Genomic DNA, 121,343 nt, shown 5'->3' with positions numbered 1-121,343 from the left:
TGCCTGTGGTCCCAGCTATTTGGTAGCCTGAGGTGGGAGCATCACTTGCATCCGGGAGGTGGAGGTTGCAGGGGGCTGAGATTGGGCTACTGCACTCCAGCCTGGGTGACAGAGTGAGATCTTGTCTAAAAAAGAAAAAAAAGAAAAAGAAAGATGATGGGACAATAAATATTAGCTATCGAGCCGTCAGCATTACTGAGACTCTAAAGAGGAAGGAAGCCCTTTTAGCTGTAGAGGTCTTGGGCATTACATTGAAAGAGATGGGGTTGGAGTGAGGTCTTGAAGACTGGGTGGTAGTTTATTATATGAAGATGGGGTTGGGAGGGTAGTACCCAGCCCATGGGACAGGGAGTACCAGCAGGAGAGGACAGAGAGTTTTATATAGGATTATTGGCATATAAACTTCAGTGTTTTATGGCCAGATTATATATGCCTTTGAATTCCTGGCTAAACATTTGGATGGGATATTGTAAGTAATAGAGAACTACTGTGGATGTTTTCAGTATAAGGGGGAGGGAATGATGGCCAGGCTTTTGAATTTAAGTTGTAAGGATCAGGCTCAGAAATCCACTCCCCTCTTCTAATTTATTGATGACTAATATGGAAGAATCATTGAGAAAATATAAAGTGAAAAAAAGCCACCTACAGGGCAGTTTCCTTGCATTTGTGTTAGATGTGCACGTCTAAGATTTTACACACAGATTATCTCTGGAAGAATGCAGGAGCCACTGGTGGCCATGGCTGCCTCCCAGTAGAGAAACTGGGTGCCATTTACTCCAAATCACTGGTTACAGTGATTCCATGTCAAAATTAGCTAGATGAGGAAGTAGTATTTAATTTCATTTTGGTTTGGTTTAGTTTTTAATCACAAGAGAGGATGGGTGTTGTACAAGAGTACAGGACGTGACGTCAGAGGGTCCTTATGACCCAGCCTCTGCTGCCTTTCTATGGCTATGTGTGACTATGTGACCTTAGGAGAGACGCCATCCTCCAAGACTCAACTCCCTCATCTGTAAAACAAGGACAAGAAAACATCCCTTATAGGGGTTTGATGAGAACCTACATGAAGATGATATAAAGCACCATGTGGATCAGGCGCAGTGTCTCACGCCTGTAATCCCAACACTGTGGGAGGCTGAGGTGGGCAGATCACTTGAGGTCAAGAGTTCGAGACCAGCCTGGCCAACATGGTGAAACCATGTCTCTACTAAAAATACAAAAATTAGCCGGGTGTAGTGATGGGTGCCTGTAATCCCAGCTACTGAGGCAGGAGAATTGGTTGAACCTGGGAGGTGGAGGTTGCAGTGAGCCGAGATCATGCCATTGCACTCTAGTCTGGGCAACAAGAATGAAACTCCATTTAAAAAAAAAAAAAAGCACCATGTAAGTGAAACTTTGAAAACAATTTTTTATTTTTATTTTTAAAGAGATAGCGTCTCACTCTGTTGCCCAGGCTGTTCTCAAACTCCTGGGCTCAAGTGATCCTCCTCCTCAGTCTCTCAAAGTGCTGGGATTATAGGTGCAAGTCACTGTGCCCTGCAGAAACTTTTAAAAAATGATTACGTCAAAAATATTTCATGTTCTGAAAATGCCTTGAACTCTGTAGATTCAGTTCCAATTTTTAAACGGGGACATGTAGCGCCGGTGAGGTTAACAGGCAGACCTGGCAGATGCAGCCACTGCTCAGCAGAGTTCCTCGGCAGGCCAGGCGTGGATGGAAACTACAAATTTCCATCACAAGGCATCAGATTTCCCCTCTCTAAGAACAAGTAACTAAGCAATGTTTACAAATTATGCACAGGATGAAGCTTTCTGAGAGGCTGGGGTGTGCTGGTTTTATCCAGCCATGGGGAACAGAAGAATGACCTGCCTCTTTCCCCAGCCCAACCCTTTGCCCAGCATCAGGCCCCTGACACAGTCATATTTCAGAGGAAGGTGTGGTGAGCTCTTGAGTTTCCAGTGTGAGGTTTGGAGAGGGATTTGTGGAGTGTCACCTCTGGAAAGCAAGCCATAATACAGAGCACTAACTTAATTGTTGTTCCTAGGAGGTTCTGTGTAGATCTTACCGTAGACAGCATTAACAGAAGCAGTTGATTCTCAGAGTACTGCTCTGGAAATGGTGTAAAAGAATGGATCATTCCTCATTTGCCATTCATAGACAAGTCTCTATTAGGCAAAAGGAAAAGTCTGTGCAATTGTATTAACTGTAATCTGGAAAGTAGCCACACCCTCCTTCCAGAACTTCCTTCTTCACACACAAAGCTTTTTCCTTTTGAAAATGAAATTTGTATTCTATTTATAGGAAGAAATGTGTGCTTCTTTCTCAAACTATTGTCTAAGATTACATCAGTTTCACATTACATCCAAGCTGACCATTTTCTTCTGCAACATAAATTTACATGGACCCAGTGAATTTTGCCAGTGCATCATGTCCTAGAACAAGGGCAAAGTTAATAAATTGCCTTCATTTATCTGAGAGCAAGGCCAGATTGAAGGCATACACAAAGGAAAGTTAATATGCGAAGGAAGAAGAGAGAAATAAAGAAGCCAGGCGCAGTGACTCACGCCTGTAATCCAAGCACTTTGGGAGGCTGAGGTGGGTTGATCATTTGAGGTCAGGAGTTCAAGACCAACCTGGCCAACATGGTGAAACCCCCTCTCTACTAAAAATACAACAATTAGGGCCCGGCGCGGTGGCTGACGCCTGTAATCTCAGCACTTTGGGAGGCCGAGGCAGGTGGATCACGAGATCAGGAGATGGAGAATATCCTGGCCAACATGGCGAAACTCCATCTCTACTAAAAATACAAAAAATTATCTGGGCGCGGTGTTGGGCGCCTGTAGTCCCAGCTACTTGGGAGGCTGAGGCAGGAGAATGGCGTGAACCCGGGAGGCAGAGCTTACAGTGACCCAAGATCGCGCCACTGCACTCCAGCCTGGGAGACAGAGCGAGACTCTGTCTCAAAAAAAAAAAAAAAATTTAGGCGGGCGTGGTGGTATGCACCTGTAATCTCAGCTACTTGGGAGGCTGAGGCAGGAGAATTGCTTGAACCTGGGAGGTGGAGGTTGCAGTGAGCTGAGATCGTGCCACCGCACTCCAGCCTGGATGACAGAGTGAGACTCTGTCTCAAAACAAAAAACGAAAAACTAACAAAAAAAAAAAAAAGAGAGAAACCAGCGTGCTTTTAGTACAATGTTAGAAAATTATTTAACATAGCCATTTCGACATCTTAAATATTTTGCAGGTAGAGACGGTCCCTGACAATGGTCCACCTTTAAGATGGCGTGAAAGTGCTATATGTTCGGTATAAAGCTGTATGATACTCTTTTGACATGCTGGGCCAGTCGCTGTCAGCCACACCATTAACTGTGTTGCTCAGCTGCGGGTAATGTAAGAACATTGATTGTGTTTAAGGTAGGCTAGGCTAAGCTACGACATTAGGCAGGTTAGGTATATTAAGTGCATTTTTGATTTATGATATTTTCAACTTAACCATGAGTGTATTGGGATGTAACCCCATCATAAGGTGAGGAGCATCTGTATTTCAGTATTTAATACAACAACCTTGTGAGATAAGTGTTATTCTTATCACTATTTTAAACCAAGGAAACCTCAAACAAAATGGTTAAATAACTTGGTTAAGGTCATGTACTAAAACCTATTCTCCATAAGGACACTTCTTTCCCAGACACCCTTTCAAATGGGGCCTTTTTTTCTCTCCCCTACTCATCTTGGATCACTGGCCTGGAGGCAAAGGAGGTATCCTCATTTCTCCCAACTGCTGCTTCAAGAGCACCATTCCTCTCTCCTTAAAAGCTTTCAGTTTTGAAGCTGTCATCTGAATATTTACTATATATTCTGGGGTCACTGCTCTGAATTCCTTGAAGAGTTCCATTCCCTGTCACATCAGATTCTTGGTGACTTCACAAACAGTCTTTCCAAATGCCCTGCCTGCCAGTGTCTTGACCACCTCACCTCCAACACTGTTGTCATTCTTCCCTGGACCTGTGCCAGAGGCCAGCTCATTGCTCACCAAATCTGTTTCCTCTCCTTTCTGGACAGACTACATATGCACTTCTGCTTTGTAGGAATGGCTTCATGACTGAGTTCTGGACAAAGGGATTTGCAATCCTCTGCTTGCTCTCTCATTATTTGCTAGCCAGATGGAGAGGATGCAATGGAGTGTTCCAAGGCCCTGGAACAGCGCTGTCCAATAGAAATGGAAGGCAAGCCACATTATGTGATTTTAAATTTTCAAGTAGCTATATTTCAAAATGCAAAAAAGAAACAGGTGTGGCTGGGCATGGTGGCTCACGCCAGTAATCCCAGCACTTTGGGAGGCAGAGGCGGGCAGATAACTTGAGGTCAGGAGTTCGAGATCAGCCCAACCAACATGGCAAAACCCCATCTCTACTAAAAATACAAAAATTAGCCAGGTGTGGTGGTGCACGCCTGTAATCCCAGCTACTCAGAAAGCAGAGACGTGAGAAAAGCTTGAACCTGGGAGGCGGAGGCTGCAGTGAGCTGAGATCACACCACTGCACTCCAGGGTGGGCAACAGAATGAGATTCTGTCTTAAAAAAAAAAAAAAAGTAAAATTAATTTTAATAGTACATTTTATTTCATCCAGTATATTAAAAGTATCATTTCAATGTGTTATCAATATAAAAATTATGTGAGGTATTTTATATCTTGTTTTCATATTAAGTCTTTGAAATCTAGTGTGTAATTTACACTTACAGCACCTATCAATTCAAATGTTAAGTTTACATCAAAAATACTTGATCTGGGCTGGTTATGGTGGCTCACACCTGTAATCCCAGCTCTTTGGCAGGCCAAGGAGGATTGCTTAAGGCCAACAGTTCAGGACCAGCCTGAGCAGCCTAGTGAGACCCCATCTCCACAAAAATAAATTTAAAAAATTAGCTGGGGATGGTGATGTGAGCCTGTACTCTTAACTACTCGGGAGGCTGATGTGGGAGGATCACGTGAGCCCAGGAGTTGGAGGCTGCAGTGAGCTGTAATTGTGCCACTGTACTCCAGCCCAGGTCACAGAGTGAGACCCCATCTCTTTAAAAAAATCACAACAAAAAGTTGACCTGTATTTAATTTTTTTTTATAGTAAAGTGAAAGCAAGTTTATTAAGAAAGTAAAGAAATGAAAGAGTAGCTACTCCATAGGCAGAACGGCCAATCTATATTTAACTTTATAAAGTAGTCGCACATGTCCAAATTGTTCCAAACATACTTTAAAAATTTTAAATTAAAATTATTTTTTTTTTTTTTTTTGGAGATGGAGTCTCGCTGTGTCGCCCAGGCTGGAGTGCAATGGCGTGATCTCAGCTCACTGCAACCTCTGCCTCCCAGGTTCAAGCGATTCTCCTGCCTCAGCCTCCTGAGTAGCTGGGATTACAGGTCCATGCCACCATGCCTGGCTAATTTTTTTGTATTTTTAGTAGAGACGATGTTTCACCATGTTGGCCAGGCTGGTCTCAAACTCCTGACCTCGTGACCCACCCGCCTCAGCCTCCCAAGGTGCTGGGATTACAGGTGTGAGCCACCGTGCCTGGCCAAAATTTAAATTTTTTAAATGAAAAATTCAGTTTCTTAGTTGCACAAGTCACATTTCCAATGTTTAGTAACCACATGTAGCTGGTGGCTACCGTATTAAACAATGCAGTCCAAGCCTCCATGGAAAGAGCCCAGAACCCTGAATGACGGTAGGGAGCAGACCCCCACCCCACCAATGAGCATTGGGTTGTGATTTGAATAAGAAATAAACCTTTATGTGCTGAGCCACTAAGAATGAGGGATTGTTTGTTACAACAATTAGCTTGTACCAGTAAACAACCTTGACTACCACCCTCCATGGTCAGATATTGTTATTACCAATAGCTCTGCCTCCTCTATAACCTCTATTCAATCCTCCTTCTCTCCTCACCTGCCATATTTTCAGCTCCTTTCTTCTAATACTGCAATTGTAGTAATGTGTTGGCCCCACTCTCCTCCTTGCCCATCCACCCTCATCATCCGCTTTCTACTCCCTTCATACATCCTCAATTCCTTGGCCCTGCCTCCTTTGACTGTGTCTCCTAGCAAAACCACAGCTGCGGTGGAGATTTTCTACCTGTACTCAGCTGAATGTGGATACCCAGAACCACGCTACTTGCCTCACTTTAACAAGCAAACATGTTGAATTCCTTTTATATAGGAATTCATGGCTAATTCAAATCAAATTAGCAAGGAAAAGATTCAAAGCACCTTAGTCAAGAAAGGTTAACTGGATGGAAAAGAAATCACCATCTGGCCTTTCTTTAGTACTGCTGGAAATCCTCCTCCATTTCCATTCTAGAATGCTGTTTCCCAGTTTCTCTTCTCTTTAACCCTTCCCTCCTCCTCCCTCTCCCGCTTCTCCTTATCAGCTTCTACCTGAGCTGCCTGTTTCCAACAAGATATCAGCAATCAAAAGAGCCACTCAAGGCTGGGCGCGGTGGCTCACATCTGTAATCCCAGCACTTTGGGAGGCCGAGGCGGGCGGATCACTTGAGGTCAGAAGTTCAAGGCCAGCTTGGCCAACATGGTGAAACCCTGTCTCTACTAAAAATACAAAAATTAGCAGGGCATTTTGGCACATGACTGTAATCCCAGCTACTCTGGAGGCTGAGGCAGGACAATCACTTGAACCCGGGAGGCAGAGGTAGAAGTGAGCCGAGATTGCACCACTGCACTCCAGCCTGGGTGACAGAGCAAGACTCTGTCTCAAAAAAAAAAAAAAAAAAAAAAAAAAAAGACACTCCATGTGCTCCTGCAACCACCCAAGCAACCTCTGCACTGTAGCCCGTCCCCTCTCACCCCTCACACATGCCAGCAATTGTGCCTCTTTTTTCTGAATCATTTTTATTTTGTTTTAGAGTTTTAAAATATGTATTTACTGTAAATTCAGTGTGGAACCCCAATCTAAAATATGTTGTTTGGTGAACTTTTGCATATGTAAATCCCTGTGTTACTGCCACCCAGATCAAGATGTAGAGCATTTCCAGTACCCCTGAAGGCTTCCCCATGTCCCATTCAAGCAAGTACCTAGACTGTCTATGCAGGGCTACATGTTGGATGGAGTCCAACACCAGTATCCTTGCCCTAACACACAGGCCAGTTGTAGACTGCTGTGTTTGTGTGTGAGTGTGTGTGTGTGTAATTTCTTCAACCTCTAGTTCACCAGACTCATTTTCTTTTTTTTTGAGACAGTCTCACTCTGTTGTCCAGGCTGGAGTATAGTGGCACAATCTCAGGTCACTGAAACCTCCACCTCCCAGGTTCAAGCGATTCTCCTGCCTCCGCCTCCTGAGCAGCTGGGACTATAGGCATGTGCCACCACACCCAGCTAATTTTTGTATTTTTATTTTTTTATTTTATTTTTATTTTTTTTGAGACGGAGTCTCGCTCTGTCGCCCAGGCTGGAGTGCAGTGGCCAGATCTCAGCTCACTGCAAGCTCCGCCTCCCGGGTTCACGCCATTCTCCTGCCTCAGCCTCCCGAGTAGCTGGGACCACAGGCGCCGCCACCTCGCCCGGCTAATTTTTTGTGTTTTTAGTAGAGACGGGGTTTCGCCGTGTTAGCCAGGATGGTCTCGATCTCCTGACCTTGTGATCCGCCCGTCTCGGCCTCCCAAAGTGCTGGGATTACAGGCTTGAGCCACCGCGCCCGGCCAATTTTTGTATTTTTAGTAGCGATGGGGTTTCACCATATTGGCCAGGCTGGTCTTGAACTCCTGACCACGTGATCCACCTGCCTCGGCCTCCCAAAGTGCTGGGATTACAGGCGTGAGCAATCACACCCGGCTCTTTTTTTTTTTTTTTTTTTTTTTAGATGGAGTCTCACTCTGTCTCCCAGGCTGGAGTGCAGTGGCACGATCTTGGCTCACTGCAGCCTCTGCCTCCTGGATTCAAGTGATTCTCCTGCCTCAGCCTCCCTAGTAGCTGGGAATACAGGCGCATGCCACCATGCCCGGCTAATTTTTGTATTTTTGGTAGAGACAGGTTTTCACCATGTTGACCAGGCTGATTCCTCCTGACCTCGTGATCTGCCTCGGCCTCCCAAAGTGCTGGGATTACAGGCGTGAGCAATCACACCCGGCTCTTTTTTTTTTTTTTTTTTTTTTTTAGATGGAGTCTCACTCTGTCTCCCAGGCTGGAGTGCAGTGGCACGATCTTGGCTCACTGCAGCCTCTGCCTCCTGGATTCAAGTGATTCTCCTGCCTCAGCCTCCCTAGTAGCTGGGAATACAGGCGCATGCCACCATGCCCGGCTAATTTTTGTATTTTTGGTAGAGACAGGTTTTCACCATGTTGACCAGGCTGGTTCCTCCTGACCTCGTGATCTGCCTTGGCCTCCTAAAGTGCTGGGATTACAGGCATGAGCCACCATGCCTGGTCCACCTGATTCATTTGCTGTTTGAGGCCTGGAAGCTGGTTTTCAACCCTGATCCTTTTTTTAAAAAACCTGATCCTTGATCCAACCTCTGGCCTAACTCCTTTTTCCTTCATCGTTATGGCACATACCCTGCTGGGTTTGCCAGGATCCACCCATAGGACTTGGACACAGAAGAGAAACTGGGGTGAGGGAATTCAAGTTGTAGATGGGCATATTTCAGCTCGGTGAACTGAAGCAAGTACCCTGTCGCTGGGCATGTGCAAGAAGCAGCTGCAGGGCCACCTCTGGGCACGGAGCAAAGGGAACTCTTGCACTGTGAGGGAGTTGAAAACCATCATCTTGACAATTTCTTCCAAATCTAATCTCCCGTGGGACCGAGAACTGACCATAGAAAGTGTTCTAGGGCGTCAGTCAAGGACACGACCCTTTATGCTGATGATCCATTTTGCATTCCAGAAAATAGTGATAGTGTTTCAGATTTAACCATTTTGAGCCTGTTTCTTCAGCTGTAAGAGTCAGGAAAATAGCTGGGCGCGTTGGCTCACACCTGTAATCCCAGCATTTTGGGAGGCCAAGGCGGGCGGATCACGAGGTCAGGAGTTTGAGACCAGCCTGGACAATATGGCAAAACCTTGTCTCTACTAAAAATACAAAAATTAGCTGGGCTTGGTGGTGTGCACCTGTAGTTCTAGCTACTTGGGAGGCTGAGGCATTAGAATCACTTGAACCTGGGAGGCGGAGATTGCAGTGAGCTGAGATCATGCCACTGCACTCCAGGCTGGGTGAAAGAGCAAGACTCTGTCTCAAAAAAAAAAAAAAAAAAAAGAGTCAGGAAAAGAAAAATACTATGCCATAGGGGTTATTGTGAAAATTAAGTGATGTTTGTTTTATAAATTGTAAAGCACTTGCAAATGTAAATAAGCCTGGAAGGAAATACACCAAAGTTAGTGATGAATAGTGGTTATGTCCATGGAGAAGTCATTGATCAAGACAGAGTGGTGCTTTTACCTCGAATGTTTTCAGTGAGCATGTAACACTCTTGCAATAAAAAATAAAGTTTTATCACACCTGCAATCCCAGCACTTTGGAAGACAGGCAGGCAGATCACCTGAGGTCGGGAGTGTGAGACCAGCCTGACCAGCATGGATAAACTTGGTCTGTACTAAAAATACAAAATTAGCCAGGTGTGGTGGCCCATGTCTGTAATCCCATCTACTCAGGAGGCTAAGGCAGGAGAATTGCTTGAACCTGGGAGGCAGAGGCGGTGGTGAGCCAAGATCATGCCATTGCACTCCAGCCTGGGCAACAAGAGCGAAACTCCGTCTCAAAAAAACCCCACAAAAATTAGCTGGACATGGTGGCAGGTGCCTGTAGTCCCAGCTACTCGGGAGGCTGAGGCAGGAGAATTGTTTGAACCCAGGATGCAGAGTTTGCAGTAAGCCAGGATTGTGCCTCTGCACTCCAGCCTGGGTGACAGACCGAGACTCCGTCTCAAAACATAAAATAAAATATAATAAAATAGAGAGAGTTTTTAAAATATCATATATAGGTTGAGTGCGGTGGCTCACGCCTATAATCCCAGCGCTTTGGGAGCCTGAGGCGGGTGGATCACTTGAGGTCAGGAGTTCAAGACTAGCCTGGCCAACATGGTGAAACCCTGTCTCTACTAAAAACACAAAAATTAGCCAGGCATGGTGGCATGTGCCTGTAGTCCCAGCTACTCGGGAGGCTGAGGCATTAGAATCGCACGAATCTGGAAGGCGGAAATTGCAGTGAGTTGAGATGGCGCCACTGCACTCCAGCCTGGTGAAAGAGCAAGACTCTGCCTCAAAAAAAAAAAAAAAAAAAATTACATATAGTATATACCAATCCTATAACTACATATTAATCTGTAGAGATAGTTCCATGAAGATATATATTCTTTCAGGCTCTTTGCTCCTTTGGAATCATATCATTAAATATCATTTTGTAATTTTTTTAAATTGTAAACATCATTCCATGCTATTAAACATTCTTTAATAACATTCCTATAAGGAAGTACAGAGATTTACTTAACTGGTTCCTTATTGTGGCTGTCTGGGTTGTTTCCAGGTTTTCCATATTATAAACAATACTGTGGTGCATATTCTTGTGTCTATTGTCTGATTATTTCCTTACGATGGCTTCTTAGAAGTGGAATTGCTGGGTTAAAGGGAAAGGACATTTTCCAGGCTTCCGATTCTTGTTACCAAAGTGCCCTCCTGAAACACGGTACCAGTTGTGTTCCTGCCAACAGTCTATTTTTGAAAAAATTTAAGTCCAGCACATTGAAACAATGGAAATTCAAGATAAACTGTAGCAGCTGGTTTCTGGGATGATTTCTGTGTCAGATGAGCTGGGAAGCCCTGGGTTGAGGGGGAGCCTCATGAGCTGGCTTGGACCCTGTAGGGAAGTCTTGATCCCTCCATGTTTAGCTCCCTAGTGAGAAGCCCATTAGGTCAGATACACCTCCACTGGGGCAAAGTTCACTTAGGCACCTTTTGGCATAAGCAGGAAAGGAGCCCCTACCTTCAGCTCACCCAGCTCCACTTTCTCTGAGCCAGGTCAATGAAGCAAGCTGATAGCCTGGCCAGCCCAGCCAGCTTGAGAGCCTGTGGTTAGCTTAAGCCACTTTACTGCAGGCCTCACCGCCCTTCTCTCCAAATTATCTGAAAACTGGCTTGAGATCAAGTCCTGCATAGGAGCAGAAGCGCAGACAGCAGGGGGTGCTGCCAGCCACTTCTCTAGTCACCTCCCCTGTGCAGAAGTGGGACCCCTTTCCCTGCTTGAGGCTTTTTTTTTTTTTTTTTTTTTTTAAGACAGAGTCTCGGTCTGTGGCCCAGGCTGGAGTGCGGAGGTGCGATCTCAGCTTACTGCAAGCTCCGCCTCCCAGGTTCACACCATTCTCCTGCCTCAGCCTCTGGAGTAGCTGGGACTACAGGCGCCCGCCACCTCGCCCGGCTAGTTTTTTGTATTTTTTAGTAGAGACGGGGTTTCACCATGTTAGCCAGGATGGTCTCAATCTCTTGACCTCGTGATCCATCCGTCTCGGCCTCCCAAAGTACTGGGATTACAGGCTTGAGCCACCACGCCCCGCCCTGCTTGAGGCTTTTAAGAGCCTGGGCCCAGTTTTACCGGCAATATCAGTAAGTTCAGCACCTTCTCCCCCATTTCCCACCCACCGGACCTACAGTAAATGAATAAGAATTCTCATTACGCTTTTAAGTATTCTTTTTGTTGTTGTTGTTGTTGTTATTGCTATTGTTATCAGAAGTCAACTCTGAGGCAGAAAGGAAGGAAGGTCCCCAGAAAATCTTTGACCTCCAATTTCTTCAATAGCTTGTGGTTCCCAGCTTGTACTGTAATGTTTTAACATTTCCAAGCTGGATGGCAGACAAGGTGGTAGGGGTGGAGTAGCGTGTGTGTAGGGGAAGCATTGCTTCTGGACAGTAGAGTGTTAGAAAACACCTCTAGAATAGTGAGAAAGACCACTAGATTCATTATACTAGACGTCTTCAGAACACTGTTATTCATAACAACCCCAGGTTAGAACGATCTCTATACCTAGCAACAGTAGAACAGATAAATAAATTGTGGTGTATTTGTCCAATGGAATACTATACAGCAATGAAAAAACCAAGCTACCATCACACAGAATATGGGTGGCTCTCGCAAACCTAATGTTGGGTGAAAAAGCCTGACATAGAAGAGCACGTGTTGTATGACTCCATTGATACAAAAGTTCAATAATGCCAAGAGTTTAGGGATGCCTATTAAGTGGTAAACTATAAAGAAAAGTAAAGCTGTGATTTCCGTAAAATTCAAGGTAGTGGTTACCCTTGATAGAAGAGAGGATAGAGGCTGTGATTGGGAAGGGGCGTGAGGTGGCTTCTGGGTGCTGGTGATGAGTTATTTCTTGACCCGAGAGGTAGTTACAGAGATGGATTTCCACTTGACAGTAATTCTTTAAGCTGCATCCTTATGTTTTGTGCATTTTTCAGTATGCGTGTAGTTGCGTACTCTTGTGTCTGTATGTGTTTAAAAAGATAAAGGGCCGCCGGGCGCAGTGGCTCACACCTGTAATCCCAGCACTTTGGGAGGCCGAGGTGGGCGGATCACAAGGTCAGGAGATCCAGACCACGGTGAAACCCCATCTCTACTAAAAATACAAAAAATTAGCCGGGCGCGGTGGCGGGCGCCTGTAGTCCCGGCTACTCGGGAGGCTGAGGCAGGAGAATGGCGTGAACCCGGGAGGCGGAGTTTGCAGTGAGCGGAGATCGCGCCGCCGCACTCCAGCCTGGGCGACAGAGCGAGACTCCGTCTCAAAAAAAAAAAAAAAAAAAAAAAAAAAAAGATAAAGGGCCAGCATTTAACCGGGTATGTCACACGTTGACTCAAATATCGCATATCTGCAGTGCACACCTGTGATGCCTATCAAGGACTCCTCTGAGTCTGTGCTTTGTTAGGCCACTCTAGTGGATGACAATCAACAAGACTGTGTGATGGGGCAGAGAAAGAAGGAGATCGACCCAAAACACGAGCCACAAAGCTGTTCACATACTTACCTCATGTAAGCCTCTCAGGGCATTTAAACTCAGGGCGGCAGAGATCACAAAAGAATCATTCCAGTTTAGGCAGAGGATAATCTACTAGAAAGAAGTTCCCATCTGTTAGAGTCAGATAGCCTGAGGTCAAAACTTGTCCATGCCTGAGAAATCTATAAAACCGAGCATAATACCTCTTGCTAGGGCTCTGGAGAGGAATAAATGAGGTAATTTGTAAAGTGCCTGACACATTTTGATGCTCAATAAATGTCAGAAATATCCTCATTTTACTCAAGAAAGCACAGCGCCTGGGTGGTGTTGGAACTTGCCTAAGGTCATCTGTTAGTAAAGGGAGGACTAGACATTCAAACCTGGGTGTTTCTCTCTTAAAGTCCAGGATACCCTTGACTAGCTGTGTTATAGTAGGAGTCTAGACTGTGGGAGGTCTATGCAGCAAGAGTAGTTCACGGGCTGAAGTGGGAAGGCATTTCACAGAGAATGTGACATTTGAGCTGACCTCTGAAGAAGAGGAGAGGCATGGTAGGCAGAAGAGTGACTACAGGCCCAGCCTCAGAGTGTGAAAATTCGTAGCATCATTGGTGAACAGTGGGTGAATGATTAAGTCACTTAATTTATCTCAGTGTTGGGTTCCATATACACGGAAATAAGGTAAGAATACCTGCTCTGCTTATTTTATTTATTTATATTTTGAGACAGAATCTTGCTCTGTCGCCCAGGCTGGAGTGTGGTGGCGCGATCTCCACTCATTGCAGCCTCTGCCTCCCAGTTCAAGTGATTCTCATGCCCCAGCCTCCTAAGTAGCTGGGATTATAGATGCCTGCCACCACGCCCAGATATTTTTTGTATTTTTAGTAGAGATGGGGTTTCACCATATGTTGGCCAGGCTAGTCTTGAACTCCTGACCTCAAGCGATCCACCTGCCTCAGCTTCTGAAAAGTGCTGGGATTACAGGCATAAGCCACTGCACCTGGTCCCTCCTCTTCTTATTTAAAGTGTTATTCCAAGGATTGAAGGAGAGTATATTTGAAAAGGTTCTATGAATTGGCCAGTATTATACAAATTTAAGACTCTGTGTGTGTGTGTGTACGTGTATGTGTGTGTGTTTCAGTACCCAGCGAAAATCTTAAACTTGGCATATGTCTGTGGGTAAAAGTGGAAATCATGATTTTACTTTTTGACCAATAGAGACCATTCCCAAGCCTGGGGCACAGGAGAACAAAGGGAAATTCCTGGAAGTACTGACCTGGAAGAGTCTTAGCACATCCAGTGAAACCTAGAGTGTAGATATAATTTTATAAACTAGATACAATGTTAGGCTAAACTTTGAAAATTAAAGTTGGTTGTGAATAAGGATAGAATTTTTAACACAAACTCTAGATGTCCAGGATTTGTTGGCACCAAATATAAACATGTTAGGGGGTAAGGATGAACTCATCTTCTGGGAAAAGCTCATGAACAAAACTGACTTTTTTTAGCCAAACCATTCATATCCTCCTGGCATCTTAGAATCCTCTGGAAATACAAATAGCCAACACTTTCTGTGGGCTTACTATGTGCCAGACACTTTTATATGATGTTTTAATTGATTTCTTACTATTAAATTAATTATAAAAATATTGTTAATCATCACAACAATCCTGTGAGGTGGGCTACCTTGCTCACTTCCATTTTGCCGATGGAGGGACCTTAGGTAATTTGGCCATGGACCTTTAGCTAGTAAAAGAAGTGAGATTTGAACGCAGGCAGGTCTGATTCTGGAGTTCACATGCTTTCCTTTTCCCTCTACTGCCTTTCAGCCTGGTATATTTGTCAATGACAGTGACCATTTACAAGAAGATGATTTACTTATCTTTTTGAAATTCAGCCTAGAATTGCTATACTCCTTAAAGTCAAACTTTTGTCACCTACTTAGAATTCAGTGCCGTGGACAGAATGTTTGTGAGGGTCACCTGTATCTCTGAGAGGTGTTTCAAATGATTTTTTCCTTGCTCAGAGTTTTCAGAGTTTCGGAAAATATAAAAATGGCTGACCCATGTTCAAGAACATTGAGAAATTGTAGTAAAACCACTGAGGACAGAGTAATGGGCAGGGACTGACATGAAGCAATGGTGATGATGGTGAGGACGGAGAGAAAAGAATGAAGAGGAGAACCTGGAAATGATTCTGAGCTTGAGAGCCGCAACCCTCACCTAACAAAAGAATTAGCAAGCCATAATCAACAGGCACAATGCTGTTTCATGAGGGATGCTAAAGACTAGCATTGCACACAGTGATAGAAATAATAATGTTTAACAAATAACCATTAAGATCTGTCTGAACAGCCCACTAGAACATAGAAATAGGTTACAAAAATTTAGCTGGTTTGTCTAGGGTGATAGCTCCCCTGTAATCTTTATTATTATTATTATTATTATTATTATTTTGAGACAGAGTCTCGCTCAGCCGCCCAGGCTGGGGTGCAGTGGTGTGATCTTGGCTCACTACAACCTCTGTTTCCTGGGTTTAAGTGAGTCTTCTGCCTCAGCCTCCTGAGTAGCTGGGGCTACAGGCACATGCCATCATGCTCAGCTATTTTTTTTTTTTTTTTGTATTTTTAGTAGAGATGAGGTTTCTCCATGTTGGCCAGGCTGGTCTCGAACTCCTGGCCTCAGGTGATCCACCTGCCTCAGCCTTCCAAAGTGCTGGGATTACAGGCGTGAGCCACTGCACCGGCCCTCTCCCCTTTTATCTTAACATCCCTTCCTTAATTGCCTTCTCAGCTTCAACTAGAAATAAGTGAATTGGCAGACTATCCCATAGCAAGGGAGCTGTGTGACTGCCCACTCATGCTAGGGCGAAGGTCAAGGGTGTCCAGGTCCTCTGTCCCCAGGTTACAGCCCCAGATGTCATGGGACATGCTAACCACCACTCCTTTGCAATACTCATGATGGAGACACACCCTACCTCTTGTGGGTTGTATTGCTGGCGGGTTTTGGCATCAGAGACAGGGGATTAACTCAAAGCAAGGTTTTTCCTCAAGCAGAAAAAAAAAATTGGTGGTTGATAGAACCAAGGAAACGAGCTGAGAAAAAGCCAAACAAAGAATAGTGGTTGGATGATTCATGAGGTGGGGTGCTCCTTTCTGGCAAAAAAAAATATTATTATAAGATTGAAATCTGCCTATAGCTGTCTTGTTCTTTAATGAGCATGTTCTGTTTCAGAATTCTAAGTGTAGGTTATGCCTGAGAACAGGAAAGATTTGAAATGAAGGACTCTTTATCATAAGTGGGTCCACTTCCTCTGCTGTTCCTTGCGGTGAGGGCTATGGACATGGCCATTTCAATGCCAGTCTTGCAACTAAGTCATGGTGATTCATTATGTTTTGTTACCTTTGAGGACAGAAGAAGGAAAGTGATTTTAAAATCTTGATTGCCTTGGTTTGCTCCAAAGAGACCTGGGGATTATTTGCAGATTACATTCTTTCCGGGCTCAGTAACTTTTTCCTCATTGTTATTGTGAGCACTTTCATTGTTTCAACCAATAATAGCCCAAGTGCAGCCAGGACTCTTTTCTTGGGACAGGAAGACCCCAGGAAAAGCCGTCAATTAGTAACCATTCACAATATACAATTGATGAGTGTCTGTCATTTCCAGTGCTGCAGAAGAGTGAAAAGTCTGGGCATCCAACTTTGACCAGATGAAAGAGAGGGACATTGCAAACATCGTCCTCCATGGGCTAACTCTGAGAAGTTCTGAGGTTCTGCTTCAAGAATAGTAGTGGGGTTTTTTTTGTTGTTGTTTTGTTTTGTTTTTTGAGACGGAGTTTCACTCTTGTTGCCCAGGCTGGAGTGCAATGCCGCGATCTTGGCTCACCGCAACTTCCGCCTCCCGGGTTCAAGCGATTCTCCTGCATCAGCCTCCCGAGTAGCTTGGATTACAGGCATGCACCACCACACTGGGCTAATTTTGTATTGTAGTAGAGACAGGGTTTCTCCATGGTGGTCAGGCTGGTCTCGAACTCCCGATCTCAGGTGATCTGCCCGCCTCGGCCTCCCAAAGTGCTGGGATTACAAGGGTGAGCCACTGCGCCCGGCAACTGTAGTGGTTTTTCTGTTTGTTCGTTTTTGAGAAAGAGTCTCTCTATGTCACCCAGGCAGGAACACAGTGATGTGATCTCGGCTCACTGCAACCTCCACCTCCCGGATTCAAGCAATTCTCCTGCCTCAGCCTCCTGCTTACAGGCAAGCGCCATGATGCCCGGCTGATTTTTGTATTTTTAGTAGAGACTGGATTTCACCATGTTGGCCAGGACGGTGGCGTAGTTTGTTTTTTTTTTCTAATCATCGTTCAGATGAATTTAAGAAAAACACATGAAGTTAGATTTAAAAAATCCTTCTCTTATGGAGAGGTGAGCAGTGACAGGGTGAGGCTGGGTGGTGGCATAAAATAGCAGGGACAAGATTCCAGTCACACTTGTGTTCCTGTAAAATTGGGTGGGGACCAGTCGGGCCTGAAAGCAATTTAGGGATAAAATTTCCCTTCCTCAGTTAAGAATCTATGCTGATAATCTAATGGTTAAATCTGGGCTTTAGAAATTTCTTGGAATGCAACTGGGATCCTGAAAGTCTTTGTGTCCTTAGGCTGGTTACTTCGCCTCTTAGCACCCCTTCACTTAAAAGTACAACGGAGATAGGCTGGGTGCAGTGGCTCACGCCTGTAATCCCAGCACTTTGGGAGGCTGAGGCGGGCGGATCACCAGGTCAGGAGATCGAGACCATCCTGGCTAACACGGTGAAATCCCGTCTCTACTAAAAATATAAAAAATTAGCCAGGCGTGATGGCGGGCGCCTGTAGTCCCAGCTACTTGGGAGGCTGAGGCAGGAGAATGACATGAACCTGGGAGGTGGAGGTTGCAGTGAGTCGAGATTGCACCACTGCACTCCAGCCTGGGCAACAGAGTGAGACTCCGTCTCAAAAACAAACAAACAAACAAAAAACCCCCCCAAAAAAAACAGTTGGGGATAGAATAGTACAAACACCATGGGGTTGGGGCAGGATCAAATGATTGATTCATGGAGTAAGTACTCAACAGATGTTGACTATTAATTGTCATTAAGACTGTGACATCACAATAGCTCTTCTGTAGCACAAATTAGCCAGAAGTTTCAATTTTTAATTAGCTGTATGATCTTGGGGCTGAATTTTCTCATCTGTAAAATGAGGAAGCTGTCTCAGATAAAGTCTAAATTGACCTGGAAAATCTGGGATTATACTTTTATTTTCTTTTTTTGTTTTTGAGATGGAGTCTTGCCCTGTCACCTAGGCTGGGGTACAGTGGTGTGATCTCGGCTCACTGCAACATCTACCTCCACGGTTCAAGCAATTCTCCTGCCTCAGCCTCTAGAGTAGCTGGGATTACAGGTGCATACCACCATGCCCAGCTAATTTTTGTATTTTTAATACAGATGGGATTTCTGCCATGGGTCTCGAACTCCTGGCCTTATGTGATCCACCCACCTTGGCCTCCCAAAGTGCTGGGATTACAGGCATGAGCCACTGTGCTGGGTATACTCTTTTCATTTTCTTAGTGGAAATACTAAGTAAAATAAGGAGTATCTGTTCTCAACACATGGCAACCCAGCAACATTCAGGCCAAAGAGGTAGCTTGTCACCAGTCTTTCACTGCAGTTAGTCTGTTATCTTATCAGAAGATCACAAGCCGGCCTGGTATGGTGGCTCATGCCTGTAATCCCAGCACTTTGGGAGGCTGAGACAGGAGGATCACCAGAGGTTGGGACTTCGAGATCAGCTTGGCCAACATGGTGAAACCCCATTTCTACTAAAAATACAAATATTTGCCAGGCATGGTGGTGCACACCTGTAATCCCAGCTACTCCAGCGGCTGAGGCATGAGAATCGCTTGAACCTGGGAGGCAGAGTTGCAGTGAGCTGAGATCATGCCACTGCCCTCCAGCCTGGGCAACAGAGCGAGATTGTGTATCAAAAAAAAAAAAAAAGAAGTGCATGTGGGAAGTAGTTGGCTCTTGTGATCCCCCAAAGGAAGGCAGGCAGAAGCAGAGGTAAAGAGGGCTGCTGGGATGCAAAGGGTTCCCCAGGTCCTTGGGCCCACTCCTCTCAGGCCTCTAACCTGAATCCTGGGCATGTCAGCTCATAGCCTCATGACACAGAAAGGGCATCTCACTGCTGCCAGTCATAAAACCTGGAGTGGCCTCTGTCTGGTGGGCTATGGGGTCAAGTCAGTTCCTTGTTGCCAGGTGGCAGAGATCCAGGATCACAACTGAAGGGGTGGCCAGCCCCTCCACACCTGTGGGTATATCTCGTCAGGTGGGAGGAGAAACTGAGAAAAGAAATAAGGCACAGAGACAAAGTATAGAGAAACAACAGTGGGCCCATGAGACTGGCACTCAGCATACCAAGAACCGGCACTGGCACCAGTCTCTGAGTTCCCTCAGTTTTTATTGATTATTATTTTTATTATCTTAGCAAGAGGAATGTGGTAGGAGAGCAGGGTGATAATAGGGAGAGGGTGAGCAAGAAAACATGTGAGCAAAAGAATCTATGTTATAATTAAGTTCAAGGGGAGGTACTATGCCTGGATGTGCACGTAGGCCAGATTTATGTTTCTCTCCACCAAAAAATCTTAGTGGAGTAAAGAATAACAGAGCAGCATTGCTGCCAACATGTCTCACCTCCCGCCATAGGGCAGTTTTTCTCCTATCTCATAATTGAGCAAATGTACAATCGGGTTTTTTTTTTTTTTTTTTTTGAGACGGAGTCTCGCTCTGTCGCCCAGGCTGGAGTGCAGTGGCCGGATCTCAGCTCACTGCAAGCTCTGCCTCCCGGGTTTACGCCATTCTCCTGCCTCAGCCTCCTGAGTAGCTGGGACTACAGGCGCCCGCCACCTCGCCCGGCTAGTTTTTTGTATTTTTAGTAGAGACGGGGTTTCACCATGTTAGCCAGGATGGTCTCGATCTCCTGACCTTGTGATCCGCCCGTCTCGGCCTCCCAAAGTGCTGGGATTACAGGCTTGAGCCACCGCGCCCGGCCTACAATCGGGTTTTATACCCAGACATTCAATTCCCGGGGCAGGCAGGAGACAGTGGCCTTCCTCTATCTCAACTGTAAGAGGCTTTCCTCTTTTACTAATTCACCTCAGCACAGACCCTTCACTGGTGTCGGGCTGGGGGACGGTCAGGTCTTTCTCCTCCCACGAGGCCGTATTTCAGACTATCACATGGGGAGAAACCTTAGACAATACCTGGCTTTCCAAGGCAGAGGTCCCTGCGGCTTTTCGCGGTGCATTGTGCTCCTGGTTTATTGAGACTAGAGAACAGCGATGGCCTTTACCAAGCATACTGCTTGTAAACATTTTAACAAGGCACGTCCTGCACAGCCCTAGATCCCTTAACACTTGAATCCATACAAGACATGTTTCTGTGAGCACAAGGCTGGGGCAAAGTGGCTGGGGCAAAGTTACAAATTAACAGCATTTAAGCAAAGCAATTTTTTAAGGTGCAGGTCAAAGTGGAATTTCTTATGTCTTCCCTTTCTACACAGAAACAGTAACAGTCTAATCTTTTTTTCTTTTCCCTACAACACTGAGATGTATAGAAGTTCCAACAACAACAACAATAATAATAACAGCAACCACTTAAAAATCTACAGCATCCCCTGTGTGCCAGGCACTGTGTAGACATTACGTGTATATAGGCATTTCAGCCTCACACAACCCTAACAGGCAGGTGCTGTTAGCATCATTACCCCTATTTTAGAGATGGGAAAGAGGCCAAAAGAGATCAAGTGACTTGCCCAAAGTCACAGAACTAGAAAGTGATGGAACCAGGATTCAAAGCTAGGCAGCCTGGACCCAGAGCCTGTGCCATTAGCCACTATGTGATTCCACTGTTTGAGGTTCTAAACACTGAAAATATGGTGGTGCCTCTTACCATAGATGTATGTAATCTAAATCCAAATCATGCTCAACTCTGAATTACAGTAAGAAAGTTAAAACACACAAACAAACAAAAAAACACCTTTTCGTTTTTGCTTGCATTTCTCATGGTTTTGGTGCTGGAGCCCTGAGTAACACTTTGTTACTTGGATAACTGGTCCCAGGGTTTGTGAAGGGGTTGGTAGTGAGCAGGCAGCGCGCACATGCAAGTGCCTCTGTACCCCCTGCCACCGCGCAGGGAGTCCCCCGGCCCCATTGGCTCTCACTTTGGGGGCTCTGGCTGCCTTATACTCCTAGCAGCCCACTTCTATAAAGGGAGTGACACGCGTCCCACACTTGCTTTTCTTTTTCCTTCTTTCTTTCCTCCTTTCTTTTTTTCTTTCTTTCTTTCCTTTTTTGTGTTTTGTTTTTGGTTTTTTGAGACAGGGTCTCACTCTGTCTTCCAGGCTGGAGTGCAGTGGCATGATTTCGGCTCACAGCAACTTCTGCCTCCCAGGTTCAAGCGATTCTCCTGCCTTGGCCTCCCGAGTAGCTGGGATTACAGACACGTGGAACTACCACGCCTGGCTAATTTTTTGTATTTTTAGTGAAGCGCAGTTTCTCTGTGTTGGCCAGGCTGGTCTCGAACTCCTGATCTCAAATGATCCACCCGCCTCGGCCTCCCAAAGTGCTGGGATTACAGGCATGAGCCACTGTGCCCGGCCCCTCTTTTAATTCATTAAATGAGTTTGGCGGCGAGTAATCAGAAACTCGACTGTCAGTGTAAATGGAAACCCTAAAGAGGCCTATTATCTTAAGCAGTCTGGTCCACCTTGCCACCTGCCTCTTCATGGGTCCGCTTCTGGAGTTCATACCCTGTGGTCATACCTCAAGTTGGCCGCTACAGGGTCGGGTATCATTGTCCTCTTATAACATAATGTAAACATTTTTTAAAAAGAGAGGAGAGGGCTGGGCGCGGTGGTTCACGCCTCTAATCCCAGCACTTTGGGAGGCCGAGGCAGGCAGATCACCTGAGATCAAGGAGTTCGAGACCAGCCTGGCCAACATGGGGAAATCCCGTCTCTACTAAAAATACAAAAATGAACTGGGCGTGGTGGAGGGCGCCTGTAATCCCAGCTACTAGGGAGGCTGAGGCAGGAGAATCACTTGAACCCGGGAGGCAGAGGTTGCAGTGAGCCGAGATCCCACCACTCCAGCCTGGGCGACAGAACAAGACTCCGTCTCAAAAAAAAAAAAAAAAAAAAAAAAAGAGAGAGAGGACAGAGGGAAGAGAGAGAGAGGAGAGAGACAGAGCGAGAGAGGGAAAGAGAACGAGAGAGATAGGGAAAGAGAAAGAGTGAGAGAAAGAGGAGAGAGAGAGAAAAGAGAGAAAGAGGGGAGAGGGAGAGAGAGAGAAGGGGCAGCAAAGTGGTTTATTTCATATGGTTTGCTCCTGTTTGAGCAAAGAAAACCCATCCAATAAGCAATCCCACAGACATTTGTTTACCTCTCATTGGCCAGGATGAGGTCACATGACTATGCCTAGACCAATCATTGGCAAAGTGGGTGTTGGGCTCAGACCAATCATGACTCACCTCCTGGGCCAAGGGCACATGTCTTCCCTGAGCAATATTTGGCCTCTGTATGGAAGGAAGTAGAGATGGCTGTTGGGTAGGCTGCCTTATGAACCCCTTTCTCCTACCTCTCATGTCCCTGTTCCCAAAAGTCCTAAAAAGTAGAAGGCCTGGGGCAAGAAGAAGGTCATGCTTGGAGAGTAGGGGAGGTGGTTTGCTCATTAGTGAAATTTATAGTTATTCCTTCATAGAATAATTGACCTCTTTTTCCTAACTTCTAAGGCTTCAGAAAATTCTTAAATTCCACGGCCAAGAACACTGTATTAATTTTCTATGGCTGCTGTAATAAATTGCCACAGATGTAGTGGCTTAAAACAATACAGATTTGTCTTCTTACAGTTCTGGATGCCAGAAATCCAGAATCAATTCCCTGGGCTAAAGTCAAGATTTGTCTGGGCTGGTTTCTTCTGTAGCTTCTAGGGGACGTGAACCAAAAAAAAAAAAAAAAAAAAAAAAAAAAAAAGACACTAGGCAACCACCAGTGTATTCAGTGAGGGAATGGTAAAGGGGAGCTTTTACTAGAAAAAAGAGATTTACCTAAGCTGCTTAGAAACACAGAGTTCATGGCCGGGCGTGGTGGCTCACACCTGTAATCCCAGCACTTTGGGAGGCCAAGGCGGGCGGATCACTTGAGGCCAGGAGTTTGAGACCAAGGTGGCCAGCATGGGGAAAACCTGTCTCTACTAAAAATACAAAACATTACCCGGGTGTGGTGGCAGACGCCTGTAATCCCAGCTACTCAGGAGGCTGAGGCAGGAGAATCACTTGAACCCGGGAGGTGGAGGTTGCATTGAGCCAAGATCGTGCCACTGCACTCCAGCCTGGGTAATGGAGCGAGACTCCATCTCAAAAAACAAAGAAAAAAAAAGAGTTCATTAATTCCAGAGGTTCAGAGCCAGAGTTGTCAGTTCATTGGTGGAGATGCTGTTGCTGAGGCAAGTATTCTCAAGAACGTGTTATCGGAAGTCCTCAGGAATGCAGTTCATGGCAGGGCAACACCTGTAATCCCAGCACTTTGGGAGGCCAAGTCGTGTGGATAGCTTGAGGCCAGGAATTCGAGACCAGCCTGGGCAATATGGCAAAACCCCGTCTTTACTAAAAATACAAAAAATTAGCCAGGCATGGTGCTGCAGGCCCGTAGCTCCAGCTACTCAGGAGGCTGTGGCGGGAGAATCACTTGAGCCCTAGAGGTGGAAGTTGCAGTGAGCCAAGATCGTGCCACTGCACTCCAGCCTGGGCAACAGAGGGAGACTCCTGTCTCCTCTCTCCAGTCTCAAAAAAAAACAAAACAAAACAAAACAAAAAAATGCAGCTCTAAAGAATGTCTAGTGATAAACCTCATCAAACCAGGAGATGAGTGAAAGGTGTGAAAGGGTTTTTAGAAAGTCCTTGGAAACAATTCTTATCTCAGACATGAGATCATGTCTTTTTTGGGCCTTCCCAGCTCTATTTTGTCTGGGTCTGACAAAAGTCACTCCATCCTGGTATCTGCAGCTTTCACAGGGAGATCCCTTTCCTTGCCATTTTCAACTTCTAGTGCCTTCCTCTGTTCCTTGGCTTGTGGTCCCTCCTCCATTTTCAGCGAGCATTTGTCTTCCTCTCCTGACTCTGATTCCTCCTGCCTCCCTTTCATGAGGAGGGTTGTGATTACGTTGGACCTGCTCGGATAGTCTAGGACAATCTCCCCATCTCAAGACCCTTAAGCTAGTCACATCTGCAAAGTCCCTTTTGCCATGTAATGTAATATCCACAGGTTCCAGGGAGTAGGACATGAATATCTTTGGGGGCCATTATTCAGCCCACCCACACATCCCAGCACCTTACCCTCCAAATCCCCTTACAGGACAGCTTACAGGGCAGGAGGGAGACAGAGTGCAATCTGAGTGCCAGTGTCTTCTCAGTAACATTCAGGAGCTCGTGATTGTGGTTTTGGAGCCTGTGTGGCTTAGGTTTGTGGTAGGTGCTTGGAAGGACGTTTGTGCGTGAAGGACAGGATCCCATCAGAAGGCCATCTTTCTTGGGAGCCAGTGGGGAACACTTTTAACTCTCTGTGTGTTTTGTGTCTTTGCAGATAAACAAGTGACATTTGCTAGAGTGAATATGAAAGAAGGTAGCAGATCCCAATAACTCAAAGTGACTTTCATCAAATCACATGCTGACATTAGCTTCATAACTTTTTTTTTTTTTTTTTTTTTTTTTTGAGAGGGAGTCTTGCTCTGTCACCCAGGCTGGAGTGCAATGGCGCGATCTCGGCTCATTGCAATCTCGGCCTCTTGGGTTCAAGTGATTCTCCTGCCTCAGCTTCCCGAGTAGCTGAGATTACAGGTGCCCACCACACACCTGGCTAATTTTTGTATTTTTAGCAGAGGCGGGGTTTCACTGTGTTGGTCAGGCTGGTCTAGAACTCCTGACCTCAAAAGATCCACCCACCTCAGCCTCCCAAAGTACTGAGATTACAGGCGTGAGCCACTGTGCCAGCCAGTTTCATAACATTTTTAATGAACCTATTTTGTGAGGCAATGATGCAAGCTCTTGGGTTAACACGTAGAATTTGTGCGCTCAGGTTACAGACCACTCAGCCTTGTTTTATTCTCTGGGCATCCTTTCCTTTTGTTGCAGCTCTGGTGCTCGCCCCCTGACTTTCATGACCTTACTGTCATCTTTTAGATATTGGAAGCCTTGCATCCAGCTTTTGAGCTGCACTTCTTCACCTTTCTGCCTGCTGAGTGTCTCCCATGGGGGATGACTTTTGACTCCTCTATTGGTTTCTCCCATACAGCCTCACCCTCTCTCTGCAAATGGAACCAAAGCTTGGGGGAGACCCTGCTGGGTCCTGGGCAGAGGCACAATTGAGTAACCAGAATATATTTCAGGGGCAAATCAGTGATGCACTGGTAAATATTAACAACTGGCTCTGCAGAAATAAACAAATTCCAATCTGTAGAATTTGCCTATTTTGTGATGCAAATACACCCACTGTGTCTGTTTCAAGCTGTGAATATGGTGTCAATCCGAACGTGGAGTCCGGAAGAGGTGAGCACAATCAGCTCCAGAACACTGGGGCCAAGCAAAGGAGAAGCCACCTCTTCCATGACAGAAAAACTCATCAAACACACTCTCTGGAATCTGTTCCAAAGGAAATCTTCAGCATGGTCACAGTCCCCCCTTTGAGTTGGAACTCCATTTTGCTCCTCAATCTTTCCCACTGTCCTTCCTTCTTTCTTGTGTGAGGTCATGCTGGCTTACTGGCCAGACACTCACCATGAGGGGGATGTGAAAGGGCTGATGGAGGCGATCTACTCCTGTGTGATGTGAGTGTTACACAGAAGGAAAATGGTCAACTCGTTGCAACGGCCAAGGCACATTAGCTGAGCTAATTAGTCTATGGCTATGAAAAAAAAAAGAAAAAGAAAGAGAAAGAAAGAAAGAAAGAAAGAAGAAAAGAAAGAAAGAGGGTGAGAGAAGGTAGGCAGAATATGTTATTTATGTTCTTAGAGTATCCAGATTTCAATTAATGACTTTGACCTTCTTAAATTCCTGTTCCAAAATCAAATGGATGCATTTATTTTTCTTCCTTTCTCCATCTCTACACACAATGGAGTGGGGCACAGTGAATGACAAAATCACCAAAAATGAGCTGTGGATGGGAGAGTCAAGGTAACCAGATAGTCCACAAACTGCATGTCAGAATTAAGTGACTGACAGCTGGCCATGGTGGCGGGCACTTGTAGTCCCAGCTGCTTGGGAGGCTTAGGCAGGAGAATTGCTTGAACCCAGGAGGTGGAGGTTGCATGAGCTGAGATCGTGCCACTGCACTCCAGCCTGGGTGACAGAGCAAGACTTGTTTCCAGAAAAAAAAAAAAAAAAAAAAAAAAAAAGAAGAACTAAGTGACTGAGAATTGATCAAACATGGAACTGTAACAGTAAATGTTGCTGACGAAGACATGAAAAGGTATAATGATGTTGAAAAATCCACATGTCTGGACAAAGATCTGCATCACAGTGTCTGCTGCGCTGTTTTATTGGCCTTGCCCTAAAACACAACCAAGCAGAGGCCAAGCCTGGAGGGCACACCGCTCCCTGGAAGCAAGGTGCAGACAAGGGCATCCGAATGTTTGTTTGGTTGAGCTGCTCTTTCTCCATTGTCTGCTGCCTTACTGGTTATGACATGCGCCAGATTAGCCTTCTCCCACTCATTCCACTGGCATTTGTTAAAACAGCATTCACTGAAATGCAATCTGGATGTGTCTTACAGCCTGACTGTAACTTTCCACTTTCAGGGAGAAGTAATAAGGGGTTCACGAGTCCTAATTTTACAGTTGAAAACAAGGATTCTAAAGCATAAACCTGGGAGAAATTCTTCTAAAGAGTAAAGGAGGAGGGGAAACTGAAGTTTGGTTCCTAAATACCCCTAGGACATTGTGCCTCTTGGTCCTCGCATCGATTAAAAGGTAACAAGAGAATCAAGAAAAAGTATAGATCCAAATTGGCTAATAAGGATATCCAGCCATAGGGTGAAATGTAAAATATCTAACAATCTGGGTGGGGAGTGGGGGGACATATTCAGGTTAGGCTTAGTTTGCCTTGTGCTTTTTTCCCATCATCTACAACAATTCTGGACCAATTCTGGACAACCTCAGACTAGAATTAGGGTGAGTGGAAAGAGGATTCTAAATTGCAAAGTTTAAGGATGCTTGCACTGTCAGGTTTGTGCAGATTTTGCCATTGCGCTTGCACGACCCTGAGGGGGAGTGCCACCTTAAATATTGTGCCCTAGGTGCCTCACTGTCATCCCAGCCCTGCCAGTCCATTTAGGGATTAAAATATATTTTTCAAAAATTGTTTCTTCCATGCGCTTAGCTCACTACCTCTTTCTAAGCCCCTTAGGAGACATTTTAGGGAATAGGAACAGAAGCGGTTCCTACTTTGGGAAACCAGTGACCTCATTGCTAAGTGTTGTCAAATAGACCTGGGTTAACTCAGCACTTACTGTATCGTTGGGCAGGTCAGTTAACTTCTGGAGTTTCCTTTCTTCTTCTATAATGTGCATATAATAATACCTACTTGACAGGATCGTTGTGAACACTGGAAGTAATTGACAAGAAGTGCCAGTGACAGTGCCTGGCACATAGTATGTGCTCACTAAATGGAAGCTTTTCTTGTGTTATTTTTATTGCTGATAGTAGTGGTGATGTTGACAGAACCAACCAGCCAACAATCTTTAGGTGAGAACACGCACGTGGACTTGCAGCAAAAAATATCCAGAAGCTGTATCCGAGGACAGATTTGACAGATTCATGTCAGATTCAGATGCACATAACCCACGTGGGGCCCTGACTGTGTGTGCAGGAGTTTCCCAGCATTTTAACTAATGACCACAGACAATTCTTCATCAATTATCTATTCTCATGTACTACATGATAATTTTTTTACACTAAGTATGTCTCACGCAACATTTGGGACATACTTATACCAGAAAACCATTTTTCATTGCTTATTTGCAATTCAGACTTGACTGGATATCCTGCATTTTATCTGGCAACCCTCGGAGGGGAGTTGTTAGTACAGGGACTCTAAAGTGGTGCCTGCTTTGGGTGTGCCTCTGGAATGCACATTTGTACTGATGGCCCCTGAGGCTCAGCACTCTGCACAACTAGCAGGTGAACCGCTGAAGCTTTCCCTGGTTGTTTTGGCTCCTGGCTTTCTCCTCCCACCCTCTCCAACAGCTTCTCCTGGTGCAGGAATGGACATGACAGCTGGCAGTGCAATGCAGATGGGAGAGGCAGGGTGGGGTGAACTGGTTTAGATTACACAATAGTCAGCTGGCCCCATGTCCCTCAACCAAACTCCCAAGGAAATGCTGACCGCCTTCTGGGGTTGCCACCACCTCAACCAGCCCTCTGTTTCGGGGCTCTTCTGTCTGATATGTGTTTCATAAGAGAACAAAAGGAGAGCCGGCTCTTGCAGAGAGCTTTTGCTTCTGGAACCAGAATTTCTAAAATAAACCTCAGGTTCTTTTATCTCATTGTGACATTCTGGGTTATGTTAACCGATAACCTCAAAGAAAAAAAAATGGTAAAATCATGATTGTCATACAGAAATAAAAATGAACACATGTTAAAGATTTTATTTAACTCCATAATGAGGAAACTGGTAAGATGTTACAATAAGTTCAGATAAGTAAAAAGAAAAAAAAGCACAAATTTATATGGAGTAAAGGAACGTTGAATAAGCAAATGGATACAAAACTGGCTTGAAGGTGTCATGGGCTGAATTGTGTTCCCCAAAATTCATATGTTGAAGTCCTAACGCCCAGTACTTCAGAATGTGTAGGTCATTAGGGTGGGTCCTGATCCAGGATCACTGGTTCCTATAAAAGAAGGTTTGAGTTTGACACATACAGCAGGAAGACCATGAGACGACACGAGAGAACAGCCATCTATAAGCCAAAGAGCAAGGCCTTGGAGGAAATCAACCCAGGCAGCACCTTGATCTCAGACTTCAAGCCCCTAGAATAGTGAAAAAATAAATTTTGGGTGTTTAAGGCACTCAGCGTGTGGCACTTTATTACGGTAGCCCAGACACGCTAATACAGAGGTGAAAGGGTTGTTTGCATGTCTATAGATGAGAATCATTTTCAGTTCCCATTAGTTACCTATAATTTGTGGAGTTGTAGAATAGCTCCCTTAGAATCAGATAACCCACTCCCTGGCAGCCAAGTGCCCTTGTGCCCACCCCTGTCGAGCCCCAAAGGATGGCAAGGTGGGGTGGCAGGAGCTTCCGTCCCCCATATTCCGTACATGCCCCCACTCTCCTAGAGAGCAGGGGCCTGCAAGGCAGCACTCCCGGCCCCTGATGCTCCGCAAAGGGGTGGGTGGGGCACTCCAAGTGGGGCAGCTCTCCCTACACGTGCCCCACCCCCATGAGTCAGTTCAACCCTATCAGGGGCTGAGCAGGGGCATCCCCTCCTTTTTTCATAGTCTCCGTGGATGTCCCCGCCACCAGCCTCTTGCTGCTCTCCTTTAATGCCAAAGGGCCCCTGCCTAGGGCACAGGCCCAACCTGTGTGCTGGGGTCCCCAGCAGCAAACACTGGAAAATCTTTTTTTTTTTTTCCCTTTCTTCTTCCCCACCCCTTAATTTTAACTTTGTGGTCACTAAGTGTCCCTGCGTGCCAGCCGAATGTGCGGACGGCAGTGCTGTTCTGGAGGCCTGGTCCATCTGAGTTTTGAGGGGTAAGGGGACCAGCATGGGTGTCAGCTTCCCTTCCCCACCTGCAGCCAGGGACTGCCTGGTAACCAGCTGTGATCCTGTCCCCTCCCTCCCTGATCCCTCCCCTGCTCACGTCCTTTCTCTATGAACTTAAATGGAAACCATTTCCCTCCATCTCTCCTCCTACTCCCATGTGGAGGGGGAATGTGTGCTGGCCAGGGGGGAGGACTGAGCACCTGTGCCTGGGGCTGGCTCCCCCTGGGGTCCCCGACTCAGCTGGTGACTGTGGAGCTGAGTCCCCTCCCCATAATCCCTGCAAGGCCGGCACCCACCCTCACTACCTGCACCTGCTGGGGTCCCACCCTCTGGAGGCCTCGGAACCTGGCTGCAGACTGGGAAGGCTGGAGAGGCAGAGGGCAGCAGCCACCAGCTCTCTTCCCGCCCCACCTCTTCCCCGGGAGCCAGGCCCTACCTGTGTGGTGGTGGGTGGGCTGACTGTCAAGACTTGTGTCATGTACATTTGTATCATAAAGAAGTGACCACACATACACACACACACAAAATCAGATAACCCAGTCAGTTTAATAATAAGAGTTAATTTATGATTAGAATCAGCAAACTGCTTGTGGTCAAATCTAGCCCTACTGCCTGTTTTTGTAAATAAAGTTTGTTTTCTTTTTTTTGAGGTAGGGTTTCACTCTGTCTCCAGGCTGGAATAGCTGAGACTATAGGCATGTGCCACCATGCCCACGCCCAGCTAATGTTTGTATTTTTGGTAGAGACAGGGTTTCACCATATTGCCCAGGCTGGTCTCTCAAACTCCTAGCCTCAAAGGATATAGCTGCCTCAGCCTCCCAAAGTGTTGGGATTACAGGCGTGAGCCACTGCGCCCAGCCCGCAGAGTTTTATTGGAACATTTACTATGGCTGTTTTCACAAGACAAAGGCAGAGTTAAGAAGTTGCATCTGCAAAGTCTAAAATGTTTACTATCTGGTCTTTTACAGGAAAAGTTGTAGAGCCTTCTCTAGACAATGAATGGTTTTCCATTGAAACACAAATGTTTCCCTACACTTGGAAGGTCATTCAAGGTCATCCAGCCCCGGGGTTCCTAGATTTTCAGATCTTATGGGTCAGTAAAATTTCAAAATAACATTTTGAAGATAGTTAATAGGGTCTCTAGTGTTTACTTCTGTCAAATATAACCACCTCATGAAAAACACATTTTAACTACTCATATTTTAAAGTGAATAGCATATGAAATAGCGTATGAAAGCTTGCTGCATTATCCTTTCTTTCATTTCTCTGAGTTTTGGTAAAAACTCCACCCCTGACCAGACAGTTAATGGTCTAGATTGTGGAACCACTGACCTGGCCCAATCTCAGGCACCAGCTGCTGGCTCTGTCCAGGGAGGCTGCTGGCTTGGGCCCAGAGTCACGGCCGTACTCCCGTACTCAGGCTGATGCCCTCTGGGGAGAAGGGGCGGGTTCTCTGGGGGGTGGTTATTGCCAGTGCCAGCTTGTGCACGTGTCACACCCCCCTCCAATGATGACGGGTCCTGCCTGGCTTTAAATCATATGTTTTTTCCTAATTAAAAAAAAAAAAGCTCAGTACAGAAAACATGGGAAGAAATGGAAAGTACAAAATTCATCTTCACTCAGAGAGATGTAAAGATTTACTGATACACAGGGGAATAAAAACAGTTTGCAATCTAAAAATCCTAAAGAGACAAAACCTAGCATATGTCTCAGAACCAACATGGAGCTTGACACATGACAGACACCAATATTTATTAACATAACAGGCCAGGCATGGTGGCTCAAAGTGCCTGTAATCCCAGCACTTTGGGAGGCTGAGGTGGGAGGATCATGAGGTCAGGAGTTTGAGACCAGCCTGATCAACATGGTGAAACCCCGTCTCTACTAAAAATACAAAACTTCCCTGGGCATGGTGGCAGGTGCCTGTAATCCCAGCTACTCAGGAGGCTGAGGCAGGAGAATCACTTGAACCCAGGAGGTGGAGTCTGCAGCAAGCTGAGATGGTGCCACTGCACTCCAGCCTTGGTGACACAGCGAGACTCCATCTCAAAAAAAAAAAAAGAAAGAAAGAACAAATAAGTCTGAATAACTGCAATGATTTTTCCCAGATGATTCAAGAAAATTCAGTGTCTCTTTTATTTTTATTTTTATTTATTCATTTATTTTTCGAGACAGAGTCTTGCTGTGTTGCCCAAGCTGGAGTGCAGTGGCATGATCTTGGCTCACTGCAACTTCTGCCTCCCAGGTTCAAGTGATTCTCCTGCCTCAGCCTCCTGAGTAGCTGGAATTACAGGTGCCCACCATCACATCTGGCTAATTTGTGTGTGTGTGTGTATGTGTGTGTTTTCAGTAGAGACGAGGTTTCGCCATGTAGGCCAGGCTGGTCTCGAACTCCTGACCTCATGGTCCTCCTGCCTCGGCTTCCCAAAGTGCTATGGTTACAGGTGTAAGCCACCATGCCTGGCCAATCTATTTTTTTAAATAATCTAAATAGCTAATATGGTCAGTCTTCCAGGCAAAAAAAATACTTGTGCTTATCTTTTTTCCTTATGTACCTTGTATCATTTTTTCCCTTTTAAGATTTAGGGCTGGGTGCAGTGGCTCACACCTGTAATCCCAGCACTTTGGGAGGCCCAGGTAGGCAGATCACTTGAGGTCAGAAGTTTGAGACCAGCCTGGCCAACATGGTGAAACCCTGTCTCTACTAAAAATACAAAAATTAGCCAGGCGTGGTGGTGCTCGCCTGTAGTCCCAGCTACTCAGGATCTGAGGCAGGAGAATCGCTTGAACCCAAGAGGCAGAGGTTGCAGTGAGCCGAGATGGCACCATTGCACTCCAGCCTGCGTGACAGAGCAAGTCTCTGTCTCAAAAAAAAAAAAAAAAAAAAAAAAAAAAAAAAAAAGATTTACAATTGCCAAAAAAAACAATTTAAGAAGCAAGGATTATTTGTGTTCATTAGTTTTCATCACATGTTACTGTCAGAACAATTTGCATAAATTGTCTTATTATTAAACTGCCCTAATGATACATGCAGTATAGTGATATTTAAAAATTGATCTAGTAGACTTTAATTAATTAATTTATTTACTTTTGAGACAAGGTCTTGCTCTGTTACCCACGCTGGAGTGTCAGTGGTGTGATCATGGCTCACTGTAGCCTCCCGGGCTTAATCAATCCTCCTGCCTCAGCCTCCCAAGTAGCTGGGACTACAGGCATATGCAGCACGCTTGGCTAATTTTTGTATTGTTTTCAGAGACAGGGTTTTGCCCAGGCTGATCTTGAACTCCTGGGCTCAAGTGATCCTCTTGCCTTGGCCTCCCAAAGTGCTGGGATTACAGGTGTGCACCACCAAACCTGGCCCATCTGGTAGACTTTAATGATTTCAAAAGATATGCCTTGCAATTTCTGAGAAGCAAAAATTGTTGAATCATTTCACATTTATGCCTGATTACCTAAATGAGAAACATGTTAAAATTTATATTCAGGCCGGGTGTGGTGGCTCATGCCTGTAATCCCAGCATTTTGGGAGGCCAAGGCAGGTGGGTCATGGGAGGTCACAAGTTCAAGACCAGCCTGGCCAACATGGTGAAACCCCGTCTCTACTAAAAACACAAAAAACTAGCTGGTGTGGTGGCAGGCTTCTGTAATCTCAGCTACTTGGGAGGCTGAGGCAGGAGAATCACTTGAACCTGGGAGGTGGAAGTTGCAGTGAGCCGAGATTGTACCATTGCACGCCAGCCTGGGCAACAAGAGCAAAGTTCTGTCTCAAAAAAAAAAATTATATTTAAAACAAAAAGTTGAGGCTGGGTGCAGTGTCTCACACCTGTAATCCCAGCACTTTGGGAGGTTGAGGCGGAAGGATCACTTGAAGCCAGGAGTTCAAAAGACCTGTCTGGGCAACATAGTGAGACCCCATATCTAAAAAAATTAAAAATAAAAATTAAAAATTGGGAACAATTTTTAACGCTTTGTGGCTTGCAAAGGTAAAATCAATAACTTCATACTATTTCCTGTAAAAACATCATTCATCTTTTCTGCCTTGCACAGCTGTTCTCAGCCCCTTCCAGCAGTTTATTAACTCCATCTCCTCATTTGAGAAACAAACATTCAAAATAATCCCTGATAAACTGGAAGAAAAAAAATGACTTCTCCCTGGTTCTTCTTTGTATAAATATTTAACTCAGATATGTGTTTATTTCCCCCGATATTTCATTATGTTTAATGAGCTTTTCTATTAAAATATAAGGTCATTTTAACTTTTAAAAAATAAGCAAGCATCATGTCTTTTCTTTTTCTTTTTCTTTTTTTTGAGATGGAGTCCCTCTCTTGTCGCCCAGGCTGTAGTGCAGTGGTGTGATCTTGGCTCACTGCAACCTCCACCTCCCAGGTTCCAGCAATTCTCTGCCTCAGCCTCCCAAGTAGCTGGGATTACAGGTGCCCGCCACCACACCCAGTTAATTTTGTTGTATTTTTAGTAGAGAGGGGGTTTCAGCATGTTGGCCAGGCTGGTCTTGAACTCCTGACCTCATGATCCACCCGCCTCAGCCTCCCAGAGTGCTGGGATTACAGGCATGAGCCACCATGCCTGGTCCAGCATCATGTCTTTTCAAAAATTACATCCTTCCTTTGATGAGGCATCTGGCTGCATCTGATTTAAATCTTTCCTTAACCTCCACAACACCCTGCACCTATCCCTTTGCATTTCTCTACCCTCCAACATTTAACCTCCTGTGTCAGGCCTGCCCCTCACCTGCCTATGTCATGGCGACCCTCCTGCACTCGGACTTGATCCAGATGGGAGCCCACATATGACAGAGAGGCCTGGGAGCAGCCTCGGACTCTAACTTCCCCACTCATTCTACTTAGATTTTTCTTTTATTTTGTACAAAAATTTTCCTTCCCAAGCACTTCCAGGGACCCAGATCTCTTTCTTCTCTTATTTCCTGTAGAACTTTTCATTAAGGCATCTTGGTTCAGGCCTTAGTGGTTTTGTCCCCTGATCATTCCCTCTCAACCCACTGTTACTGGCCACAGTCTTCAACAGATTATGCCCCTACTGTGTGCAAGTCATGCACTACTGGCTTCATATAGATGATTTCTGGTCTTCACAACAATCCTGTGAAGCTGTGGGACTTGAGGTACAAAATCTCTATGAGCTTCCATTTCGTGATTTAAAATGTGAATATTAACACAACAGGAACCTACGTTCTGTATTCCATACCACACTACCTTTCTTACATGGTTGTCTTTTCTCTATGGTGTCCCCAGTGCCACACAGTGTATAATTAGATCTCAAGACACAATTACTTGGTGATTTTTATTTACTATTTTTATAATTATTGACTACTGCTATGGTTTGGGTCTGTGTCTCCACCCAAATCTCATGTAGAATTGTAATCCCCAATGTTGGACGAGGGGCCTGGTAGAAGGTGATTGGATCATGGGGGCAGATTCCCCCCCTTGCTGTTCTCATGATAATGAGTGAGTTCTCACGAGATCCAGTTGTTTAAAAGTGTGTGGCCTTTGTCCCCCCCTTCTCCGTTCTGCGGCCATGTAAGACATGACTGCTTCCCCTTTGCCTTTCGCCATGACTGTAAGTTTCCTGAGGCCTCCCCAGCCATGCTTCCTGTATAGCCTGTGGGACTGTGAGCCAATTAAACCTCTTTTCTTTATAAATTACCCAGTTTCAGGAATTTTTTTTTTTTTTTTTTTGAGACAGTCTTGCCCTGTCACCCAGGCTGGAGTCCAGTGGGTACAATCTTGGCTCACTGCAACCTCCTCCTCCCAAGTTGAAGCAATCCTCCTGTCTCAGCCTTCCTAGTAGCTGGGATTACAGGCACACACCACCACACCTGGCTAATTTTTATATTTTTAGTGGAGACACGGTTTCACCATGTTGGCCAGGCTGGTCTCGAACTCCTGACCTCAGGTGATCTGCCTGCCTTGGACTCCCAAAGTGCTGGGATTGCAAGCATGAGCCACCATGCCTGGCCTCAGGTATTTCTTTACAGCAGTGTGAGAATGGATTAATACAACTACTTATTCAATTATTTTCCTGAGTTAGTTCTAAGACATAAAACAGATTTCCATTTAAACCTTATTGAAAGCAGAGGCAATTCACACTAAGGAACCAATGCAACAAGACATTTTTATTTTTTTATCTCTCCAATTTTTTTGTCCTTTTTAAAACTGAGATATTTATCTTTAATTATTAGTTTGCATTTGTCCCTCTGCCAGCTTTAAGGCATAATCAACAAATAAACACTATGTTGTTTTTAAATGTCTATAAAGCCCAATCCTGAGAACTCTACCATTGGAGTGCTCTGGTTAATTGGATTTCTGTTAATCACCAATCGGTTTTTTGTTAAAAGGGACTTGTTCAAAACTTAACCAAACTTTAATTTACTTTCTTACCTAAAAAAAAAAAAAAAAGAAAATCTCCTGGGCATACTTGTATCCTGCTTTGGTGACACAGAACTCTAAGCATCCTAGGTTAGGATTTGGAGCATTAGGGAGCATGCTGAGGATGGAAGGGGAGTGGGAAAGTGAGCCACAGGTGCACGCCTAGGCCTCAACTGTCAGAGGGCTTCTTCTTAACTTGTTCCAGGTATGGTTAATGCTGTCTTGTAGATGAGTATTACTGTTAGCTGGATTCCCACTAACCAACATTTTTTTGACTGACACTTTTGCAGTTTTCGAATCCCTAACTCAAGGGACAAAACTTTTTAATTGACTTCAGCCAGGTTTTTTTACCACTGGGATAAATTTAGATTTTATTATGCACACACACATCCTTTTAAAAAATATCACCCAGCTTTATATTTGTATCCCAAATATTTTTTCGCAGCTGTAGAATTCTCACCTCGGCTGTGCTTTTGAGAAGTGCTAATTCTACCATACAGTGCTGGCTGGGCAGCCACTTGAAATGAGGGCTACTATTTTTTCAATTCAATTTCTTTTCTTTCTTTCTTTTTTTTTTTTTCTTTTTGAGACAAGAGTCTTGCTCTTGTTGCCCAGGCTGGAGTGCAATGGCACGCAATCTTGGCTCACTACAACCTCCGCTTCCTGGGTTCAAGCAATTCTCCTGCCTCAGGCTCCCGAGTAGCTGGGATTCCAGATGCACACCACCACACCGGGCTAATGTTTGTATTTTTAGTAGAGACGGGGTTTACACCATGTTGGCCAGGCTGGTCTTGAACTCTTGACCTCGTGATCCATCCGCCTCGGCCTCCCAAAGTGCTGGGATTACAGACATGAGCCACTGCACCTGGCCTGTTCAACTCAATTTCTAAGCCCATAGGTCTCCTTCAGGCTTTGAAATAGCCAAGAGACCAAGCTCCCAAGATATGTGTGAGAAACTAAAGTGTGCAAGGACAAGAGAAGCTCTAAGATGAATAGATTGTCTTGTTTCATTTATACTGCAATTGCTAAAATGACATGCTTTGGGGACATTTGAAAAGTTGCCATCAAAATGTATGATTGAAGTTTTGAGCAACCAAAATAAGATCGAATGTAATAACATTCACATGTGCATGGCAGTGCCTGCCAAACTGCTGCACAGTAGACTCACTTGGGGAGCTTCTGAAATTCTAAATGGTCAAGCTGTTCCCATACCTGGGAGTGGGGATCCGAATGTCTGTGGATGGGAGTCAGGCATTCGTTTTTTAAAAGATCCCTAGATGATTCCAAAGTTCAGCAGAGTTTGGGAACCGATGGCATATGGTAGTACGAGTTTACCATATGACTTAAAGGACTCAACTAACTTTACAGAATGCTTTACTTCACAGACCTCATGGATGTTTACATTTAAAATGCTTCAATATGATGATAGTAAATTGTTTCCAAAAAATTGTGAAAGAAACTGTCAGTGAAATTGAAAATTATTCTGTGATCTAAAACATTGCCAAAATATTGTAACCCACTCCTTTTTAGAGGGAGAATGTCAGGAACATTTGTTTCCAGCTTCAAAATCCTTTTTATAAGTATAGAAGCAGGAGAAAGATGAAGGGAAAAAAAGATATAAACAAAGAAAAACTAAAATGATTATTTACTAAGAACTGCAAATGCTCATTTTCTGGGCACACCACAAAGTTCCATTCTCTGTTCCTAGGACTTTGCGTAATACACAGGGACATGATGGTAAAAGGCTGATGCTTTCAGTTTATCAAAATAAACCTGAGTGTTCCTTTTCCCAGCCCTCAGTGAAAACTGAGACTTTACTCATCTTTATGAAAAAAGAAAGAGAAAGAAAATAAAATGTGTCCTAGTAGTGAGCTTGCCTGTCCTTTGAATTGTTTTGTGGTTGCGATGTCACCCTCCTAACTGATTATCCCTCATTCCACAGATTTCCACGTGTTGGGAACATTCGAGGATTATGTCAGCCGAGACTCCTGCCACCTGTCTGGTAAAGAGAGCAATTTACAGTAACAAACACACGCCAGACTTGGATGAATTACCCTCCCCACAACCCGTAGGTCTGTTGGGGTCATTCAGTTCCTCAAACAGTCCCGTTTCTATAATTTCTTCCTGCCATGCTATAGGAACAGCACCTGTTGCAAAGTTTTTGAAGAACTGCTTATCTTTGTCATCAAATTCCACCCCCCGAACCTCAGAGAAATCATCAATTTCACCGATGTCTTTGGCATAAACCACTGAAGGGTCTGGCACAAATGGGGGTTCAATTAGGCCGGCTTCTAGGCGAGGAAAGTTGATCGTTTTAAAGAAATGATGTTTCCTGGGATCATCATACTTTTCTCTGTGAAGAAAGGAGACATCAGCCTGAGACAGAGTTAACAAACCAAAATGGGACACGTTCTAACAATACAAAGTGTGTAGCATTCTTTTCTTACATTTTATTTTAATTGCAAAGACAATATAATAACATAAAGAATAACTGAAAAATAATAGCTTTTGAAATCACCCCAAATTCCCATATAAATAGACAGCACTCTCATTATTTGTAGACAGCTTTCACCTGTAGACGCAATTTTTAAATAGTGAAGCTTTGGACATGACTTTTATTCTTGGTGTTTCAAGGAAATACTAGGAAAGTTCTGTAGAACCACACCTGCTTGCCTGTAGCTTCCAGTCATTGCCTTTTCAGGGTCACACAGAACAAGTTAAGCATATCTCTGTCCCACACAACCACCACTCCCATTTTAAAAGGCGGCACTCGTATCTCTTTATTGGTAATATGATATGATTTCCAGAAGCCCCACTTACCTCCCCAACTGCCACAATAATCTTGGTGTTATTTCTTTAAAGACTTAAAAAAATCCATTAGCAATTTGCAGTAGTAGGAATTAGCATAAATTTAGTATTCAACACTATGATTATTATTATCAAACCCTCCATCTCTATGCTAGAAATTATTCCAGTATCTAAAGAAAAAAGCATGTTCCCAACTGTGTAACCTCTATTATTAATATTAGTTATCTATTGCTGTGTAACAAATTGCTCCAAAATTTTGTGCCTTAAAACAACAAACATTTATTATCTCACGGCTTCTGAGGGTCAAGAATCTGGACATGGCTTAACTGGGTGTCTCTGTCTCACAGTCTCTTCTGAGGTTGCAGTAAAGCTGCTGGCTGAGACTGTGGTCTCATCTGAAGGCTCAGCTGAGGCTGGGGGATTTGCTTCCAAGCTCACTCATGTGGTTATTGCAAGCCTCCATCCCTTATCACATGAGCCTTCACAGGGCTGCTTTAAAACATTGCAGCTGGCTTTCCCAAGGTCAGTGATCACACACAGACACACACACACACACACACACACACACACAGAATGCTCAAAATAGAAGCCACAGTTTTTTTAATAATCTAATCTTAGAAGTGACATCTCATCACTTCTGCCATATTCTATTTCTTATTGAAGGAAGACCACACTTAAGGTAAAGGGATCATACATGGGTATGAATGCCAGGATGTGGGGATCATTGGGAGCCATCTTAGGGGCTGCCTACCATACTCCTCTTAGTTACTCTTAAATCTAGGTTTTTTTTTTTTTTTTTTTTTTTGAGATGGAGTCTCGCTCTGTGGCCCAGGCGGGAGTGCAGTGGCCGGATCTCAGCTCACTGCAAGCTCCGCCTCTCGGGTTTACGCCATTTTCCTGCCTCAGCCTCCGAGTAGCTGGGATTACAGGCGCCCGCCACCTCGCCCAGCTAGTTTTTTGTATTTTTTAGTAGAGATGGGGTTTCACCGGGTTAGCCAGGATGGTCTCGATCTCCTGACCTTGTGATCCACCCGTCTCAGCCTCCCAAAGTGCTGGGATTACAGGCTTGAGCCACTGTGCCTGGCCAAATCTAGGTTTTAACAAAATAAAAAGTGGGCTGTTTTGTGGCATCAGATTCAAAATTTTTTTTTTCCTCTAAAAAATGTGAATAGCCAGATGCGGTGGCTCACGCCTGTAATCCCAGCACTTTGGGAGGCCGAGGTGGGCGGATCACGAGGTCAGGAGATCGAGACCATCCTGGCTAACACCGTGAAACCCTGTCTCTACTAAAAATACAAAAAATTAGCCGGGTGTGGTGGCGGACGCCTGTAGTCCCAGCTACTGGGGAGGCTGAGGCAGAAGAATGGCATGAACCCGGGAGGCAGAGCTTGCAGTGAGCTCATTCCAGCCTGGGTGACAGAGTCAGACTCTGTCTCAAAAAAACAAACAAAAAAAAATGTGGATAGATTTCCTGGTCTGATTGAGAAACATCTTCTACATACAAGTGGCCAACAAATATATCAAAAAATGCTCATTATCACTGATCATCAGATAAAAGTAAATTAAAACCACAATAAGATACCATCTCACACCCGTCAGAATAGCTATTACTAAGAAGTAACAAAACAAACAAACAAACAAAAAAACAGCCAGGCACGGTGGCTCACACCTGTAATCCTAGCACCTTGGGAGACCAAGGTAGGCAGATTGCTTGAGCTCAGGAGTTCAAGACCAGCCTGGGCAACATGGTGAAACCCCATATCTACTAAAATACAAAAAATTAGACAGGTGTGGCGGCGTGTGCCTGTAGTCCTAGCTACTCAGGAGGCTGAGGCAGGAGAATTGCTTGAATCCAGGAGGCGGAGATTGCAGTGAGCTGAGGTCGTGCCACTGCACTCCAGCCTGGGTGACAGAATGAGATTCCGTCTCAAAAACAAACAAAAAACAAACGAAAAAATACCAACCAACCAACAAACCAACCAACCAAACAAAAACATATTGGAGGGGCTGCACAGAAAAGGGAATGCTTACACATTGTTGATGGGAAGGTAAGTTAGTTCAGCCATTCTGGAAAGCAGTTTGGAGATTTCTCAAAGAACTAAAAATAGAACTACCATTTGACCCAGCAATACTATTACTGGTATATACCCAAAGGGAAATAAATTGTTCTACCAAAAAGACATACACTCATATGTTCATCACAGCACCATTCACAATAGCGAAGACATGGAATCAACTAAGGAGTCCATAAATGGTGGATTGAATAAAGAAAATGTGGTATATACACAATATGGAATAATGTGCAGTCATAAAAGGGAACAAAACCATGTTCTTTTCAGCAACATAGAAGCAGCTGGAGACCATTTTCCTAAGTGAACTAACATAGAAACAGAAAACCAAGTACCGCATGTTCTCACTTATAAGTGGGAGCTAAACATTGGGTAAACATGAACGTAAAGATGGGAACAATAGACACGGGGGACTACTAGATGTTTTGGGGGTGGGGCAAGGGTTGAAAAACTATCTATTGAGTATTGTGCTCACTACTTGGGTGGTAGATTCAATTGCATCCAAAACCTCAGCATTACACAATATGTCTTTGTAACAAACCTGCACATATACTCCCTGAATCTAAAATAAAAGATTTTTTTTTAAAGAAATGTCTTCCTTTTAAAAAAAGTCAATTTCTGCCATAAGTTAACCTTAATAGAAATTAATCATATTAATGGTCCATCCTTTACATTTTCCATTCAAGATATCAAAAAGCTTTTTGGGAAAGGATTGAGAGTTTGCCCCATATATTCCCTTCGGAGATTCCCCACTATGTCAGATGATAACGACAACAGACTCTGCCCAGCAAGATGACTAAAGGCAATATCCAATAATGGCACAACTAATAACAAGAATGAGGATAACTGACATTTATTCAGGGCCTACTCTCAGTTAATACAACATTCAGCTCTTCATTATATTATTACATTCAACCAGTACAACAGCCCTGTCTCTAACTCCTGTATTTTTGACTCCTTTATGTGCTTCTGTATTCATGAATAACTGTGCATCTAAGGAAGCCACAGTAAATAGGTGACTTTTTCAAAGGAAAATTTATAATTAAATTTTATTATGAGAAGAGAAACTTAATTGGAGGCATCTGATGATCCAGTGATTCCTTGGGTTCTTGTTCTGTGACCCAGCCCTACCCACTTCCAGAAAGGTCTATCCGGAACTTCGTGGACTTTTCCCACTGTGTATGGAGACCTGGATCAAAGGTGCTACAAGGGGTGTCTTTTCTCCCAAAGTCTCTACCAAGTCTCCACCAACTGAAAGAAAGAAAATGCAGGCTTGCCATCTACCAGAACCGACTGCCCCAGTGTCTGCGTGGTTTACATCTTGTAGGTTAAGAGCCTTGAGGGAGAGTTACTGAGATACATGTAAGCTTCAAAAATAGATATTTAGGCCAGGCACAGTGGCTCACACCTGTAATCCCAGCACTTTGGGAGGCCGAAGTGGGTAGATCTCCTGAGGCCAGGAGTTTGAGACCAGACTGGCCAACATGGTGAAACCCTGTCTCTACTGAAAAATACAAAAATTAGTCAGGCGTGGTGGCACATGCCTATAATCCCAGTTACTTGGGAGGCTGAGGGAGGAGAATTGCTTCAACCTGGGAGGCAAAGGTTGCAGTGAGCCGAGATCGGGCTATTGCAGTCCAGCCTAGGTGACAGAGCAAGACTCTGTCTCAAAAAAAAAAAAGAGAGATTTTTTAAAAGTCAGGTTTATTGAGGTATAATTTACACAGAAACATTCACCTTTTAAAGGTATCAGATTTTTAAATGTGGCAGAAGGATAGAGCTAGAATGCCATCCAAATAGATCAGGAATGAGCCCCAGACCTGCATGTCTCAAAAGAGAATGAAGGCATTGGAATGGGAGTAGGTGCCACAGGGAAGGTACTTGCATCGCTTCCATGACCACTGGCAGACATGAATTGAACACACCGTACCAGGGGCCAAAAGGGCCCTTAAAAACTCAGTCTAAGCAGTAAATGGAGACTGCCCAGGAGCTTGGTAACCTTGGGAGACTTGCCAGACCAGTCTTTACATCAGGATGAACAGTTCTCACATAGCATCTCAAGCCCACCACGCCCAGGGAGCCTTGGTTTGTCCATCAGTGGTGGCTGACTGCAGCCCTTTTGCAACTAATTATAAAAGACAAGGAAACCATGGGTCACTTTGAGGTTTCCTTTATGTTCTTCAATAACCCAACGACAATCCCCTGGAGGGCAGGATTCATGCCTTGTATACCTTTTCCCAAGAAATGTCTGTAGGTGCTGCTGCTACCAGTGAAGACTGGGCTTTCCAATCTCCATTCCTTGTTCTTGTGGCTGGGCCACCACAAAGATGATGTCTTTGATCTCTTGCACTAGCAACTCCCACCACAGGTCTGTCATTAAAAGAGCAGGCTGATTATTTCACTCTTGCATCTTTCCCTGGCAGTTCTGTGCAGGGCTCTTTTGGCCCATCATTGTGCGGTGCACTTTGAACAAATAGGAGAGGCTGTTGCTGGAGGCATTATCTTTTGTAACAGCCAAAGTGGCAGCTGCAGGGAGGACTTCTGCTCATTGGAGTGGAATATATTTCAGAGCATTAACAGAGGCTCTCGTATTATGGAACCCCACACAGAGATTACAATGGATTTTCTTATAATAGTCAATGAAGCAAAGATACCACCTGCCCATACATGAGGCCCACAAGGGAATTTGGTCTGCCAAGAACAGTAGGTATTGGCATGAAATTGTGTGTTGGAGAAGCACTTAAGTCAGAGACTTTCACGATTATTTGCTCTTGTTCTGCTGCACTGGCTCACCAGAATAAAACCTGCAGAAACCTAAGTGGTCTTCACCATTTATTTCTTTGGAAGACCCTGTAGTTGATTCCATCTGGAGCCCCTGGAGATGCTCAGAAAAGCTTTTGGCTTCTCTGCAAAATTAACTCCCAGACCCATAAAGGCAAAGAAGGTAATCCTTTTCAGTGATGTCTAAAGGAGAAGGGTTCTTAATTCATTTCAAATGCTTAAGAAGGCAACAGGGAGGGAGCATTTGAACTCCGCTGTGTAACATGCTGTCGAGGCATTTGCCTTGGCTTGGAGGATGCCCACTACATTAATCCAACGTGATCTCATTTGATTAAATTTTTTAAAAATATAAAGAGTTGAAATAAAAATGTTGGAAGATTCTGCAGTTATAGAGGCCGTAAGAAAAAAAAAATGTTGGAAGATTTTCTGTTTCACTGAACAGCTGTTTTTTATATGCCTTTTCTCTAATGTTGTAAACAGTCTTATTCAAAACAGTCACAACAACAGATGCTTTATTAGAAAGGCTTTGCTTGAGGAAGCAGCTTCAGGCAGTGACCAGTGTTTAGTATGCTTTAAAGTGGTGTTTACAGTGCCTTAAGGTCGCATTTTCATGAAGTTTGATATTTCATTTTGTAAATCCAAAGTCTGCTTATAGAGTATTAAGATTTATTTTATTTTATTTTTATTTTTTAAATTTTTTCCTGAGACAGAGTTTTGCTCTTGTTGCCCAGGCTGGAGAACAGTGGCGTGATCTTGGCTCACTTCAACCTCCGCCTCCCAGGCTCAAGTGATTCCCCTGCCTCAGCCTCCTGAGTAGCTGGGATTACAGGCACCCGCCACCGCACCGGGCTAATTTTTTGTATTTTTAGTAGAGACGGGGTTTCATCATGTTGGCCAAGTTGTTCTTGAACTCCTGACCTCAGGTGATCCACCCACCTCGGCCTCCCAAAGTGCTGGGATTACAGGCGTGAGCCACCGCGCCCGGCCAAGATAGATTTTAAATCAAACGTGGGAATCGAGGCATCCAAGTGGGTGTTTTTCCCTTCGGGGAAGTCATCTAAACAGACTTTCCTCCTGACTCAGCCACTGCTCCCGCACCCTCGGATACTCACTGAAGACCATGAGGGTAGAGATTGTTAGTGATTGTCAGTGGTCACCATATCCTATTTGATTCTCACTCCTGGGCACGCAGAAGACACTAGTCAGCCCCCTCACTCGTAGGCAGGATCCGAGGATGAGTTCTGGTCAACAGAATTGTGTGTGAAGCATGTGGGATCGAGACTATCCCGGCCAACACGGTGAAACCCTGTCTCTACTAAAAATACAAAAATTAGCTGGGTGTGGTGGTGGGTGCCTGTAATCCCAGCTACTCGGGAGTCCAAGGAAGAAGAATTGCTTGAACCTGGGAGGCTGAGATTGCAGTGAGCCAAGATTATGCCATTGCACTCCAGCCTGGGCAGCAGAGTGAGACTCTGTCTCAAAAGATAATAATAATAATTTGTAAGTCTCCAATAACTGAATGTAAGAGGGTAAGAGGGTAGAGAATGTGTTTCCTCCCTGACAATGTGTGAGTGTACACATATAAATCTCTCTGAGAAGGAGAGAAAGAGAGAGGGAGAGAGAGGAAGGGAAGGAGGGATGGGGAGAGAGAGAAAGAGAAGGGGAGACAGAGAGAGAGAGAGAAAGAGAGAGAGAGATTTCATTTAGGGCTTTGTAAATCCAAAGTCTGCAGGGTAGTTTAGCACGCTGGAAACCCAGGGAAGGATCGCAGTTTGACCCCAAAGGTGGTTTGCTGGCAGAATTCCCATTTCTTCTGGGTAAGTCAGTCTTTTCTTATTAAGGCTTTCAACTGATTGAATCAAGCCTATCCACGTTATGGACAGTCATCTACTTTACTCAAAGTCTACTGATTTAAATGTCAATCTCATCTAAAAATCTGCCCAGAAATATCTCAATAATATTTGACCAAATATCTGAGTACTGTGGCCTAACCTAGTTGACACATAAAATTAACCATAATACCCACAATCTCCTCATTTTATATATGAGGATATTGAGATTCAAGGAAAGCAATTCAATTGCTTGAGGTAAAATAACCAGTCTATAGCAGAGCTGGGACTTGAATCTATCGTGAATCTAAAGCTCTTGATTTTCTCCCTACACAACATAGTCACTCACTGCCAAGGGTCTTTTCACAGGCCAACTTTTACTTCTTTTTTTCTTCTATAGAATCTTTTTTTTTAGAGACAGGGTCTTGCTCTGTCATCCATGCTGGAGTACAGTGGCATGATCATAGCTCACTGCAGCCTTGAGCTCCTGGGCTCAAGTGATCCTCCCACCTCAGCCTCTTGAGTAGCTGGGACTACAGGCATGCATTCCTACACCTGGCTAATATTTTTATTATCCGTAGAGGCAGGGTCTCTCTATGTTGCTTAGGCTGGTCTTGAACTCCTGGACTCAAGTGATCCTCCCACCTTGGCCTTCCAAAGTTTTAAGATTACAGGCATGAACCACTGCGCCCGGCCTTCTAAAATAGCTTAATCTTATTATTATATCATAAACCATAAAACTTGGCTTCAATTTTAACAGCTGGCAACATCATTTGTGCTCATGTAAATATTTTTTGAAGGACTGATGATATGCTACGGGAGACATTTGAAAGGAACAGAATTTTCCAGAGCTGTGACTATCAGTACTGGTAGTTTTATGTTTTTATTTTAATTATTATTACCATTATTATTATTTTTATTATTTTGAGACAGAGTCTTGCTCTGTTGCCCAGGCTGGAGTGCAGTGGTGCAATCTCGGCTCACTGCAACCTCCACCTCCTGGGTTCAAGTGATTCTCGTGCCTCAACCTCCCGATTATCTGGGATTACAGGCGGCTGCCACTACTCCTGGCTAATTTTTTGTATTTTTAGTAGACATGGGGTTTCACTCTATGTTGGCCAGGCTGGTCTTAAACTCCTGACCTCAGGTAATCCGCCACCTCAACCTCCCAAAGTGCTGGCGTGAGCCACCATACCTGGCTCATAGGTGTGAGCCATTGTGCCCAGCCTGTTTGAATTATTTTTGAATAGATAATGTATGTAACAGTGTTAAGTACCTTCACACTACGTTGTTGTGCAACCAATCTCCAGAACTCTTCATTTTGTAAAACAGATAATTTATACTCATTAAACAATTCCCATTTCTCTTCCCCTTAACCCCAGGAAACTGCCGTTCTACTTACTTTCTTCTTTTTTGAGATGGAGTCTCACTCTGTCACCCAGGCTGGAGTACAGTGGCTCGATCTCAGCTCACTGCAACCTCTGCCGCCTGGGTTCAAGCGATTCTCCTGCCTCAGCCTCCCGAGTAGTTGGGATTATAGGCACCTGCCACCACGCCTGGCTAATTTTTGTAGTTTTATTAGAGACGGGGTTTCACTGTCTTGGCCAGGCTGGTCTTGAACTCCTGACCTTGTGATCCACCCGCCTTGGCCTCCCAAAGTGCTGGGATTACAGGCATGAGCCACCCTGCCCTGACTTCTACTTTCTGTCTCTATGAATTTGACTACTCTAGGTACCTTATGTAAGTGGAATCATGCAATATTTGTTTTGTTTTATGACTGCATGTGATTTTAATACATTTATTTACTCAACATGGTTCAAGATGCAAAAGAAACTAAGGTGATACAGTGAAAATTCTTATTTGCATCCCCATCCCCAGCCCCCAATTTCCCTTCATCTGACATAACCAATCCTATAAATTCTTTCAAATATTCTATATAACCATTTGAATTATGTATTCTTTTTTCTTTTTTTTAACACAAGCTGTTTTGCACCTCACTTTTCCACCTTAAAATACATCTTGGAGATCGTTCCACAGAAAGTGCTCATAGTGTTTGAAAGTATTAGAAATATTTAACCATATAATATGCAAGTAAAAATAGGAAAATCATAATACTTAATTCCAAGATGTTGCCACAAATCAAAAGTATTCTCCCAATCCCTGTGGACAATACTGGTGTCAGCAATCCTCTCTGTTACCTGCTAGTTTACCTGCTTCCTAAGCGTTGCTCTGGTTTCTTAGCCAAGAAGAGCCTGCAAATATCTTTTGCTTCCTCTGTGAAGTTATCATGCTGGAATTTGACCTCGTCTTGCAGAGTTCTTTGCTTTAGATCCTCTTTACTGACCTTTTCCTTGTAATCTTTGAATGGTGTTCGTCCAGCAACCATTTCATAAATGCTGCATCCCATGGCAAACCAGTCCACAGGATAGGAATAACTTACCTTTTCCATTAGGATTTCAGGAGCCATGTAACCATTGGTTCCAGCCTGTAACATCCCAAACAAAAAACAAGACAACACAGAACAAAGACAATAAGGTGAGTGCAGCAGACACTGCTGACTGCCTACCTAATACATATTCTCCTTTTCTTCCCTTGTTCAGGGAACCCTATTTGTTTGGAGTGGCAATGTGTCTAACCTATTCCTTTTGCTGCTTTCCCAGCAGCTTTGGGTGCAGCCAGGGGAGGCCATGAGATTCATTTTGGCCAATGAGATAGAGTTGGTGGCTAAGGTCATCAAGAAAAGGGAAGCCGTAGCTGCTCTTGATGTGGGAAAATCTGTTACCTCTCTTAGGCTCATCACCTCATCTTTAAGATGAAAAGTTCAAGTGGATGTCTGTAAGATCCCCTAAGCTTTGCCTTTCTTAAAGTTCACAGATAATAGAAAATTAGATGCATATGATTTTTTTAAGGTTGAGCACTTTATTACTAATATTAAATGTTCATATATTGTCTAGTCTATGATGTTTCTTATTCTATGTGCCATGTAATAACATTAACATCACACACACCTCTGCCTGCCTGTCTCTGCACTGAATAATTAACACTGTCATTTTAATTGAGGAAATTCTGCACACACATGAAATTTCATTTTACATGCATGACTATGTATTACAGGCACACTTCTACTGACAATGTATGCCAAATGATCATTAGATTAAATATATATACATATTCACTATATATACATACATACTTATTTCTATATATAATACATATAAATTTATATATGCTTGTATGTATGATAAATTACACATAAAATTTACTATCTAAATCATTTTGCAGTGTAAGTTCAGTAGTGTTAAGTACATTCTCACTGTTGTGCAACCAATCTCCAGAACTACTCATCTTGTAAAACTGATAATTTACACTCATTAAACAACTTGCCATTCCTTCTCCCCTCAACCCCAGGCAACCACCATTTTACTTTCTCTCTCTATGAATTTGACTACTCTAGGTACCTCATATAAGTGGAATCATGCAATATTTGTCTTTTTACGGCTGCATTGATTTTAATTCATGTATTTACTCAACAAATATTTAATGAAATCTGCAACACACCTTGCAATTTTAAGGTATATATTTACTTCAGATTTGTTCTGTTTTGAGATGGAGTCTCGCTGTGTCACCCAGGCTGGAGTGCAGTGTCCTGATCTCAGCTCACTGCAACCTCTACCTCCCAGATGCAAGCCATTCTCCTGCCTCAGCCTCCCAGGTAGCTGGGATTATAGGCGCCCACCACCACACCTGGCTAATTTTTGTATTTTTTGTGGAGATGGGGTTTCACCATGTTGGCCAGGCTGGTCTTGAACCCCTGACCTCAAGTGATCCTCCCACCTCAGCCTCCCAAAGTGCTGGGATTACAGGTGTGAGCCACCATGCCTAGCCGACTCGGACTTTTCGGAAAGCAATATGACAGAGAGCAATGGGAAACAAAAAGTAACAAACTGTTCCTGTCTTTCAACCAGATTATCTAACTTTGGAGTATGTACCTCAAAGAGACTCAGAAGAAAGAAAAAGGAATCTATATTGAGATGTTCATAACTTCATTAATTCAGAATGGTCACAAGCTGGAAACACCCAAAGGTCCATCAATAAGATGATAAACCAGAGTCTATTGTTAATACCAAGAAATTTATATATGTAATGATTGTCACCCACTGATTACAACTATGCATTTCAGTACTTCAGGAAAGGTTGGAAAAGTTGGGTGCAGTGGTGTATGCCTGTAGTCCCAGGTACTCAGAAGGCTGAAATGGGAGGATCCTTCATCCAAGGAGTTCGAGGCTGTGGTGCGATAGACAAACCACAGCACTCCAGCCTGGGTAACTTAGTGAGACCCTGTCTCTATGAAGAAAACATTAGGAAGTGTTGAGCTGTGCATTAGGTGTTTTATTTCTAGTTGCTTAAGTATTTTTTAATGTAAGGCTTTAGAAATATAAAATTTCATGGATAATTTCCACATGGTTCACAACAACGAAAAAACATAAACAATCCAAGTACTAATGAAGAGTGATTGGCCTGAACAAGAAAGTTCTGGAAGTGACTAGGGTCTAACGGGTGTGCATGAGTCAGCATGGCACTGCTGTTTTCAGAGAAGCTGGTGTATAATTTGGGTGACCATATGTTCCGGTTTGCTTGGGACAGTCCCGGTTTACATCTGTTGCCCTGGCATCTTGTCCAGTTTTGCATTTGTCCAGACAAGAGTCCTGTAGGCACCTCTGAGGCCCAGGATACAGTCTTACTCATCTTTGTCTCCAAATCCAGGCGTTTATCACAGGGCCTCACCTAGTGCATGCCATGTTTTTAATTAAATAACCACGAAGACGGTGACTAGATGTTTTCCATTCATTATGCAGAAAACATTTGTTGAGTCATGCCCCGCAATGAGTTGCAGGGATACCGAGACCTGTAAGGCCTGGCCCCCACCCTTGAGGATTTAGAGACTGGTTGAGACAGACAGTCAGAAGGTTGATTCAACAGAGTGTGGAACACGTGCAGGGGGGCCCACGGGGTCGGTGTGTGCTTGTGTACGTATGTGATTGTGTGCGTGTGATTGTGTGTGTATATGAGTGTGTGTGTGTGTGTGAGTGTGGGTGTATGAGTATGTGTGTGTATGTGAGTGGGTGTATGTATATGTGTGTGTGTGTATACATGTGTCGGTGTATGAGTGTGTGTGAGTGTATGTGTATGTGCGAGTGTGTGTGTGAGTGTGGTGTGTATGTGTATATGTGAGTGTGTGAGTATGCATATGTGTGTGTATGTGCATGTGAGTGTACGTGAGCATATGTGTATGAGAGCATGTGTGTATGTGTGCATGTGTATGTGAACGTGTATGTATGTGTGCCTGTGTGTATGTGCATGTGAGTGTGCGTGCGTATGTATGTGTGTATGTAGGTGTGAGCATATGTGTGAATGTACATGTGTGTATGTAAGCATATGTGTATGAGAGCATGTGTGTATGTGTGTGTGCATGTGTGTATGTGAGTGTGTGTATGTATGTGTGTGTGTATTTGAGTGTATGTATATGTGTGTATGTGAGTGTGTGTATATGTGTGTGTTATGTGTGTATGTATGTGAGTGCGTGTGAGTGTGTGTGTGTGTGTTGAGAATACTTCACTGAAGAGCCACAGTTGGCCTGAATATGAGGGAAACACCTAGAAGGCTATCCAGGTAATGAACATGTGCAAGAGATGGAGTCAGAAAAAGTGTAAGGTATTCAGGGAGCTTTAAGGAATTTGGTGTTTCTAGAATACATGATCTGGGGGTTGCCATGGAGGGAGGGGAGATGGGATTGAGAAACTGTATTCTTAGGTAGCAAATCTATTCCCAGCCTCCCTTTCCCTTGCCTCCCTCTATCACAAAATGCCAGATGACTAACGACAACATCTCTCCCAGCCTCCTTTGCACAGAGGATAGTGATCTGAGATAGATTTGAGAGGTGTGCAAGCTGAAGGTGCAAAGGCTTGGAAAAAAGAGAAGTGAGTTTACTGGAAAACAAAAGATGTAAGATTGATTAAATGGATGGATAGAGAGGATGGATAGATAGATGGACATTTGATTAAGCAAATCTAGTAAAATGCTAATGATATACAAGGAATATTATTTGCCATAGAAAGGAATGAAGTACTGGCCGGCAGTGGTGGCTCACGCCTGTAATCCCAGCACTTTGTGAGGCTGAGGCAGGCAGATCACGAGGTCAGGAGTTAGAGACCAGCCTGGTCAACATGGTGAAAACCCGTCTCTACTAAAAATACAAAAAATAGCCGGGGGCGCCTGTAATCCCAGCTGCTTGGGAGGCTGAGAGAGGAGAATCGCTTGAACCTGGGAGGCAAAGGTTGCAGTGAGCCGAGATGGCGCCATTGCACTCCAACCTGAATGACAGAGCAAGACTCTGTCTTGGGGGAGGGGAGGATGGGGAAGAAAGGAATGAAGTACTGATATACATGCTTCAACATGGGTGAACCTTGAAAACATGCTAAATGGAAGAAGCCAGTCACAAATGACATATACTGCATGATTCCATTTATACGAGGTGTCTAATATAGGCAATTCCATAGAGACAGAAAATAGATGAATGGTTGCTTGGGGATGGAAGTGCAGAGTAATGGAAGTGACTGCTAAAGGATATGGGATTTCTTTTGGGGGTGAAGAAAATATTTTAAAATCGATTGTGGTAATGTTTGCACACCTCTGTAAATGTACTAAAAACCGGTACTTTTTGTTTTTCCTTTGAGACATCTGTCGCCATCTGGAGTGCAGTGGTGCAATCTTGGCTCACTGCAGCCTCCACCTCCTGGGTTCAAGCGATTCTCCTGCCTCAGCTCCTGAATAGCTGGGACTACAGGTGTGCACCACCATGCCCGGCTTTTTTTTTTTTTTTTAAGTAGAGACAGGGTTTCACCATGTTGGCCAGGCTGGTCTTAAACTCCTGACCTCAGGTGATCCATCCTCCTTGGCCTCCCAAAGTGCTGGGATTACAGGCGTGAGCCACTGCGCCCAGCCAGTACACTTTAAATGAATGGTTTTTATGGTACTTAAATCGTATCTCAATAAAGCTGTTAAAATGTCAATGATAAACTCTAGGTAATGGGTATTTCAAAGGTGCTTGTGTGAAATTCTTTCAACTTTGCTGTATGCTTGGAAGTTTTTATAATAGAATATGCAGAAGGGAAAAGGAGAGTGAGGGAAGGGGGATGTGATGCCCAGCTGGCTGCTGGTTCATCAGGCACAAGGGACTCTTCTGGAAGGGACACAAGGAGGAAGCACAGGAGAGAGTAGACGAGGGAGATGCAGCTGCCCAGTCCTTCCCATCTCCCGTTTCCATTGCTCAAGGATTATCCGAAGAGCTGTATTGCCTGACATGTCATCCAGTTGATTAGCAGCTGCCCAGGAAATAAGGCTCCATACCCTACAGGATGATATTTCATCCAGTTCTGAAAGTGGAGGGGCAACCCAGCCTAGATGTGCTGCTGACAGAGAGCTGTCCAAGAGGGACAGAAAAGGAGGCAGTAGAGGGAATGTAGAAAGGTGCGTGAGGTTTGTGGTCCAGTACACCAATCTGACGAAATTTCTCAAGGACATACTTTGATGTGGGGCTTTTTTCATCCATGGTGCTGGCTATCATGGCTATCAGCTGGCCACTCAATCCAGAAACCAGTGGCTGTCTGTGCTGGGAAATTATGTCATACTATTTGTGTGTGGTGTGTGTGTGTGTGTGTCAGAGCGAGAGAAAGAGAGTTTCAGTCTGTCACCCAAGTTGGAAGTGCAGTGGTTCAATCGTGGCTCACTGCAGCCTTCACCTCCCAGGCTCAAGCAATCTTCCCACTTCAGCCTCCTGAGTAGCTGGAACCACAGGTGCATGCCACCATGCCTAGTTAATTTTTTTTTTTTTTTTTTTGGTACAGATGGGGTCTCTCTCTGCTTCCCAGGCTGGTTCTGGGGTCCTCCTGCCTTGGCCTCTCAAAGTGCTGGGATTACAGGCATGAGCCACCACATCCAGCCTCGCATAGTATTTCTTTGATCATTTTCTCCCTTCCATTTTGTCTCTTCTCTTTTTTTCAGAAATATTGAACTTATTATCCTTTATGTTTCTTACCTTTTGCTCCTAATGTCCACTTCTATCTCTTATTTCTTTTTGAGGGGCATGGGGGGAGACTTCCTCTATTTTTTTCTCCAATTCTTCTATTTTTAAAAAAGTATTTTATTATGGGAAACTTCAAATATATACAAATCAGAGGTAGAATAATAAACCCAAAGTAGTCTTCACCTGGCTTCAACAGTTACCCACACATGGCCAATATTGTCTCACCTATGTCCCTTCCCACTTCTCCTGACTGTTCTAGTCATGCATCATTTATATTTCACTATGAATCTCTAAAAGATAAGGTCACTTAGAAAACACACCAAAACAAAGCGCTACAATAACATTATCTCATTTAAAAAATAAGAATAATTATTTAATATGATCTGGACATATTTGTATACCAACTGTCCTATAAACTTTTAAAAGTAAAATTTAAACTTAAATCATACAATCATTTAAACAATCATTAAACTTTTGTTTAAATTTGGATCAAATGTGGTTCATACAATGTATTGTGGTTCATACAATGATTGTCTCTTAAATCTCTTTTATAGGCTCCTCCTCTGTCTTTCTTCCCCACCTCGCAAGTTTTTGTTGGAAAAAAGGGGCCAAACTGTAGTTTCCCACAGTCAGATTTTGCTGACTGCATTCCTGTGGTGCCATTTAACATGTTCCTCTCTTCTGTGCATTTCTTGTAAACTGATGGCTAGATATAGAGGCTTAATTCTTCTACTGAACTTTTCATTTTTGCCCATATGATGTTATTGATATGTAATTAACATACAATAATGTGTACAGTTCTTAGATATTCAGCTCAATGAATTTTCATAATTAAATACACCCTCATAAATACCACCCAAACAAGATATAAAACATTTCTGTCTGTCCAGAAAGTTCCCTTGTGCCCCTTGCCAGTCAGTCCTCCCCACTTCTCAGACAAACACTTTCTGACTTCTGTTACTATAGATTAGTTTTGTCCGTCCTCGAATGTTGTATAAATGGAATTGTATAGTACGTATTCTTTCGTGTCCAACTTAATGTGTTTAACACATCTTTAAGATTTGTCCATGTTTTTCTGCAAATATATTTACATATTTTTTATTTCCAAATGTCCTTGTTGTTCTGTGAATGTTTCTCAATTTATAGCATTTGTTCTTGTTTCATGGAGGCCTTATCTTCTCTTTAATCTCAAAAGATAATAATTATAAGCTTTAAAAAATGATCTCTTCTAGTCCCTGCATCGTTCCTGTTTTCTACAAGTTCTTTTCCTCTGATTGTTTTGGTTCTGTTTTTCATTTTGAAGAGTGCTTTTTTTTTTTTTTTTACAAACGACAATTGATCTTTGTCTATTCATTCATATTTAAGAGTGAAGCACCAAAAAGCTGACTATAAACTTTGTGGTATCCAGCTTATCAACTGATGAGAGGGATCAGGTGGGATATCTCCATTCCCCACCTGAGAAGTATCAGCCTGCCTGCTTTCATTCAGGGAACTGAGATGGGAAGGAGCTGACGGTCTCCCTGAATATAGTATTTCACTTCCCACAGCTCTCCTTTGGGCCTCATGTTCTCAGGTCCTGCTTCTCTCCGGTTCTTTATGACTCTGCTGGGGTGCAGAGGCATAAAGAAAGACTATAAACAACATCCAAACGAAGTTAAGTCCGTGGCAGTCAGTAAGTTCTACTCAGCAACATTTATTGTGAGCTTGCTCTGTGTGGCACCCATCCAATAAGCACATTTCAAAGGTGAGTGACATTAAGGATTAAATGTACTAATGAGGATACTGGATAAACCTAAGTTGCTCAGTAGAAGGTGTAGGATGAAAGTGGACAACACACCTTGCCATGAACAAAGGATTGTGAAACACATGCTGAGAGAAAAATTGGAAATAATAATGGAAAACATTATTGAGTGCTTATTCCATGCTAAATATTTTCTGCAGTGCTTTATGTGAATTCCTCATTTGATCTCCATAATAACCCTATGAGATTGCGGTCATTTTGCAGATTAGGAAACTGAGCCATAGAGAGGTTAAATCTGGCCTAAGATCACCAACCCGAGAATCACACACGGGGTGCACCTTTTTTTTTTTTTTTTTTTTTTTTTTTTGAGACTGAGCCTCACTCTGTCACCCAGGCTAGAGTGCAGTGGCACAATCTCGGCTCACTGCAACCTCCGACTCCCGGGTTCAAGTGATTCTCCTGCCTCAGCCTCCCAAGTAGCTGGGATTACAGGCACCCGCCACCACGCCCAGCTAATTTTGTATTTTTAGTAGAGACAAGGTTTCACCATGTTAGCTAGGCTGGTCTCGAATTCACGACCTCCAGTGATCCACCCGCCTCGGCCTCCCATGGGGCTGCAATTACAGGTGTGACCCATCACACCTGCCCTGGACTGCACTTTTAACTACTACATTATTCCACCTCTATGGAAGCAGGTGAAGTAACTTTTTCTTATCCCTCCAAGTTCCCTTCAGGATTTCTTTTCTCCCTTGTAGAGTGCCCTTCTTCCCTCTCCCTATCTGCCTAGTACTAAGTCCTTGATCTTTAGCATTCTTGCTAAAGATGTTTCCCTTCCCCTTATCCCAGTGAATTCTTTGCCTGTCTCAGGCTGGCTTGGTTGCTCCACACAGCAGAGGGTTCTGGGAGATGGAACCAGACCCTGAGCCATGCTCTGCAGCCACCTCCCCAAGGAAATAAGTAAAGAATTGGCCTGCCATCTTTACAGCACTGTAGACTCCCTGGTGTAGTGGAAAGAGCATGAGACAGCATGCAGGAAGGCCTTAGATTCATTCCAAATAATTTTCAGGACTAAATTCACCTCTTGGTCCTAAAGACAGAAAATGTCAGCCATGGAACTTTGAAGGGCACCACCTCCTTGAAGAGCAGAGGTATTTCACTGAGGAGAATGGAATTAGAGGCGCACGCCAGACTTTAAGCACCCACATTCCATCGCAGCCTCCAGCTGAAAAAATTAATTGCCTGCCCTTTATGCCATTTGTCTTCTGCATGTGAACTGCCTCCTCAGAGTAGGGTGGGAGGAGAGAACGCGCCAAGCAGCGTGGAGCAGGTCCAACCACGCTGACCTCTTACAGCTCAGTTTAACTCCTGCAGTTACACAGGGCCGTGTGCCTCCGTCTCAGCGGCATCAGAACCGTCTCATTCAGTGCATGTGACCAGAACCGCCATGCCCAGGGCTGTAGGGATTGCCCAAGTGTCAGCACCTCTTAGTGGAGGGGTGTGTGTGTGCGTGCGTTGTATCCCTTTCTGGGTTTTACCTTATTTTACTTTGGGTTTTATGGTGACCTTTCCAGACCCACACGGTCAACACCTGGTCAGGCAAAACCAAGTATACCCAGCATTGGGCGACATCGAGCATCAGACCTCACGGGGTTTAGGATGCCTGGCAGTGCCAGTGCCCCTCCCCCACCCCCTAAGGGGCAGCGGGAAGTCCTTCTAGTACAGTAATCTCAAGCGGATTGCTTAGTCCCATCAGGGCCACCTGTCACCTACAGGTGTCCAGACATTGGGGAAGGTAGACACCTTAAGGTGGGATTAAGATCCCAAGCCCGTCAGGACCTGTCCAGATACCGGCTACATTGTTCTTGCTGTTGAGTGCTGGCTTCTTCCATTGACCCTGTAGCTGTTACTCTCAACCGAACTGGCAGGGCCCAGTGGCCCTGGACAGAGTCCCAGTGTGGCTCTGGACAACCAGGAACCAGACTGTGACCTTCGCAGTGCAGAGAACAGGGAGGGGCTTCTGGTGGAGCTGAGAGGGCACAGTTCACATCTTAACAGTTTTACAAGTCCGTGAAAAAGTATGTGTGCGCGCAGGTCCTTCAAGGTCAAGGACAACCGCAACCCTCTAGCTCCCATTAAATCTGAAAACTTGGCAACCTTCAATTCCACTATCAAAAGAAATGGCCGTGTCGGCCCTTGGGGTGGCCGGGCCAGGCCGGGCCAGGCTGGATTAGCGACGCAGGCGGGGAAAAAGGAGCGGGAGAGGAAGCTCCGCGATCCGGCGCGGCCAAGCACACTGCCACGCCGAGCCAGAAACCGCCCGCGGATGCCTCTTCCCCCAGCTCATCACAAACCAGATCCAGTCGACAGCACAATCCAAACAGAAGAGGGAATCAGAATGTACATCTTTTGTTTGCCGTGGCAGGAGAACTGTTGAGCAGAGGAAAAAAACAAGCTGAGCTTAGCGCTATCAGCTGTTTCCTGGGGCTCGCTCCTTCCTTCCTCCGAGGGGGGCCTGGCCGCTTTGTTCTCGTTCCCAGCTGCTCCTCTGCGCCTTTAAGCAGTGGCCTTTGCAGACCTCAGAGGAATGCGGCCCTGGGACCCCAGGGGACTTAGCTCGAGGCTCCGCCCGCCCCGCGTGCTCGGCCCCAGGCCGCAGAATCAAGAGCGCAGCAGTGTCGCGCGGAGGCCGCTCCTGCCCCTGGCTTCGCTGGGCTCGCTTTCTGCCGCCACTTCCTGGGCGGGGAGGGCGCATCCCATCAGAGGCGGCTTCCTGCTCTTCCTGACACCCCTGGAAGGACACCCATTTCAGAGAACCTAAAAGAGGGGTCCTCGCTATAACGCTTTTTGCAGGGATAGAGTCTGGGGTGAAATGTTGGTTTGCTGTGGTTCAGATCCCAGTTCTACCACTTATAAGCTGGTCACCCACAGCCACTTACTCAACCCCTCTGAGCCTCAACAGTTCTTGCCTTATGGGACTGAGATGAAGATTAAAACGGTAAAACAGATTGGGTGTCGTCCCAAAACCTGGCGCACAGCAGGCCTGCTACCACAGTAGATATTAGCGGGTGTTGTTACCATGCCTGGGTTCTGGTTGTCTCAGGCAGGACAGCTACACAAGACTCCACCAGACCGAAAGGCAGGGTATGGCACATGGTCAGAGATCAATAGTTCCCATTTTTCACTTGAGCATGTTCTTCGGTGGTTTCTTGTGCTGTGAATCTCTCTGGTAGCAGGCTGAGGCATACTTTCCACGGTGCCTCTAAGATGCTCAGAAGAAAACCACAAATGAAACCTCACACAGCTGTGAGGAAGCAAGACAGCTGTGAGGAAGCAAGACAACTGTGAGTGTCTGCTTGACTCAACCCAGATGCAAGCTGCTCCCCCACTGCCCACTGCTGCAGCCTTGGGGTCCTGCAGGCTCCCTGTCCCTTACAGAGGACAAAGCACAGCTGCAGAGGTCACCTGAGCAACTGCAGTGCCTGTCAGGTGAGGCAGAAACAGTTGCAACAGTGGGGATTGTGACTGAAGGTCTGGCGCTTCTTGTACAATCATTTCTTGAGTGCCTACCAAGTGGCTGACCCTCGGCTAGGCATTCATCTACCTTGTTTCTTAATCTTCTCATCAATGCTAAAGGCAGGCAGTATTCAGCAGGCTCAGAGAAGCAGTCTGACTTGCCTAAGGTCATGTGCAGGGCTGTGGCCAGCCCATGCCGCACGTTTGTGCCAATTAGAAGGCACTCCAAATGTCTTGGTGCATGGAGCAAACCAGCCTCCAGTGTGACGTCAGCCCCCACTCTCCCATGCAGGGGGTCAGCCTGCACATCTGTACACAGCAGCCAGAGTAAATGGCAGAACCAGGATTCAAACGCTCAAGCTCCTATCTCCTTGACCCGCAGGACCATATTTCATCAGCTGCGCATGATCTAAATAAATGCTCTGAGCTTCTAACATGTGTCTATATTAGATTAGACGATGCAGCAACCATTAGGTCCCTGAACTGTATCATCTCAGATGACAGCCCCCTCCTGCCGCATCCTGCAGACCCCCTGGCCCAGCCTCTCCTTACTCCTGTGACTCCATTAGACAATGTGCAAGCCCACAGTTCCCTGAGTACTCTGCTTCCCTCCCAGCCTTTCTATGCTCATTCTAACTCCTTCTCTTTGATTGTAATTCCAAGGCTATTTTTTTTTTTTTAATATAGAGCAGAGTCTCGCTGTGTTGCCCAGGCTGGTCTCCATCTGCTGGGCTCAAGTGATCCTTGTGCCTTGGCCTCCCAAAATGCTGGGATTACAGGCATGAGCCACCACCCCGGCCCCAAGGTTGATTTTGTCACTTGCCTGCTGAAAACCTTTCATTGCTTCCCCAGCACCCTTGCCAACAGGTTCAAACTCCCCTTGTCCAACTCCTCCAGCCCCTAGGGCCTGGTGTCTGCTAAACTCTCTAGTTGTATCATTTGTTGCCCCTCCCACCTCATGACTCCACACTCCAGCCAGCTGCAAAGCCACTCTGTTCTGTGACTGAGCCCCAGGCCTCGTGCTAAGAGGACTTTATGCCAGGGGTTTTCAACTGTGGCACTGTGGAGGTTGTGGGCTGAATATGGTTTGTGTTGGGGCTGTGCTATTCATTGTAAGATGTTTGGCAGTATCCCTGGCCTCTACCCACTAGATGCTGGTAGGACTTCCCCAGTCATGACAACCAAAACTGTCTCCAGATATTGCCAAATATCCCCAGGAAGTCTGGCAAAATCACCCCCGTTGAAGACTATTGAGCTCTGCTGATCCCTTTACCTATCCCATGCTCCTTCCTCTTTACCTGTCTAGCTTCATGCCTTTTAAGTCTTAACTTGGTTGTCCCTTCCTCTTGGAAGCCTTTCCTGACCCTGTGACTCCAGGTCCTCATGTTGGGTTGGGTGCCCTTCCTATGTACCCAGCTTGGACAACCCTGATCATACTGTATTATCACTGCCCATGTCCTCGTCCGTCCCTTTCCTCTCCTGGAACTTCATGAAAGCAGGCATTTGTTTGCCTCGTTCCCTGTTTAGTATTCAGGGTCTTTGTTTGCCTGGTTCCCTGTTTAGTACTCAGGGTCTAAGTCTGTGCTTGTCACATAGCATTATCTAACAAATCATTCTTGACACCCCATCTCCCTTAACCCCGTATCCAAACCATCACTGAGGCCTATTCACTCTGAAATATTTTATCGCCCCAATTCATCCGCTGCGTTCTGTCTCTACTACTCCCTCTGTGGTCTGAGCCTCATCACCTCTTATTGGATGACAAAGACCTCAAACTACCTGAATCTCCTCGAATCTGTTTTTCACTTCACCGCGGTAATCTTTTCAAAACAAAATTTGAGACATGTCCCCTTCATGAAACCCTGCTACAGCTTTTCCAGTGCTTAGAGACCATCACCCAAAGTCCTTTACATGGCCCGTAATGCCTGGTTCCATCTGGCCCCTGTCCCCTCTCCATCTTCATTTGAACCACATTTCCTCTGACAATGTGCTTTTCATTTCTTGGCTTCCTTTTCATTTCCCCTAAAGCAACGGGTACTTGCCCAGACTATTCCCATGGCCTTAAATGCTCTTCCCCACCTGTGGGGGCTACGGTGGTACTTGGCTCCAATCCCCTTTTCAGGTTCTTGGCCCCCACCCTCCAGCTGCTGGGGTCAGGCCAGTTTCCAGTACCCTTGGACAGGGTCCTGTGCTCAGAGGTATACTTGTACCGGGGTTTAATGCTGTTTGTAATCATTCATCTTTGAATTTGTGTCTTTTAAGTGAAGTCCAATAAGCTGATGGAGCCGTACTTGGAGGCTCAGCTCACACAGTCCCCCTCCTGCCACCTGCTTGCCTCCCAGGGATGGGTTCATGGCTGTTTACTTCCCCACTTCCCACTTCTAGCCCCACCCTCACCCAGTGACTACTGCCACTTTCTGCCTGGTAGGGGCCTGGACTCAGGAGCAGGGAGGGCTGGGGTCAGGCACATGCTTTCTCAGGTCCAGGCATGGGATGGAGCCCTGGGTGCCTGTGAGTGTCTCCACTCACTCCTTGAGTATCCAAATCCAAACCCCATGGCTGGTTGAAAAATAGAGCATGGAAGGAGACTTCTTCCTGATATTTGAAGAAGAGGCCCTATATTTTTATTTCACAGTGAGCCCCCAAATTTATGTAGCCATACCTGGCTGGGGCTACTGCTTGATGATGGCTCACAGCTGCACCCCTCCCTGGGAACTGCCCTCTGCAGCCGGGACAGCATCCCAGGCTTCTACCCCTTTCCAGCAGCTGCTCACGGTCACTGACTGCATCCTTAGGGATACACAAGCCTGGACCCCACCTCAATTTGGGACAACTCAGAAGAGTCATCCCAACTCCAGAGTTCCCTGAAGGATGGCTGAGGTCTTAGTCCCCCGGCCTGCCGCATTAGAGGTGAGGCTCTCTCTGCCCAGTCCTGCCTTCCTCATGGCTGCGTCTCAGGAGAGCACTCCTGAGTAGAAGAAACAAACTCAGTTTCTCCCACAATACTCTGAAAACACAGACCAGTCAGCAATCCATTCTGCAGCAGATGCCAGCTGGATGTCCCCTAATTCAAATCCATTATGACACTATCTCCTGGAGATAGTGCCAGGTCACACAGGGTGAGGGCTCAGTCCCCAAGGCTGCCCCCAGACTTTGAATGCCAGTGGCAAGTCCAGGCCTCCAAAACTTCTGACCCACCAGTTATAAATTGAGGTTCCCACAAACCTCTCTTTGGGTTCAATTAATTTGCCACAGCAGCTCAGAGAACGGGGAAACACTTATGTTTTCTGGTTTATTACAAGGGATATTTTAAAGGACACAAATAAGCAGCCAAATGAAGAGTCATACAGGACCAAGTCTGGAAGGGTCCCAAGTTCAGAAGCTTCTGTCCCCATGGAGCTGGGGTGAGCCACACTCCCAGCACGTGGATGCGTTCTTGTTCATCTTCCTGGAAGCCTCCACATGTTTGGCTATCAGGAAGCTCTCTGAACCCTGCCCTTTTGGGTTTTTATGGAGGCTTAATTACATAGGCATGATTGATAAAATCACTGGCCATTGGGGGATAGGCTGAAAGTCCTAACCCTCTAATCCTGCCTTGGCTTTTCTGGTGACCAGTCTCCATCCTGCAGCTTCCTACGGGCTGCCAGCCATCAGTCAACTCATTAATATACAAAAAGATGTGTTTCGCTTCGAAGATTCCGAGGACTTTAGGAATTGGATGCCAGAAAATGGGATGAAGACCAAATACATATTTCACAGTATCACTGCTCCCCAATATCTTCCACGTGTAAATCTGTCTCAAAGTCTGTTTCCAGGGAGCCCAATCTGAGACACCACCGGAACCTCTTTGCTGAGTGAATTCTTTTCCTTCTAGTATCATGTAAGTTGAATTTCCCATATGGTTTACTTTTTGATTTTCACATATTAAGTCAAATCCTCCTTGGAGAGCCCCATGTACCATGTCTTCCCAGTGTTTATCATAAGTGATATTTAATATTTATTTGAATGATTAAGTTCTTTTTTTTTTTTTTTTCTGAGACAAAATCTTGCTCTGTTGCCCAGGCTAGAGTGCAGTGGCATGATCTCCACTCACTGCAACCTCTGTCTCTTGGGTCCAAGCGATTCTCCTGCCTCAGCCTCCCAAGTAGACTACAGTTCTGTGCTACAATGCTTGGCTAATTTTTTGTATTTTTAGTAGAGACAGGGTTTCACCAGGTTGGCCAGGCTGGTCTTGAACTCTTGACCTCAAGTGATCTGTCCGCCTTGGCCTCCCAAAGTGCTGGGATTACAGGCATAAGCCACTATGCCCAATCTGAATGTTTATTAAGTTCTATCTCCCCCACTAGACTATAAGTTCCATGAAGGCAGGAATCATGTCCATTTTCTGCTCTTCCTTCTTTCAGTTTTTTTGTTTGTTTGTTTGTTTGTTTGTTTTTAGATGGAGTCTCGCTCTGTCTCCCAGGCTGAAGTGCAATGGTGTGATCTTGACTCACTACACCTCCGCCTTCCGGGTTCAAGCGATTCTCCTACCTCAGCCTCCCAAGTAGCTGGGATTACAGGCGTGTGCCACCATACCCAGCTAATTTTTGTATTTTTAGTAGATACGGGTTTTCACCATGTTGGCCAGGCTGGTCTCAAACTCCTGACCTCAAGTGATCTGCCCACCTTGACCTCCCAAAGTGCTGGGATTACATGCATGAGCCACTGCGCCCTGCTATCCCTCATATTTAGAACAGTCCTGGTGTGTGAGAAACACTTGATACATATAAGTGGAATAAACAAGTGAGTGAGTGAATGAATGAATAAAGGCATGACTTTTGGATGAAGGAATGTTAAAAGTAATTACAGACTGTAATGAATACTTTTGAATGCCCTTGGTAGTGGTAAATAATTTAAGAATAGATTTCAAATTTCTGTAGGGGTCAAAAGTTAGTAGGAATTAAATTTGGTCAATGCCTGTGGTAATCATTTTGGTCAGGCCAAAGTGTGATCATGACTTCATGCCTCATGTGACCAGAATGCCTCTCCTATGTGGCTTTCTTAAGCTAGATCTCAGAAGTGAGCACTTAAAGAAAAAAAACTGGGGAGCACGGTCATGATGGTTGTGACGTAAGGAGGCATTAGCTCCCAAGAAAACATGTTCAGAGGTCTTTTAAAAATCACCTTTCCAAGAGAAATCTAAATTTGATGAAATGGCAAAGGCAGATAAAGTGCGCTATGATCGGGAAATGAAGGATTATGGACCAGCTAAGGGAGGCAAGAAGAAGAAGGATCCTAATGCTCCCAAAAGGCCACCGTCTGGATTCTTCCTGTTCTGTTCAGAATTCCGTCCCAAGATCAAATCCACAAACCCCGGCATCTCTATTGGAGATGTGGCAAAAAAGCTGGGTGAGATGTGGAATAATTTAAATGACAGTGAAAAGCAGCCTTACATCACTAAGGCAGCAAAGCTGAAGGAGAAGTATGAGAAGGATGTTGCTGACTATAAGTCAAAAGGAAAGTTTGATGGTGCAAAGGGTCCTGCTAAAGTTGCCCGGAAAAAGGTGGAAGAGGAAGATGAAGAAGAGGAGGAGGAAGAAGAGGAGGAGGAGGAGGAGGAGGAGGATGAATAAAGAAACTGTTTATCTGTCAAAAAAAAAAAAAAATCACCTTTCCAGTATGTCTCTAGCATTGTATTTGGTACAATAGATGCTTCAAAATAAATATAATACCAAACCTCTGTCTCCCATTATCCCTCTGAATGTGAGGAGTTGGTCAGAGACTTCAAGGCAGGACCAGGTATCTAAACATGTAACAAGCTTCTGGGTCACTATTGTAACCTCATTCCCATTCCTAACAAAATAGCAAATTTTAAAGACTCATGTTGCATAACACCTGAAGGTCACTGCTCACCAAATAGAATTCTGAATTTAAAAAGTGCAAGCATGATCCTCGCTCCCCAATATTCCTATTATATTTACCTGGAATATTTAACAATGATACAAACTAGTTTCACTGTGTGCATGTAGATGTCAACTGAGCACAGGCAGAAGTGCTTATCACGTTTATTAAAAGTGCATGTTGACTGGGCGTGGTGGCTCACGCCTATAATCCCAGCACTTTGAGAGGCCGAGGTGGGCAGATCACCTGAGGTAAGGAGTTCCAGACCAGCCTGGCCAACGTGGTGAAAACTCAACTCTACTAAAAATACACAAATTAGTGGAGTGTGGTGGTAGGTGCCTGTAATGACAGCTACTCAGGAGGCTGAGGCATGAGAATCGCTTGAACCCTGGAGGCAGAGGTCGCAGTGAGCTAAGATCGCACCATGGCACTCCAGCCTAGGCAACAGAGCAAGACTCCATCTCAAAAAAAAAAAAAAAAAAAAAAAAAAGTGCACATAGACAGTGGCTGGAACATGTTTAATTGTACTGCACCTATGGGTAAGAAGCTGGCTCTGAAATATTAATGGCCATCATTCCCTGTGTAGGTCAGGCTGGGCTGATCCTTTTCTGAAGTCTTCCTTTCTCAGAGGTTCAGTTAGGCTTGTGGTTGGTGTCCACAACAGACCAGACTGAGAAGATACGCTAATGTCATCACATGCACTTATTCTGTCTGAGTCTTACCAAGTGAAAAGCCTTTTATAGCATTAAAAACCATAATGCTGGCCGGGCGTGGTGGCTCACGCCTGTAATCCCAGCACTTTGGGAGGCTGAGGCATGCGGATCATGAGGTCAGGAGATGAAGACCATCCTGGCTAACTCGGTGAAACCCCATCTCTACTACAAATACAAAAAATCAGCTGGGCATGGTAGCACGGGCTTGTAATCCCAGGTACTGGGTAGGCTGAGGCAGGAGAATCGCTCGAACCTGGGAGACGAAGTTTGCAGTGAGCTGAGATTGTGCCACTGCACTCCGGCCTGGCCTACAAAGCGAGACTCTGTCTCAAACAAAAAAACATAAGGCTATGTGTTGCCATGTGCATGAACTCAATAAGGTGGAGTAAAAACTATGAGCGCTTTTAAATCTGATGTGCCTGAAATCATATCACATACTAGTACTGTGACTTTGGGTTTCAATTTCCCAACTGTACAATGGAGCTAAGAACAGTACCTCACTCAGAATCTTTTTGTAAAGGGTTCCAAGAGGCTCAGCTCATATGTAGAAAAGAGTTACCTACTTGAACTCTCAGGTCCCATCATCCCGTGACTAAGGGGTCAGAAAGGTTCTAAACTTTTCAAACCATTTAGGTAACAGCAGTTATTAGGGGCCTCCACTGTTTTGTTTTTGGTTTTTTTTTTTGCCCATTTGGCATCCAGTCCCCATTTATTGCATTGCGATTTTCCTGTGGAGAACACATTCTTCTGCTCTTGACCCAGGAGATTTAAGTGGGACAGACCTTCCTCTGGCTCCTAGGACAGGCAGTGATCTAGTCTCGGCCAATGGGATTGGTTGTGGTTGGACATGTGACCCGACTTGTCCAGTGAGCGCCCTCTCTGGGAACTGTGAAGGAACTATTCATAAAGAAATGTTTTCCCTCTGTGGGAGTCTCTCAGTTGGTAGGAAGTGTATGAAGCATCTGGGGCTCCCGTGCAGGGAGTACCTGCCTGATAGTGAGGGCAACACAGAGAAGAGCGAAGCTGGGAAACAGACAGGGACTCCCAGGGACACGGCTCAGACACCTGGATCAGGCCAGGGCTTCCTGGTTATGTAAACCATTAATTTCATATTTCTTAAGTAACATAGTTCTGTCCCATAAGAACTCTGATTGATAGTCCAGTAAATCACAGTAACCTACTCTATCTGTTAATCTTTTGAGTTTAAAATTTCTTTCCTCCTAGGCCAGGTGCAGTGGCTCACACCTGCAATCCCAGTACTTTGGGAAGCTGAGGCAAGTGGATTGCATGAGGCCAGGAGTTCAAGGCTAGCTTGGCCAACATGGTGAAATCCCAACTCTACTAAAAATATAAAAATTAGCAGGTGTGGTGGCGCTTGAACCTCAGCTGGGCGTGGTAGTGCTTGAACCTGAGAGGTGGATGTTTCAGTGAGCTGAGATCACGCCACTGCACTCCAGCCTGGGCAACAGAATGAAACTCTCAAACCAGCAAACTTCTCTCCTCCAGATAATTCAAAGACTATCTCATAGACTCAAAAGTGGTAGCAATTGCAGAGACGTCTTAAGGCCCACTTGAGAGGGCAGACATGGTGAATGAGTGATGAAGCTGGGACAAGAACTCAGGTTTCAGCCTCAGGCCAATGCTCTTCAGCCCCCGCCTTTCCTCACATGTCTGCCTCGGTCTTTCTCAAACCTGCTCCTTTCCACCCTTGAAGCACCTCCTGGAGTCACTACCCAGCTACCAGCTTCCAGGAGACCCCACAGGGCAGAAGTCACTGTGTTCTAGGAGCGGTTCTGTGTCCCCTAGCCCTCCACTGAGGACAGATCCATTTTAAGAGAAACATGTAAAGGTCTGGATCTTGATGGAGCCCAGGTAAGAGGCCAGGGGACTGAGCTCTGTTTAGAGCCCAGGATCCAGCCTCAGGCCCGCATTACCTCATGTGCGGATTTTTATAGTAGCTCTTTGCAGGTTCCCATTTCTCCCCAGCCCTAGTCTCTTTCTCTTTCATTTTAAATAGTGTCAGAATCATCTTCCTCTGGTCCTGGCACTTTCTTGTTCACAAACCTTCAATGGCTCCCTGCTGCCTGTAGAACAACATCAAAGTACTTCACCGACTGTCCTTCAGTGGTGAGAAAGGACCTGTGTCCCCCAGGGAGGCACAGCTCATACCCAGGGAAGAGCTACCCACTTGGAAGAATCATGTCTAGAGTTCTAAATTCAATTACAGCCTCCAGTTCTATTAAAATAAGCAGTAGGCATTATTTTTGTTTTGTTTTGTTTTGTTTTGTTTTTAGAGACAAGGTCTTGCTCCATCACTCAGGCTGGAGTGCAGTGGTGTGATCACGGCTGCCTGCAGCCTCAAACTCCCAGGCTCAAGCAATCCTCCTGCCTCAGCCTCCTGAGTAGCTGGGATTACAGGTGCATACCATCATGCCCAGGTAATTTTTTTTTTTTTTTTAAGAGACAGAGTCTTGCTATGTTGCTTAGACTGGTCTCAAACTCTTGGCCTCAAGTCATCCTCCCACCTTTGCCTCCCAAAGTGTTAGAATTACAGGTGTGAGTCACAGCACTTGACTTGTGGTAGGTATTCTGATCCCTGTGAGAAAGGAATACATTATCCCTCCAACAATGTCCAGCACCTGGATATCTTCTCCATTAATTTTTTTTTTTTTTTTTTTTTTTGAGGCAGAGTCTGACTCTGTTGCCTAGGCTGGAGTGCAGTGGCACAATCTCAGCTTACTGCAACATCTGCCTCCCAGGTTAAAGCAATTATCCTGCCTCAGCCACCTGAGTAGGTGGGATTACAGGCGCCTGCCATCATACCTGGCTAATTTTTGTATTTTTAGTAGAGATGGGGTTTCGCCATGTTGACCAGGCTGGTCTTGAGCTCCTGACCTCAGGTGATCCGCCCGCCTCAGCCTCCCAAAGTGCTTGGATTACAGGCATCAGCCACAGTGCCCAGCCCTTCTCCATTAATTTTGATGCTACCCGACAATATTACCCTGGCTACCTTCCTTTATTAACTATTTGTATGAGTTTTCTACTGATGTGTAACAAATTACCACAAATTTAGTAGCTTAAAACAGTTCATTTATTAGCTTGCAGTTCCGTAGGTCAGAAGTTCTGGCACAGCAAGGCAGGGCTCTTTGGTCAGGATCTCACAAGGCTAATAAAATGGAGATGTTGGTCAGGCTACATTCTGATCTGCAGCCCATGGTCCTCTTCCAAGCGTACATGGTGATGGCAGAATTGTTTCCTTGCTGTTTCCTTGCTGGCTGTCAGGGAGAGGCAGCTCTGAGTGCCTGCAGTCCACCTGCATACCTTGCTCCTCCATCTTCAAAGCCAGCCGGGTGCATGGAGGCCCTCTGTGCTTCACAGTTCTGACTTCTGCTGTCTCTAGCCTCCATACCCATATTGAAAGGACTGGTGTGATGAGGTCAGGCCCACCTGGATAATTTCCCTTTTGATGAACTCAAAGTCAACTAACTAATAACCTTTTCTTTTTTTTCTGAGCGTCTCACTCTGTCACCCTGGCTGGAGGGCAGTGGCGTGATCTTGGCTCACTGCAACCTCTGCCTCACGGGTTCAAGCGATTCTCTTGCCTCAGCCTCCCAAGTAGCTGGGACTACAGGCACCCGCCACCACGCCCAGCTAATTTTTTGTATTTTTAGTAGAGACCAGGTTTCACCACGTTAGCCAGGATGGTCTTGATCTCCTGACATCGTGATCCGCCTGCCTCGGCCTCCCAAAGTGCTGGGATTACAGGCGTGAGCCAACTCGCCCTGCCACTAGTAACTGTAATTAAAACTGTGAAGTCCCATTTGCCCTGTAACATAACACAACCATGGCAATGATATCTCATCATACTCACGGGTCTTGTCTACACTCAAGGGGAGAGGATGATACAAGGGCAAGCAAGGGTCGTTGATAGGGGGCCATCTTAGAATTCTGTCTACCACACCATTGGCACAATCATTCTCTAGTCCCAATGTCTGTGCAAGTAATGAAACTGAATTTGATTTCCTAATCCTCATCAATATTTTTTTCCTGGGGTCTGGTATGGCAGATGCTCTCAGCTTACCCAGCACCTAATCTCACTCCTCCTCTCCTTTAACATCCCCCAAAACAGAGACTGGAAAATGAAATACTCTATTTTTCAGCCTCCTTTGCTGCTAGAGGTGAACATGTGACATGGTCCTGGCTAATGGGCTATAAGCAGATATCTGTGGATATTGTTCTTTTCTCCTCTTTTCTCTTCTCCTGGAATGCAGACTCAATGTTTGGAGTTGCAACAGCCACTTGTGACAAGGAGGAAAAGGCCAAGAGATTTTTTTTTTTTTTTTTTTTTTTTGAGACAAGGTATCATCCTGTCACCCAGGCTGGAGTGCAGTGGCATGATCATAGCTCACTGAAGCCTTGAACTCCTGAGCTCAAGCAATCCTCCCACCTTGGCCTCCCAAATAGCTGGGACCACGGGCATGCATCACCACACCTGGGTAAGTTTAAAACAAAAAAAAATATTTTTTTGAGACAGACCCTTTCTCTTTCGTCCAGGCTGGAGTGCAGTGGTGTGATCTTAACTCACTGCAACCTCTACCTCCTGCGTTCAAATGATTCTCCCACCTCAGCCTCCCAAGTAGCTGGGATTACAGGTGCTCACCACCATGCCCGGCTAATTTTTGCATTTTTAGTAGAGACAGGGTTTTAATATGTTGGCCAGGCTGGTCTCGAACTCCTGACCTCAGCGGATCCACCTGCCTTGGCCTCCCAAAGTGCTGGGATTACAAGCGTGAACCACCACGCCCAGCCTAAAACAAACAAACAAAAAAATTCTTTTTTAAGAGATGGAGTTCTCACTATGGACTGGTCTTGTCCTCCTGGGCCCAAAATGCTGGATTACAGGCCTGAGCCACCACACCCAGCCCAAGCCAGGAGATTTTTAACAGAGGTCTTGTCCGTGAGATTGCTGAACTGCCAAATCTATACCAAAATCTGGTATTCTGCTATATTTAGCAGAAAGAAATCCCAACTTATACAAGACTAAATGAGTCTCTGAACGAGAAGAAACTAGCCAAATTTCCAAAGCCACAATGCCTTAACTTTTCGGGAAGAACCGCTCAGACTCAATCAGAGTTCAACCTCCATCATCAGGGTGATTTTTCCTTGTTACCTCTTCGGTCTTAAACCTGTTTTCTGTTACTTATAACAGAGTATCTGAGACTGAGTATTTTATAAGAAAAGTATTTTAAAAGGAAAGGAAGGTTGAGGGGCCATGTCTGGTGAGAGGGTGAGAGCCTTCTTGCTGGTGGGAACTCTGAGGGGTACTGAGATGGCTCAGGGCATCGTGTGGGGCTGAGGGTGCTGATGTGCTAGCTCAGGTCTTCCTTTCTCTTCTTATAAAGCTACCAATTCCAGTCCTGTGATAACCCGTTAATCCATTCATCTATTCACAACGGCAGAGCCCTCATGATCCACTCACCTCTTAAGGCCCCACCTCTCCAATACTGCCACACTGGAGATGAAGTTTCCAACACATCAAATTTTGAGGACTCATTCAAACCACAGAGTTAATGTTCACAGTAATTCTGTAACATAGTATCTTGACATCACAACTGAATGTGTTACAGAAGCCCTGTAACTATGTTATCTGTCTTTTCTTTCTGTGAAATGTTGTGAATATAATGACCTTACAATCTACTTGTGAGCCCAATTATATGTGTGGGAGCTGCAATAAATAGGAAACTAAGGGGGTTTACTTAGCTGTGTAGAAGGGGAAACAGTGAAGGAAGGAGGCCTTCCTTTCTCCTCTCTTTGTTTTTTATGACTTCCAATCTTACTCTCCATCTCTCTCCCCTCACCCTTCCTGATGGTCCCCTGGGCTTCCGTGGCAGGCCCAGAAACTGGGGCATAAAACTTCTTGGATGAGGCAAGTGGCCTAAACCCTGAAGTGTGGACAGAGAGGGACACAGAGGTAAAAGGGCCAAAGGTCTGTAGGCAGTGAACCTCTCTACTAAATACATTCCTGGTAGTGGACAGCACTGGGGAGGCACAGAAAGCTTCCTTCAAGTTCTGGACGAGCCAGAGAGCTGCACCCGGGAGCCACGGAAGGAGCTGTCCTTCCAAATGGCCATGGCCCATGAACAGAGCCTGAGGAGCTGAGAAGGGAGACTGGAGTGAGCCAAAGCTCTATGTGTCCCCTAAGCCTCCAGCAAGGTCGAGATATAGCAACAGTTAGTGTGATACATGTCCACGGGCGACTCAGAAGGAATGCTCCTGCTCGGCACAATGGACAACACAAATGCCAAACTGTGAAGTGCTGCACTTCAGTTTTCTCCAGCCTCAGCGGACATGGATCCATGATTCACCGCGTTCCTGTGTTCATAGGAATGTCCCAAGGAGGCAAACATTCTGTCGCCTCCCTGGCCTGCTCCTCCTTCCCGCCCACGGAGGACACAGTGTTACTTCAGCTCCTTCCCATTCTCTGCCATTGTCTACTATCTTTCCTTCCCACAGGATCAACACCTTCTCTGCTGGCTTTTGCCTCACCATCTAAACCTGCTCTGCCCTCCCCATCTCAAAACTCCATTTTGCCACTGTGTCCCCGTCTAGGGACCAGTCTCCCCTTTCCAGAGTCTCATTACCTACTTCAAGATCAATCCAACCTCCACAGTTTGCGTTGAGACCTCACCATTCCCTGACACTGATTTCCTAACTGCCAAATCCCACAGGTGGCGTTACCTCTTTGCAGCACTTGATACTTTGACCACACCCTCCTCCCTGAAATCCTCTTCTTTGGCTCCTGTGGCGGAGGCTGCTAGTTACCTGCTCAATATCCAGCCTTTCTTCATCCTTACTAACTAGAACCCCCTCCTTCACCCCTGCCCCAAGTTCCACATCTACAACATAGGCACACACGGCCTGGACATGAGCCGGGTGATCTTCTACTCAGCCCAGATATAATTCAGTAATTATAATCGCTTAATTGTAATTCCCTTTTTAACCAAAAAATTTCACAAATGTCATTTATCAGCTTCCCCTGCAGCTAAGAAGTGGCCAGATCACAGTCCCAGCCAGTGATATCTAAGTGAAAGCTTGTTGGATGGAGCTTCAAGGAAAGCTCCTAAAGGGGGCCACACTCAACTGCTGCATGCGTGTCCATGTACTCCTGACCCTTCCTCCTTTCTCCTCTCTGGAACAGGGCCCTGATGACTGGGGCTACAGCAGCCATCTTGCAACACATGGAAAAGGCTAGAATTATAAAGATGCAGATCCCGTTATCCTGCAGCTGCTGAACTAATGCTGGCAAGTGCTTATTTCCACACCCTGTTACATAAGAAAAACAAACCTCTGTCTTGTTTAATCTGCTGTTATTTGGGTTTTCTAGGATATGCCCCTGAAACTCATCTCTAACTGATACAGCTCCTGTGACTGTATCACTCCTGCCTTTCCTCCTACTTCTTAAACCTCTTCGGGGCCTCTTTTCTTCTGTATCCCCTACATGTTGGTGTTTTTCAGCATCTGTTCCTGGTCTGCTTCCCCTACTCTTTCCCACTGACTCAGCAGTGCCCTCTGCTTCCCAAACCATGATGACTCCAAATCTCCATGTCTCTCCCAGGTCTTCCTCCACAGCACCAGGCCTATAGGTCTAAATGCCCAGTGAACATCTCTGCCTGCCCTTTCTACAGGAACCTCATAGACAACATAATCACAAGTTAACTTGCCAGCTTGCCCACACATCTGCTCTTCCTTCTGGCCACTGGCGCTAGAGACCCTCACCTTCCCCTCATCCCCACACCCAGCTGCTCCTGAAGTTCCATCAGATCTCTTTCCAAAAGCTCCAATTTGCTCCCACTTCTTTCATCCCACTGTCCTGTACCGACCCCCATTATCTCTTGCCTGGGCCACTCACTACCTTAGCCTCCTAACTAACTTCCCTACCTATACCATCTACCTTCCAAATTGTTGCTGCATTGGTCTTTTTAAGACAGAAATCTAATCATGTCATTTCCCTTCCTAAATTAACCCTTCAAGATCCCCTCTTCCCCTACATGAAGGCATTCCAGCGCCTGTGGAAGCCCAGTCCTTCAGTCTTGTCAACATCCCTTCCCTCACAGCTACATAAAATCACCACAGCAGTTTCTCAAACTTGCCATGATTTTTCTCATCTCCTTGGGGCCCTGTAGGCTGAACACTGTACAAAAATAAGGTTTTAAGTAAGCATTTAAGAGCCAGGTTTGAGCCCTTGTCTTGCTGTGGAATCCCCCACCTTTGTGCACAGAGACTCCGAGGTAAAGATGTTGGAATTCCAGAGATTCTCCATTGTTCACCTAACATAATCGCTTAATTATAATTCCCTTTTTAACCAAAGAATTTTCAGCAAGTCACTTTGAACCAAACTGATTAAAATAAACATCAGTTGCCTTTGTTTTCTTCTATATATCTTCATTTAAATTTCATCTTCATCCAATGCAAAACATTTGCCAATTCCACACCAAAGAGGAAAGGAGATATTTTTCTTTTAATGTTCTAGGTGTGAGAGGATCATTTTTTTTCCTTCTTTCTTTCTTTTGCTTTTTCTTTCTTTCTTTTTTTTTTTTTTTTTTTTTTTTTTTTTTTTTGAGACAGAGTCTCGCTCTATTGAGCAGGCTGGAGTGCAGTCGTGTGATCTCGGCTCACTGCAACCTCTGCCTTCCGGGTTCAAGCAATTCTCCTGCCTCAACCTCCCGAGTAACTGGGATTACAGGAACCCGTCACCACACCCAGCTAATTTTTGTATTTTTACTAGAGATGCGGTTTCACCACGTTGGCCAGGCTGGTCTCAAACTCCTGACCACAGGAGATCCACCCGCCTCGGCCTCCCCAAAGTGCTGGGATTACAGGCGTGAGCCATCACACCCAGCCGGATCATTCTTTTTCTTATCTGATTAAAGTTTACCTCCTAGGATCATGGAATTTTAGAGTCCAACCCCTTCATTTTCCAGAAAAGGAAACCAAGGCTCTGTCGGCTCAGGAACACAGCACCATAGAGGTGGTTATTGATGGGACACACCCGGACCCTGAATATGGATTCAGCTCTTTCCATCTCATGAAAGCACAGGCCATCCCCAACTCACAAAGGAGGCTCCCCCATCCCCTGTGAGAGGAGAGCAAAGTAGCCCCCAAATAGTCAATGAAGCCAATCCTCTTATACCACTCCTCTTAAGGCAAGATGACAACGTAAGCGCTTTAGGAAAAAAACCAAAAGAATTAAGTCCAAGGCTCTATTTGCCCTGGGAATAGAAAAGCCCTCTCCCCTCTTTTCCAACTCTGTGCCCCGCACTTGGGGCAGGTGGAGAGTCACTCACCCTCTGGGTGATGGGCTTGTCACCCTTCATCTGCACAGCCAGCCCCAGGTCAGATAACCTGCAGTTGCCGAGGTCATCCAGAAGCACATTCTCAGGCTTCATGTCCCGGTAGACGATGCCGAGTTCATGGAGGTGCAGCATCCCACAGGCTATCTGGGCTGAGTAAAAGATCACCCGGCTCATGTCCAGGCCACGTGTGCCCACGTTGTAGATGTGGAACTTGAGGTCACCCCCATTCATCAGGCTCATGACAAGGCAGAGATGGGTCTTGCTCTCAAAGGCATAGGCTAGAGAGACAATGAAAGGGCTGCTGACCTTCTCCAAGATTTCCTTTTCCAAGAGAGCCATCTTCTCGCCACCTTTCTTCTTCAGCCGTTTCTTGTCCAGTTTCTTACAGGCATACATCTTCCCAGTGTTTTTCGCCTGGACAGCACATACCTTAAAGGAGAAAGAAAAGAAGAGAAAGAAGTAGAAGTAGATGATACTGGAGAGAGGTGGAGAGAAGATGATAAAGGAGGAGTTGTGTGGAAAGATGTCAGGCATTGGAGAAAGGAGAAGCTGTAAATAAGAAGTGTTCTCAAGAAAAAGTGGGGACTACAGTGAGATACTCCTTCACCTCACTAGGCAGACCTTCATAAAAAAATACAGGAAAATATCAAGTGTTGGCAAGGATGTGGAGAAACTGAAACCTTTAAGCATTGCTGGTGGGAATAAAAAATGTGGAATGTTTGGTGGCTCCTTAAAAAGTGAAACATAGTATCACCCTATGACCTAGCAGTTCCACTCCTGGGCATAAATCCAAGAGCATTGAAAACAAGTATTCAAACAAATACTTGTGCATGAATAGCAGCACCACACACAATAGCCAAATGGTGAAAACAACCCAAATGTCCATCGACAGATGAATGGCTACATGAAATGTAGTATATCCATACAATGGAATATTATGCAGCCATAAAAAGGAATGGAGTACTGACACATGCTACAGTGTGAATGAACCCCCAAAACAGTCTAATGAGTGAAAGAAGCTGGACACAAAAGATCACATATTGTGTGAAACATCCAGAATAGGCAAATCCCTAGAGACAGAAAGCAGACAAGTGGTTGCCAGGGCTGGAGGAGGAGAGGGATGGGGAGGCACTGTTAATGGGCACAGGGGTGATGAGAGTGTCTTGGATCTAGATTGAGGTGTTGGTTACCCAACATTGCATATGTGCAAAGTGCCACTGCACTGTACATTTTGAAATGGTTAATGGTTAGTTTTATATCAAACAAATTTTATCTGAAATTTTTTTATTACTTAAAAACAGAAAGCTGGGCACAGCAGTGGTACAAAACAGGTTCTCAACCTTACTTCAAGATGAGTGTTTTCTTTCTTTCTTTCCTTCTTTCTTTCTTTTTTTTTTTTTTTTTGAGAGAGAGTCTCACTCTGTTGCCCAGTCTGGAGTGCAGTGGCATGATCTCGGCTCGCTGCAACTTCCACCTCCCGGGCTCAAGTGATTGTCCTGCCTCAGCCTCCCGAGTAGCTGGGATTACAGGCATGCTACCACACCTGGCTAGTTAGAGTGTTTTCTTAAATATCCATTTTTCTGGTAGTACCTTCATAATCACAATTTAGGGGAAATGGAGATCTTCTGTCACACGTTGCTATCATTCTCCAAAGTGTCCGGGCATCTCAGCACGTTCCTGATGGAGACCCATGACAGAGTCTTGGCCAAGTCTACATTTTACTTGTCTCTCTCATGCCATTTGTGTTTTATTTCACACCATGGCTACAAGGAAGGGGGCTGGGGAGATGGGGCTAGAAATCCTCCACATGTGGTCCTGAAATTAGTTCTAAGTAATGAGATTAAAAAAAAGAAAGGCAGCATTACCCCCTTTCATGCTCTCTGTTTCACCTTCTAGCCTGGCTACTGGGTGACACTTACCTCCCCAAAACCACCTTTCCCCAGCACTCTGAACTCGGTGAAGTACTTGTCTGACACCGGTTGCATCTCAAAGAGTTTCCACTGCAAAAACTTGTCATAGAAGGGGCTGGTCAGGAAATCCTTAAAGGGCTGCTCTTGCAAGAAGGCCATGGCCTCAGACTTGGCCAGTGTCACTGCGGCCACTCGGTCTTCCTCGGTGGTGGCTGCTTGGCACTTGGTGGCCATAGCCTGGCTGAAGAAGGGGTGTGGGTTCCCTGGGGCAGGGCCACTCGCACAAGCGGCCACCAGCCCCTGCAGCGTGCTGTCCTTGGTAGGTCCCTCCTCGGCCAGCTCCCAGTTCTGCACGTCCTCTAGGAAGGTTGCCGCCTCACGGAACGTGGGCACAGTGGCTAGGAAGTCACGGAAGAGGCGGCGACCAATGGGCTGCTGCTCACACAGGCTGTGGAAGTTCGGGGACAGCTTCTGGCGGAGCTCCGCGCAGCCCTGCAGCCCGGGCAGGGCCAGGCTGCGCCGCCGCCGCTGCAGCTCCTTGCTGTCGCAGTCCGAAGGCTTCCGGGCCTGCAGGTAGGCCGTGTTGGCGATCAGGTTGTCCAGGGCCCCCATGTCCACCATGGCTGAGCACGGGGCACACTCCCAGGGAAAGCACAAGAGGACTGGAGGGCTGCTGGCTGCTTTCCCTTCCCCGGGTGAGACAACGTCCAGGGGATTTACAGTGAGCCCTGTGGCCTGCGGGTAGGACCCATGGAGGGTGTGAAAGAGGTTTCTCTTGTAAGAAGCTTTGACTGGCTATGTATAGCCCGCCGGGAACTGCACATGACAGGTCATGCTCCCACCTGCCAAGGCGAAAGCCGCTGGGACACCTGCTGGGGCCACCTCCCCCACTGGCCCCTTCATCTTAGCGTCTTTCTCCACATAGCCCTGTACCCTGAATATCTAGCTAGAACCATGTTCCAAGGAAGTGATCATACTGTTGTCATCTAATTTGTTGCTGATGCAGTAGTTTAATCTGTTTCTAATTTTACTTGTTTCCTACCAGGCTCAAGCTTTGTAAACTCCTAGGAACAGCAGGTCAGGCAGAGGAGCAGTTTCCTCCCAGGGTCTAGCAGCCTGACACGAAGAGCAGGTTGGAGGGGATGTTTTGAGCTTTGAGTCCCGAGATGTGTTCCCAGAGGCCCTAAGGACTCCAGTGTTGGCCAGTGCAGATGCACCCTGAATAGCTTGCAAAAATCCTCCAGCCTTCTTAGCTCTGAGGAGTCTGTGACCTGGAGTACCTTGGGTTAAAAGAGGGGGCCATCTCTACCCAAAACATACCATGAAGCAGTATAAGCAGAAAAAGCCATATTCCTGAAATGAAGGGAGTTGGCCTGGAGTGTCTGGGCTCTGAATGAGACAAGAATTTTCCATGATCCCAAAGACAGAAAGCACGTCACTCCCGGCATGCGGTCGCGACTGTTCCAAGGGCACAATCTAACGAGCAGACTCTGAATGCTGAGGAGCCTTTGCGAGGAGACCAAGAGCAGTGAAGTTTCAGACGTGGCCCCTTGACATCTTTGCCCATGCACCCCACCAAGCGAGGAAGCTTCCCTCAACGGAGGATGCTCGGAGCTGTCACAGACCTCGGCCTCATCGAGACAGAAATTGATCTAGACAGAGATCAGGCTAAGAACCTCTGCTCCAAAAATAACAACCTGTGTCCCACAGGGAAAGGATACTCAGGCTTTTTCTTCACAAAGCAAGGCTAAGGCAGCTTAAAAACAAAGTCATTCAGTATTATGCCAGAGTGTTTACAAGGGGAAAAAAAGAAAGAGGGAGAAGGAGGGGAAAAAAAGCTGGTCAGTCTTTTTCTAAACAAACAACCGCTAGCATACACTTTGTGAAAACATAGTCATGACCGCCTTGCTCTGCCTGTCAGAACCTCCGACTGTTCCCCTAGAGCAGATACACACTTGGCCTCATGCTACCAGGAATTATGTAATGAACTCGTGGGTGCCCTTTGGCTTTGCACCGCTGCGCTGGAAACTATCACCTCTGCCGTGGAGTTGGGTGATCTGCACTGGTGCCCACTGCTCTGAACCATGCTGCCTGCTTTGAAACCCACACGGGAAATGTTGGTACTTTTCTCTTCTTTATGTTACCCCGGTCCACGTTGTTCAGTAGTGAAAAATTGGTCTGAGAATTTCTTCGGAGGAACAAATGCCTTTTCCCGTGGTTCTTAGGAATGTAGTGGCAGCCTAGGAGGGTAGAACCTTGAGAAAATGGTAGCATTGATATCACAGAGATATTTAAGCTTATCACTGGGGAAAAACATGCTTTCACTGGTGAATATGTATGCTATGAACTCCTTGAAGGTCTATTTAAAATGAAACATTTTCTTTTCCTTTTTTTTTTTTTCTGTTTTGAGACAGGGTCTCACTCTGTTGCCCAGGCTAATGTGCAGTGGCTCAATCTCAGCTCACTGCAGCCTCGACCTCCTGGGCTCAAGGGATCCTCCCACCTCAGCCTCCCGATTTGCTGGGACTACAGGCATGCACCACCACACCTGGCTAATTTTTGTATTTTTAGTGGAGACGTATTGCCCAGGCTGGTCTCAAACTCCTGGCCTTACGTAATTCACCTACCTCGGCTTCTGAAACTGCTGAGATTACAGGCATGAGCTACCATGCCCGGCTGGAACACTTCTGTGATTGCTACCAATAGGATCCAGAGCTTTTCCCAACTTAATGAAAGAGTAGTTATAGGTTCAACTAAAGAACAGCATTGAATTCTTATATTAGAAGCAGAGCACGCCCTTTGTCAAAAGTGCTGGGCACAGTCAGCATCCCTTGCACCAAGTGGGGAAACGTACCAGAAACCTGGGGTTGGAGATGTGGCCCAATAGTTACGAGCACTAAGTCCAGCACTGCTTGGGAAATCTGAATCCTGGCTTTAGCAAGTCCTAGCTGTGTGACTTTTAGCAAGTTACTTAACTTCTCTGAGCCTTAGTTTCATTATTTATAAAACAGGTAATAAATGTTGATTCTTGGGTAAGCTTTGAGAGAATTAAATGCCAAATGCCTGGCACAAAGAAGTGATCAAAAGTATTAGCTTTTAAACCACGACCATCACACCGGGCGCGGTGGCTCACGCCTGTAATCCCAGTACTTTGGGAGGCCAAGGTGGGTGGATCACGAGGTCAGGAGATCGAGACCTGGCTAACACGGTGAAACCCCGTCTCTACTAAAAATACAAAAAAAATTAGCTGGGCGTGGTGGCGGGTGCCTATAGTCCCAGCTACTCAGGAGGCTGAGGCAGGAGAATGGCGTGAACCCGGTAGGCAAAGCTTGCAGTGAGCTGAGATCACACCACTGCACTCCAGCCTGGGCGACAAAGCAAGACTCTGTCTCAAAAATAAATAAATAAATAATAATAAATAATAATAATAAATCACGACGATCAATCATCAAAATTTAGTCCAAAATTCTGCTTTTCTAATATGCAGATTGGAGAGGAGAAAGGCCTAAGGGATATAGAAGAAGATGGGTTCCTGTGTCCCATGCACAACTAGTATAGCGCAGCCAATTCAGTATTTGCACGGGACCTTGGAAAGCTGTGATGCCCCATGCAGCTAGAAGACAGGGAGGTCAGATTTGTTAAACATCATGCAAGATTTCTAACACACTATTGTAACTCAACAATTTACTATATTCCACCACAAAAATAAGACTAACCTCTGTCATATGAAAAGAGGATATATTTCTTTATTTTCATTTTATTTTTTCAATTTGTTTTCATTTTTTTTTTTTTTTTTTTTTTTTTTTGAGACAAAGTCTCGCTCTGTTGGCCAGGCTGGAGTTCAGTGATATGATCTCGGCTCACTGCAACCTCTGCCTCCCAGGTTCAAGCAATTCTCGTACCTCAGCCTCCCAGGTAGCTGGGATTACAGCCATATGCCAACACGCCCAGATAATTTTTGTATTTTTAGTAGAGATAGGGTCTCACCTCATTGGCTAGGCTGGTCTTGAACTCCGGACCTCAAGTGATCTGCCCGCCTCATCCTCCCAAAGTGCTGGGACTACAGGTATGAGCCACTGCACCTGACCTCAACTTTTATTTTAGATTAAGGGATGTTTCATTTTGAATGAAAAATCATAACTTTTATGATAGTAGAAAGCAATTTAAATATTTTAGTATTTTTGGGACCCATTTTGTAACCTAGGGAAAAGAAAAAAGTGCTCTTGCCCAGGCCTTTCATTACCCTTTGCATCATTTAAAGCATTATTAATGCTGTACATGTTCTTAATTTTAAAATTTTCTCTCTGAAAATACATCCTAAGATTAACTGTTTAAGGAAAATAGTAAAGCTAAGTTTCTAATAAGAAACTGACCATCCTTTAAAATGCACAATTCTCTGCATGGTCCAATAGCATATCTATTTGAAGATCAAGAATTAGGAAGTAATATAGGGCAGTGCTATATGGTCTTAGAAACACAGAGAAGCTATTTTGAGCAGTGTAAGTTCTGAAGCAGACTAATATGTTAGCATTAAAATACCCAAAAAGGCTAGACACAACGGCTCATGCCTGTAATCCCAGCACTTTGGGAGGCTGAGATGGGCGGATCACGAGGTCAGGAGTTTGAAACCAGCCTGGCCAACATGGTGAAACCTCATCTCTACTAAAAATACAAAAATTAGCTGCATATGGTGGCATATGACTGTAATCCCAGATACTTGGGAGGCTGAGGCAGGAGAGTTGCTTGAACCTGGGAGGCGGAAGTTGCAGTGAGCTGAGATCATGCCACTGTACTCTAGCCTGGGCAACAGAGCAAGATTCTGTCTTGGGAAAAATTAATTTATTAATTAAATAAAATAAAACAAAATACCCAAAGAACCCAGGTTGTTCTTTAGCTTCAAGTTGTTAATAGTTTAACAACTTTTGTTGTTGTTGTTGTTTAAAAATAGATTTAGGGGCTGGGTGCAGTGGCTCATGCCTATAATCCCAGTACTTTGGGAGGCCGAGATGGGTGGATCACCTGAGGTCAGGAGTTTGAGACCAGCCTGACCAACATGGTGAAACTCCGGGTCTACTAAAAATACAAAAATTAGCTGGGCATGGTGGCGGGTGCCTGTAATCCCAGCTACTTGGGAGGCTGAGGCAGAAGAACTGCTTGAACCCAGGAGGCAGAGGTGGCAGTGAGCCTAGATCGCACCACTGTACTCCAGCCTGGGTGACAAAACAACACTCAGTCTCGAAAAAAAAAAAAAAAGATTTAGGGGGTACAAGCACAGTTTTGTTATATGGCTATATTACATAATGATGAAGTCTATGCGTTTAGTGTAGCCATCACTTGAATAATGTACATTATACACATTAAGTAATTTCTTATCCCTTACCCCTACTCCCACCTTCCTACCCTCCCATCCTTCCTAGACTTCAGTGTTTATTATTCTACTCTCTATGTACATATGTACATGTTATTTAGTTACTGATTATTGAGAGAGTACATGCTGTATTTGACTTTCTCTTTCTGAGTTGTTTCACTTACATAACAGTGGCTTCCAGTTCCATCCACATTGATGTAAAAGACATGATTCCATTCTTTTTTATGGCTGAGTAGTATTCCATGTACGGATGTATACACATACACATGCATGCACACACACATACACACACACTCACATTTTCTTTTTTTTTTTTTTTTTTTGAGACGGAGTATCATGCTTTTGCCCAGGCTGGAGTGCAGTGGCGCGATCTCGGCTCACTGCAAGCTCCGCCTCCCGGGTTCCCGCCATTCTCCTGCCTCAGCCTCCTGAGTAGCTGGGACTACAGGCGCCCGCCACCGCGCCCGGCTAATTTTTTGTATTTTTAGTAGAGACGGGGTTTCACTGTGGTCTCGATCTCCTGACCTTGTGATCCGCCCGCCTTGGCCTCCCAAAGTGCTGGGATTACAGGCTTGAGCCACCGCGCCCGGCCACACTCACATTTTCTTTACCCAGTCACCCATTGGTGAATACTTAGGTTGATTCCATATCTTTGCTATTGTGAATAGTTCTGTGATAAACATATGTGTGCAGTTATCTTTTTAATATAATGATTTATTTCCCTTTGAGGAGATACCCAGTAGTGGGATTGCTGGACCAAATGGCAGTTCTCCAGATTGGTTTTTACTTTTTTTTTTTTTTTTTTGAGATTGGGTCTCACTCAGTCACCCAGGCTGGAGTGCGGTGGTGTGATCATGGTTTACTGCAGCCAGCCTCGACCCCTTTGGTCTCAAGTGATCCTCTCACCTCAGCCTCCCAAAGTGCTGTGATTACAGGTGTGAGCCACCATGCCTGGTCTCCATACTGTTTCCCATATAGTTTGTACTAATTTACATTATCCCCCAAATTGTATAAGCATTCCCTTTCTCCACATCCTCACCAACATTTGTTTTTTGACTTTTTAGCAGCACCCATTCTGACTGGTGTGAGGTGGTATCATGGTGTAATCGGCGTTTCTCTGATCATTAGTGGTGATGAGTATTTTTTCTATGCTTGTTGGCCATTTGTATGTCTTCTTTTGACAACGTCTGATTTGAATCCTTCCACAGCAAAGGTTTGTTTTTGTTTTTGTTTTGCTTTTTTCTTTCAGTAAAAGCCCTCTACTGGAAAGTACAGCAAAAGGGTCTTTACCCTCCCAGCAGCAACTGGCCAGACTTTTAATAATTTGAAGTAATCAAAACTACCTTGTTGGCCGGGTGTAGTGGCTCGCTAGGTGGCTCCTAGTTGAAATCTAGCAAATGTTTTTTTCTGGTCTGTTTTCTTCATGTACAGTAATAGTTTAGATTAGGTAAACACTAAGGTAACACACATTTTATAAACTCTGTGATTACTGGATAATTGGAGTTGATAGGAAAGTGAGTGGTTTTCAACTGACATTTCCTGAAAGCTGGAAAATGAATTGTTCCCTCCTCTATGTGCCCGTTGGATCTGATACCTACCTCTAGGACAGGCTTTAATCACACTGTAATTCCAGCACTTTGGGAGGTCGAGGCAGGCAGATTACTTGAGATCAGCCTGGCCAACGTGGTGAAACCCCGTCTTTACTAAAAATACAAAAATTAGCTGGGCATGGTAGCAGGCAGTTGTAATCCCAGCTACTCGGGAGACTGAGGCAGGAGAATCACTTGAACCCAGGAGGCAGAGGCTGCAGTGAGCCGAGATTGCGCCATTGCACTCCAGCCTGGGCGACAGGGCAAAGCTCTGTCTCAAAACAAACAAACAAACAAACAAACAAACAGAACCTTGTTGGTTTTTCAGAAATACTTTGTGATAATTCATTATGGCAGCCACAGGAAAGTAATACAGGGGCTGTCTGGTAGGACCTGGGACCGCAGGAAAGGCTGTCACGTGGGAGCTGAAAGATAGGAGATGCAGCCACTCCCAGAGGTCACACATGAGGCTGAGTGAGATGGGGAGAGATGCCCTGGTGTCTTTCCTCATTGGCAGAGCCTGGCTAGAAGCCAGAGGGCAAGGGAGGCTGGGAAATGTCACTTGCAGAGCTTGCATGGGGTGAGCCCCTGGAGATACAGATCAGAGAAGGCCAAAGTCAGAGAAAGTGAGAACAAACAGGATGATGACCAACTCCTGCACCATTATCAGTTAAGCCATCCTTTTAAGGATTTGACCTCTCTCTTAGGAACAATGGGAGACCACTGGAGTGTTTAGCCATATGATGTGGATATATTTGTGTTTCAAAGATACCACTGGCTGCTGCTTAATGAATAGAGTGGGTGCAGGAAGTCCAGGTGAGTCATGATGCTGGCTGTCAAGATGGAATGAAGCAGAAGGAATCTTAAGCTATTCAGAAGGCAAAATGGTCAGAAGTTGATGATTACGGAGGGTGAGGTAGAAGGAGATGGAGGGGTGAATCCAGGCTTAGGAGAGCTAGAGGATGGTTATGTCATTCACCAAGACAGGGAAAACCTGGAAGAAGGTGTTCAGTTTGGAACATGCAGAATTTGGGGTGCCTGGGAGATGTTCCAGTGGTGATGTTAGGTGGGCAGTGGGATAGAAGGGTCTGGAGTTCAGAGGAGAGGTCTGGAGTGAGAGGCATGTTTGGGAGCCATAGGAGGGTAGGTGATAATTGATGTAGGCATTGAAGAACCCACCTGGGGAGAGAGAAGGGAGTGAGACTGAAAGAGGGACAAGGACTGAGCCTTGAGGTTCTTTAACGTTTATCATTCAGGGATAAGAGGATGAGCCTGTAAGGGAGACTGAGAAGGAATGAGAAGGGAAACTGGGGAGAAGCAGGAAAGTGTGGTGCCACAAAAGCCAAGGAGAGAGTGGCCAACTGCATCAAACGCTGCTGAGAGGCTGAGATGATGAGGAGAAAGAAAGCAGGATGCATGGAAACCCCTGGCGCTTGGAGTAGGACTCTCAGCCTGACTGGAGAGGGTTGAGGAGGGAAGGAAGATGGAGAAGTGGAGGTTGCAGCCACAGAACTTTGGCCATGAAGAGGGAGAGACATATGATGGGGAGCTGCAGGGGTTGCGAGAGAAAGGAAAAAAAATTAACTGTAGTGTCTTTTTTTTTTTTTTTCTGAGACGGAGTCTCGCTCTGTCTTCCGGGCTGGAGTGCAGTGGCGCAATCTCGGCTCACTGCAAGCTCCGCCTCCCGGGTTCACGCCATTCTCCTGCCTCAGCCTCCGGAGTAGCTGGGACTACAGGCGCCCGCCACCGCGCCCGGCTAATTTTTGTATTTTTAGTAGAGACGGGGTTTCACCGTGTTGACCAGGATGGTCTCGATCTCCTGACCTCATGATCCTCCCACCTCGGCCTCCCAAAGTGCTGGGATTACAGGCGTGAGCCATAGCGCCCGGCCGGTAGTGTCTTGTGCATGTTAAAAGCTGACAAGGGACAGGCACGGTGGCTCACGCCTGTAATCCTAGCACTTTGGGAGGCCAAGGCAGGCAGATCACCTGAGGTCAGGAGTTCGAGACCAGCCCGGCCAACATGGTGAAACCCTATCTCTACTAAAAATACAAAAAAATTAGCCAGGCATGGTGGCGGATGCCTGTAATCCCAGCTACCTGGGAGGCTGAGGCAGGAGAATCACTGGAACCTGGGAGGCGGATGCTGAGGTGGAGTCTGCAGTGAGCTGAGATTGCACCACTGCACTCTAGCCTGGGGAACAGAGCGAGACTCCATCTCAAAAAAACAAACAAACAAACAAAAAAAAAAAAAAACAAAAAAAAAAAACAAGGGCTGACAGGAAGGATCCAGGTTAGAGGGCAATGTTAAAATATAAGAGAAAACCACCTAAGTTTCCTGAGGAGACAGAGGAGGCATGTTCAAAGCACAGGGGAAGGGTTGGCCTTAGGATGAAGGACAGCTCTCCAGACAGCACAGGAGGGTGGGTCTGTCGCAAGGGGTCTATGTGTGGTGGCCCCATTTACCATGATAACCATGACACAGTGTAGTTAGAGGCTGCTCCACTGGTAGGCACCAAATCCAAGGGGAACATAGAGGAGGGAACAATTCATTTTCCAGCTTTCAGGAAATGTCAGTTGAAAACCACTCACTTTCCTATTAACTCCAATTATCCAGTAATCACAGAGTTAAATACAATGCATATTATCATAGTGTGTACCTAGTCTAAGCTCTTCCTGTACATGAAGAAAACAGACCAGAAAAAACTTAAATGCTGGCTTTAGACTAGGAACTTAGCGCCTCATAGTCCATTCCAGGGCACTTTTCACTCAGCATTGTCCCTGTGGCATAGAGAAGCTTGGGGGTAAAAGAATCTAGTGTGACACACAAAGGAGAAAGCTGAGATGCTATTCACAAATGATTCTTCTCCTCTGTTTCCCTTTAAAATAGCAGACTTTTCTGCCGGGTGTGGTGGCTTACGCCTGTAATCCCAGTACTTTGGGAGGCCAAGGTGGATTGATCGCTTGAGTTCAGGAGTTTGAGACTAGTCTGGGCAGCACGGCAAAACCCCGTCTCTATTAAAAATACAAAAAATATCTGGGCATGGTGGCACATGCGTATAGCCCCAGCTAATCAGGAGGCTGAGGTAGAAGGACTGCTTAAGCTGGGGGGGTGGAGGCTGGAGTGAGCTGAGATCATGCCACTGCACTCCAGCCTGGGTGACAGTGTGAAGGAGACCCGGTCTCAAAAAAAAAAAAAAAAAACCAAAAACCAAAAAACAAAACCAACAGATTTTTAGTTATAAGGCTTGGATGGTATCATAGTATAAAACTAAGCATTCAGTTCAGCTCTGTTGCAACTGATAATGAAACAATCATTGTGCATCTGAAGGAGAAATCTTATCAGCAGGAAGCCTGACCTTCCTTACATGTCACACCAAGAATAGATGGTGAAAAATTTTGCTTTTGAGGCTACTTAAGATAGAAGTTGCATATGCTTTAATAGGGGTGAAAGAATCTATATGCTTGCTTAAAACTCCTCCTTTCTATAATACATTAAGTTCATAAATATTGAATCTTAGGATCTATAATCTGGCATAACATAAACATTTTCCTCTCTAAACAAGACTTTAATTGTTTTAATAATGACTGCGTACTCATAACAGAGGATATTCTTCTTAAACAAGGAGTCACAGTAGCTAAGAGAGAAAATGAAGTAATTGGTATATCTGAAGGAAATAGAAAATACTTCCTGATAGAGATTCCATTTGGAAATGAGTTATGGCAGATATACAGATGAACTGTACATGTTCACACAATGAGATTTTTAAAATCCACTAAACAACTCTCCAGAAACGAAGAGATTTTATTAGACGACACAGATTATTAGAGAAGACCAAACAATACAATGTTAGCAAACGAAAAGCAAAAGAAATTCCACAAAACATAGATTTGATATGTGGAGAAAATGTGGGAATTATTTGAAAAAAAGTGTTGTGGTTATAATGATGAATGAACCAAGGGGATAAAAGTCAAAGTTATTTTTAGTAGAGCATAAAAGACTTTGTATTCTGGAATGAAGAAGTACTAAGTATTCACTAGAAATTTCGGTGAGTCTGCTCTAAAGAGATTTTTTTTTTTTTTTTTTTTTTTTTTTTTACATTCAGTGGAGAATAAAAGTAATTGAGAGTGGAGAGAATAAGGAAATTACAAGAAAAAATTAAGTTAAACATAGAGACCCCAGCTAAATGTCCACTGGTGGGGTAGAGGGAGTTATGTTAAAGAATACTTTAAAATATTTAAACACCCCACTTTGATAAACAATAGTAACATTAGAGTCATTGGGTAATAGCAAATAAGATGAAAGTCTTATTTCCAATATACAGTGTGGGCCTCACCCTTGACATATGCTATGGTAAAGAAAATGCAACACCAGATTCAGCTGGTGACACTTAAACACCTCATACCTGATAGCACATTGCAGGTAATGACTTTGATGGATAAAAGAGAATTCATAAAGTAGGACTGAGTACTAAGTCATATTAACTAAGATCCACGGAAAGCTCTGGCCTTTCATTTGTCTATTCATTCTGTGCATTTATCCCATAAATATACAGATTTGCTTTCATTGGGCAGCTCTTTGCTGGTCTCACCTGGGTTCACTCTTAATGGTTGCATTCAGCTGAGGGATCGGTGGGTGGCTGAGCTCAGCTGGGAGAGCTGGGGTGGTTGAGCCTCTCTGCAGTCTTTGCTCCTGGGCTTCCTCAAAGCATGATGGCCTCAGGGCAGTTTTCCAAAAGGGTGAAGGCAGAAGCTGCAAGATCTCTTCAGTTCTAGGCTCTGGAGCTGATACACCATTACTTCTGCCACATTCTACTGGTCACAAGCCTAGCCCAGATTGATAGGAGTAGCTGCAAAATACTGTGGCCATGTTTTCCAACCCACAACAGATGGTGGTAAGTGCTGTGAAGAAAAATCAAGTGGGGAAGAAGGGAGGTGCTGAGATACACCAGGGAGAAGGCTTCGCTTTTAAATAGGGTGGTCAGGCAAGACTGCATTGAGAAAATGATGAGAGTCAAGACCTCCTGAAGGTAAGGGCGTGAACCAGGTGACTACCTGAGGGTAGAGCACTTCAGGGAGAAGGAACAGCTGGCTCAGAGCCTGCTGAGCTTGAGTAACAGCAAGAAGGCCAGCGTGGGTGGCCCAGAGTGAGGGGCCCGCAGCAGGAAATGTCCTCAGAGAGGAAACAGAGCAGTCCAGTGAGGCAGTACTGATCACTGCAAGAACTTAGATTTTCCTTCTGAGTGTGATGGAAAGTCACTGGAAGTTTTCAACAATCAGATGGACATTTTAACAGGATCACAGACAGAGCGGGGCAAGGGTTAAAACAGAAAAACCAGTCTGGAGGCTACTGCAGTAACCCCGGTGAGAAATCAGGGGAGGGGGAAGATAGTTTGCTTATGGATGGATTGTGGATGTGACAGAAAGAAAAGGAGCAAGGGTGATTCCAAGGTTTTGGGCCTGAGTAACTGGAAGGATGAATTTCTCGTAAACGGGGTGGGAAATCCTCTGGAGGAGCAGGGTGTGGGGAAGATCAAGAGCTCGGTCTTGTACCTGTTAAATTTGACCTGCCAGGGAGACAGCCAAATGGAAATCTTGAGTAGTCTACAGCATCTACGGGTCTGGAACCATGGGAGAGGCCTGGGCTGGAGATACTCATTGGGAGTTACCCCAGATATAAATGGCCATTGGAGCCACAGGACTGGGTGTGATCACTCTGGGGTGAGGGCAGAGAAGTCTAAGGACCAAGCCCTAGAGTTTGAGGAGGTGAGGGCAGTGGGGTATTAGGAGAGACAGAATGTGGATCCTGGATGTCAAGGGAAGAAAGAGTGGCAAGGAGGAAACAGTGATCAACTATGGCAAATGCTGCTGAGAGGTCAGTGGGATAAGGACTGAGAATTAGTCAGTGAATGTAATAACTTGGAGGTCACTAGGATGCTTGACAAGAGCAGTTTCTAGGAAGTGGTGGGATGAAAACCTTATGAGAGTCAGTTCAACAGAGAATCAATGAATTGGAGGCAGCTAGTGCAAGCTACCCTTGAGGAGTCTTGCTTAAGGGTGTGACCACTGGCGTGAGTCAAGGCAGGGATGGAGAGCACATCACTGGAGGAGAATAGATCAGGGGATGGAGAGGCCAGGGTATGAGAAGCATCAGCCGTGTGGGTATTGAAATCACCAAGAATAATCAAGAGTAGTGATGGAGAGCTAAGAGCTAGCAACTCAGGGAGTGATTTGTGGGGCTGCAAGAAGACACAGTGACTGCTGGAGTCCAGTGACATGAGATTCAAAGCTGGGTGTTTTTAGGGAAGGAGAGAGAGCAGCAATGAAGAGAAATGAAGACGTCTTGCATGTTGCCAGGTCCAGTTGGATGAGGAGAGCAGAAGTGTTGCAAAAGAAACAGTGTCCTCGGAGAAGAACCAGGTTTCAGGGAAAACAAAATGCAGGGAATTTGTAGGGAAAGGAAGAGAATGGAGGAAATTTTGTTGGTGTAAATATTGGAGGGCACAGAGGACCAGTTTCAGAAGTCAGGAAGGGGTGGGAGTTGGAGGAATAAAAGGGAATGTAAAGAACTACTTGGAATTAGAGTTAGGAGAATGTGAGGTGAGCTGGAAAACGTACCTAACTAGGATAAAGGGCAGATGAGGTTGCTGAACTCAAAGCAGATGGTGGTGGACAGTGTTGGAGGCAGGGAGGGGTGCTGGCCTTGCCATGCACAGTGGATCCGGATCTGGGATCCTGCAGCTTCCACTGGGCTACTGCTGAGTTGAAGGAGGTCTTAGGCACAGCACTGAGTCCCCGGCCCCTAATCTGTGAAGGCGGAGCTGGCAGAGGGTTGGGCTGATCTGAGGCCCCCTGGACTTTGCTGGGTTAGTTTGAGAGCTAAGGGTGGAGACTACAGCAAGAACTTTGAAAGTTGCTCCTTTCACTTTGCATTCACCTTAAGGACCTAACAGCAGGGAATGGTGAAGTTGGGAGGACTCCAGAGCCCCTATGCTTTATTAGAGTGACTTATGCACTCACAAAACTTCAGTTCTGGGCTGTTGTTTGACAGAAACACGGCACTACGGCCTCAGGGTCATCAAAGGCTATTTGAAGCATGAGGTATGGGAAGAATCCAAGCCCATATTTTTTTATCCTTAAGAAGATCTAAGTGTGCTGTCAGAAAAGTGAGAGTTCAGAGTTCAGTGAGGAATTTCAGGCTACACTAAAATTTTCATATTTTAACTGGGGGCAGCTCTAAGATTTTGTACATTTAAAACCCTGAAAAATATTCTAGAAGAGAGATGGAATTAATAAAACATTTTCCCTTAAAAAAAAATCACTTCTTCCATTACTTATTTCTTCTGCGTTTTGAGAAACTTCTTGAAAGTGTGGCCCTTCTAATGAACTCCAAGGAGCTTTCTCAGGTTACCTCCACAGGGGACCAGAACACAATTATTTTGATTTGAATGATTTCTTGAAGAGTTGAACAATAAGACAAATGGAGCACCATTAATGCATTTTCTTATATTTTCCATTTAGTAGCAAATGTAAAAGGGTGTTGGTTATGGTCTTAAATAATAGTAGCCATCTCTTTTTTAAAAAAAATTCAGGTTAGTTTTACATAGAGTAAAATGTGTACATCCTCCATGTGCAGTTTAACGAGTTTTGAAAATGTATACATTCATGTAATCATTACTCAAATCAAGAGAGGGATCATTTCCCTCACTGCTGAAAGCTTTTCCACACCCTTTTCTAGTCAATACCCCTCGCTGAGAGGCAGTCATTCTGATTTCGATTCCTATATATTAATTTTACTTGTTCTCAAACTTCATGAGAGCAGAATCATATAGTTAAGTAGTCTTTTGTGCCTGGATTCTTTGGCTCAACATAATCTAAAGATTATAAAGATTCAGCCATGCTGTTGTCTGCATCCGTTGTTCCCACTGCCCCCCGCCTTTTTGTTTTCTTTTTGAGATGGAGTCTTACTCTATCACCCAGGCTGGAGTGCAGTAGCATGATCTCGGCTCACTGCAACCTCCACCTCCTGGGTTCAAGCAATTCTCTTGCTTCAGCCTCCTGAGTAGCTGGGATCACAGGCATGCACCACCACACCTGGCTAATTTTTGTATTTTTAGTACAGACGAGGTTTTATCATGTTAACCGGGCTGGTCTTGAACTCCTGACCTCAAGTGATCTGCCCACCTCAGCCTCCCAAAGAGCTTGGGATTGCAGGTGTCAGCCACTGTGCTTGCCACCTTTTTTTTTTTTTTAAACTGCTGAGTAGTGTTCCATTCTATGAATATATCATTATTCTGTTGATGAACATTTGGGTTGTTTCCAGGTTGGGGCTATTATTATAAATATGAAGATTTTAAAAAGCAGCTTTGAAGATTGTTTTGTAAGTCTTTTTGTGGATGTATATTTTCTTTTTTCTTGAGCAAATACCTAAGAATAGATGATAGCATAGAAGAGATCATAGGGTAAGTATATATTTAACTTTAAAAAATAACTGCCTGTTTTCCAAAGCAGCTATTCCATATTTCATTCCTGCCAGCAATGAATGAAAGAGTTCTGATTCCTCTACATCTTCACCAAGACTTAGTGTTATCAGTCTTCTTAATTTGAGCTATTCTAGGTTGGTATATAGTGGTGTTTCATTGTGATTTTAATTTGATTTTCTGATGAGGCATAATGGGCACATTTTCATGTGCCAACTACCTATTTAGACTTCTTCTTCTGTGAAACATCTTTTCAATTTTTTTGCCCAATATCCAGCTCTTTAATAAATCTTATTGAGGATATGACCCTCTCAGGCAGTATTCTGTTGACTGACTATATTCTTTAATAGAGAAGCTAAATGTTGTAGAGACATTGAGGCAGCAGTGGTAGAAATAAAATTGCTGGGTAAGAGCATTAGATTTATTCATTCGTTCATTAATTCATTTTTAGAGATGGGGACAAGGTCTCCCTGTGTTGCCCAGGCTTGTCTCAAACTCCTGGCCTCAAGTGATCCTTGCACCAGAGCCTCCTGAGTAGCTAGGATTGTAGGTGTAAGCCACCACACCTGGCTAAGAACATTGAATTTAGAGCTTTCCAAACAGTTTAAATTTGACAGGACAAATATAGAAGCAACCATTTTATTTGTAAAAGCCTCCACATGCTATTTCAATTCAGAGTTTCAAAATACAGAGAACAGGTACTCTCTAGAACCTCAGCATAAAATTCAAGTTTGGAAAATACCTGAAAGTGGTGTTACAGCTTATGTAACATCAGATTTTTTCCATATGTATATTTTGAGATGTATAATTTTATTTAAGGATATCCAAATTTGTGTCATAATGGACATGTGTCCATTAAAAAGCCCATCAAAAAAACACTTTGCTTTACAAGTTGGCATATTCAAAAATATAAACACAAAGATGTCATATCAGAGATAAAATAATCTCTAAGATTCCAATTCTAAGAGGCTCTGAAAAGAAAGTATATGCAGCAGCAACTACCCAAGTATCAGGAATTGTTAATTGTTAATATCAATTGTGGCTGATAATATAGGTTGAGTCATTCAACATCCATTCCCAATTATTCTTTTCCTTTTCTTCCTTTACTGTGAAAGCTGGAAAACCAAAAGCTTCATCTCTGATTTTTCCCATGTGACGTAATTCTGGCCAGTGAGCTACAGACTAAAGACACTGGGGAGGCATGCGCCTGTAATCCCAATTACTCAGGAGGCTGAGGCACAAGAATCACTTGAACCCAGGAGGTAGAGGTGGAGGTTGCAGTGAGCAGGGATCGCACCACTGCACTCCTGCCTGGGTGACAAAATGAGACCCTGTCAAAAAAAAAAAAAAAAACAAAAAACAAAAAACAAAAGACACTGGTGAGAGGAGCCCTTTACCGAGTACAAGTCAATGTCTCGCTAAAAAAAAAAAAATCATTTTTCTCAAGAACATAAATATGAGGCCTGTCTGAAAGTACAGCATTCATCTTGGGAACATGAAAGACAGGGCAGGAGAATAAGCCATCACTCTGACATGGTCAAGAGCAGACAGCAGAAAGCCTGGTTTCCGATGGCACTACTGATCTGCTGTACCAGCCCTGGACTTCCTACCCCTGGACTTCTTACTGTGTGAGACAATAACACCCCTATCTGTTTAAGCAGCAGAGGTTTTCTGGTATTTGTTGCCAAGTGTATTGCCAGCTGATTCACTAGTGTTTGAAAGAAGATACCATACCAAACACAAAATTAACTGCTTATATTATGCACCATTATCTCTTTATTAAACCTGATTTTATCAAAGACATAATTGATTTTTCAAGGAACCCCCAGTATTAAGACCTCATTATACTTCTGCATGAGCAGAAGGGCTTAACACTTTCACCCCATTATCTGCTCTTGGAACCAAATTTGAAACTATTAATAAATGTTAGTAATAACCTGCTCCAATATTGTTTTAGCATTTATGAAAACTGTACCAATTATTTTAATATGCTATTTTTTACCAATGATATCTTCATACGCTCTTAGTGTTTTAAAACAAACATAAATTCCCTTTTTAGCATACGAACATTTGCATTTAGATCAGAAATCACAGCAGTATAATAAAACAGGTGTCCCCAATGCCTGGGCCATGGACCAGTACCAGTCCCCGGCCTGTTAGGAACTAGGCTGCACAGCAGGTGGGGAGCAGCCAGCGAGCAGTACTGCCTGAGTTCCGCCTCCTGTCGGGTCAGCGGCAGCATTAGATTATCATAGGAGCACCAACCCTATTGTGAACTGTGCATGTGAGGGATCTAGGTTGGGTGCTCTTTATGAGAATCTAACTAATGCCTGAGGATCTGAGGTGGAACAGTTTCATCCCAAAACCATCTTCCATCCCACCACGGAAAAATTGTCTTCCATGAAATCTGTCCCTGGTGCCAAAAAAGTTGGGGAACCACTGTACTAAAACAATAAAATTGTATACAACACCACGAAATGGTTGGGCCAATAGTTGAAAACAGAATATACGGCTCTAAAATCTCTCTATAAATGAAGTTTGTTTGTAGCTCTACAGAACTAAAAACTGAAATATGTGAACAAACTTTAAAAAAGCAATTTTGGAGGAAAATACATTTAGAGAAGGTATTCTACTGAGACAGGGTTAAGCAAGTGGTGAAGAATGTTGATTCCAGAGCCAGACTGCCTGCATTCGGACCATTTTCCTTCCGCCAGTGTCATCTTAGGCAGGTTGTTAGTCAGCTCGGGATGCCAAACAAAATGTCATGGGCTGGGTTTTGTGGCTGAAACAACAGAAATTTATTTTCTCACAATTTGGGAGGCTGGCAAGTCTAACATCAAGGTGCCAGCAGGGCTGATGGCTGGGGAGTGCTCTCTCCTGGGGTGGCAGGTAGCTAGCTGCCTTCTCATTGTGTCCCTACATAGTTTTCTTGGGTATGTTCATGAAAACAGAGATATCCCTCTCATCCTCTTCTTATAAAGCCACCAACTGCCTCAAAATATCATCACATTGGGGGTTAGGACTTCGACATCTGAATTTTGGGAAGACACAATTCAGTCCATAGCAGCAGGTTATGTAACCTCTCGGTGCCTACATTGCCTTAGCTGTAGAAAGAGTTGATAATAATGGAAAGGGTTTTTGCAAGGATTAAGTGAGTTAATACATGTAAAGCTCTTAGAAAAGAATTTGATGCATAATAAAGGCTATATAAGTTTGATTATCATCACTGGCCATATTTTAGCAAATTTCTGGTAGGGAATTCTCACTTCCCAAAAATATGATCAAAATGTATTGAAGTTATTAATCAGGGTTTCTCAACCTCACTGCTGATGACATTTTGGGGCCTGACAGTTCTTTGCTGTGGGGTTGTCCTATGCCTTGTGGACGATTAGCAGCATCCCTGGCCTCTACCCACTAGATGCTGGTAGCACCTCCACTCCGTTGTGGACATCCACAAACGTCTCCAGACATCGCCACATGTCCTCTGTGAGGTAAAATCACCCCTGGCTGAGAACCAATGCTATCCATCTATTAAAGACACAGAAGCAGCTACATGAATTTATAGCTTAAAATATTGTCATTTTGCAAACTTAAGAAATTCTTACAAAACCTAAAGAATGGGAAACTATGTCAACAATCCCTTTTTATAGTAAACACTGAGGTTTTTCATATAATTTGGAACCTTTGTATTTTTTTTTCTCCAGGTCCAGTGAATTTGGCAGCTAAAGATTTAAAAACATATACTTCTTTCCTTTTGTTAAGGATAAGATGTAATTAGTAAAGTAAGGTTCATGTTCAATATCCTAGTTTCAAGATAATCTTTTGAAGATATGCAGGTTACTTAAAACAGATTTTGATATATCACTGAGGTGTCCATGATTCTGAAATTCTGATAAAACAGAATGGATCATCTACATTGTGCTGTCCAATAGAATTTTCTTCACTGAAGGGAATATTCTGTTCTGTAATATCCAATATGGAAGCTACTATCCATATATGACCACTTGAGCCCTTGAAATGTGGCTAGTGTAACCATGGGACTGAATTTTTAATTTCATTGTAATTAATTAAATTTTATACAGTTACATGTGGCTAGTAGCTATACTATTAGACAACACAGATCTATACACATAAAGAAATGATTATGTTATTTTCTTCCTTAATAGGGTCTTTTTGTCAGTGGGCAGACCCCCATACCCCACACATACCACTTACCACATGTTAAATACAATAGAAACGGGTTTTTATAATCCACACAAGAAATGGTTCTTGTAGTCACATATGGTGTAATGCTGTAGTAGAATATGGTTTCTTGCTTCTACTTCTCTTAGAAGGTTCAACACTTTATACTTTACAATTCTGTTGTAAAGCTAACATTCCCTAACAGACCCTGCAGTCTCTGAAGAGAGAAGACTTATTTTTATTAAAATTCTTTGTCATTATGGTGAAGCCCCATATATAGCAGGCATGCAATAAACTTTTATTATAAAGATATAATATTAAAAATGTATAATTTTTGTAAAAGTAGAAAAAGCAGAGCTAGAGTTAGTATGGCAGAGGTTAATTTACAATGAAGGTAAAAGAATGACTTAAATAAATGAGTTTAAGTCCCAATAAATTTACATAGTTGGTAGGCATCTCCTTAAAGGCTAGGATAAAATGCAAATGGCATAGAACATTTCACCTGTGCTGAAATAGTTTAAAGAGTTTTTTAGCGAGATTTTCACCTGGGCAGTTTGTTTTTCTTTTTGTTTTGTTTTGAGATGGAGTCTCGCTGTGTTGCCCAGCCTGGAGTGCAGTAGCTATTCACAGGCATGACCATCACACACTAGAGCCTTAAACTCCTGGCCTCAAGCAATCCTCCTGCCTCAGCCTCCCAAATGGCTGAGACTGCAGGTGTGTGCCACTGCACTCTGCTTGAGCAGTTTTTTCTAACTCTATTCCTTGCCCTGCTTGGTACACACACACTTCTTTGGGAACCACTGTGGAAGAACCCATTGTTGCTGACAGGAATGTGTTGGGGTAGTTAAAAAAAAAAAAGGTTATAAACCACTCTCCTGAAAACTCATGTTGGCAATTGTTTTACAGGTTGTAGCTGCACACAAACATCATAATTCTTAGAAGAAGTATCTCTGCAAACAATATTCCTTTCTTAAAGGCAATGCTATAATTAAGGCAAAGAGGTTACCAGCATCAGTAGTGATCTATATAACAATGGCTGACATTTGTTGAGTGCTTACTGTTTCAAGTACTGTTCTTGCAGCTAAAATGCAATTATTTAATCTTCATAACAACTCCATGAGGTAGATAACAATGTTATCCCATTTTAGTTGAGGAAACAGGCACAGAGAAGTTAAGGATTTTGTGCAAGATCACACAGCTAGTAAATGATAGAGCCAACATTTCAAGCGGGGCTGATTCTGAAACTGTAGTCTTAATTCTATGTTATACTGCAGCTACACTCACCCAGGGAAAGTGCTTGCTTGTAACCAACACAGGAAAAGCAGATTCCATTCCAACCACTGACTCAGATTTATCAAGCGTACAGCTAAGAGAAAGCAGCAGGTTGATTGCAAAGCTTACTCCCACTCTGAAAGGCTATGAAAATGAAAATTGAGGGTTGTATTAATAGAAGTAATGGTTTATACCATTACTTTTAATGGCAAAAAAACCACAATTACTTTTGCACCAACCTAATAGAAAAAGCTTAATTTTCTAAGCATACGAAGATTCCCAAAATCAACTATGCAAAAAATTTATTTTTATACTCATATTTCTTTTTTTTTTTTTTTGAGATGGAATCTCACTCTGTCACCCAGGCTAGAGTACAGTGGCACGATCTCAGCTCACTGCAAGATATTTCTACCAAGATGGAAAACCTAAAATTAAAATGAGACCTCACCAAAACCTTTTCTTAATATAAAATCTTGGCTGGGTATGGTGGCTCATGTCTGTAATCCCAGCACTTCAGAAGGCCAAGGTGGGAAAATCGCTTGAGAACTCAGGAGTTCAACTCCAGCCTGGGCAACACAGGGAAACCCCATCTGTACAAAAAAATAAAAAATTAGCTGGGTGTAGTAGTGTGCAACTGTGGTGCCAGCTACTTGGGAGGCTGAGGTGGGAGGATTGCTTGAGCCTGGGAAGTTGAGGCTGCAGTGAGCTATGATCATGCCAATGCACCCCAACCTTGGAGACAGAGACCCTGTCATAAGAAATATAACATAAAAATGTAAAAATAAAATCTGAAAATCATGTTGACTGATTAGAAAAACATAACAGGCAAGTTATTGAGGCCTTACTACCATTATTCACAAAAACTCACAGTGCTACAAGTAATCTAATCATGTTCACAATTAACTTTTTCTTAAAAAATTTTTATTGAGAATAGTTAGGAGTGTTTTATTTCATAACTGAAAACATATTTTTAAAGTAATACTTCTACTAAAAGTGCTTCTAATGACTAAAATGAAACAGTAACTAACAGTTGCACTTAACAATGTGCTAGATACTGTGCTAAATTTATATAGTTAGTCCTCAATCCTCAAAAAAAACTAAAGAGGTAAGTATTATTATTATTTGAAACAGGGTCTTGCTCTGTTGCCCAGGATGGAATACAGTGGCATGATCATGGCTCACTGCAGCCTTGACCTCCTGGGCTTAAGCAATCCTCCCTCCTCAGCCTTCTGAGTGGCTAGAATTACAGGTGCACACCACCACGTCTACTAATTTTGTTTTTATTTTCTGTAGAGATGAAGTCTCACTATGTTGCTCAGGCTGGTCTCAAACTCCTGGGCTCAAGCAATCCTCCTGCCTTGGCCTCCCAAAGTGCTGGGATTATAGGCATGAGTCACCATGCCCGGCCAAGTATTGTTATAATGTTATTATTATTATTACCTACTTTGCATATGAAGAAATTGAGGTATGGAGAGGTGAAGTAACTTGCTTAAAATCATACAAATAAATGGTGGAGCTAGGATTCAAATCCAGTTATCCTAGCTGTACTGCCACTAAGTGAGAGTATTAAAATGCAAAGAAAATACTTTCCCTGTAAGACATATTTTGCTGAACAAAACCTAATGATGGCAGAAATGGAATGACTTAAAGATGGAAAATAGGAACTTACATGCAAACATTTTTCAGTATTTTGTTATACTATTCAAACGTTCAATACAAAATAGATTAAAATTTAAAATATATTTGTACTTTAATTTTCCTTATAGCCAAATCAGTAACATTTTATTCTTTAAATATTTTTTTAAAAAACAAGGGCTGGGCCCAGCGTGATGGCTCATGCCTGTAATTCTAGCACTTTGGGAGGCTGAGGCGGGTGGATTACCTGAGGTCAGGAGTTCTAGACCACCCTGACCAATATGGTAAAACCCTGTCTCTACTAAATACAAAAAATTAGCTGGGCATGGTGGCGCATGCCTGTATAAATCACAGCTACTGGGGAGGCTGAGGCAGAAGAATCACTTGAACCCAGGAGGTGGCGGCTGCGGTGAGCCAAGATTGTGCCATTGCATTTCAGCCTGGGCAACAAGAGTGTAACTCCATCTCAAAAAAATAAATACAAACAAGGGCTTACTAAACACTTACATTTTCTCCTTTTCATTGCAGAGCACAAAACATTCGTTACTCCAAACTACCCTGTGGCAAAAACTTAATATTTATTTATTTATTTATTTATTTGGAGACAGGGTCTTGCCATGTTGCCCAGGTTGGAGTGTGGTGGCTATTTACAGGTATGATCATGGTATACTGCAGTCTCAAACTTCCAGGCTCAAGGAATCCTCCCGCCTCATCCTTCCAAGTAGCTGAGACTACAGGTATGCACCACCGTGCCTGGCTCCATGGCAATAACTTAAAAAGCAGCAAAGTGCTTTTTCTTACAGTTACTTTCATCTTTCTTTCTTTTTTTTTTTTTTTTTTTGAGACAGAGTTTCGCTCGCTGCCCAGGCTGGACTGCAGTGGTACGATCTTGGCTCACTGCAATCTCTGCCTCCTGGGTTCAAGAGATTCTACTGCTTCAGCCTCCCGAGTAGCTGGGATTACAGGCACTTGCCACCACGCCCGGCCAATTTTTATTAGAGACAGGGTTTCACCATCTTGGCTAGGCTGGTCTCGAACGCCTGACCTCAGTTGATCCGCCCGCCCTGGCCTCCCAAAGTGCCTGGATTACAGCGTGAGCCATCGTGTCCAGCCATGTCCAAGCATTTCTATACTGAAATACAACTGAATTATAAGTTCTTTTTAGTTCTGTCATATAACAATTATATACATTTAAATTATATGTGTAGGAAATATATTTATGAATTTCACTGCATGACAGTAAAGGGGGATACAGTACTTTTATAAAAAAGGAAGCAATGGGACTGACAGAGTTAAGATTTACTGATAGCGGTCAGCTGTAATAACACAATTTGCATAGACAGAAAATTAAATAGCGACAGATAACTAATGTTTGTTTCTAATGCAAGAGTAAAATAAAATCAGCATCATTTAATCAAATGGAAAGAAAAACCTGTTCGATGCTTAACTTTTGTGTTGGAACCCAAAATTGTCCCAGCATTCCTTCTGATGAGTATGTATTAAACTTTCGGATGGCTGTGCAGATGAGCTATGATCATGGCAGGCTGGGCAGCATCAACGCTGCTTTGTCACAGCGCCTTCTCTTCCCTCAGATGCTGGTGTGTAGCATAAACAGGGCTTTGTTAGGTGGCGGGACTGTGGTTTTGCTGTGTGGAAAATCAAATTGTTAGCGCCATCCTCCACATTTCATTTACATACTGTCACACTGCCTAAAGTAACCTGACATTCTACTGCTTTCCTCTTCAATGCAAAGCCGTGTATCTGGTTCACATTTTAAGGATGCAACCTTCTAAAAAGGTCAAACAGAAAGTTACTAAAACAGTTTACTGCACAATGATAAATTCAAATGGCCAAAGATATTTGTATAATTTTTTCAGTAGCTAGAGAGACAACTGTGAAAAAATATAAAGCAAAAATTTCCAGAAAAATGTGATTCATAAAAAGTAACCCATACAAAAGCATAATTTTAATTTTTTATTCTAATTGTTACGTTTTTAAACATTCTATGTATCCACATCCCTTAGATTTAAAAATTCAGAATGGCAAACTGAATCTGCAGATGTGAAAAGTTAAGATTCTAAGGTTTTTTCTTAAATTCATATCAGTAGACTCTACCACAGAAGAATCCAAAATGAACTTGTGGTCCGTTATTTGTTACAAATAACCTCCCCTTAGTGTGAAACAGTTTGATAAAGTTTAGTATTTTCTTGTACTATTTCCAGGTAATAAACCTTAAATTTCATTATTACCAAATGAAAGAGCAAATGAATATGAAATTTTTCAAATTAAATGAAAGTATTTACTTGACAAATTAGTTTATTAAGTTTAAGGTTGCACATAAAATTATAATGACAATTCAAATAAGGTAAGCAGAATAAACCATTTATTAAAACACTGTGTGATAAAATAAACTTTTTGACCCAATGCTACACTGGTAAACATTTTCCCTTATTAACATGTTACCTAAAACACAGTTAAATTATATCATCTGGGCCGGGCGCAGTGACCCACACCTGTAATCCCAGCACTTTGCGAGCCAAGGTGGGCGGATCACCTGAGCTCAGGAGTTCGAGACCAGCCTGGTCAACATGCGGAAACCTGTCTCTACTAAAAACACAAAAATTAGCCAGGTGTAGTGGCACATGCCTATAATCGCAGCTACTCGGGAGGCTGAGGCAGGAGAATCGCTTGAACCTGGGAGGCGGAGGTTGCAGTGAGCTGACATCATGCCACTGTACTCCAGCCTGGGTGGCAGAGCAAGACTCCACCTCAAAAAAAAAAAAAAATTACATCATCTGACCAGAACTAGAAAATACTTCTGTCCTTTACCACTCAATGATTGAACAGTGAGGTGAGTACAGATCTACGTTTTCTTGCTGAATGACAGAGAATAGTAACTTTAACGGCAATCAAAATTCCATATGCCTAAAAGTTAAATTTTATTTACCCCGTTCACTGGCCCAAACTTAAAATCCTCACATCACATAAAGATTTCATGGACCGCTCCCTTTCCCTGCCAAAAATACATATTAGGAACAAATTAAGAATAAGAGTTGGGTTTTAAACTGCACTTTATTTGTTACTATAACATTCCTTTTTAACTGATCAACCATAAGCATGCAAAAAGTTCTCTGAAACTGCTCCCACTGCCTGTTGTAGAGAAATGGGTAAATTATAAAGGTGATTCAATTTGGAGTTCTTTCCTTTTTTGTAGCACTTCTAAGCTGTGTGCGCGACACACACCACAGAGGTAGAAAGGACCATCTTTAATAAATTATCTTCTTAATCACAGAGAATTTCTGAAAATAAAACTGACAAAATGCTAAACCAAGGCTTTGATGAGTCCCAAAGGACCATAGATCCATCGGCTCCTATTTGAAGAATTCATCCCCTGGAGTGTTCTAGCCTTTGTAGGGCACTGGATTACAAGATCCACCAGGGCTCTGAACAACCGCACTAAGAAGCCGTCTAACCACTCTCATTTGCCGATTCTTTGGACCACCCAGTCCTGCTGGCAGAGAGGGCAGCGATTGTTCTGTTTCACCCACAGGGACATGCAGCAGTTGTGGAAGGAATGATTACATTCTCCCCAGACCACTGAAAGAAAGAAAAAGAAGAGTTGACATTACATATTTCAATTTAAATACTCAACTCAAAATTACAGCTTATTTTATATTACAAATAATAATCTTGAAAAAAGACAGTTAATTGGCCAAAATAATGTTTTTCTATCTATAAAGAAACAGAAACTTAAATGTGTAAGTTACACAGAGACATAAGTCACTGTTTGAGAGCCTTTCCATCCCCGTTCTAGAATCTATGGGTGATGTGATGACCCCTAGTTCCTACACAGCTCCACATGCTATCTTCTTGAACTTAGGAGATGAAAGGACTTGAACCTTCCTTAGATCTGACCTTCTCAGTTATGCACTGACCTTAGAGACCTTCTGGGCTTTATTTTATGGAAAAATGTCCTTCCAATTTTTATTTACCAAGACAGAATGAGTTGTAAATGTTTTTAGCATGCAGTAGGCTATTATAAATAACATGCTTCTAAATATTCAGTTGTGCATCTATTGAGCTGAGCTGTTTTCTAGAAGTAATGAATTGTTAGGTCATCCACAAGCAGTGCAATTCCTCATGTGACGATGAAATTTTCAAAGGGGCTGGCTGGAGAGAGAGGTCTCTCTGTGATCCAAGAAAGTGGCCTGCCCCTCACAATTCCTAAATTAATACTTTTTAAACAAGCAGCATGGAAGAAAAACTTTAAAACAAGGGAAATCATCCATAATCTAGAATGCAATCTCAAATTTGGTATTCATCTGTCCCTTGCTTGATCAACTGAGCTATATGACAAAAGAAAAAGATTAAATGAAAGAAATAAGGCAGAAAAAAAGAAAAAAAATTCCTATGAAAATTTGCTACAGGGGGTAGGAAGCAAGGGTGAAACATTCTAAGTGTTTCAGGAGGAAGAACTGGATCAAAACTGCAAGAATCAATATTAAGTTCTATGTACATCATGTATTTGTGTTCTATGTACACCATGCAAACACAAAATACAAAGCCGATCTTTTATTCTAAGAAAATCTGTAAACATGTTTATATAGCAATCCAGACTTGATCACCTCAAGAACTAGGGCATAAAAATCTTTGAACTGCCTAAAATATTTAGCCTACGACAACTTTTATAGTCTAAGACTCTAAAGAAAATTTGATACACAAACCACATTCCAAAAACATACTTGAGACTTAGAATTTTTCTACTCTGATTTTAAAGTTAAATACCATATTATAAAAGTATTGAAAAGTGAAATGCCTTATTAGAACCAAAAGTGACCTATAACATAGCCAAAATTCAAATAATGTTTTGACATTCTGATTTTCTAATTTTCTAAATAGAAAATATTTAATTTTTGATTACCAAAATGTTTATTATGACCATGTCTGGAATATATAACCAATTCTTAATTATGGCAATAAAAGGATTTGCAGGTTCACTCCATTAAACTCTTCTGAGAACCAACATATTTTATATTAATAATGGATCACTGCTTTACAGTTTATTTTTGTGTATTGATAAAGTCAATCTTAATTTCAAATTCAAACATCCCTACTGAGAGAAAACCTTCAGTTGAAAATGCAAGAGAGCGAAATTACAACATACCAACACAGTCCTCTTGTTTGTTTTCAGCTTGACATCTAAGACAGGCATCTAAAAGTAAACAAACAGCAATTCTCATTCTGATGCTCAGAATGTAATTTTTAAAAACCAGACACTTCAAAGTCAAAAGCTCTAAGGGTTAGAGATGGCAGTAAAGACTCATACTATTAATTTCTCATCTGAATATAACTATTTAAAGAGGAATAAAGTACAAGGCATTCTACTAATTTACTTATAACCAGGAGCAATTTCACAACAGTTAACAACAAATCCTCTATTTTTATAAGCTCTGATGAAAAGATGTCCTGACAGTGCCAATAGAGAAAATTACTAGAGAAAAATATGCCACACTCCACTATATTCGAAGTTACTATATGCTTACTGGGCATGCTCACGGGCAGTTTATTTTCAAGACACCCTTTAAATAAACCATATATATATGTTAGCATTTGTTTATACATACATCAAAAAACACTAGGATACCCAAGGAACCAATAATAAAGTTTACTGAGAGGGTGTGGAATGGGAAGGAGAGTTTTCACTCCTCTTCCAGGTAATATACATACCTTCCTCAATTTCTGAACTATGTGAATATATAACTTATATAAAAACTAAATTGAAAAAATTTGATTCTTTCATAAACAAGTTTTTTAAAGTCATCCATACTTACTGATACATAAGTTTTCCTTCAGCAACTCATAAAAAGCAACTTTTTACTTTCTACCCTAAGACACTTGAGACTTCCTCTAAAATGAACTGCTTTGTATGCTTCTAATAGGTTGCTACTGATGGTCATCCAGACAAGGCTGGTGAGAAGCCAGTGAGACACAGAGGGGAAAGCAAGGGCTGCGGAGCCAGATCTACAGTCAAATCCCATTTCACTGGCATTTATTAGGTTCATGGCCTTGGACCAATTACGAACTCCAATTCCCTCATCTGTAAAAAAGGGACAATACCGTGAGGTATTTATACATTAAGTGGGAATGATATATACTGGTGAGAATTTTATAGATAAAATAAGTAAATACTAGATATCCCTAAGCACTAAGGTTTTTTTCTTTGTAAGAAAATGCTTGGGAGCTAAATGATGAGAACACATGGACACACAGCAGGGAACAACACACACTGGGACCTTTCGGAGGGTGGAGGGTGGAGAGGATCAGGAAAAATAACTAATGGGTACTAGGCTTAATACCTGGGTGATGAAATAATCTGTACGACAAACCCCTGTGACACAAGTTTACCTATGTAACAAACCTACACTTATACCCCTGAATCTAAAATAAAAGTTTAAAAAAAAATACTTCCTTTACAGGTAAGTCTGAGCCCAAAGCATTTACCCAGCAATGGTAAAGTACTTTAATAAATTACTTTATTAGTGGTTTCTTGGGTATCCTTCTAGAATTTCTTGATGTACATATAAACAAATACTAACATTATATGTATGGGTTATTTAAAAGGGTGTCTTGAAAATGAACTGTCCATGAGCATGCCCAGTGAGCTTACAGTAACTTCTAATATAGTGGAGTAGGTGTAAACACTAAAAATGAGATCCTAAAGGCTGTACTAGAAGTTTTCAAAATTCAATCTGGAATACTATCAGCTTAATGAAAAAAGTAATATAGAATATTTTAGGGACCAAAAATGGACTCATTCACTAGCTGGAAGAGGAGTCAGTGTTGGGTAAAAGGAAGTTCAAACCAACAGAAAATAGTTTTTAACATAAATAGGAGAAAAATAATTCTGTAAAAATAGAAACACGGTGGAGTTGAAGCCTGCTTCTCTTCTTATACTGGGTTTTGCTCAGGCATTTGTTTGCTCCTCTCCACATGCTCTTACCCTTAAAAACACACCACCGCCCTAGTCTCTTCAGTGTGGATTAAAAACAACCACTGCCTCCTGAGGTTTTCTTCAATCCCACAATTACTCCTCTGTGCAAGGAGTTATGCACTGGAGACACCAAAATGACCAAGGCTGGGTCTCAAGGGGCTCACCACCAAATGGGGACGTAGACAGACAACTAAATATCATGAGGGTTGTGATACAACAGTGAAGACGTGCTACCTGTATCTGGCTCTAGTTCTGTGCAATCACAGAATTTTAACATTAAGGTTGGTGATCCCAACTGCCTCTTTACAAATTAGGAAAATAAGGCTCCCAAAAGTTACGTGAAATATCTAAGGTGATACAGTCATGAAGGGTTACCCTGGCTATTATAACTGGCTCTACTAGCAAACCTATTCAACGCTTTTCATCAGCACTTTGCTCACTATGCAATCATCACTCTTTTCTGAATGAAGGGAGGATAGTGGAAACGAAGATGAGAGTGTTATCCATATCAGAATGGGCTGACAGGCAAATCTTGGGAGCAGAAAGTATAATAAATCACAAGTGTGAGATAAATTCCAAATACTAAGGAAAGGGAACAAAGTGGGTTCTTGTTGCTGAATCTAGGAATCTCTAAATTACGCTTATAGCTCTAATGTAGATTATCAAAACTGACCCAAATCTACACAAATTCCTAAAGTTGCAGATAAAAGATAAAAATTTGCTTTAATGATCTTCCTAGAATCTAAAACAGCACATTTCTAAGGAGTACAATAACACCTTTTAGAAGGGTGCTAGGGTAAAGACTAGGAAGTCTGGAAAAAAAATTTCCTTCTGCTGTCACCTGACCTCTAAGTGGGTTTTAACACCTCATAAACAAAATACAAAGGTCTAGCCTAGAATACTTTCCTGAACCCAAAGTACAGCTGTTTGCAAATATGCAAGACTGATCCTGTAGTAGCAGAATACTTGCTATAATTAGAAAGTTTATGATGAAATGTGTCATTTATAGCCTATACTTTGACCTACATTAAAATATCTCAGTAAAGTTTATTTGTTGCAAAGTTTCAATCATTATTTCAGGTTATACATTTCTACTTACTGCTTAAATGTTTTTCCTTCGGGGAGGAAATAGCTTTTTGGGAGAGAAATCTTTTGAAAATACCCTTTGGGAACATTATTTTTAAACTGAAAAGGAACTAAGTGAAAGTTTAGTTTCCTTTAAACTAAAGGAATTTATTTAGGAGATAAAATGTTTAGCAAAACTTGTATTGCCAAAAAAAAAAAAAAAAAAAAAAAAAAAAAAGTCTCTTGGATCAGTTAAAAAATGCTTCCCAAACTGGAAACTATGATTCCTAAGTGAGTGTAGGGGCATCTGTACTGCTGGCAAATAAACTAGATACTTTTAAAGCCTAATATGTTTTGTTTGTTTGTTTTTGAGACAGGGTCTCATTCTGTCACCCAAGCTAGAGTATCGTGGCAGTGGCAGGAAAAAGGCTCACTGTAGCCTCGACCTCCTGGGCTCAAGGGATCCTCCCACCTCAGCCTCCTGAGTAGCTGGAGGCCACCATGCCTGGTCACTTTATTTTAATTTTTAATTGTAGAGATACGGTCTTGCGATGTTGCCTAGGCAGGTCTCAAACTCTTGGGCTCAAGTGATCCATATAAAATAAGTGGGTCATGTCTAATAACAAGGTCTTTCAAAAGTAAAAGGTAAAAATATCTGAATCCAATTGTTGTAAATCCTCTTTGAAACAAGCCCATAGAATAAAAGACAAAAGAGCATAAATTGAGAAATCTCTTGATTCTGGTAGGTTTAAAGTCTCATCCCCCCTCAAGGACAGCAATTCTCTTTATGTTCTCCAATTCTCTCATTTTTCAAGACAAGTCAGTTTTCAAACTACAGAAATGTCTGTTTTCTTTAACTACCCTCAATAAAGAACTCCACTGAAGATGCTCTCACAGTAATTTTAAATGCCCTATCTGAAAATACAACTTGCATTTAAACAGCACTTGCTTTTCAAAGTGGTCTGAGATCTTAGAACCATATAAAATATAACAAGATTAAGCTGTTCTGAAACATTTTGCTTGGTCTAATATTTTAACTCCAAATATCACAGAAAGAGGACATATTTGTAAGAGGGTTCTCCACAAAGGCATGACTCAGAGCAGGGCAGTATCTTCTCCAGGAAATGACATCCGATATGGTGAGGGGGGTGTAATGGAGGTGAAGTTCTACATTTCTGAAAAAAGGGCTTACAATTCTTCGGCTTCCATGAAACTTAGATATTCTTGAAACACACTGTCCCCTTCAAGCCACGCTAGTGCTATCTGACCCGTCTTAGATCAATCCAGATTTAAAAGCCATTCGAAGAGCGGCGGTAAGCTAATCTGGAAATGCAATGGCTGTGAACACTTTCCTGTGTACCTCGAGGAGAACTAAGGGTGTCGTTTTGTGGAAGATGACTCCGGAGCATCACTTTGATGGTGACCAAGACTATTAAAGTTCACTGCTGAATCACGGCCTTTACTCTGTCCACCTTGCGATGAGCTTTTAGAACAGGGGCTGGCCACACAAACCGAAGTGTTTCCTGCTAGTTCCCAACAATCACCCGGTTTTATTATCCTGGTCACACCCATCACTACCTGAAATTACCTTGTTTACCTCCGTTTATTGCCCATTTCTCTCCCTAGAACACCAACCACCCGGCGCCGGGCGCCTGTTGCACAACCCCTCAGCCCTCAGGAGCCGCAACAGGATCGTGGCTCCGCGTTCCTCCGGCGCCCGGGCAGGGCGACCTCCACCCACTCCCCAAGGCAGGGGACTTTCCAAGGCTTCTGGCGGGCGCCCGTCCCGTCCCAATCCCGAAGTCGGCTCCCGGAGGCCGCAGCGCGGCCCCGGCCTTGCGTGCAGCGCTTACCCATCACCTGGACCCTGCAGATGGCGCACGTATCGCACTCAACGTCCCAGCTCCACATGGCCACCGCGTTCCACTTCTTGAGGGAGAACATCTTGTCGCCTCCCGACTTGGAGCCTGAGCTCCCGGAGTGAGACGCCAGGGCGCAGGTTTCCTCTCCGTCTTCCACGTCGGCCATGGCGGCGCAGCGGAGCCGACGGCGGAGACGTTGGCTTGGGGTAGGCGGGAGGCTAGGGCGGCTCTGCCGGGCCGCCCGACGGGCCACAGCGCCGCCCGCAGGCCGCAGGCCACCGTGGTGCCCAGACCCCGGCCACCCACGATTGGCTGGCGCGGCCCAGTGACGTCACCGGACGCCAGCGGCAGGGGGGCAGGCGGGCCCCGCCCTCCTGGGGCGACCGAGCGGGCTTGGGGCTTCTCGGGGCTACGCTGCCGAATCCGCCTGCCGCGCTGCGGGGTGTTACGTCTGAGCAGGCGCACAGATTGTGCTGGAATGTGTGTCCTGCTTTATGGCTTCATTAAAACTACTGCTCTCAGAAATAATCTTGTTAATTTATTTGTTTGTCTCTTCCTTCCCAAGTGTAAAACTCTATCAGAGCAGGGAACATGTTCTTATCACCACATTGTCCTCGGTATCTACAAAATGCCTGGCCACAAGAGGCACAATTATTTCTTGAGTGAATTAATGATCTTAAAGATCTAGAAATCTGGCTCAGTGATTCTCAGACTTTTTGGTCTCAGGACTCCTTTTCACTTAAAAATTATTAGTCCCTTAAAGAGCTTTTATTTATGTAGGAAATGTATAAATATATATATACACACACACATATGTATGAATATATATACATATATACAATGAATATATGTACATTCATGTATAATGAATATTCATACATTTCCTGTATATGTATACACACGTACATAGAGATTAATGTTTCTTTTTAAGAAATTAAAACATATTTTTAAATGTATTCATTAAAAATCACAGTAATAACCTCATTAGAGGTTATCATTAGAGGGATAACTTCACATACCATGTAATTTCTAGAAACTCCCGTGTACACTCGTAGAATGAGAGTGAAAAGAGAGAAATAGCTCTAAATATTGTTAGGCAACTAGTTTGCCCTCTTTTGACCCCTAAAAGAGGTCAGGATCCCAGGAGTCCCGGTGTGTGGCGACACAACCCACACGTATTTTTCAGGCCCTGCTTCCTCATCTGCAGAGTCTCCATTCCTTCTGCTCAGTACATTTGAGCTAGTTTAACTTCCTCTTTTTATATGTAGGACTAATGAGGTCCGAAGAAGTGAAATGACAAAGATCACATTGTTATTACAGTAGTGCTTCTACTGCTAGCCCACCATCACATGTGTTTCCAAGAAAGCAGGCATCTCCACTGAAAAGAAAGCAGAAGCACAGACAGCCTAAGGAGATGCCTGATCCCACCGTCACCTAGTGGTGGACACCTACTCTGTCAAGTTTGGATTCTGAGCCTCTCGCCATCCCCTCATCTCCTGATACCTGGGCAAAAGGTAACCAGGCCAATGGAACCTGGCAGGGGAAACAAGAATGCATTAATCTATAGAAACATAAATATGGACGCAGGGTCACATTCGGTTAGATGGAAATGTGTATTTGTTGAGTGGTGTGTTAAGGGCTGTGAGGGTGCAGGATGCAGTGAGGGAAAGCCTCATGGGAGAGGTGAAGTTTGAACTGGGGGAACATGGGAGGCCTTCAGGGCCTTCAGGGCCAGTGGAGAGAGCAAACCTCTCTGAGCTGTTGGGCAGAGCAGAGCACAATGGTGGTGGCAGACAGGAATTGGACCACACCAACTTTATAAGCCAGACACCCATTGGAGTGAGCACACAAAACATGTGTTCCCTTCTTACTGAACGACCACACATCTGCCTAGAGATGGCTGTAAATGCTAGGTATCTAACAAAGAGAAGGATAAAACGCACCCAGTTGGTGAGAAGTTTGAAAGACAAAAGGATGAAATGGTGAAAAGGGAGAAGGATGGCTTTGCTGGAGGAATGGTATGTGCCCTTGCTGAGCCATGAAATCTGGAGAGAGGTGTCGGCTGCGGTGAAATTTGAGAATAGAAGCCAGGCGGGAGCATAGGGGCGGGAAGTGGAAGGCGGATTGGGGAGATGAGTATGGTTTTGACACACTGCATGTCAGGAGAACTTTTTCTCCTGACAAAGAGAACAGGAATGAGTGATGCACCGGAGTTCAGTGCAACAAGCAAGCATGCATGGGGAGAAGGGAAAGCAGGAGTGAGGTGGAAAGTTCAGGCTGCAGCAGCTGTTCAGGCGTGGTGGGGCCAACGGGTCTCCTGTGATTTCCCTCCTTTGGTTCACCTTCATGAGAGCTTGTCTGCCATCATGAGCACCCAAAGGGCAGGAACTATAGGCGGCCTTGAATGCAGCAAAACAAATATCTGTCCTCCTCATGGCCTGCTCAGTTCCCACTCCACCACTGTGCGTTGTTCCTCTCACCAGTCCTTGGTGTGTGGGGACACAACCCACACTTATTTTTCAGCCCCCGCTTCCTCAGCTGCACAGTCTCCATTCCTTCTGCTCAGTACATTGAAGACGTAGTTTCTTTAATTTTGAGGACTTCTCTTAAGCAAAATATTTAAGGACTAACTGATAAATATTTAGGAAAAGTTTGTCTCAGTACAAGTGGACATTTTTGTTATTTCTTTGGTCCTCACTCCAACCATCATTTCCCCCTTCTGTGCCATTCATCTTTAACAAAATAAGTTTTCCTGTTGTCAGGGAAGTAAAACTTTCCCTCTACCCTCTTAGGTTCAGTATTTGGGGGGATTGCAAATTAAACCAACAAAACACAGATTAGCAGGAGAAAAGATAGATTTTTATTCACCAAAGTAGTCAGAGTTCACAGAAAGTTATGACTCAAGGGGCAATTAGAATTTGGGGCTTATACACTGTCTAAATAAAGGAAAGGGAGAAGGAAAAAGGGCACTTCTGGAAAATAACTTTCAGAAAAGATAAACAGGCCTTTGGGAGAATAGATAGGAGATATGATAGTTTTGTGACAAAGTCTATTAGCTGATTTATTATCCCAGTACCAACTTCTTGTTTCTAATGATAGGGTCAACCTTCCCTGGTTTTAAAATTCCTGGGAAGGAATTTAAGACAGTTGAATTCTTTTGAGAGGCATTGCTTTTAGACAGGTAAGTTCAGGGAAAAAATTAAAATAAAATAAAACAACTCTTCCTGCATCTGTCGATTCTCAAATGCCTTTCGCTCAAAATAATCCTTATGCTATAGAGGCATATTCTGGACTTCTTTCCTGCACTAGGGAAAGAAATAAAAACAAAAACAAACCTGATGACATTTGCTTGTTGAGCTGGAGTAGTTTCCCCAAAGGGACCAATGTTTGGAACTATAATGACAAAGCAAGAAAATTGTTCCTAGAGGCTAGAGATCAAAGTTAGCCTGAAATGTATATGCTACCTCCTCCTGGGAATGTCCTTCTAAGCAAGTCTGCTCTCCATCACACTTGTCAGACAAGAGTTATGGCTCATCTTTTTTCTTGGAAATAATTGTGTTCATGTCCATAGGTCCCTGAGAATTTGCTGGTCTTTTTTGGTCAGATGGAACCCTCCAGTTCATTTGCCTCTCTTGGTCTTAGATGACAGTGCTGTGGCCATAAATTATTAATCCTGCTGCCCCACTCCCCCAACACACACACACACGTGCACACACATCCCATACTGAAAGCGTACATTTGACCAAAGCAATCAGCCTTTGTTGGAGAATTCCTTAAATCCTCCCAACATTATATTTCATTCATCGTAAGACATCGATCATCAACTGTGTGACGTAAATCAATTTCAGATGTGAAAAAAGAAGTGACATAGAATATTTCAGAATAGATGAAAAATGAAAGAGAGAAACCCATGCCTAAATTTCATGATGCCTTCTTTAGAAAACTGGTGACTTTGCTGAGAAAGTAGAGTTTTGGGGATCGATTTTAATCCATTTGTCTAAAATTGCTCCACATTGAATCTTCTGAAGCTGCAGGTGTGGATGAGTATAGCACTGTGTGTATGCTTTTACCTCTTTTTTGAAATCTGCTGAGTTTTTCTATTAGATATTGGTGACATCTGCTTGAATGACTCATTGTTGCTTCATACTCAACAGGTGAAAGGGAGTTCATTTCCTTTCTTGCAAAATTTAGCTTTCTTTCAACAGTTTGCTTTCTTTGCCTGAGATGTAATTCTCTCCTAGGTATAACTGTCCTGGTCTGAAACCACAGTCACTGTTGACTCTTTCCCCTTCCTCACCCTTCATACGTAATTATCTGTTCATTCTTTCTTTAGAAGTTTCTAGAATCAACCAGACTTTCCATTCCCATTGTGGAATCTTAACCTCATCACCTTGTTTCTGGATTACGGTGTCCTGACTTCTTCCCTGCCTTTCCTCCCCAGTCTAAATCCCACTCAATCTAACATGCCTGGTTAATTTTCCTTCCTCTGACATTCTCCTGCTCAAAATGTTCCAAAGCTCCACATTATCATCAGAACGAAATCTAAATGTCCTGATTGTTCATTTAAGCCCTGCCACAATATGGCCCCGACCTACCTGTCAAGGCCATCCCCGGCACCCCTCTGCAGGATCCTCGTGAGATTGGTCTGCACAGACATCCAAGCGTACCATGGACTGGCTTTTCCTCAAAATCGGACAGAACTTCCCCTGCCTTCTTCAGCTGGATTGCCCTCTGTGCTTAGAAAAAATGTACTCATCTTTGTGTTCTCGCTGGCCACTCTTTGCCACCACATATTCATGTCCTCCCAGGAAATCACAGGATTTACTGCGCTTCTTCTGCACTTTTGGCACCAGGTCACACAGCAAGCAAAGAGTGCTGTTACTGATGTTTAACAAGCTCATCATAATTTATTGAACAATTTTAAGTTTTTAAAAATTGACAGCTCACAAATGATAAAAACAGTAAAACAGGAATACAATAAAAACCCAAGTACTATTAATAGACTCTCCAGAAATTCCTGTATATGTACAAGCAGACACACAATGCATCAATTTTTTTAAAAAATTTTAAATTGTGGTAAAATATGCAAAATATTTACCATCTTAACCATTTTTAAGTGTACAGTTCAGCAGTGTTTAGTATGTTCACAGTGTTGTGCAAACAATCTCCAAAACTTTTTCATCTTGCAAAACTGAAACTCTGTACCTATTAAACAATAACTCCCTCCTCATACATCCTCTCAACCACCATTCTACTTTCCGTCTCTGATTTTGACTACTGTAAGTATCTAAGTGGAGGCATGCAGTATTTGTATTTTTGTGACTGACTTATTCACTTAGCATAATATCCTTAAAGGTTTATCCATGTTGTAGCATGTGTCAGAATTTCCTTCGTTTTTAAGGCCGAGCAATATCCCATTTTATGTATATATCACATTTAATTTATCCAGTCATCTCTCCATGGACATTTGGGCTACTTCCACCTTTGATTTATTGTAAATGATGCTGTTTTGAACATGGTGTTCAAATATCTCTTAATGACGCTACATTCAGTTCTTTTAGATACATACAAACATGTGAAATTGCTGGATTATACTACGTCAATTCATTTTTGTATGAATTTTTCACATATTCTATACCTGTTTTTAAAAATGGTGTTACTTGAATGCCTTTCCATATAAGCACTTACGTATCCACATTATTCTTTCAATGATTGCATAGTATTCTACCACATACATTTACTGTGATTTATTCTCCCGAAACTCTTTGAGAAAAATTTAGTTATTTCCCATGTAAAATAAAGAGTGCTGCAGTGAACATCCTTATATGTATTTCCTTGCACACATGTGACAGTAAACAAATTTCTAAAAGCAGAATGGCCGGGTCGAAAGCTATGTATTTTTCATTTTAATAAACACTGCCAAAAGACCCGCTAAAGGGGTATACTGATTTTACACTCCCACCCAGTGGATATGTGTGGCAAATTTCAAAAAAGGTCTTTTTAAATTTTCTTTTCTTTTTCTTTTCTTTTCTTTCTTTCTTTCTTTTTTTTTTTTTTTTTGATGGAGTCTTGCTCTTTCACCACGCTGGAGTGCGGTGGCGCGATCTCGGCTCACTGCAACCTCCAACTCCCTGGTTCAAGCCATTCTCCTGCCTCAGCCTCCCGAGTAGCTGAGATTACAGGCATGCGCCACCATGACCAGCTAGTTTTTGTATTTTTAGTAGAGACGGGGTTTCACCATGTTGGCCAGGATGGTCTCGATCTCCTGACCTCGTGATGCACCCATCTCAGCCCCCCAAAGTGCTGGGATTACAGGCGTGAGCCACCGCGCCAGCCCAGCCTATTTGCATTTCTTTTAAGCAGGAACAGTTCTCAGGAGCTCTCACATATTGGATACATCAGTTCTGATAAATTTGTTACATTGATCTTGTTACTCCATGGTCCTATGGCCTTTCTTATCCTGCCTAATGACGCATATTTTTCCAACTCATATACTTTATTGTTGACTTTTAATGCAAGAAAATCTTGGTTTTTTTTTTGGGGGGGGGGAGATGGAGTTTTGCTCTTGTTGCCCAGGCTGGAGTGCAATGGTGCAATCTCTGTTCACTGCAACTTCCGCCTCCTGGGTTCAAGCGATTCTCCTGCCTAAGCCTCCCTAGTAGCTGGTATTACAGGCATGTGCCACCACACCTGGCCAATTTTTGTATTATTAGTAGAGATGAGGTTTCTCCACATTGGCCAGGCTGGTGTCAAACTCCTGACCTCACGTGATCCACCTGCCTCAGCCTCCCAAAGTGCTGGGATTACAGGTGTGGGCCACCGCGCCTGGCCGAAGATCTTGTCTTCTTTACTAGATCCTAAGACCCTGGAGAGTGGAGCTAATTTACTATGCCATTCTTACCCCACAGTTAGTTTGATTCCACAAACTTGCTAGCACTTGTTAAATGTTTTTTTGTTTTTTATTTTTACTTCAAAGCGAAGAGGTCTTAAGTCTTCTTTTTTTCATTTCTTTCCTATGTTTCTTGTGTGGTTGTCATAGGTGAAATAACTGGAACCACTCAATTCTATAACATCCACAATGATAGCAGCAATAATAAGAGCCACTCATATTTATTTTTGAGTATATAATATGAACAAGGCATTGTTCTAAAATGCCTGACGTGTGTGGTCTCATTCAATGCTCACCAATTGAGATAGGCACTACTGTTTTTTTTTTTCCTTTTTTTTTTGAGGTAGGGTCTCACTTCCTCACCCAGGCTGGAGTACAGTGGTGCAATCATAGCTCACTGAAGCGCTGTCCTCCTGGGCTTAAGCAATCCCTCCGCCTCAGCCTTTCAAATAGCGAGGCCTACGGGCACATGCCACCACAGCTGGTTAATTTTTCAATTTTTTGTAGAGATAGGGGGTCTCACTATGTTGCCCAGGTTGGTCTTGAAGTCCTGGCCTCAAGCGATCCTTTTGTCTCAGCCTCCCAAATTGCTGGGATTACAGGCATGAGCCACTGCACCCAGCCCTGCTCCTCTTAACTATATCTTACATATAGTAAGTTCCTCAGTTACAAGAGGAAACTGAGGAGCATGAGGTGAACTGACTTGCCCAGGCTCAGTACCTGGAAAGTGGCAATTCCTCTACAGAGACTTCTGGTTCATCTAACTGCCCAGGCCATGCTCTTCATCCTGCACCGTATTGTTGTGGCATATAAAACCCAACTCACCCACTGTCATCCGTACATCAATCAACCACACCTCTTCCATCTCTCACGGGGCTGTGTTGCATCTTCATGGTGGGGCAGAGGGATTTGAAGTTTCCTCATTTGGCCGGGTGCGGTGGCTCACGCCTGTAATCCCAGCACTTTGGGAGGCCAAGGCAGGTGGATCACCTGAGATCAGGAGTTCGACACCAGCCTGGCCAACATGGTGAAACTCTGTCTCTACTAATAATACAAAAAATCAGCTAGGCGTGGTGGTGCACGCCTATAATCCCAGCTACTCAGGAGGCTGAGACAGGAGAATCGCTTGAATGCAGGAGGCAGAGTTTGCAATGAGCTGAGATTGCACCATTGCACTCCAGCCTGGGCAACAGAGCAAGACCCCATCTTAAAAAAAAAGTTTCCTCATTTAGGGAAGATCCTCATTTTTAGGGATGGTGTCTTTTAGGAAGTGGTTATTATTTCCAAGCATTCTTATTGTTCTCAACTATAGGTATATTTATGAAAGAGGATTCTTTCTTTCTTAGATAAAATTATGACTTACTTCAACTTATAAATTTCATATACAGGAGAGATGAAGCCTCAGAGAACTGCATCTCTTTCTACTAAGGCTTACTTGTGAAACCCACATTTTAGAAAATGACAAGTGTGATGGGATCATCATAAGCTAGGATTATCACATGACTTTAAACTTTCATACAATAATCATCAAATTTGAGAACTTGAAAGGGACTTGGTTACAGTGAAAAATATTACTATAGAATAAGCAATATCTATCTAGGCATGTCTGCTTGGCCGTGGAAATAGATGATATCCATATGGAAATACAGCACCCATATTCAGTTTTTAGTCTGTGAAATAATAAACAGGACATCATAAATTATAGAAAAAAGGGAATTCAACTTCTTACAGTAGAGAATAAACATACATAAAGCATTACCTCCTAAGAGGTAGCACAGCCTTCATAAAGAGTTTAGGTAAATTTAAAGGTAAATTTATCTTTTCAGATCCACAATAGGTTAGCAGCAACTAGGATTTGGGTAGCGGTGGGAATTAAAGAGGGGAGGCCCAGTCTGCCAATCTTTGAGGAAACTGTTTTTCTCTTACTACTTGTCTCTTGGTTCAATCATCATCCATCAGATTGGAATGATGGTGTAGAGGAGCATGACCTAGAACCTAAATTCTCATATAATCAAATGCAAAACCTGCAGCTGATGGTGCCATCTGCCCCAAGGGCCCAGGCTCCACACAGCACTCCCTGGTGGCTGCTCCTCACTGACACAGACGTCCAAGAACTTACCTTTTTCTTCTTTTTACGGATAGTATTAGACTTCTTGCTATTTTTCCAAATTGATCTGAAGGTATCTGAAGAGATCTGGGGAGTGACTGTAATTTTTAAGACCGGTAGTTTACCTGCATGGGGAAAGAACATAATCATAAACAGGTAGGATATCTCACAACTACCTTAGAGGGAGTGGGTCTTAGGCTTCTGAGAGAGGCGCTCTCCCACATTCTTATTAGCCAAACGACTTTCCTCTGACCTCATACCTCTTCCTTATATCTTCTTGGCGTGAGTGGTCCTGACAATTAATTTACCTCTGAAGTAACTTTTTACACTTGTCCTGTCTTTCCCATTCTCACTGTCATGTCTTTTACTTGGATGATAGAGTAGCCTCCTAACTGGTTTTCCTAATCCCAAACTTCCCCAACTCCAAGCCCATCCTGGACCCTGCTTCCAGATTAATCATCTGAAAGCAACATTCTGATCTTATCATTACTAGCTCTAATACCATTCCTGGCCCTCTTTCTTTAGTAGACATCTCTTATTTCCGCCTACCCAGCTTCCATTTTAGCTTCTTTCTGGAACAGTACCTTGAGTTTGTTTTAGGGTTCCACTCCCCTGCCCTCCAGGGTATGCACATAGCCCAGGGATGTCTAGTGTATTTCATCTCCCTGGCACAGTGATTGTTTAACAGGTGTGCATGTGACTCACGGTTGTCCAGTGAAAATCCAAAGAAGAGCTCCTTCTTGAGATTATTAACCGGGCAGAATGTAACCCTTTGGCTAATGCTGCTCAACTTGCCCCTATGTGGGAAAGAGCCTGCCTGAGAGTAAAGTCAACACAGCAGCAGAACTCCCAGGAGACGGACGTGGGTGGCATTATGGGAACCCTTGATTCCAGCTGGACTTTTAGCTAGAACCACCCTGGACTTACAGGAGTCAACAGATTTACTTTTGTACTTAAGTCGGTTTGAATTGGTTTTCTATCATTTGAAACCCAGAGTTCTCATTGATTTTCCTATAAAATAAAGACCCAAATCCCTAATTGTTATTCAGAGAGCCTATGTCAACCCCTCCTCCATATTCTTTCCCATGGCACTCTGCCTTCTCCTCCTTCCTGCTTCTTATTTAGCCACATGGCCAGGTCCTGCTTAAAAGGCTGGAGGTGCCTAACACTACAGTTTCCGGAGGCCAGGCTTCTCCAGGGAGAGGCCAAAAGCAGAAAGGAAAACAAGAAATATAGTTGAGAGGAAAAACAAGAACTTTCAAAAATAGTACTGAATTTCAGCTCCAGAGGGTAAATTGAGGTGGAAGTACGAAAATGGTTGTACAAGTATGAGCTCAAATCAGGCTGGGCACAGGAAAGAGCAGTGGAGGGCAAGGTGGATGAATGTGGAAAGGGACCTGGAGGTGTAAGACAATGTGGTTTAGAATGTCACAACTTGAGGCCAGGCGCGGTGTTCACACCTGTAATCCCAGCACTTTGGGAGGCCGAGGAGGGCAGATCACCTGAGGTTGGGAGTTTGAGACCAGCTTGACCAACGTGGAGAAACTCTGTCTCTACTAGAAATACAAAATTAGCCAGGCATGGTGGCTCATGCCAGTGATCCCAGCTACTTGGGAGGCTGGAGAAATGCTTGAACTCGGGAGGCAGAGGTTGCAGTGAGCCAAGATCATGCCATTGCACTCCAGCCTGGGCAACAAGAGCGAAACTCTGTCTCAAAAAAAAAAAAAAAAAAAAAAAAAAAGAATGTCACAACTTGGAACGGGCCAGAAATCAGATACTAGCACTTCCTCCTTGTCCTTTCCTTCTTTTTCTTCTGGCCTGGAATGGAGATGAGAGGTTACAGGTGTGGCAGCCACCTTGCAGCCATGAGGATAAGGGCCACTTGCTGAGGCGATGGTGGAGAAGGAGAGAAGGAATCTGGGACGTTGATGATGTGGGCAGTAGCTGTACCTGCCCAGTGCTCTTCCACTGTGTAGGGCACCGTAGCTGATTCTGTTACCTGTAGCCAAACACTCTCTCTATGTGACACAGTATTTAATCGGAAACAGGTAAATCATGGTCAAGGAGAAAAACAAAGTTCAGAGTTAGAAATATAAAGAGGACAGGTCCAAAGCAGGGGAAGGTAAAGCCTTCAGTAGGCAAACAGAGGTCAAAGTCTTGACCACTGAGGCAAGGAGGCAGTGTGGGATGCATGACGCAGGCTGTGAGGTGTTTCATATGCTACAGACCATTTGAAATGGGGCCAGCAGTGTGGAATGGAGGCCAGCTGAGGCCTCACAGGATTCATGTGTCACCTAAGCTCACAAAAGACTGTTATGTTTCCTGGATGCCACACTTACGGTCATTCTTTCTACTTATTTTCCACTTATAAAATTCTGCTCATTTTTCAGTGAAGCATATCCCAAGTGTATGATACGGGAAAAAGTTCCTGTTCTTTTGTGGAGACTAAGATGATTTAAGCTAGCATTAGGTATTGGCCTGGAGTTATACAACAACACATTACCTGGTGAGAAAGCTAGGCACTTTTCAATTCTCACTTTAAAAATATTTTTGGCTGGGTGCAGTGGCTAGTGGCTCATGCCTGCAACCCTAGCACTTTGGGTTTCAGGAGTTCAAGACCAGCCTTGGAAACACAGCAAGACCTAATCTCTACAAAAAATTTAACATTAGCCAGTCATGGTGGCACATGCCTGTACTCCTAAGTACTTGGGAGGCTGAGGTAGGAGGATCACTTGAGCCCAGAAGTTCAAGGATACAGTGAGCTGAGATCATGCCAATGCACTACAGCCTGGGCAACAGACCAATTTTCTTTCTTTCTCTTTCTTTCTTTCTGCTTCCTTCCCTTCCCCTCCCTTCCCCTCCCTTCCCTTCCCTTGGCTACAGACCAATTTTCTTTCTTTCTCTTTCTTTCTTTCTACTTCCTTTCCTTCCTTCCTTCCTTCCTTCCTTCCTTTCTTTCTTTCCTTCCTTCCTTCTTTTCTTCTTCTTCCTCTTCCTCCCCC

At 44.0% G+C, this 121,343-nt stretch overlaps 3 protein-coding genes and 1 pseudogene across 4 annotated transcripts; 1 reads left to right on the top strand and 3 right to left on the bottom strand.

Annotated features, from left to right (window-relative positions):
- Positions 1–14,115: 14,115 nt before the first annotated feature.
- LOC126948923 (uncharacterized) lies at positions 14,116–20,379 on the bottom strand (annotated as a pseudogene).
- Positions 20,380–36,814: 16,435 nt separating this feature from the next.
- Positions 36,815–77,726, bottom strand: GRK7 (G protein-coupled receptor kinase 7). Its single transcript, XM_050778100.1, has 4 exons — positions 76,912–77,726; positions 74,984–75,421; positions 47,920–48,194; positions 36,815–38,575 (listed from the first exon to the last, which is right to left on the bottom strand). Exons 1-4 carry the CDS (start codon positions 77,521–77,523, stop codon positions 38,239–38,241), a joined length of 1,662 nt encoding a protein of 553 aa, XP_050634057.1. The 5' UTR covers positions 77,524–77,726; the 3' UTR covers positions 36,815–38,238.
- On the top strand, positions 59,378–64,685 carry LOC126947669 (high mobility group protein B3-like). The gene is made up of 3 exons (XM_050778590.1): positions 59,378–59,642; positions 62,676–62,804; positions 64,219–64,685. The coding sequence occupies exons 1-3, from the start codon at positions 59,378–59,380 to the stop codon at positions 64,656–64,658; spliced, it is 834 nt and encodes a 277-aa protein (XP_050634547.1). The 3' UTR covers positions 64,659–64,685.
- Positions 77,727–102,480: 24,754 nt separating the features above from the next.
- RNF7 (ring finger protein 7) lies at positions 102,481–109,643 on the bottom strand. Of its 2 annotated transcripts, none has more exons than XM_050778098.1 (3): positions 109,337–109,643; positions 104,592–104,639; positions 102,481–103,024 (listed from the first exon to the last, which is right to left on the bottom strand). In XM_050778098.1, exons 1-3 carry the CDS (start codon positions 109,509–109,511, stop codon positions 102,906–102,908), a joined length of 342 nt encoding a protein of 113 aa, XP_050634055.1. In that variant the 5' UTR covers positions 109,512–109,643; the 3' UTR covers positions 102,481–102,905. The 2 variants fall into 2 exon arrangements, with proteins under 2 accessions (XP_050634055.1, XP_050634056.1); XM_050778099.1 differs by having other exon boundaries at positions 109,344–109,631.
- Positions 109,644–121,343: the final 11,700 nt, after the last annotated feature.

This window comes from Macaca thibetana, chromosome 2, assembly GCF_024542745.1.
Source record: "Macaca thibetana thibetana isolate TM-01 chromosome 2, ASM2454274v1, whole genome shotgun sequence".
In the NCBI taxonomy this organism is placed as follows: domain Eukaryota; kingdom Metazoa; phylum Chordata; class Mammalia; order Primates; family Cercopithecidae; genus Macaca; species Macaca thibetana.
This window is presented reverse-complemented; position numbering and strand designations above follow the sequence as displayed.

Excerpts from the sequence above, each read along its gene's own strand:
- LOC126947669 (XM_050778590.1), top strand. The coding sequence starts at position 59,378 with ATGGCAGAACCAGGATTCAAACGCTCAAGCTCCTATCTCCTTGACCCG. Across the intron at positions 59,643-62,675 it reads GCAAGCCCACAGTTCCCTGA|CTTCCTACGGGCTGCCAGCC; the intron begins GTACTCTGCTTC and ends TCCATCCTGCAG. Across the intron at positions 62,805-64,218 it reads GACCAAATACATATTTCACA|AGAAATCTAAATTTGATGAA; the intron begins GTATCACTGCTC and ends CACCTTTCCAAG.
- GRK7 (XM_050778100.1), bottom strand. The coding sequence starts at position 77,523 with ATGGTGGACATGGGGGCCCTGGACAACCTGATCGCCAACACGGCCTAC. Across the intron at positions 75,422-76,911 it reads GGAAAGGTGGTTTTGGGGAG|GTATGTGCTGTCCAGGCGAA; the intron begins GTAAGTGTCACC and ends TTCTCCTTTAAG. Across the intron at positions 38,576-47,919 it reads GAGCAACGCTTAGGAAGCAG|AGAAAAGTATGATGATCCCA; the intron begins GTAAACTAGCAG and ends CTTTCTTCACAG.
- RNF7 (XM_050778098.1), bottom strand. The coding sequence starts at position 109,511 with ATGGCCGACGTGGAAGACGGAGAGGAAACCTGCGCCCTGGCGTCTCAC. Across the intron at positions 104,640-109,336 it reads CTGCAGGGTCCAGGTGATGG|ATGCCTGTCTTAGATGTCAA; the intron begins GTAAGCGCTGCA and ends GTTTACTTTTAG. Across the intron at positions 103,025-104,591 it reads CAAACAAGAGGACTGTGTTG|TGGTCTGGGGAGAATGTAAT; the intron begins GTATGTTGTAAT and ends TCTTTCTTTCAG.